We start from the raw sequence: 128,880 nt of genomic DNA on the forward strand, positions 1-128,880 counted from the left end.
CAGAGTAGGATATGAGTTTGCCTTGTAGCAGCTGCTCAGTCTGGGTTCTTGGGCCATGAAATAGACTCATGCTGTCCATTGTGTTTTGCCATAAAATACATTTTTCCGACATGAATATTACCTCGTTTTAGGGGGGAAGTGTAATGTCTGATGCAGCTCTAAGGTACTTTGGTTTAAGACAGCTCCCAGTACAAATCCGAGCAGCTGCAGACCTCCTTGTAGGTTGCCAAGTGGTGACACCTAGAGATGCTACCTGTCCCTTTAACAGTTCAAAGATACTTGGGAGAAGGTGTAGTCCAGCCTACTGTGAAGCAAAACCAGAATCCTCAGACATGAGCTGAGGTAGAGTAATGGGGTCAGTGGAGTGGCAGGAGAATCATGGCCTTTGGTGTGCTCTGTGCTGAGGTGAGGCAGAACTCAGGCTAGATACCAAGTAGAGTAAGGTAAGGCACGGCTACACAGAGAAATGGGTCAGGATGTGCTCTGTATACACAACTTCTATGATGCTTCAGCAGTGAACAAACTGAGCCTTAGCCCTATACAGTAGAGCATCTGCTTCCTAATTCTGAACCCTGCCTGTACTGGAAGGTGCTGGTTTGCTTTAAGGTGCCCAGTTCATTAGGACAAGTGGGGCACTGTCCTGCCAAGCTCAGCTAACCCTCACCAAATTTTCTTACCTACAACCAGTCCAGGGGGTTGTCCTGGCTGTCAGCTTCCTCTTACTTCCTCTGGGCCAGCCTTTCTCAGCCTTGGGTCCCCAAATGTTGTCGGACTGCAGTCATCCCAACATCTCCAGATAGCAGTCAGAGATGATGGGAGTCATAGTCCAAGAACACCTGGGGACCTGAGGTTGAGAAAGACTGGTCCAGCTGTTCCCCTTGCAGAACTCAGCAAAGAGGACGACGGGGACAAAGCTAGACTTTGCTTTGCCTGTCATTGGCTATGGTTGCACCCGCCATTATCTCTGGCTCCACCTATTATTGGCCTTCTAGTTTACACCCTACCAATCCCAGTGGACTCTAGACACCACTGAGCCCAGCCCTCTCAATTAGTCTCTTACTACATTGGAGCAGGATAGTTTCTGATGGCACTGAGTCATCCAAGGAGTCCTTCAATTCTGAAGATGCCACATTCTCCAGCTGCGGAGACATTGGCCCTGCAGGCCCAATAGGTTTCAGTGCTTCTGGTGTGGGCCCTGACAGATCTACCCCTTCTGTTTTGAAGTCTTCCACTTCATCACCTGCTCCTGGTCCCTGACAGTTTCGTCTTCTTCTTCTTCTGCCTCAGAGTTTTTAAGAGAGGGGAACCTGCGGACCTCTAGATGTCAATGGAATACAGTTCCCATTATCCTTGACCATTGGCCATGCTGTGCAAAGCAGCTGGAAGCTGTAGTCCCACAATATCTCAAAGACCACAGATTCTCCACCCATGTTTTAAAGAAGGCCTGGGAATCCCACGTTCTTGAAACAACTTTTTAACTCCTTTTAGCAACCATTGTCGAAAGGCACTTAAGTCTGGCTGATTTCCCTTTTCTTCATTAACTTTCTTATTGAGTTGTCTTCTGAAATTCGAGGCAGTCAGATCTGCTAATGGCATATTAAAAATTCCCCGTGCAAACGCGATAAACTGGATCCTCATTGTTATTCTGCAGAGCGATTATCTTTACTTGATGATGTCTCAAATTTGCCCAAATTCAGACTGAAACTTTCCCCCTTTCAATTTGAGGCTAATTCGTTTCCTAACTCCTTGTTATGGTGCAAAATATCAAAAATGCTCTCAGCCTTGACTTGCTCTAATTTATATAGTTAAGAATCGTTTACTGGCAATTAAAATTAGCCTTAAGGGCTTCTGCAAACAAGCTGGATTAGCTAACAGTGAAACATTTGCTTTTTGTAAACAGCAACTTCAGGACATTAAACCAGCCGGCAGGAGAACGGAACAATTTGCCTGGAACAAAGAATCATTTAAAAAAAAACAAAAAAAAACCCCCAGAAACACATGTGGGGGCCCCCAGACTGAGTCAAGCTCTCAAAACTGCCATTTTGCGAGGAAATCACACATTACCGCAGCGAATGCCTCCCCCGAGAGCACGACTCGTGAGCATAATTTTCCACATAGGCAGAATCCTCAAAGGACTCGGAACTTGCCTTTGCAAAAGATGCATCAGATTAAACGTCAGTGAGGAGGTGCTTAGTAGCTTCAAGCTGGCAGCACATCGGTCCATTTCAGCTGCAGCAGAGGGTATTAACTTGTCACAACCGGTAGCCCCTAATGAGGATATACATTCCCATTGGCATTAAAATATGTATCCAGCCAGTTCCACATGGCCCAGATGAGCGGTGTGATGCAGACAGGAACATGCCTCTGGGCCTGCTTTCATGTCACCTGTGCACAGAGCTTCTCGAGAGCGAAACGGGATTTGTCAGACACACTCCCACACCCTTTTAGAAAAGCCTCGTGTGGTTTCTCCTAGGGGAGGGGTTACAGGGAGGCACAGGGGCTCTCCCACCCAGTCAGGCTTCTTAAACCAACCTCCCCCTGCCCTATTTAGTTCCTTCTTCACCTTGCATGCCCACTCTCTAATGCCTGAGAGGGTTGCAGGATCGTGCCCTGCTGACCGTGTCCCCAGCAACAGGACATTTGACGTGAGTGAGAAAGGGGCTCTGTGCACATACAGCTGCATGCCTGTAGAGTCTCCTCCACCTTTGGAGGAGGTAAAAAGGTAAGGTAAAGGACCCCTGGATGGTTAAGTCCAGTCAAAGGCAACTATGGGGTGGCAAAACTCATCTTGCTTTCAGGCCGAGGGAGCCGGTGTTTGTCCACAGATAGCTTTCCAGGTCATGTGGCCAGCATGACTAAACCATTTCTGATGCAATGGAACATTGTGACAGAGTGCGTGGAAACGGTGTTTACCTTCCCGCCACAGTGGTACCTATTTATCTACTTGAACTTCTACTTGCTTTCAAACTGCTAGGTTGGCAGGAGCTGGGGCAGAGTAACAGGAGCTCACACCATCATCGCAGGGATTCGAACCGCCGACCTTCTGATCAGCAAACCCAAGAGGCTCAGTGGTTTAGACCACAGCGCTACCCACATCCCTTTTGGGGGAACCTTGATTGGACAAAGCCTACAACTGGGGTTCAGGGGCCAATTTCTCCTCACTAACCCCGAAGGCATAGCTGCTAGGGACAAGGCCACCGGGCATGTTAGTTTGCAAGGCGCATGACTATCGGGCTCATTCTCATGCCGTCCTCTCACATATCCATTAAATGTGTGAGGGGGGTTCTTTGAAGGAAAAAACCCTCCCCATCTTGTTTCACTGCGGAATGCAAGCTGCCCAGAATCCAATTACATGTGAACAGAGAGATAAATGAGAGTTGGTTAGTCAAATATCTCCTGCCTGTGCATGGATCAGAAACTATGACTGGAGCCTTTTACAATCTGCAAGAAATGATGACTTCTGCGTGGGTGGGGGTCACTTAGCAATTGTATCAAATTGTATTGAATCACCGTATGAATTATGAGGGATGCGGAACCTTACAAAGCTTTTCAGGGCCTGCCAATCTCGACTCCCCGCCCACCCGACCTCCTAATCTATGGTTACCAGATGTCCCCGGATTTACAAATCTGTCCCTGGACAAAATCCGTCCCCGGAACGTCCCTGGATTTCATTTAATGTCCCCGGATTTATATTTTAAGTGTTGTAGATTTATTAGTAGGGAATGAATGTTGTGTGGTTGGTTCAATGGTACAAAACATATAATATGGGGAGTTCTGGTGAGGCAAAATGGAGGGCGCCATGGCAGCTGGTAGCTCCTGAAGCCATCTAGAGCCAACTGCGCTACCAGGATGGCTCTGGGCTGCTGAGACTGCCACCACCGCCACCGAGGGGGAACCGGGGACTCCCAGAACGTCAACTGGGGGAACTGCTGACCCCCGCCCTGCGATCCAAATCAAGCCGGAAGTGAGAGTGCCTGGCCACCCGGCCAACTGCCCAGTGGCGCTCCGGAGCCAGGAAAACCCCGGAGCCGACACAGGGAGAAGGAGGAGAGGAGAAGGAGAAGGAAGAGAGAGAAAGAGGAAGGAGAAAAAAGAGGGGAGCCACGACCTTGCCGCACCACTGCCGCCGCTGAGGAAGAGAGGTAGGAGAGCACCGGGAAGGCAAGGACACGTGGCTGAGCCCAGGCCTGACCTGAGCCTACTCCATGGTGGCTAGTGATCCAAGAGAGCAGGCCAGAGCCCAAAGGAAGGCTGCGTGACAGAGGAGACCACAGAATAGAAGCTATTCTTTATTTATTTATTTAAAAAAAACTTTTTGAAATACCTTTTTTTTTCTCTTTTCAAAAAAAAGAAAAGTATCCCCGGATTCTTTGAAAAAAAATCTGGTAACCTCATCCTAATCTAAAGAAATAAATAAATTATGCAACCGGCCCAAACTTCAACCCTACTTGAGTTCATTCCAGTCATCTAAACTGGAGCTTTCAGGCGGTGAACGTCGAAAACCAAAAGTTGAATTGAATTTGCAAGGGCAGGAGCTTCTCTCTCCCTCTCTTTCGTGCTGGGGCTTATTGAAATAATAATTCAGATCTATGAAGCAAGGTCTATTAATTTTTATAAAAGTATTAAATAATTTACCAGATAGCTCCTTTCATCTATAAGGAATGCAGGGAAAACAGCGGAGGAGGGGGTGGACCTGAAACACTCACCCCTGTCTGTAAAATGCAGCAAAGCCATCTCTGTTCTGCAGCAGTTCCTTTGCAATTCCATTTAGGCTTCAGACATCCTAGATGTGCTTACCTGGAATTAATTTCCATTGAACTCAATGTGGCTTCTTTCTGAGTAAATATGTACAGGGTTCCACTGTCAGTAATTCGGGGAAGGAAGACGGTTGCTGTGCAAAATAGAAAGTTTCAGCTGTAGGAAAAGCAAACATTTTCTTCCCTCTGTTATTTTATCACAGCGTATTCACAGCATCACTCCCTGGCAATCTAAGCAGGGACGTGTTACCCATAGGACTGAGGGCAGCTTACAATAGGCCTTAGGCGGAAAGGCTGAAGGAACTGGGTATGTTTAGCCTGGAAAAAAGAGGAGACTGAGAACAGATAGGATAGCCTTCAAATAAATAAAGGGCTGTCACGTGGGATGTGAAGAAAGCTTGTTTTCTGCTCCTCTTGAGGGTAGGACTCGAGGCAATGACTTCAAGTTAAAAGGTAAAGGGACCCCTGAACATTAGGTCCAGTCGTGGCCGACTCTGGGGTTGCGGCACTCATCTCACTTTATTGGCCGAGGGAGCCAGTGTACAGCTTCCGGGTCATGTGGCCAGCATGACTAAGCTGCTTCTGGCGAACCAGAGCAGCACATGGAAATGCCGTTTGCCTTCCCGCCAGAGTGGTACCTATTTATCTACTTGCACTTTGACATGCTTTTGAACTGCTAGGTTGGCAGGAGCAGGGACTGAGCAACGGGAGGTCACCCCGTAGCGGGGATTCAAACTGCCGAGCTTCTGATCAGCAAGTCCTAGGCTCTGTGGTTTAACCCACAGTGCCACCCGCGTCCCGACTTCAAGTTACAAGAAAGGAAATTCCGACTAAACATCAGGAAGAACTTTTGGATAGTTAAGAGCTTTTCAGCTGTGGAATAGTCTCCCTCAGGAGGTTATCTGTCGTAGATGCTTTAGCATTGCAGGGGTTGGACTAGATGACCCTTGGGGTCCCTTCCAACTCTACAACTCTATGATTCTATGAATTTGTCTTCACAAGAGTGCCACTATGATTCTGTGAAATCATACAAGGGCTCCGAAAGGTCAAACCTGTGTCCCGACACCTTGGGCAAACCATTTGTGTGAGCCAAAGTACACAGTACAGGGACTCAGGTAGTGTCTCCAGATTTGGAGGATTGTGAAAGATCTCCTCAACTGGTCTCTCGCCTTTAGCAGGCCCCCTTGTTGCCACTGTCACCACTGCCTGCTTTCTTGCTCTCTTGTGTTTGGGATAGACATTATTAAAGTGGAAAGGGTCAGTTTGGTGTTGCCAAACTCTGAAGCATACTCTGTTTCAGGGCAATGGACAATGCAGGCAATGCAGAAGAAGAAGAGGAGGAGGAGGAGGAGGAGGAGTTTGGATTTGATATCCTGCTTTATCACTACCCTAAGGAGTCTCAAAGTGGCTAACATTCTCCTTTCCCTTCCTCCCCCACAACAAACACTCTGTGAGGTGAGTGGGGCTGAGAGACTTCAGAGAAGTGTGACTAGCCCAAGGTCACCCAGCAGCTGCATGTGGAGGAGTGGGGAAGCGAACCCAGTTCACCAGATTACGAGTCTACCGCTCCTAACCACTACACCACACTGGCTCTGAATACAGTAAACCTAGAGCAACCTCGGCTTGACACGGGGCTGAAAAGATGCTGCGGATGCACAGGTGAAAGGCTGGTGGGCTTTGCTGTTGAAAGTTCCTACACGTTTTGTTTCCAGCTCAAGTGGAGATCAAAAGCTTGAACTCTTGACTCTGCTGGAATCTGCAGCATGTCGCATCCATTTCAGGCAGCCGTAGATACCCTTTCTCAAAAACAGTTGGGATGTGATGAGGTTTTCCAAAGATGCTACCGATCACCACCCCACCCACCTCCCGCTAAAAAATGCTACAAGTCTGTATTCCGTTTTCTACTCCAATCATTTGAATTCAGAATAAGAGCAAAGTCACGCAGGCCAGTTCCAACAATACAGCTTTATTTCTAGGTCCAGAGCCGGCCCATCCATGAGACAAGGTGAGGTGACTGCCTCAGGTGGCAGGATCCACAATGGCAGCAGATTCCAATGAAGGTATTTATTCCCCCTCCCCATTCCTGATTAAGATCCTCACTCACCCTTTCTCCAGGTCTTCTCCAGGTCCCTCTTATGACCAAATCTCCCCCCCCCCCAATTTTTTTTATTGATTTTCCACATATATCACAAAAATGACACAACAAAGAAAAACACATTACCCTACAATAAACTAAACACACACAAAAAGAAAAAAGAAGAATTATTTCTTCAAATATCTAATTGTCATAACATTGATAACCGACTTCCTCAAATCCCCTCTAACTGAATTTCATTACACCACCTGTATAACAGTTCTCCAAATTTATATTTCTAATAATATTAACTCCTTTCATTTACTAACCTCGTCTCCTTTATTAATATTCTAATCCTTAATATTTACTACCACGTATCCTTATTCTACCCCTAAGCCTATTTGTTACTTCCAAGGATTTTCTATTTATCTTATATTACAATATTTTGCTAAATATTCTTTGAATTTCTTCCAGTCCTCTTATGTCTCCTCTTCTTTCTGGACGCGGATTCTTCCAATCAGGTCGGCCAGCTCCAAAAAGTCCAACATCTTCAATAATAAATTATTATTATTATTATTATTATTATTATTATTATTATTATTATCTGCCATTCTTCTATTGTTGGTATTTCTTGCGATTTCCAATTTTTGGCTAATATGACCAAATCTTTAGGCAGGGTTGCTAAACATGTCTGCAACCAAGAACTGTAATGCCGCAAAATCCCTAGTTCTGTTATCTCCATGTCTAGAATATTCGAATATTCTTCTTTCCTTCCCATATTTATTTTCCCTTCCACTGCCTGCCTCACTTGTGTTTCATTTTCATGCAGCTATACTGGTGCTTACCTGCTTGTTCGCTTCTGAAAAGTGTGTTCCAAGTACCCAAAGGGCTGTCCTGTAGAACAGAGTTCAACTTCACGGGATCTGGTCCACCAGCCAGAGTCAGGTGCAAAATGCCAGTTCTGCTGGGTGAACATATGCTAAGAAGTTAAGGGACAGCATGCCTCTGAGCACACTTACAGCCCAGGAAATTGTGATCAGCATCTGAAGGAACCAAGCTCAAAAGTCATTCCAGACAAGAAATCCACTCCTGGTTTTCCCCCAAGCCTTCCTTTTCAGCAAGCGGGCTTAGCTGAGGCTGTTCTTAGCTGGAAGACAGAAACCCTTTGCCAAACACCCAGAGACTCCTGCCTGCCTTCTGCCCATCCCTACTGTAGAAGACAGAGACAACCTGCTACTTGTTGCTCCAGAAGACAGGACTGGAACAAATGCTTAGCAATTTCAGGGAACCGGATTTTTGGCTAAATATTTGAAGGAAAATCTTAGGTAAGCTGTTCAGCAATGGAACTGACTGCCCTCCAGAACTGATGGCTCTCCTTAGCTGGGGATATTCAAGCTGGACAGAGCCAGGGCTTTTTTGGCCGTGGCCCCGATCTGGTGGAACGCTCTGTCACAAGAGACTAGGACCCTGCGGGACTTGACATCTTTCCGCAGGGCCTGCAAGACAGAGCTGTTCCACCAGGCCTTTGGTCAAGGCACAGTCTGCCCCCCTCCTTTGGTAATCCTCACAGAACTCTAGCCCAATGGTTGCCATTAATTTGATTTTGAATTGATTTTAGAATGCATTTCAATTAATTGAGTGTAATTTTATGTAAACTGTGTTACTTTTATTGTTGTTAGCTGCTCTGAGCCCGGCTTCGGCTAGGGAGGGCGGGATATATTATTATTATTATTATTATTATTATTATTATTATTATTATTATTACTATTATTATTTGTTTGGGGTGCTGTAATTGCAAGATCCTTGCTCTGAGAAAAGGGTTGCTCTAAATGACCTTCACAGTCCCCTTGAGCGCCAAAATTCTACTCTTCTATCCTTGCCTTTTATTCAGTAGAAGCTGCTCCTGCTCATAATTATCTCAATGAGGACTAGCGTGCCCAGAGGTTGTGGGATGGTGGCTGGCTGACCGAGGAGAGAAAGGAAGGTGGAAGAGCAGAAAAATACTGGGAGGGAAGAGCAATGGAACGAAGTATTCTGATCAATGGTATTTCACACTGCTATGTTCTGTTGGAGGTCCCACCTGTCAACTTGTAAGACATAATAATAAGCAGAAATATAGAGAAGTTGTTAATGTTTGATGTTTTACTGTATTTGAGGTTTTCATTTGCTGCAAGCAGCCCAGAGTGGCTTTGACAACCCAGTCAGATGGGCAGCATATAAGTAAAGGTAAAGGTAAAGGGACCCCTGACCATTAGGTCCAGTCGTGGCCAACTCTGGGGTTGCAGCGCTCACCTCGCTTTATTGGCCAAGGGAGCCGCCATACAGCTTCCGGGTCATATGGCCAGCATGACTAAGCCGCTTCTGGCGAACCAGCGCAGCGCACGGAAAGGCCGTTTACCTTCCCCGACGGAGCAGTACCTCTTTATCTACTTGCACTCTGACGTGCTTTTGAACTGCTAGGTTGGCAGGAGCAGGGACCGAGCAACGGGAGCTCACCCCGTTGAGGGCATTTGAACCGCCGACCTTCCAATCGGCATGCCCTAGGCTCTGTGGTTTAACCCACAGCGCCACCCGTGTCCCTAGCATATAAGCAATGACTTCTTCTTATTCTTATTGCCTTCCCATTGGGATTCAAATGGCAGCAACACTCTCAGTGTGAGAATCACATGAGTTGCACATTGCCTACATTTGCCAGCCACAAAACCCCCAACAAACGGAGTCGGTTTTGTCTTGTGGTGTCACAAGAGGGTAACTGCAGGCGAAGGTTATCCGGGCTATGCTTAACTTGGCTTGGCTTAGAAGCAGAACCCAAGCTTCCCTCTGCCCCCCCCCCCCCCCGCTTTTCTATTTCTCCCAGCTGGCGAAATGTCACAAAACAGAGGCTCGCTCTATATAGATTTGCAGCAGGGTCTACAAAGACGTTTTCATACATGAAAGAGCTGACATGAAAGGATAACTTCCAGGGAGGTTTGCTAGGAGTACAGCCGCTGAAGCTAACAAGGACTGTCATGGAAAGAAAATTGGGGGGGGGGGGGGGGTTGAAATATACTCAGAGTCGAGTGTGGATTTCATGCTCTTTATTCAGCTCATAGTAGTGAGGAATGAATGTTCCCCCAAAATATCTGCTTTATATACATTATTTGCACAATGGGCCACACGTGATTGGCTAATTCCAGGATTCTCCTGTAGGCCAATCAGGTTGCGGATTTACTTCCATCTGGAGCTGGACTGGGTGGCTCCTGCGGACCAATCATACTGCTGCATTGTTCTAGGACCAATCAGACTGCTGCATTCTGAATCCTATTGTTCTAGGACCAATCAGAATGCTGCATTCTGAATCCCATTGTTCTAGGACCAATCAGTCTGCTGCATTTTGGATCCTATTCAACTCAGTACATAACAGGACTATAGCATGGAAATACTAGCTCCCAACAACATTAGAGAATGATCCACCATTCTCCACTAGCGCTGTGTGTGTGTGTGTGTGTGTGTGTGTGTGTCCAAGCCAGGCTTCTCCAATTTGGTGCACCCCCGATGTTGCTCTGCAACTCCCGCGGTAAGGATGCAGGAAGCTGCCTTATTTTAACGAGGCAGAAGTCGGTAATGATTCATTGGGCCAAAGATATTGGGTATAATATACAGTTGAATGATTGGGGAAAACTATGGAATGAAGGTTTAAAATTTACTGCATGCAATGCCTTAAAGGAAAATGTGATGAAAATGATGTATAGATGGTATATTACACCCGTTAAATTAGCTAAAATGTATAAAGTTAGCAATAAATGTTGGAAATGCAAAGAAAAAGAGGGAACATTTTATAATATGTGGTGGGAATGTAAAAAGGTGAAAAACTTCTGGGAGATGATATATAATGAGATGAAAAAAATGTTAAAATATACATTTATTAAGAAACCAGAAGCATTTTTACTTGGCATTGTAGGAGATGATATAAACAGAAAGGATTGTAAGTTGTTTTTATATGCAATGACGGCAGCAAGAATATTATTGGCACAAAAATGGAAGCAAGAAGAATTACCGACAAAAGAAGAATGGAGGATGAAATTGATGGACTATGCAGAATTGGATAAACTAACCGGAAGAATTCAAAACCTGCGGGACCAGAGATTCACAGAAGACTGGTGTAAATTTATTTGAAAAGTAATTGTGGTGACCAGATTACGTTTGTAGGTTTGCAAGAAGTTTTGTGAGGTAAATTATTTGAATTATTGCAAAAATGGTTAAAGAGGTGGGTTGTGAGTTAAGATAATTAAAGGCAATAGGAATTTAAGAAATGCAGAAGAAATGATAAAAATGGTGGATCATCAGAGGTGCTGATGGAAGTCCAAAAAGATTGTATAAGATGTGAAGTTCTGTGGAATGTACAATAATTGGTATGTTGAAATTAATAAAAATTATATATTTTAAGGAGGCAGGCCATTGGTCTATCTATCTCAGTGTTTCTCAAACTTGGGTCTCCAGCTGCTGTTGGACGACAACACTGAACACTGAACATCCGTGATAGCTAGGGATGGTGGGAGTTGTAGTCTGATGTAGTCAGTGAACATCACAGCGGAGCGGGGATTTGAACCCTGTTCTCCCAGGTCCTAAGCCAACACTCTAGCCACTAAGGTAAAGATAAAGGACCCCTGGACAGTTAAGTCCAGTCAAAAGCGACTATGGGGTTGCGGCGCTCATCTCGCTTCAGGCCAAGGGAGCCGGCGTTTGTCCACAGACAGCTTTCCGGCTCATGTGGCCAGCAGGACTAAACTGCTTCTGGCGCAACAGAACATCCTGGTGGAAATCAGAGCAGTGCACGGAAACACCGTTTACCTTCCCATCGCAGCAGTTATCTACTTGCACTAATGTGCTTTCGAACTGCTAGGTTGGCAGGAGCTGGGACAGAGCAACAGGAGCTCACCTCATCGTGGGGATTCGAACTGCCAACCTTCTGATCGGCAAGCCCAAGAGGCTCAGTGGTTTAGACAACAGCGCCACCCGCGTCCCTTCTAGCCACTGCAACACACTGGCTCCACATGGTTTCCATGTTGGAAGTGAGCAAACGTGTTAGTACCTTTGAACTCAATGAAGCACCAGGTGAGCAAGTCCGGCCCTTTTATCTGACTTCCTCTCCTGCTTGTAGCAGCAATTAGGACTCCACATGCACCCTGCTGTAAGTGTGTCTGGAAGTTAGATAAAAGGGGGAATGACTGAGAGAAGCCACGGCTACCACATCTCCAGTTTTGCAGAAGAGTTCAAAGCTGCATGCCCTTGTTCATCAGATGCGTCTGACAAATCTGACCTATTTAAAGTCGTCGCTAAAATGACGGATTTGTCAATCTAGAACAGCATTCCCCAACCTGCTGCTCTGCAGATCATTTTGGACCCAACCTCCCTTCAGCCCCAGCAATGGTCAGACATGGTAGAAGTTAAAAGTCCAGCAGTATTTGGAGGGCACCACGTTGGGGATGGCTGATCTGGAACATGCTACACAAGACGTGCTTCTGCATTTTCTCTGGGTTGCGGCCTTAAGTCGTTTCCACAGATGACCTCTAAATTAGCTTGTGTGGTTCCAATGTCCTTGATTTGCATGTAAAATCTAGATTGTCAAGAATATGCACACAATATTTTTTTTAAAAAAAGAATGGCTTTCCCCTGCATTTCCCTCCACTAACAAAACTCTGTATGGTTAAAGCTATGGTTTTCCCAGTAGTAATGTATGGAAGTGAGAGCTGGACCATAAAGAAGGCTGATTGCCGAAGAATTGATGCTTTTGAATTCTGCTGCTGGAGGAGACTCTTGAGAGTCCCATGGACTGCAAGAAGATCAAACCTCTCCATTCTGAAGGAAATCAGCCCTGAGCGCTCACTGGAAGAACAGATTCTGAAGCTGAGGCTCCAATACGTTGGCCACCTCATGAGAAGAGAAGACTCCCTGGAAAAGACCCTGATGTTGGGAAAGATGGAGGGCACAAGGAGAAGGGGACGACAGAGGACGAGATGGTTGGACAGTGTTCTCGAAGCTACCAGCATGAGTTTGACCAAACTGTGGGAGGCAGTGGAAGACAGGAGTGCCTGGCGTGCTCTGGTCCATGGGGTCACGAAGAGTCGGACACGACTAAACAACTAAACAACAACAACAAAACTCCTATTCCAGACTAACAGGTGTTCTAAATTTCAATCACATTAAAGAAGTGAGCTTTTGGTGTTCTGTAGCATGCAGTTTCCTGGGACATTTGCTTGGTTTGTGAAAGTGGGCTTAAGTGGGAGCGACTAACTGGACTGTATCCGATGGAAAATGACTGATGGACCTAACAGACTAGATCTTGGGTGCAGCAGATTCTACTCAGTTAAGACAAATAGGGCTCTGTCCCACCATCCTCACTTTTTGCCATCTTCCCCCCTTCTTAGCCTCGTTCTGGTTTTTTCCCTGGGGAAAGCTGCAAATTTAATGCAGATAGAGAACAGGATGGATGCATGAGGAGAAGGCATGCAAAAGGGTCACATAACGGATAGATCTGTCAAATCCTTATAGGATTTATTTTTTTGCTTACTTCCTGGGGCATCTGCTGTGCATCAGTGCTTTTATTTAATGTTCGGGAATATCAAGGATGCAGAAGCATGCGAGAGGGACGGCGTCACCTGTTCTTAAAGAGCAGGGTATTCGGAATGACAAACGTCCTGCGATCATCAGGCCCCAAGCAGTGTGCGAATGTGCTTGAAGAGGAAGGCAAGATGGCTCAGAGCGAGTGCCCCAGAGTTACAGCTGCTAAGCCTCTGGGCTTGGTGCGCAGAAGCCGAGTTTCCCAATATCCTCAAGCTGAATTTCAAATGTGCATCTACAGGGACCGCATTGCTGTGTCGGAATGTAGAGGGCGAATAGAATGAGACAGTGTCAGCAGGACATGTACTTTCCTTAGGAAGAAGAAAAAGGGATCACAGGAAAATGCAACCAGGGTTCTCAGAAGTCTGTCATCTTTGGAACTAAGGCCTCGTCTGCACTATACATCATACAGCAGAATCATACCATTTTTTGTTTTTTATTAAAAAATTTCTTGTTTTACAGAAGTATGTGTAATGTCTCTCGTATTTTTTCCATGTAACATTTTTACAAATCAATCAATCAATCAATCAATTTCCTTTATTCGACCGATGGTCAGAAATAAAACATTACACAATACAAAATTATAAACTAAAACATCATAGGGGTACATAAAAAGGTAGGGCCACAGTACTAGACCTCTCACCGATAACCCACATCAAAGCATTCAGTTATACATTTCCGACACTTGAGTGCCAGGAAAAGGAATTTAGCCACTGACAAAGTTGTTTTCCCAGAAGACTTATTTAGCAGATATGCTGTCTGCTTTCCTCTTTGTCGAGAACTGAGCTGGGGTAGGTATGGAGTTATAAGATACTGTCTTAAATCGTTGTAGATGGGACAGCTCAGTAAAATGTGCTCTGTGGATTCTACCTCACCCAATGCACAGTGGCATAATCTCTGGTCATATGGGACTCCTCCATATCTTCCCTTCAGAACCGCCAAGTCAAGAACATTCAGCCTAGCCGCAGTAAATAGTCTGCGGTATTCCAGGTAGTGGATATCCGCCAGGTAGCGAGCTGGAGCAGCCCGATACAACTGCTCCCCCAGAAACAACCCAGGTTTCACACGGGCTATGTCCTCCTGTCTGGCAATATCCCTTAATCTTTGAGCGATCACTGCCTTTGTGTGGCTATATTTTTACAAATCAGTTTCATTTGTTGAGACATTAGGGGGGAGAAAAAGGGGTGGAGGGGGGGAGATGGGTGGGGGTGGGGTCGGGTGGCGATGTTTCTATTTTGCTTAATGTATGTAGGGTTTGGTGTCAGCGTTGCTTGTGCTGTTCACTTGTGTTCCTTTGGTGGTGAGAGAGGTTGGGGTTGGCCTAGGGTGTGGTTGTTTGTTTGTGATTTGCTGTGGTGATCTTTGTTTTTGTGTATGAGTGGGGTGGGTGGGTGTTTTGGATCAGGTTAGCCATATTGATTTGTATGCTGTTGGTGGGTTATTGTCATTGTCTTGTTGCACTGTGTACGCGATAAAGGGAAGGCGTCTTCTTCTGTTTGTCCCCGTGTCAGTTTCAGTTTATTGGTTAATTTTTCTAGTAGGGCTGTTTCCCATATTATTTGGTACCATTGGTCCATGCTTACTCCTGACAGGTCTCTCCAGTGTCTGGTTATGGTGTTTCTGGCTGCTGAAAGTAGGTGGGTTATGAGTTCTTTGTGGTGTAAATGGGCATTGTCGTCTTAGAAGATGTTAAACAGCCATGGTTCCTGCGCAATCATCTTGGGAACTGTAGTTTAAGACTGCTGAGGTCTATTAGGAGATCCCTGCTCCCCTAACAGAGCTACAATTCCCTTAGTCCCCTGTGAAGTTCGACTGACTGTTAAAGCAGTCTTAAGAGCTGGTGGGTTGGGTATGGGGTGCAATCCTACTGGAAATATTCTGTCAAAGCTGACCCTCCCCCCACTCCACATGTCAACTTTGATGAGATGGGACTGAACTGCCCATCTGTCAGTTACATGATCACGATGTCAGGTGATTGACAGGTGGGTCGCCTTGCCCACCTCTCAAAGTTGGTGGGGGGGCAGGGAGAGAGAATTTTATTATTTCTTTAAAAATGTTAGTTGTTTTATCTTGCCCAAGGCAATCCAAAAAGACTTACAACCAAAAAAGATGAAGATCACCAGGCCGATAACCGGGGGGGGGGGGATGGTGGTTTTGTTGTTTGGACTTAATTATTTACTTATGTTTTAATCTTGTATTTTAGTCTGTGAACTGCCCCAGAATCTCTTGATGAAGGGCGGTAAATAATTTAAAAAAATAAAAAATAGTTGCCAGCCCTGCTTTAGGTCACTTATGGTCATTCAACTGTCGTGTTGGTTGATATGGTCTTAAGCTCTACTTCATAATTTTTTAACGCTCCTTTTATATCTGTAGTTGGTTTTGTGTTTTACTGTTTATACGTATTTTTTCTATACAACACCCAGAGGCTGGTAGCTATTGGGCACCGAGTAAGGAAAACCCTAACCCTTCTTCCCTGGGAGTAAGACCCATGGAATTCAATAGCCTTAATTCTGAGGAGACATGGTTAGACCTGTTCTATTAGTAAGCAAAAAATAAAATTTCATTGAGGCAGAATTGACTTTTTTGGGGTGGGAGGTGAAAAATTATGGATGCAGCTAGGTGGAGAATCTGGCTATCCAATTCATTTGAGTCTGCAATGGACAGAACCCTAGAAGTATGAAACTACAGGTATCTGTTCAGAACCATTGGGTTCAACGCGGCTTCCTCCCCAGGTAAGTGGGTATAGGATTGCAGGCTCCGTGCAACTGAGGCTTACAAGCCGAGCTGCACTCTTTAAAAGTGCTGATAATAAATATTATTAGCGACCCAGCTGTAAGATTCTGCTAACTGCGGCTTGGCAGCATTTGTGTCAGCTTGAAAGAAAGCGCAGGTCTGTTTCGTGTCAGATTCCTTTGGCTGTATATAGATCTGTCCTTATTTAACACTCGCCTCCAGCTGTGTGTGGCTAGGCTCATTAGTACTCCCTAAAGGACATTTTATTACACAGTGACACTTCAGAACAACTCCTTTATTTTGTGTTCATTTCCCCACCCCCACCCCTCGCCTCTTTGAATAAATCATCAAGAATCAGTTCCTTTATAGACGGCGCAGGCAAATGGTGCACATCAAAATAGCCGGGAAGGCTGCAAGCCAAAAAGCCGCCTTAAGAACGGCAGGGGGGTTTTAGGAACTGGGATCAACAGATAGGATTGTTGATGCCAAGTATAAAAGCATATAATCTTGTTTCCCTTCAGCCAAACGCCCAAGTCTGGCAAGTGGGGACTTTTGCCTGCAGGCTTTCTGCTGCTCACATTCACTCGCAGCATCACGGGGATCTGTAGGTGCTGGCCTCGGCTCCCGCCACTTCTGGAGGCTTGGAGTGGAGAAGGTCTTCTTTTTAAAAGCTTCTCAAATTTTCCTCGAGGGTCCCTCTTGTCACCAGGGATCTCCTCCAACTCCATGCCTTCCTGTTTTTAGTAAGCAACCACATACATCCAAAGAGACGCGGGTGGCGCTGTGGGTTAAACCACAGGACCTAGGACTTGCCGATCAGAAGGTCGGCGGTTCAAATCCCCGCGACGGGGTGAGCTCCCGTTGCTCGGTCCCTGATCCTGCCAACCTAGCAGTTTGAAAGCACATCAAAGTGCAAGTAGATAAATAGGTACTGCGCTGGCGGGAAGGTAAACGGCGTTTCCGTGCACTGCTCTGGTTCGCCAGAAGCGGCTTAGTCATGCTGGCCACATGCCCCGGAAGCTGTACGCCAGCTCCCTCGGCCAATAAAGCAAGATGAGCGCCGCAACCCCAGAGTCGGCCACGACTGCACCTAATGGTCAGGGGGTCCCTTTACCTTTACCTTTAGGTATAAAAAGGTTTGACTGCCCCCTGCCATACAAGATAGAGCTCGACTGCTTTTAGTAAAGATTTGTCTGGCACAGGGATGGGGAACTCGTGGCTCTGCGGGTGTTGCTGGACTCCTGCCACAGTTAAAAGGCACCATGTACTTTTAAGCATGGCTCTAGTAAGTTGGCAACCCTAACAAGCAGAAGCACTAGGGCCAACTTATGTATTTGGCAGCCTAGTAAGTTAGTGCTTATTTACGCTTGGAGAAACAATGGTCAGGGAAGATGAGAGTTGTAGTCCAACAGATTCCCTAGCGCATTGTGGATTTTGTCTGATATCCCAGCAAATGGAATCTGTTCTAATACAGTGGTACCTCAGGTTAAGTACTTAATTCATTCCGGAGGTCCGTTCTTAACCTGAAACTGTTCTTAACCTGAAGCACCACTTTAGCTAATGGGGCCTCCTACTGCGCCACCATGCAATTTCTGTTCTCATCCTGAAGCAAAGTTCTTAACCTGAGGTAATATTTCTGGCTTAGCGGAGTCTGTAACCTGAAGCGTATGTAACCTGAGGTACGACTGTAGAGGATTTCCTTACATGTTATTTAATGATTTGGGGGTACAGACCTCACCTTGCCTTGATCACACATGACCTAGGGCCTTGTTTTTATGATACAGACCTCAGGTGAGAGCTTCTCTCTCTGACACCCTCAACACGTCCGCCTGTGGTGTTTGTGTAACAACACACCACAACGCTGCTAGGACATCGCTCATGAAACATTACGCTTGCCGAGCTTTCAGTGCACGCATAGTGGGGAAGCAAGGAAGGATGTTTTTGCCAGCAGCAAAACCATTTGTTGGGTGGGTGGTGTTTGTCAGAGCAACACACACATCCCAGGATATGGAAAAAGCAGCATTTAAAGCATCCCTGGCTGTGGAACGCAAGAGCGATACGCAGTGATTGAAACGGAAGTAGAGAATCAGTGAATTAATGTTAAACCTCAGTATACCCACAGCCATTTTGAAAGGATAGCCTGACAAAGCTAGGCTCTCTTGTGATATCCTAAGCTCCTTCCTTGAGTGTTCAGCTTTCATTTTCATTTTATTTTTTAAAGCAAACCTCTAGCACTTTTACTTACAGAGATATAAGGAAGCATGTGCAGGCCCTCAGACATGCCGGGTTTGATTAGATTTTGGATTTCCTCGTAACCTGTTGGGACTACCATATTGCAAATGAAATTGCTTGCCCTTTTTGGATTTAATAAAGTCAGGGCCATTGTTAGGGCTGGGTGTTTTGCAGAGTCCCTAATCTCCTGCCCCTATTTTTGAAGTATTTGTTTGTACTTTTATTACAGGGCAGCTGGGCACACTACACTGCCAGTCAGACTCCAGTCAGCTCCCAGCTTAATTTCCAAAGGTGTACAGTGGTACCTCAGGTTACAGATGCTTCAGGTTACAGGCGCTTCAGGTTACAGACTCCGCTAACCCAGAAATATTACCTCGGGTTAAGAACTTTGCTTCAGGATGAGAACAGAAATTGTGTGGCGGCACAGCGGCAGCTGGAGGCCCCATTAGCTAAAGTGATGCTTCAGGTTAAGAACAGTTTCAGGTTAAGAACGGACCTCCGGAACGAATTAAGTTCTTAACCCGAGGTACCACTGTACACACAGACAATGTGCTACACCCAGAAATTCCAGTTAGCAGCCAATATCTCAAGAGCGAGCCAGGAGTCAGAGATGGCTTCCCCTCCTTTGAAATGCAGTCCAAATGTGCTTCTATACATATAAATTAACATATGCTGTTTTATCCAAATGCCCCCTCTCTCTGAAGTACAAATTTTACAGCACCATCTGATGCATACCTAATCAGAGGGTAAGTCCAATTCAGCCTTAAAAGCCCAGCCAGAGCTCAGTGCTGAATCCAAGGAGGCGTTGTGCACTTACCTACAAATGGGATTAACTACAGTGGTGCCCCGCAAGACGAATGCCTCGCAAGACGAAAAACTCGCTAGACGAAAGGATTTTCCGTTTTTTGAGTCGTTCCGCAAGACGAATTCCCCTATTGGCTTGCTTGTTCTTGCGAGTTTGTTTCCTTTTTCTTAAAGCCGCTAAGCCGTTAATAGCCGCTAAGCCGTTAATAGCCGCTAAGCCGCTAAGCCGTTAATAGCCGCTAAGCCGCTAATAGCCGTGCTTCGCAAGACGAAAAAACCGCAAGACGAAGAGACTCGCGGAACGGATTAATTTCGTCTTGCGAGGCACCACTGTACAGTGAACAATGTCCTCCGTTCATGGAGTTGTGAGCCCAACCCCAATCCTCGAGGGGTTCCAGTCACTTACCCAGATCAGAACCAAACCCAAAGTGCCATCAATGGTCACTGGTGCCCATTGAGGCTGGCGGGGGGGTGGGCAGGCAGAGAGGCCCACCAGTGGGCGGAGCCAGAGCCAATGACTGGCCAAGCCACAGCCAATGAAACGCAGAGGCAACTCATTCTAGTTTGTCCCCATCCTCCTCCCTGCTGGGTTCTACAACAACTGTTCTCAACCTGTGGGTCCCCAGATGTTGTTGGACTACAATTCCCATCATCCCTGAGCTCTGGCCTTGCTAGCTAGGGGTGATGGGAGTTGTAGTTCAACAACATCTGGGGACCCACAGGTTGAGAAAGGACACTGTTCTACAAGGACATGGGTAGGCAAACTAAGGCCTGGGGGCCGGATCCGACCCAATCGCTTTTCTAAATCGCTTTCCAGGAATCAGCGTGTTTTTACATGAGTAGAATGTGTCCTTTTATTTAAAAAGCATCCCTGGGTTATTTGTGGGGCACAGGAATTGGTTCACTCCCCCCCCCCAAAAAAATAATAGTCCGGCCCCCCCACAAGGTCTGAGAGACAGTGGACCGGCCCGCTGCTGAAAAAGTTTGCTGACCCCTGTACAAGGACAACGCTAAGACTAATACCATTGGTAGAGGTCATGGGGGGAGTACTGTTGTGCTTGGGTCTTGTTTGCAGGTTTCCCATAGACATCTCGTCGGCCGCTGTGCAAACAGGTTGCTGGAGTAGATGGGCCATTGGGCTGATCCAAAAGACTCTTCTTATGCTCTTAGGTTCTAAGGAGGAGGAAATTGACAGACCTGGACTAGTTGTTAGTAGGTAGGCTGGCAGGCTGGTGGGTAGATGGCTGGCTGGCTGAAGGCAGGCTGAGGTTGGTGCAACAGTGGCCACCTGCCCTAATGAACCAGCCTCAATCTTATTCGGGAATTGCCCAACCTACCTTCTGGCATCTAAGATCAGATATAATTACAGGAATTGGTGGAGACGGCTCAATTGACTAGTAAACTCAGAGGAAACTCAAAGCAAAAATTTGCAGGAAAATGGGATGGTTATAGAAGATACGTTCCAAAATACAATAATAGTTTTGACTCCATGCTAGCATTCGAGTGATAAAGGAACTAAAAGGAGGTGGACAACAATTCAGGATTTATTATGTTTTCAGAATGTATTGGAAAATTTATATGGAAAGGTTTATTGTTTTGTGTACATTTGATTGTAAGATAAAATATATGCAAAGGGATTTGACAGGAAGTCAAAGTTGAAGAAATGGTTTTGGAAGATAAAAGGGGGAAAATATTTACTGTCATATTATCATTTTGTGTGCAGGTGTGGGTGTCTGCACATATGTGTGTTTGTGTATGGAATGTTTGGAAGGAAATAAGACGGTAAATAACAAATAACAAACTAAATATTGATGTATGTAATTTTTATTTCTTAATTATATTTAGTGGTAGTTATGGTTGTATTGTTTTTTGTAAAATAAAATCATTCAATTAAAAAAAAAAATTTTTTTTTAAAAAAAAGATCAGATATAAGTTCCATGTGCAAATATACTTTTAGCCATTACCACTACCAAACAGAAAACACGTTTCTCTCCCCACCTCCTCCGCCTTCCCTCAGAAACCGTGGGTGTTCTTTGTAACAATAATAGGTGCAATATTTTTAGAAATATATTAAGGGTTATGGGTTTGGGTTTTTTCCCCCTCCCCTCCGAAGTTTCACATTCTCCTTTAAAATGGTTTCAATACCGAAAACTATTACTCACAAATAATACAGCAGGGGGGTTAGAAGAAACACAGTTCTGATGCCAAGATTGAATAGACCTCCCACGATATTCCAACCGTTTAGATTGTAAAGGAACACGAGCTCTGAAGCAAATTGCCAGCAAGGTATCTGAACTAGACAGGGCCAGGCTAAGCCAATTTACCACCTGCGGCAGAGCAGCAAATAGTAGCCCTCCCTTCACCCCCTGTGCCCAAGCCAAAGTGCAAAGTACCAAAAGCCGGTCAAGCTCTTTGACTGGAAAATCCCACAATCACATCTCCCTGGCAGCAAAGAATACTGTACAAGAACGACCAATTAAACAGCAAACCATTTGCTGCCTTTTTACGACTTCCAAAATCTGATGCCTCATCTGTCTGATAGTAGAACCGACCCCAGCTCAAGCTCTGGGGAGCAAGACTTCTTCATCAGGTTCCTTTAACTGGAATGGTGGGACACAGGTCCTTCGTGAGGGTGGGGGCAAAGGAGGTCTGGTAGCCGATTTATTTCCCCTCCCCATCAATGCTACTGTGGTGTAGTGGTTAAGAGCGGTGGACTCGTAATCTGGTGAACTGGGTTCGATTCCCCGCTCTTCCACATGCAGCTGCTGGGTGACCTTGGGCCAGTCACACTTCTCTGAAGTCTCTCAGCCCCACTCACCTCACAGAGTGTTTGTTGTGGGGGAGGAAGGGAAAGGAGATTGTTAGCTGCTTTGAGACTCCTTCGGGTAGTGATAAAGCGGGATATCAAATCCAAACTCCTCCTCTTCTTCTTCTTCTGCAACCTGGAGTCAGCTGTTGGCATCCGTCTGTCTTGAGAGACTGTGGAAGATTGTGCCGTTGGGAGGTGAATTTAGCATGATCACATTAGCAGCTGTGGGATGCAGTCAGTGACCATCTCTGGCCTCTGTGGGCAGGGGTGGACGTTGGTCTTCCCAATTTCAGCAGTGCCCTTCACAAGGCCAAAATTCAGCACCCTCCCTGCCTCTCGCCTTCCATCCTGCGCCATTCACTGTGTCAAAGTTGCTTGCAGCACCTTTTGGCACACCCTAAACCCTAGGCGGAAGGGATGCGGGTGGCGCTGTGGGTTAAACCACAGAGCCTAGGACTTGCCGATCAGAAGGTCGGCGGTTCGAATCCCCGCAATGGGGTGAGCTCCTGTTGCTCTGTCCCAGCTCCTGCCAACCTAGCAGTTCGAAAGCACATCAAAGTGCAAGTAGATAAATAGGTACCGCTCTGGCGGGAAGGTAAACAGCGTTTCCGTGCGCTGCTTTGGTTCGCCAGAAGTGGCTTAGTCATGCTGGCCACATGACCCAGAAGCTGTACACCAGCTCCCTCGGCCAATAAAGCGAGATGAGCGCCGCAACCCCAGAGTCGGCCACGACTGAACCTAATGGTCAGGGGTCCCTTTATCTTTACCTTTAAACCCTAGGCAGAACTGGTCACACTGCCCTAAATCCACCCCAGGCAGTGGTATACAGTATACTCGGGTTAAGAACTTAATTCGTTCCAGAGGTCCGTTCTTAACCTGAAACTGTTCTTAACGTGAGGTACCACTTTAGCTAATGGGGCCTCCCGCTGCCGCTGCGCAGTTTCTGTTCTCATCCTGAAGCAAAGTTCTTAACCTGAGGTAATATCTCTGGGTTAGTGGAGTCTGTAACCTGAAGCGTCTGTAACCTGAAGCGTCTGTAACGCAAAGTACCACTGTAATAAGAAGGTACATAGTGCAAGCTGAGATTCTGTCTGGTTACCCCAAAGACTTAATGGAGAGACAGGACCTTGTCCCATCAGCTCCAACGACTGTTTGCCATTATCCCACGGCAAGGGATGATGGGCTTTGTAATCCAACATCTGACAGGCCCCAGGCTTCTCCAACCCAGCAATATAACCAAGTGATGATTAATCTTGCAGGGTCTTTGCAAACACCTTTTAAAAAAACAAACAAACAAGAGCCCTTGTTGTGTGTGAATGCTGAGCAGGGCAAGAACATGTGAAATATGAAAACTTTTGCAAAGCCCTTAAGTGGCAAAGAAAACCCTTTTCCAACAGGCGATGCTGTGCACCATCACCCCTTGGTTCTCTACTCAAAGCCACTGCAGATGGACTCATAAAAATCCCTTCTCGTAGAAGATACACTTGAAATGCAAATCCGCATTAATTAATAAAAGCTAAAGTCACGTCAGTGCTTGGGGTCAGGGACTCATAGAAGGAAAGGTTTGTTTCTTCTGTACATTTGCTGAGGGGCTTTTTCTCCCTCTCTCCTAAGGCTATGGTGATGTATTATACGAGAAAAGTGTGTGAACCAGAGGTGAAAGCAAATGGCTTCCGTGGTGGCAGTGTGTCACTATGACTCTCCCCTGGGCCTTTTCAGAACGGCTTAAAAGTTTCTCCTAATTTCTCCTTGTTGTACTGTTTATTTCCGGAGGAATAGATCAAAACTAATGCAGACATGCCATCTGTTAAATTCCTGCATGTTCCACTGAAGTTTGCCTTCCTCCTCAAGTCCAGAACACTGCATTTAATTGAAGATGTTCTTGGAGTAGCATATAAAGGTAAAGGGACCCCTGACCATCAGGTCCAGTCGTGACCGACTCTGGGGTTGCGGCGCTCATCTCGCTCTATGGGCCGAGGGAGCCGGCGTTTGTCTGCAGACAGCTTCCGGATCATGTGGCCAGCATGACTAAGCCATTTCTGGCGAACCAGAGCAGCGCACAGAAACGCCGTTCACCTTCCCGCCGGAGCGGTTCCTATTTATCTACTTGCACTTGATGTGCTTTCGAACTGCTAGGTTGGCAGGAGCAGGGACCGAGCAACGGGAGCTCACCCCGTCACAGGGATTCGAACCGCCGACCTTCTGATCGGCAAGTTCTAGGCTCTGTGGTTTAACCCACAGCGCCACCTGCGTCCCTGTACAGTATATACAGTATATTCCTGTTATAGAGATATGGTGTGGCACATTGGTTAGGTACAGTGCTTTTTTCTAAAAAAAAAAAGAGTTTAGTGGTACTCTCATTTTCCTACTCAAATTGAGGCCAAACTTATGATTCACAAAATGTTTAGGGGGATGTGTACCGCTGTGTCCCCCCCCCCCCCGAAAAAAGCACTGGTTACATAGCTAGGAAGACCTCACAGAGCTGCAATTCTCAGAGTGTTTCAAAAGACAATCTTTCCTCCCAGTGGATTCTGGGATCTCCTAACAACTCTCAGCACCCTTAACAAACTAAACCTCCCAGGATTCTTTGAGGGAAGCCACGACTGGTTAAAACGACACTGCTTTAAATCTATTGTGCAGATGAGGCCAAGATTGCTTCTTAAATCTCTCAAAACAGTTGCTGAAGAATTTTCAAGTGTGTCGTCTTTTCCTGCCTTTTGAAGACCTTCCCACTCAAAGGTCAGGCTTTGTGAAATCACGTTGCAGCTGTTTCTTCTCTAGTATCCCTTCATTGGCCTACAACAGGGTGTTGGTTTGTTGGTTTAAACCATTTATATAGCACTTCTCAAGAGAACCTCACAAAGCTGCTTACAAAAAACCCCAATAAGCATCAATTAAAGGGTTTTGGAAAAATTACAGACCGCTAAAAATTTAACAGTACAACTAGAACGTGCACAATTAAAAGAAAATACAAGATAAGCTCTACAGTTCTCATAAAATACCATCCTTAGATATTGTCATTGAATATAGATGGACTCATCTCTCTGGGAGCCCATGCAATTTTTTAAGAAGGTGTGTTTAATAGATTATGGAAAGCCCTATCCGCCAGTGGCTGTTTGATATCTATGCGGCATGTGGTCTGTGGAGCAGTTGCTCTTCTACTAAAGGCCCAGTCTGCCTGGCTGCAGAACAACATCTGGTGCATGCTGAGACAAGCTACAGTGGTACCTCGGGTTACATACGCTTCAGGTTACAGACGCTTCAGGTTACAGACTCTGCTAACCCAGAAATAGTACCTCGGGTTAAGAACTTTGCTTCAGGATGAGAACAGAAATCGTGCTCCGGCGGTGCGGCAGCAGCAGGAGGCCCCATTAGCTAAAGTGGTGCTTCAGGTTCAGAACAGTTTCAGGTTAAGGAAGAGCTGGTGGAAAAAGACTGGAAGTTTAAAGACTATTTATAGAAATATTGTAAAATTAATGAATGTTAGAATAAAGATGGAATGAAGTTATATGGCTTTAGCAGAAATGTTATAAGGAATTAAGTATAAATAGATTAATAGGGTATTAAAGGGAACAAAATAAGGTTAGAATGTGTTAAGATAATTATAGAATAGAAAACAGAGGAAGATGGAAAGGAATTGCTGAAATAATTAATTGATGTGGTATACAAAAAGGGAGGTGTGAGGAAGTCGTGGAAATAAGCAAGCGAAAAGATATGACATTGAAATTGTTTAATGTGTTGTAAATGGTCTTTGTTTTGTTTTATTTGTCTTATGTGTTGGTGTTTTGTAGTGTTTTTGCATTGTATTGTGTTGTTTTTCGTTTTTTCTCCTTTTTTCTTTTTTCTTTTTTGTTTGTAGTGTTTAAATTTTTGGAAACTCAATAAATATTATTATTTTTTTTTTAAAAAAGAACAGTTTCAGGTTAAGAACGGACCTCCGGAACGAATTGAGTACTTAACCCGAGATACCACTGTACAAAGAAAAGGCTTTTGGAAAGCAATATATTTTCTTTCTTCAGGGCGAGATCCTTTTCAGTAGCTCTGTGATAGCAATAGGGGTTTTCTTCGGGGGGGGGGGGGCGGCAGAGGCCACTTCAACTGATTCACTGAATAGATGATAGCCGGTCGTTTTGCCTTTCCTCTCTCCTTCCCTCAGGACGAGATGTTCCCCACAACTCCTGTGAGGGAGTTGAGAGAGGAGAAAGGCTGTCTCAGCTGGGACACTGAGCACCAGATGGCGGGAAAGCTAACCTGGTTTTGTACCGCAGCTCATGACTTGATAGCACTGGCTGCATACCCTCCAACATTTCTCTGGTGAAAATAGGGGTGTTACCATAAAGCACCAATGCTGCAGCAAGCAAAGGCTCCAGCAGCTCAGTCAGCTGCTTGTGGCTGGAAAGCCAGACAGGATGTTTGTGACTGTTGCCATGGGAACAAAGGGGCAGTCCATTCTGTACTGAGCACCGGATGTTAGCTCAGTGTGTGTGTCATATGACCTGTACTGGAAGTACTTGGGTGGAGTTTCTTCTTGCTGTTGTCGAGTGCAGACATGTTTCTCTGTACTGATATGAGAGACAGAAATAAAGGATGTAAATAGTTTTCTGTCTGCTTCTTTCCCCTCCCTGGGGGACACCAAAGGGGAGAGAGGAAGAACGGTGTGTTCCTCTCACACATCTGAGAAGAATCGCCGGGACCTCGCCTGCTTATCAGCAGAGGGAGACGCGGGGAGGTCGACAGGAATATCTGCCGGTGCCTACGCTATGGCACATTCCTCTGACCGGGCAGAATTCCAACATTCCATACCCTCCAACACTTCTCCCATGAAAAGAGGGACATCCAGAGAAAAAAAGATGAGGTGACTCACAAAGCTATAGAAAACCAAAACAATTAGATTTGGAGCTCTCTGACAATATGGCACATTAGGTTTGCAAAAGCACATGTTGTTGTTGTCCGACTCTTCGTGACCCCATGGACCAGCGAACGCCAGGCACTCCTGTCTTCCACTGCCTCCCGCAGTTTGGTCAGACTCATGCTGGTAGCTTCGAGAACACTGTCCAACCATCTCGTCCTCTGTCGTCCCCTTCTCCTTGTGCCCTCCATCTTTCCCAACATCAGGGTCTTTTCCAGGGAGTCTTCTCTTCTCATGAGGTGGCCAAAGTATTGGAGCCTCAGCTTCACGATTTGTCCTTCCAGTGAGCCCTCAGGGCTGATTTCCTTCAGAATGGATAAGTTTGATCTTCTTGCAGTCCATGGGACTCTCAAGAGTCTCCTCCAGCACCATAATTCAAAAGCATCAATTCTTCGGCGATCAGCCTTCTTGATGGTCCAGCTCTCACTTCCATACATCACGACTGGGAATACCATAGCTTTAACTATACGGACCTTTGTTGGCAAGGTGTACAGCAGATGAGCTGTATATAAATGCCACGCTGGTGCACACATGCAAACCTTTCCAAGGGTAGGAGGGCACCAGTAAAATTTGCACAAGGGCATATCTGTTCTTCCTTGCTGAAGGCAGGCTGGCTCCTCATATTGAATGGAGTGGTTGGCAGAAATGGCTGAGGGGCAATGCACAGCACTCTCGCAAAGATGGGCATATGCATCATGTGCCCCATTCTTTCTTTCCTGGAAGTGCTATAATAATTTTTTACTCTTTTCTTAATACATATTTATGAATCAATAAGACAGGAAGGTAGGGAACTGAGATATGAAATAAAATAGCAGTGGATAAAGCCATAATGTAAAAAGAGCACACAGCAGGAATCCTAAGAAGGCATCAATCCTAAGGTGGCATCAAGGCTGTAATTGGAGACGATCCTTCAAAAGTGTGGCAGTAAAATAAGAAAAGCAGGCACACCATAATTTCACTTTACCACGGGGGCAGCTATGCACAGTATTCTTGCTGAATCTATAACTAGGCTTTGCTGGAACATCGAGGAGAACCTCGTTGACATTGCAAGTGGGATCTGCAACAAAAAAAAGTTGTGGCGTACCTTTGCCGCCTTGCAGGACTGCTCCTGTTCAGAGTTTTTGCCAGTTAATAATAATAATAATAATAATAATAATAATAATAATAATATTTATACCCCGCCCATCTGGTTTCCCCAGCCACTCTGGGCAGCTTCCAGCAAAATATTAAAATACAATAATTCATCAAATTTAGCTTCCCTAAACAGGGCTGCCTTCAGATGTCTTCTAAAAGTCATGTAGTTGTTTACTTCTTTGACATCTGATGGGAGGGCATTCCACAGGGTGGGCGCCACTACCGAGAAGGCCCTCTACCTGGTTCGCTGTAACTTCACTTCTCACAGGGAGGGAACTGCCAGAAGGCCCTCGGAGCTGGACCTCAGTGAACGATGGGGGTGGAGACGCTCCTTCAGATATACTGGACTGCGGCCGTTTTGGGCTTTAAAGGTCAGCACAAAACACTTTGAATTGTGTAGGTCTTTCAGGACTGGTGTTGTGTGGTCTCAGCGGCCACTCCCAGTCACCAGTCTAGCTGCCGCATTCTGGATTAGTTGTAGTTTCCGGGTCACCTTCAAAGGTAGCCCCATGTAGAGCGCATTGCAGCAGTCCAAGCGGGAGATAACCAGAGCATGCACCACTCTGGCAAGACAATCCACGGGAAGATAGGATCTCAGTCTGCATTAGTCAGCTGTTCCATGAAGTACCTCAGAAGCACCTCAGCAATGCACCAGGTGTTAGCGTCACACCATTTTGGAGGTTTCTCTGCTTCTCTGTCCAGCACTGGGTCTCTTAGTGCAGACCCGGGTCATCAATTCCATGTTTCCACAGCCCCTGCCTGCCATGAACCACCATTGGCAGCAAAAGCAGCAGACTGTTTTATGTTCAGGATAATATTGTGTTCTCTTCCTAATTACGCTGTTCTAAATGTGTATTCTATATTAGACCTCCTCCATTAATGCTTTATTTTGAAATGTTGAAGATAAACAATTGTCAACTTTCCTACATTAAATGTGTATTCTACACGCCACCTTCAATTGTAATGTCTTGTTATGAAATCCTTGAGAAAACATTTTGCTTTCCTGATCGTTATGTTGCTTTGAAGGTATATTTTATATTTGATTTTCTTCTGGAATGCTTTAGCTCAGAATATAGGATTGGAGGATGGCTCCGTCAGCAAGAGCATAAGGCTCTTAATCTCAGAGTCATGGATTTGAGCCCCGTGTTATATATATTTGAAGCATCTGAGAGTCACATCCAATCTACATTTTAGCTTGCTGCAGCTTGAAGTAGTGGGGAAAGGTGGGAATTTGCAGGATTATGCAATTCCTGGTGTGAAACTAAAAACAGAAGCTCTTGGGACATTTCTGAAAATACCCATCATTATGACAGTTGAGGATTAGGGTCCTCATACTGATGACATGGGGACGCAGGTGGCGCTGTGGGTTAAACCACAGAGCCTAGGACTTGCTGATCAGAAGGTCGGCGGTTCGAATCCCCGCGACCAGGTGAGCTCCCATTGCTCCGTCTCTGCTCCTGCCAACCTAGCAGTTCGAAAGCACGTCAAAGTGCAAGTAGATAAATAGGTACCACTCCAGCGGGAAGGTAAATGGCGTTTTCATGCGCTCTGGTTCGCCAGAAGCAGCTTAGTCATGCTGGCCACATGACCCGAAAGCTGTATGCTGGCTCCCTCGGCCAATAAAGTGAGATGAGCGCTGCAACCCCAGAGTCGGTCACGACTGGACCTAATGATCAGGGGTCCCTTTACCTTTTTACTGATGACATCTCATACTGACTAAGATACGGTCTTTCTCTCAGTCACCAATTTAGGATCCTCTCCTTCCTTCCTTCCTTCCTTCCTTCCTCTTTTCTGGGGGAAAAGCAAGTGAAAGAACAAACATTCTCCATGCAGAATCTCTGAACTGAAAGCCACTGGGGGTGGAGAGGTGGAGATGGAGAGAGGGAAAGGGAGAAAGGGGCAGCTACCAAATACACAGTGCACCTCCGACCCCAAATAGGATAAAGCACACCTGAAGAGGAGGATTGAAACAAGTCATCACTTGGTCTCAGGTTAGGGCAGGGGGAACTGGATGTGGCAGAAGCAGAAGCACAGCCCGTTCTTTAAATGTATTTCCTTTCTCCATCCATCCAAGATACTCACAACAGCGGTTGCAGGAGCAGGTTCCGCAAATATCATGCAGCCAGTAACTTGTGGTGACTGGGAGAAGCTTAGCCACTGAATTCATGGAAGCTTTGGGATGTCTGAATCTCTGCTCCTGTTCTGTTCAGTCTTTGCCCATTCCTCCCTTGCTTCATAAGGGACGCGGGTGACACTGTGGGTTAAACCACAGAGCCTAGGACTTGCCGATCAGAAGGTCGGCGGTTCGAATCCCCGCAATGGGGTGAGCTCCCATTGCTCGGTCCCAGCTCCTGCCAACCTAGCAGTTTGAAAGCACGTCAAAGTGCAAGTAGATAAATAGGTACTGCTCCGGCGGGAAGGTAAACGGCATTTCCGTGCGCTGCTCTGGTTTGCCAGAAGCGGCTTAGTCATGCTGGCCACATGACCCGGAAGCTGTATGCTGGCTCCCTTGGCCAATAAAGCAAGATGAGCGCTGCAACCCCAGAGTCGGCCACGACTGGACCTAATGGTCAGGGGTACCTTTACCTTTACCTTTACCCTTGCTTCATATGGGGACAAACTATGCACAAATATTTTGAGCTTACATTTGGGTACTATAGAAGGGGAGAGGGCTGTGTTGTAAATGGATGTATTAAAGCACCTCTTATCACAGATTTACAACCACCTGGAGCTTGGCAATCACCAGGCCTCCATGTTTGATGGATAATTCCCCGACTGCAGGAACCCCTTGAGTAAGGCTGCTTGCCCCAATAAAGTATCTTTAGATACATGCGTTCATGATACACTCTCACGGGCTCTTTTCTGCAAGCATTTTTATTATTAAAATGATGTCTAGGTCATGAATACTTAACAACAATCATTGGAAGGCTGACATACAGTAAACGGTAGTTAATACACAAACGTTTCTCCTCTGTTCTTTCCCTTTCTGTTATTGAGAATTCACAAACAGGTATCTGAAAGCACATCACACAACAATCTCCATCACCATCATATTAAATCAAACAGGCCTCTGATCATCTTTCTCTGCTGCCTATTCTTGCAAGTCAGAACAACCCAGGCTGCCCTCTCTCCATTCTTCATTACCCTCCCATCTTATACTATGCAAGATAGAACTATAGTTTTAGAGGCTGAAAAAGTCCCATCATCCCTGACATTCGCCATGCTGGCTGGGGTGGATGGGAGCTGGGAGTCCAACAATATGTGGTGGGTCATTCAGGGTTGGATTTTCAGAAAAGCAAATGATTGACCTGGCAGGATAACTTCTCAAGCAAACAAAATGATTCCCTGTTTCAGTTTCCAGGTGGCATTGTCAAAATAATACCGGGAGGCAGGGGGGAGCAATTCATTTGTGATAGGGTGCCTAATTTTTTCTCTCTGCTATCCATCTTACTGAGTAAGATCAACCTACCCATTCCAAGCTGACTTCTCCGCACATGGTGAAAAAATATTTGGGTGGTCTTCAGAATCCCATTTTCAAAAATGTATTGAAGTCATACTTTTCCACTATCATCAGGGCATCTTGGTCTATACCAAGGAATTTTGGAGCTTCCTGAATGATTTGACACTTCTGCCTCCAGTTTGAGGTCCAGAACTGCTGGTTATCAGATTGTCTCTGGTAACAGAGTTGTCTAGGTCATTGAGACGAATCCTTGATATTCCCACAACTGTGAGACCAAGCATCATATGATTAGGCACAAGAATGTGCGCGCACACATACATTCTTTCTGAAATACCTGGCGTGTTCACATGCAAAGTTACCACCACTTAGCACTTCACCTATTACCGAGCAGGTTCTGGTAAACTGATGTGAAAACATGTGAAAACAACCTTTTGAGAGATTGAGGGAGTTCTAGTTAGGTGCAAAATATTTGTGGAAACTTCCATGAACCTTGAAACAGGAGTGGGGAACCTGTGGCACTCCAAATGTTGTTTGACTCCAAATCCCATCAGTCCCAGCTAGCATAATCACGAGTCTGAGATGATGGCAACTGTAGTCCCATATCAAGAGAGTAACAGGTTCCACATACCTGTCCTGCTTGCATATATTAGATGTGAGTGTTAGGCCTGTGATGTTTCATACCATTTTGGTTGCACACGCACAAGCATCCTTATTTGGAGGGTTGGAAATGTTGGAGGGTATGACACACTACTATAAATTCCACTTTATAGATGGTAATACCGTCAGTAGAAAAATATTAGCCGAAACAAAGAGTCAAATCTAGAAAAAACTGGACATTCTAGTGTGAACTTAAATGCAGGCATTTGGAAACCCACCCCTCAAATTTAAGACATTGTAGTCAACACCACGCCAAAACATCTTTTTTTTAATGCCAAAAATAGACTGAAGTATTACTTTTCTAATCAAGACATGGAATCAATCTGGACTTCTTTGTTTTCACCATATCTCTGCCTCATTAAGACTGATCATGCCTTTGAGAGCTATTTTCAAGATTTAATCTCCACACTGTTCGCAGGGCCTGTTTGTTTTTGCATTATGCACTGAGATTCCAAATGAGGCACTCTCAATCGCTTGAAGAGCTATAGAAGAAAATTCCACTGGACCAGCACTCCTGCATCTGTCAAGCATGGGAAATAAAGAATATTTGCCACTACCATACTCCATGGTGTAATATTCATACAATCTTAGGGGCAAATTCATTGAGAAGGTGTTACAGGGCCCAGATAAATCAGATGATTTGACAAACATGGTTTTTATCTTCTGTCTAATCAAGAGAAATGTGTCGTGTATAGAGCTGCGAGATTTGCCATTGTTGTGCTGAAACTGCTCATGAAACTTATTGAAACAAATGTAAGGTAAAGTAAACATTACATATGAAATAACGCTTTGCTTTCTTTTATATTTAAAGGAAGTTTTGAATGTTTCAGATCTTGCTTTGGTTGTTGTAACAACTGCTGAAGTTCCATAATGGGACACATTGGTTAAAGAATGAACATAGATGATTAGGGTGCTCTTTTCAGCCTGCAATGATATTAATGAGGCTTAATATTGTGATTGTGGACTTCTTTTTGCCATTCATTAGTTCTTTTGTGCACTTCCTACAAACCTTTGCCTTGGAGTCTTATGGCATCCCCTTCTTTTGCGCCTTATATAAGACTGCTCTGTTTAGCACACTACGGGACGTGGGTGGCACAGAGCCTAGGACTTGCCAATCAGAAGGTCAGCGGTTCGAATCCCCGCGACGGGGTGAGCTCCCGTTGTTCCGTCCCAGCTTCTGCCAACCTAGCAGTTCGAAAGCACGTCCAAGTGCAAGTAGATAAATAGGTACCGCTCCGGTGGGAAAGTAAACGGCGTTTCCGTGCGCTGCTCCGGTTCGCCAGAAGCGGCTTAGTCCTGCTGGCCACATGACCCGGAAGCTGTACCTCCCTCGGCCAATAAAGCGAGATGAGAGCCGCAACCCCAGAGTCGGTCACGACTGGACTTAATGGTCAGGGGTCCCTTTACCTTTATTTAGCACACTGCTGGACAACTGCCCCAGGTAGGTGCAAGATCTGGCCTTGGTTTCATCTTCTGGAAGGCAGGCAAACAAGTTACTGGAGAGGCATGCAGTACTCCCACCACAAATGAGAGCTGCCTTTCAAACCTCCTGCCTGCTTCCTGTAACATTTAGGCACACTTAGTTACGGTATGTCATTAGTTAAGCAGCTTTTGCTGGGGGCTGTCAAACCATGACTGGGGACTGCTGGCAGGAAAAGGTACGATTCAATGGCATCACAGCACAGCTAAATGTACCCAAATCATGTAATTAAACATTTCAGAGGAGAAGAGGGAGAACTCAACATAGGATTGCTACTTTGGGTAGCAGCACCTCAATGTCAGGCGTGAACATCATGCATTGCCCCTTCCCAAACCCTCTGCATGTCAGCCATGACCTGCATTAAGAACAATCCATTTTAGGAGAGTGAAATATTCTGGCTTTGTGAACTCACCAGAAAGACGTGTCTAGTTATTTATTTTATCACATGTGCATATATTTCCACACAGTGTATCCAGTAATCAGCTGCCACATTCTTTGCTCAATAATTACAGTGGGCTCCATGGAGTTTGTTAATCACACAGAATAGCAATCAGCAGAAGGCATGACTGTTTTCCTCCTTAAAAAAATAACATCAGCTGGTGTCAAGCGGCTGGTTTTACACGTACATGGAGTGACCTGGTTGCCGCTGCCTTCATGGTTGCTTACGTGTCCCCCTAGGATCATTACAAACTTTCACGCCTGTGGTTTCACTGAACAACATGCATTTCTATAGTGTATAAGTTATTTAAGTGATCCATGCCCCCTGGCAGACGAGTCACTTGTGTTTTATGTAAAGGTGTTGTAAAGCAAAGATCACGTGGATTTAATGTGCCTGGACCAGTGTGTGTGTGTGTGTGTACACTTAACTGAAGTTCATGCCAAAGTAAGCTACTGTTGCTTGAGAGTGTGGTTGTAAAAGCACCATGCATCGAGCAAGCATCACCCTGAGCCCTGCCAACTGAAGACAGCTTGTAGCATCCTCTGCTCTGCATTTATAGAACAGGGGTTTTGGAAGCAAGCCCTAGGGATCAAAGGAACACAGAGAGCGTCTATTGCAGGCTGTAAGGAGAGGAAGCAACCTTCTTTTCTCAACATGTTTTAGATAAGTCTGATGGTAAGCCACTGGCCAATTTCCAATAGATTGTCTAGTGCTTGTTGCTTGCTGCGATTCTTGCGCTATTGTATTGCTTTTGTGTACTAACTGAAAAATATAAAATCTAACAAACACACTTTTTTTAAAAAAAAAAATTGCTGGATCTTGACACTTGGGTTTTTAAGCAGGAGTGTATTGTCAGGTTCTGTTAACCATTACGCAGAACTAATCTATGTTGACCCTTTAAAAGATCCTTAGTATGATGATGATTATTGTTGATTAAATTTATATTCTGCCCTTCATCCAAAGATGACAGGGCAGCTGACGATATAAAATATAAAATACCTAATACAACCACAACTAGGAGCCTCCCCGGAGACAGCATTCCACAAATGGGGAGCCACCGCAGGAAATACCTGTTCTCATGTTGCCACCCAACTGACCTGTTGTGGAGGAGACACATGAAGAAGGGCCTGAAATGATTATTGCAGGGTCCAGGTTAGTTCATATGGGGAGAGGCGATCCTTTAGGCATTGTGTTGCTGAGCAGTTTAAGGCTTTGTAGCTCAAAACCAGGACTCTGAATTGGGCCCAGAAACGAATTGGTACCCTGGAGTGGGAAGAACAAAGTGAGGCTTGGCCGCCGAAGCATCAGCCCCTTTTTCCCTGGCCCTCGCCCCACACCCAGCCCATTGTCCTTCCAAGCTGGGGGCGGGACGATGGCCGCCCTATAGCCAGTGAGTGGCCCTGGCCAGGGAGTCTCGCACGGTGTTGCAAACCCCACCCATCCGTTGGGAGGGGTTGGGCAGAAATTGGTAGCCAGTGTAGTCAAGCCAAGATAGGTATTATATGCTCAAACCATCTTGCCCCACTGGGCTGCTGAATTCTGCAGCAGCTGAAGTTTCTGAACAGTCTAGGGGGCAGCCCAGTGTATAACATATTGCAGTAATCTAACCTAGAAGATACCAGAACACAGAGCTCAGAAGTTAGGCCTGTTCAGATAGGGATGCAGTTGGGCCACCAGCCAAAGCTGATGGAAGACACTCTGCACCATGAAGGCCACCTGAGCCTCAAGCAGCAGCAAAGGATCCATGAGTACCTGAAAGCTATATACCCACTCCTTCAGAGGGAGTGTAACCTCACCAAGAGCAGGCAACCTCCCATTCATCCCGTCTAGGGAACCACCCACTAACAGTGCCTCAGTCTTATCAGTTTGTTGTTTCTCATCCTGTCCATCACCGAGGCAAGACAATGGTCCAGCACATCCACTGCCACAACTCTAGGTGTGAAGGAGAAGCTGAGCTATGTGTCATCAGCATATTGTGGACAACATACTCCTAAATTCTTAGATGACCCCACTCAGTGGTTTCATGTAGACCAGGGGTTGTCAACCTGGTCCCTACCACCCACTAGTGGGTGTTTCAGGATTCTAGGTGGGTGGTAGGTAGTTCTACGGCACAAGCTGAATCCTCCTTCCACCGAGCGCTGGTGGGCGGTAAGGAAATTTTACCATTAAGAAAGATGCATTAGTGGGTGGTAGTGGCGCTGTGGGTTAAACCACAGAGCCTAGGACTTGCCAATCAGAAGGTCGGCGGTTCGAATCCCCGCGACAGGGTGAGCTCCCATTGCTCGGTCCCTGCTCCTGCCAACCTAGCAATTCGAAAGCGCGTCAAAGTACAAGTAGATAAATAGGGACCGCTCCGGCAGGAAGGTAAATGGCGTTTCCATGCGCTGCTCTGGTTCGCCAGAAGCGGCTTAGTCATGCTGGCCACATGACCCGGAAGCTGTACGCCGGCTCCCTCGGCCAATAAAGCGAGATGAGCACCACAACCCCAGAGTCGGCCACGACTGGACCTAATGGTCAGGGGTCCCTTTACCTTTACCTTACATACATCCACTCTCTTTACTAATTGGGGAAAGTGTAAGGTCTGAGGGGTGGTGAACTCTGAGCTCTGCTATCATTGCATGAGGTGTTCTCTGCCAGCTCAGCAAACTAAGCCACCGAGGCCATATTCCCAGCCAACTTAAATACTGTCCTTTGATCCCACAGTTCAATTCAGATCCACCAAGCCCCATACAACGGGGGTTGTCATCCTGGTCCCTACAGCCCACTAGTGGGCGATTCAGGATTCCAGGTGGGCGGTAGGGGGTTCTACGGCACAAGCTGAATCCTCCTTCCACCAAGCGCTGGTGGGCGGTAAGGAAATTTTACCATCAAGAAAGATGCATTAATGGGCAGTAGGTCTAAAAAGGTTGACTACGCCGATGTAGAAGTTAAACAGTATATGGGATAAACTTGAACCCTGTGGAACACTGCATTGATGGCTACATGGGGCCAAACCACACTCCTCCAGCATCACCCTCTCAAATAAACCATCCAAGTAGGACCAGAACCACCACAATACTATATGATGTGATAATCTTTATTACCATTGTTCCATACAGAATAACAAAATTGAAAAATCTACATAAGACATTAAAAAACCAACAAGCCTGCTATCCCAACCTGGTTTGCCCCCTAAAAACTCTGATACCCCATTTTTAAACACAATATACTCCCATAGAGACGCCTTACACTGCATTTAAAACCAAAATCGCATTTGGATAGAAACTGTTTCTCAGGCGGCTAGTCCTAGTCTTTATAACCCTGTACCTTCTTCCAGAAGGCAGAAGCTGAAAGAGATCATTTCCAGGGTGCGCACTATTCTGCGCACCACAAAGCACTGCCACCCGCCCTCAACTCAGCTGGCCACTCCAGAAGGATACTGTGGTGGTCAGTGTTATTTAAAGCCACTGGGAGAGGTCAAGGAGAATTAACAGGGACACAATACCCCTGTTTCCGAGAAGAATTAAAAGTGTTGATGCTGACCTTTAAAGCCCTCAACGGTCTCGGCCCAGTAGACCTGAAGGAGCATCTCCACCCCCATCATTCAGCCCAGACACTGAGGTCCAGCTCCAAGGGTCTTCTGGGGGTTTCCTCACTGTGAGAATCGAAGTTACAGGGAACCAGGCAGAGGGCCTTCTCGGTAGTGGCACCCGCCCTGTGGAACGCCCTCCCATCAGATGTCGAGGAAATAAACAACTATCTGACTTTTAGAAGGCATCCCTGTTTAGGGAAGTTTTTAATGTTTGATGTTTTATTGTCATTTTAATATTTTGTTGAAAGCCTACCAGATTGGCTGCAGAAACCCAGCCAAATGGGTGGGGTATAAATATTATTATTATTATTATTATTATTATTATTATTATTATTATTATTATTATTTACCCCCCCCCTCCCCAACAAAAGTCATCAAACAGGGTGACCAAAGCAGTTTCTGTGCCAAAACCAAGCCTAAACCCTGACTGAAATGAATCTAGTGTGTTGTACTTGGTCAATTTAAAAGAAGACCGATAGGCCACAAGGAATCAAGTAAAATAATAAGTGACTCACTCAAGCCTGATGATAGCTGACACTGCCTCACAGGACTATATATGGAAGAGGTTACCCAAGGGTAGTGTCAGTCGGTTCAGACTTAGGAGGATATGAAACATAGCTTCAGAGCATTATGAAATCCATGTTACCTCCTCAAACACAGGCATGAACTTCTGCATAGTTCATGATACTGCCTGCCATTCAAACGTGAACAGAAGCTTGTTTGGTTTGAAATGTCTGGATACATTGAATTGAATTGTCTGGATGCATCTATATGCTGGCTTTCCCCACTGATCCAACTTTGGCAGGCATCAGACACGACAATAAAGGACTGAGCAGCAGAATGGTATGTCTACAAGTGTTTCATAGTCGCAAAACAAATTAAGAAAAGCCAGTCACGATTGCAATGGCTCCCCCCCCCCCACTTCTGCCATGAAGTTATATATGAATGTTTGGGGGCGGGGGGTTTGCTGTAGAAACTTTTATATCAAATGTCATCTCAAAAGCGAGGAACGCACACACGCCAGAAACCTGTGAATAAGAGGAAATCAGTTTCCTACAAAAAAGACAGTATTTCTTCATGAAAAACTTTGGGGGAAATTTGGTATTCAAAGATTTCTCCGCTCAAGCCTGCTTCAATTGCATTAACTATACATCCTACCCAAAAAAAAGCACTTCCTTTCTGACTAAAGTTATCCTGCTGTGTTAGTCAATGAGACATTTCAAATAGCATGCATCATTTTCTGAAGTCTTCCTCGTTCGCATTCCCACAGGGTGACAGCTATTTTATATTTTAAGTGATTTCCCCCCTCCTCCCCTGGTATTTTTGTCTTCTGCAATTTTACAAAGAAAATCCATCTGAAGTCAAGACTCTTTTATTTTCTTTAAAAAAAAATAGAAAGAAAGAAAACTGTCAAAAATGTTAAGGTACAAAACATAGAGCCCAAAAAGAAAACCAGAACAGGTGTTCTTATGACACTTCTTTTAAGGACACAAAATAAGAAATCTTTTTGATATATTTCAAAAACAGCTGCATGTTGGCATGTATCCATGAAGCTTCTTGCATCTTTCCTTTGCCTCTCCACCCGGATCACCAAACAGCACCTCCAGGGCTGTCCCTAGGTCCTTGCAAGGACCAGGGAAAATCATTTTGTGGAGGTCTGCCTTTTACCTTCATCTCCCCTTCATGGTCTCTCCTCCTGGCTTATCTTTTGCTGAGGTGGTGGGGCTTTACTGCCACCATCCCCCACTGCCACTACCACATTCCCCCTCTCCTTGCTTCAGTGGCAACAGGCCTCCACCTCCTCCCTCCCTCCCCAATCTGGTAGGCAGGAGGTGGAAAACCTCATTGGGAAATTAAGCTGCGGGCAGGGGTGGACTCCAGCATCTTAAAAAGCAGAGACATCACCTTGCCAGCGAAGGTCCGTATAGTTAAAGCTATGGTTTTCCCAGTAGTGATGTATGGAAGTGAGAGCTGGACCATAAAGAAGGCTGATTGCCGAAGAATTGATGCTTTTGAATTCTGATGCTGGAGGAGACTCTTGAGAGTCCCATGGACTGCAAGAAGATCAAACCTACCCATTCTTAAGGAAATCAGCACTGAGTGCTCACTGGAAGGTCAGATCCTGAAGCTGAGGTGCCAATATTTTGGCCACCTCATGAGAAGAGAAGACTCCCTGGAAAAGACCCTGATGTTGGGAAAGATGGAGGGCACAAGGAGAAGGGGACGGCAGAGGACGAGATGGTTGGACAGTGTTCTCGAAGCTACCAGCATGAGTTTGACCAAACTGCGGGAGGAAGTGGAAGACAGGAGTGCCTGGCGTGCTCTGGTCCATGGGGTCACGAAGAGTCAGACACGACTAAGCGACTAAACAACAAGGGGTAAACTCACCCTGGAGCTTCTCAGTGTTGCACCCCCTCGGCTTGGCGCCCTGTGCCACACTGCTAAATTGGGTACTGCTGTGGTTTGTGGCCACCACTACCAGGCATGAGATGCATGGAATGGGACAATTGTCCTAATAGTCCTGAGCACCTCTCCTATGCTGTATTAACAAGGTTTTTTTGTTTCTTTTTTTTAACTAGCTATGCGGTTTGCATTATAGGGGGCAATGGGGGGGGAGAGAGCTGTGTAAGATAATACTGTTTCCTGCTACTCACAGGCTATAGTCTGGAGAGAGCATGTACTGTCATAGATTGGTGCTATTACTGGGATGTTGCCTTGCTATAGTACTGTCATTGATCAAAAGTTAATGAGATAAGATGCCATGAGCATTGGCACTATGGTTATGCCATGTTCTCAGGGGTGCTGTTAGGGTGGCATGAACTGTGGAAGAAGCTGTTACTGCTTCTAATTAACATGCTATTGTAACTGTGAGCTTCGGGTATTGTTGGTTCAGGGCACTGAAAAACTAGCGACTGGTTTGGCACACCCAAACTCCTCTGGAAACAATTCGTGTGTACACTGAGTGGTGTACCTACACTTCTTTTGGCTATTTGCATCACCTATAACAGGTGATGCTTAAACATTTGATCCAGTCTTAGTAAAGCAAAGAGGTTGAAATCCCAGTCTCACCGATAGGTGAGTAAGCCCAATTGAATTCAATAGGACTTACTTCTGAAGAGACTTAGTTAGGATGGGAGCCTAATTCCAGTGCCGTTTTTGATCCTCATGTGCCTAGAGAAACTTACTAATGCTTTAGCTTTTAAAATTCAAGTAACATATAGGAGAGTGCAAGGCAGAAATTATACTATGTAGTCTGTTTTAGCTCGGCATTTAGCACCAAGTAGAAATCCTAGCTGGCTATGTTAGTAGCCCAGCTAGGTGTTCCACTTGTTCCTTTTTTACTGCCAGCTTTGCCAACTGCGTCCTTCTTAATTTATCTCAAAATGATATTACTTTAGTAGCAGAGAGATGAAATGTAACAGTGTGTTCTTCCAAATTATGCTCATGCAAAGCTCTGAATACAGTATAGTGCATACACTGCATTAGTTATAGTCCAGTGCGTACATTTTTTGTAGAAATTATAGGCTCATGTAACAATCATGCAGACTACTAAATCTTTATATATTTTTCTTAGGTATCTAAAGCATTTCAGGTGACTCTTGGTCTGTGGTTATGTTTGTGTCCCTGATTAGGCTGCCTCGGTTAGCTGCTTCAGACCAAGACAGGAGCCAGATTCTGTAACTGATCAATTTTAGCCTACCACCAAGGAAGATTTTCATTCTCACCATCAGTTAATAAATTATCACTGGTGAACTAGCCAGGACATTTCTGTGGGTATATAGAGAAGCACACATATGCACACGAGTAAATTAAGCTTGTGTTTGGCAGGCAAAGATACATTTTCTTGGCTGCCTTTCTCCCCAATTCAAGCCTGTGATTCAGTGGTGTGAAGAGGAAATATAATTCTCACAACACAACTTTCTGTCCCATATGTAGCTTTGAATGCTCTGTGCTGGAATTCTGGCCTCCACAATAATTTATATAGAATATTTATATCTGACTCAATAGCCCTGAGAACTTACCCCCCCCCCCCAAATAAACAAATCTCAAAATAAAATCACACTCCAAGTCTAGTACGGGAAAATAAATAATATGGTGTCCATACGGAGGCAGGATTGTGCAGGCAGCATTTCCTGCCCTTGCGACTCCCTTCAAAATCCTCAGAGGCAAGAGACTGGGGCTGAGCAGCTGGATCGCACTCAGCCCACAAGGGATGCAAGTTTTCCCTGCTGGCAGCTGGCTGTCTCCAGGCAAGAATGGTCTCCCAAGGTCCTTTGAGGCAAGGGAGTAGGGCTGAGCAGCTGGGACTGGTGAGCTTCATGCCTCGCATTTTGATAGTCAGGTGTTTAAAATGTCCACTTGTTAGACTTTTCTAGCAGTTGGTGCATTGTGGGCTTTGCGTGTGTCAAATTTCATCTCTGATGGTGGTCTGGAAGTCCTTTAGCCACGTAGGGGTATACTTTGCCACATATACACCCCACATTTCTAAGAAGAGGGTTATCCATGTCTCCCTGTCACAATGGCCTGTTCACATGTTCCTCTATGCGTAGGGCTAACATGTGACAGAGAGAACAGGGTCCTGCCACTTGGCTTGTCCCTGATGTTAAACAGTGCTCTGGCTCCACTTCTGTATGTTGCACCCTCAAGACTGCATACCTACATGTAAGCAGCTGATCACACATAGGTGGCTGTTTGGGGAAGCTTTTAATGTTTGATGCATTATGGTATTTTAATATTTTGTTGGAAGCTGCTCAGAGTGGCTGGGGAAGCCCGGGCATATGGGCGGGGTATAAATAATAAATTATTATTATTATTATTATTATTATTATTATTATTATTATTATTATTATTAGCACACAGACATTGGGGTGGGGCAGCATGGCAGGCTGTGCTCCATCCTCCACACTTTAACCCTATAGGCGAAGGAAAACATGAATGGGCCTGGTATTTATTCAGTACTCAACATGCCTTGCTCTTATGGTCTCTTGGGGCGCTTGTATACCTCCTGTATACCTGAAGGAGCGTCTCCACCCCCATCGTTCAGCCCGGACACTGAGATCCAGCGCCGAGGGCCTTCTGGCGGTTTCCTCATTGCGAGAATTGAGGCTACAGGGAACCAGACAGAGGGCCTTCTCGGTAGTGGCGCCCGCCCTGTGGAACGCCCTCCCATCAGATGTCAAAAAGATAAATAATTACCTGACATTCAGAAGACATCTTAAGGCAGCCCTGTCCAGGGAAGTTTTCAATATGTAGTGCTGTACTGTTTTTAACACTGATTGGGAGCCGCCCAGAGTGGCTGGGGAAACTCAGCCAGATGGGCGGGGTATAAATAATAAATTATTATTATTATTATTATTATTATTATTATTATTATTATTATTATATGTTCAGAGTTGGTGTGGCACTGCTGGCTGCAGGCAGGATGCCGTTTCTTATTTAAGAGATTTATAAAATTGCTCGAGGGTGGCTGCTGACCACTGGGACTGGTGGGGTGAAAGGCAAGGGGGTTAACAAAAGTGGAGCCAGGTCCAATGACAGACAAAGCCAACAAATTCTAGTTTTGTTGCTATCCGCCTCCCAGCTGAGTTCTACAAGGGGCAGTACTGGGGCCAAGCAGGATAAAGCTGGCAGGCTGTGTTACCTCTTTAAACCATAGCTTTAACTATACAGTGGTATCTCAGGTTAAGTACTTAATTCGTTCCGGAGGTCCGTACTTAACCTGAAACTGTTCTTAACTTGAAGCACCACTTTAGCTAATGGGGCCTCCCGCTGCTGCCACGCGGCCGGAGCACGATTTCTGTTCTCATCCTGAAGCAAAGTTCTTAACCTGAAGCACTATTTCTGGATTAACGGAGTCTGTAACCTGAAGCGTATGTAACCTGAAGCATATGTAACCCGAGGTACCACTGTACTTAATTTGTTCCAGAGATCCGTTCTTAACCTGAAACTGTTCTTAACCTGAAGCACCACTTTAGCTAATGGGGCCTCCTGCTGTCGCCGCGCTGCCAGAGCACGATTTCTGTTCTCATCCTGAAGCAAAGTTCTTAACCTGAAGCACTATTTCTGGGTTAACAGTCTGTAACCTGAAGCGTATGTAACCTGAAGCATATGTAACCCGAGGTACCGCAGCTGGAGCACAATTTCTGTTCTCATCCTGAAGTAAAGTTCTTAACCCGAGGTACTATTTCTGGGTTAGCGGAGTCTGTAACCTGAAGCGTATGTAACGTGAAGTGTATGTAACCTGAGGTACCACTGTATAAATAAAAAATATTATTATTATTATTATTATTATTATTATTATTATTATTATTATTTCACGGGTGATTTCTTTTCTGCAGTCCCGCAGGTCTTAATTCTTGAGAAGCAGCCGTGAGGTCATGCAGGGTTTCGCTCACGCTGACGAAACTTTTCCCCGCAAATGAGGAAAGGCCGATCCAAGGGAGTTCTCAGCACCCGAATGAGATCACGGGCACCTCCCGGAAGTGGCTTAATTGCACCTCGCACGAGGCCAAAGAGCAGGAAGGAACGCCAGGCCTTATATGGGGATATATGGGACAGAGACACACCACAAAAGTAGCCCCTGGGCGGGAAGTCCGCGCCCGCCTTCCCCCCTAGGGTAAAGCGAAACCAAATCAGTTTCGCCATGTGACCGGAATCCCAAAGAACTCTCCCCTGAAAACTTTAACCCTGATTCATTCCCAGCTGAGGCCGAATCTCCTCCCCACACAAGCCAGGTGCGCGGCTCCGTCAGGTGTTGCGTGAGGTAAATTTCGTTACCTTCTCAGGTAGGCCTCCCAAGGCGGAGGGCGGTGCCGGGGAACAGCCGGCCCGACGACGGGCCGAGGGCGGCGCTTGGGAAGAGCCGGCGTCGTTGCGGAGGGCGGTGCTGGGAAGAGCCAGGCCGGGAGGCGGCGGCGGCCAGGAGGGGGGGGAGGCGCCCGGAAGAGCCCGTTCCCTAGCCGCCTCCTTCGCAGACTCCGTGGCTCGGCTCGGGACAGGGCGCGGCGGCGGCGAGCGAAAGGCCCAGACGGACGGGAGTCAAAGCGGCCGCTACTTCACGGGTGAGGGGTCGGGATGTGGGGGGGGGGGAGTTTTTTTTTTCCCCCTGAGGTAAATAAGCGCCCCCGGTGCGGAAGGTTTGGGTGGGTTTTCTGAGGTAAATAACGTTCCCCTGAGGAGGAGCGGCCCGCCTCAGGTAACTTTCCACTCAGGCGTCGCCACTTTTCGCCCGGCTGGGCCTCCTCAGGCCGAGTTAGAAACTTTCAACTTCCGAAGGTGGCTTTTAAAAGGGCGGCGGCGGCGGCCTTGGCGCGGCGCCCCGTCTTTTCCCCTCGCCCCGGATATATTCTCTCGCTCCCTTTCGAAGTGGGACACGGAACTGTCGTGCGTGTGAATGGGGGGGGGGAGAGAGAGATAATCCACTCAGACGCTCCAGGCCTTTTCCTCGCTTCCCCTCCCCCCCCCCTTTCTGGGCGCCGCCCTCATTCCAGGGATTTGTGAGCTGCTATCTATGGGAGGGAGGAAGCACACAGAAAAAGAGAGAGGATCTGGTTTTCTTTTCTTCCCCAGTAGTTAGTTGAGGAGGAAGTAGGGGTTTGGGTCTCCTTTCTTTCGCCCAGGCTTTATCTGGGGGGGGGGGGGTTTAATGTTGGTGGTTGTTTGCCCGCTTGTGTGTGTGGCGAAATGTGCAAATGCACAGCAGTGGAGGGGGAGTTGCGCCCCATCAACTACGGAACTTGCATTGGATCCTCGCCCACAAAGTTAGGATGGAAGTTAAGAGTAAAGAAAAGAAAAGAGAAAATTCAAGCTTTTTGCGGCTCCGTCTGACTTCACCTTGAACCAGCAAACTCCTCCTGTAGCCTCGCGACACACCTTTTCTCCTTAAATCCAATTATAAGCCTTGGGTGATCTGATAAACATTGACAATCGAGATCTTGTGCGCGCCAATAGTAGTAGTGTTCGGATCATTTCTTTCAAATGCTGTGGCCGCCTGCCATAAATTTACTTTTCTCAATCTTGGTTTAGTTCACATGTTTTGCGTTAATTTGCCCATTAGCAAAACATCCCATAATTTAATAAATCCAATCTGTCTCCTGTTAATAGCCAGGATGAGTTCCATTGTTGGGCTACAAGCATCTGTGCTGCAAGTAACATATGTTGTATTGATTTTTTTGTAGGAAGGAACAAGTGGCATGTTAAGTGTTCAGAAAGTATTTATATAGTACTGTAATCCTGGGCAGGTTTGCTTGGACTAAGCCGCAACTCGCCCTGCCCTGAGGACTTAAGATAGGTTGATGTGTATGAGGTAGGTTAGGGTAGGGTTGCCATATTTCAGGAAGTGGAAATCCGGACACAAAAGTTGGGGCAAAGTCACCCACCAAGCTTGGTTGCTGAGTGGTGACTTGAACCATTGCAAGCTGTTGATTGTTTTTCTTAGCGCGCCATCCTGCAATGTTCCAGGACAGCAGCTTTAATTCTCTGTCCCTCCGTGGTGTAGATTTGTTGGGTCCACGGTGTCCAGTGACCCCTTTACATCTAAAAAAACACTCCCATTAAGTTTGTCAATAGGCATCTGCTGCATAAGGGAATGATTATCCATAGCTCTTGGGGACTTAAGGGGGTGGTTTGGACTTGGGGGAGTAGCTATTTCATTTGGGGAGAGTTTTAGATAGTTGAGCCAGGTACTCGGAGATGTGACAGTCTGTTTTAGTTTTGCCTTACCATACTCCAGCGGGGGCTGCGATTGGTCTTCCGAATCTACACATTTAAAGGCACCTCCCACCGTCCTCTTGTCCACTAGGCACTTGGGGGATATAGGCCGTGTGTGTGTGAGCCTTCCGTAGTCTCAACATGAGCCTCCTTTTTGGTCAGTCTGCTTCTCAGGGTGTCCAGTCTAACCAAGATTTCCTAACCAAGATTTGAGTGGTGACTTGAACCATTACAAATTTGGATAATAGCCAGATCAGCAAGCATGCCCCGCCCCCCAAGCTGTTGTTTCCTGTTCTAGAATAAAAAACAAATACTGTATGAATTGCTGGGTGTGTGGTTGTTGGTTGGCCAAGGTGTTCAGAGCTACTGTACTTATCTGAGCAGTGGGCAGCCTTTTGAGTCTCCCTTTTGCCTTGGAAAAGGGTCAGGAGTGGGCAAACACAATTTTTGACTTTGTGACCAAGGCCAGCCAGAAATTATGGACCCATGTGTGGAAGTTAAGGTGTAAAGAACTGGTGCAGGAGTGCAGAGTTACTTTGCAATCCCAGCTGCTCTTTATGAACAGCAAATATTGTACCTCCCAGAACTCTGTCATATAACCGCTGCAGTGCCATAACAGTAGCATTTCATATTATTGAACTCCCTTCCATTTAAATTACAAAACTACATCTAAAAGCATATTTTAAGAGCCTTGCCTTTTTGTTGTGCTTTATCATGTGGTACATTTTCCTTTAGAAACAATTTTCCTTACAATATAGTGTTTTGTAAACGTGAGCATAATCTTAGAGAATACAGTTCTAAAGTAGCACATTAAGCAATAAGTTATGTTTGTCATATGTCAAATTGTTATTGATGCGATAAATCCAAGAAGAAGAGTGTAGCACATAATGCTTACTCCCAATGTCACCTAAAACATGGTTTGGTAAAATACGAACAAGCCTAGCCTCCTCCTGGGCTTGTGTGCTCCCTCCCACCGTTCCCACCCAGGAGGAGTTAAAATGCTTTTTGTTTAACCATGGTTTGGCATACAGTAATAGATTTGAAACTTTGGTTAATTATCTAGTGGTTAACAAACTAGTGAGCTTCATACCACTGTATCTGAAGTGGCTTCTTTGAAACGAAGTGTTTAATGTTAACCACAGTGACGGGTCTGGACAACATGACAAACTGCAATTAACCAAAAGCAGAAGTGAAAGCTTCCAAACTCCTTAGTGGAGCGGGTAGAAGGAATGCATAAGCCCAGAGGATGCTAGCCTCATTCATATCTTGCTAAATTGTATAACACTGGAATACAGTAATATGTGTTAATATTTTGTTCCTGGGATCCCATGGATTATGTAGGTTTCCCCTGTTCTATACTTCTTGGAGACAATATCTCATTTTTTCCAAAAGTTTATAGAACCACTGAGTAAAAGTTACAGGTGTTTTGAGAATTGAACATAGCTGTTATAAAACACTGTACACAGGCTTACCTCCTGGGTGATGACTAACTTTAGCTCCCCAAATTTTGGCCTGGCTTGCATAGCAGGAACATTAGTTGCACTCCTAGACATTGGTATAGTTCAAATCTAATTAATTGTTGCTTCCAATAGAAAGAGTATTGCTTATTGTGCTGTATCAATGTACATGGTTAGTTTTTCAAAGAAGCCACTTTCAGAAAGCCACTGCAAAGTTGACTAGTTTTAAACCAACCGCTAATTTGTTCAACACAGTTGCAGGTTTGACAACATGACAAACGATTATGAAGTAAAAACAGGTAGGACAAGGCCCTACCCAGATAGTTTACAATCTCTAATTCAACACACAGGAAGGGAGTGGGAAGTGGAGAAGGAAAGAATGTCCCATTTGAGTACCTTCACTTTTCATTGAGAAGAGGTTAATGGAATCTAAGAAGGCTTTGATGTATTGTAACGATGAAATCCAGGGAGGGGTGAGGGCTTTGGTGTCTTGTCTTTGAAGTCTTTTTGGGTACTGTGCAGGAATTCTATGAAATTCAGGGAGATTCATATTTTGCTGAAGCTGTAGGGGGCAGCTTTTGTTGCCAGCACACTACTGTACTTCAGTAACCCCTAAAAGGAGCAACCGCATGGTTGCCCAGATAATTTGACTAATTTCCATGGTATCACCAGCACCCTCGGAAATGCTGGTGTGGGAAGCAACTGTATCTCAACCCTGTGGTTACTTCTCATAGGTGTTATTGGGGTTTCGTGATATTGAGGCACCTGGAAGCTGCTCTGTGCTGTTCCTATAGCACAAATTACCAACACACTTTGCTTTCTTCCCTGGAGATAAGCGGTCTGTCGTCAGCTTGTGTCTTTGGCACAAAGGGAACTTTAAGTCTGAGAACACTGTTACGTCCCTTCTTGTTCAAGAAATCTCTCTGGAAAGGAAAAAAAACCTTTCTTGGCATTTCTTTGCAGAACGGCTTGCTTTCAACTGTTTTTTGGATTCTTAAAAATTCATTCTGGTTCAGATTTGGCCCTGGCTGCACCCATTTTCAGAGTATTCAATTTTTCCTTTGCAGCATACTGCCCAATGTACACACCACAATGTACACACCACTGTGTATCATTGAAAATAGCGCACGGAACTTGGTTAGGTTCTGAATTGTACCTAGTGAGAGATTTGGGGAGCAAGAAACAGGATTAGTTTATCTCATTGGGTGAACTATTCATATCATAGGATAAATATTTCCAAGTCAGGTTGAAATTTGATTTTGTTTCTGCATCCTTCCATTATATGTTAGGCAACATTTCCTTACCTCTGCGACTGTTACACTGGGTGTGGGAGAAAGGATGTTGGGGAGGACCATGCTTAAAAGATGAAAGTTTTTTATGATTGAAACATGATAGCAGATACATTGTATTGCAGACTTCTAAAGTGTGGAGTAAGTACTACTTGACATAAAGTTAGTGGGCAGTGTTCTGAGTTGAGGGACAGATTAGGGCAAGAGATTTTGTTTCCTTTTCCAACCTGGGTGTATATTGTAAAACACTATAAACATCCATTGGAACTGAAAATTTATGTGTCAATCTCTGGTATTTTGGTCTGTCTGCAAAAAGTTGAAGCTGGCATACTATTATCTTCTGACTCACCAGTGTCAAAAGTTTTAGAGGCCTGTGATTTTAGAGGCCCTTTTAAGAATGTTAGGGGGTGCGTAGAGGAAGGACTACTAGATCATGTAGAAAATGAACATTGTATTTTAGCTGCAGTTCATTCATTTTCAGCTTTGTATTCTTGTTATAAAAAAGTGTGCCTAGACATTCTGTTGTTGTGCCCATAACCTAGATTTAAGGTGCTGTTTAGCTCCTAGCTTTCATATCTCAGTTTCTAACACTGTATGGAAGTGATTGCTACATTAATTTTAGCAGAAAGGTGCTAGTACAAATGGACTCATTAAAATTCTGCTACTTGAGGGAGGGAGCCAATCCTAGTAAGGGAGAAATGAGCCTCAGCAGTTTCTTCTGACCTCTTTGGTAAAGGGGTCTCTATTTTGAACAGGATTTTTGTTTCTTTTTGTTTTTTTGGATGTATCAAGCCATATCTATCCAGTGCAACATTACTTTTTAAATCACTTCTATTAAATTCATGTAAGCTGTATTCCTGCATGCATGTGTAGAATTACTCATTTTGGTGTACCTACTTGGAAATTTAGTTTCCTACCCCCAATTACAAATGCCATACTGTGATTCCACATTTTCTGTTAGGGCAAACAGGAGGGACAGGTAATGTTAAAAGCTCTGTCATGGGTGGATAAAATTGCTAGGCAGTGTAATTTTAGGGTGTACTTGCATATATGTGTTCTTTCTGGAATAACTGGTTTCTCTTGTCCCCCTACAACTGCTTCTCTACGGAATCAGTCAGCATTAAGAGGATGTGTTGCCATTCTTTCTTTCCTTTTTACTATTTGTTGAAGGCACTGCCTAGAATATGTGTGTGATGTGTAGTCAAAGTTCTTTGGATAGGATGATTAATGTCTGGTATGTAGTCTGCCAGACAAGTACAGTACTTGCATTAATGCAGTCATTTAATTGTCATCTAGGCCTCCTGCCAAAACTGATGCATTGCTCTATTCAATATTGGAGGTGGTCCCCCCCCCCCCTGTATTCTCTCTGACTGGAATGGAAGCAGCATAGAAGAACAAAAATTTGAGACTCTTGAGTGAAAAGATGACATCACTGCACAGATATTCCTTTTCAGCAACCATTGCCTTCCTCTTAAACTGATACCGTGAGCTGATTTCATTGTGAAATCTGTGGCACAGATTCTTTCTCCCAGATAGAAGCCAATATGGTTTAGTGGTTAGATTGTTGGGCTCATATCTCAGAAGATGAGGGCTCATATCCCTACTCACTGAGTAACCTTGGGTCTTAGCACAATCTATTTCCCAAAAGGTTGTTGTGAAGATAAAATGGGGCAGGAGGAGAACCATGTACAGTGCCTTGAGCTCTTTAGTGGAAAGGCGATCTGTAAATGAATAAATAATGCACTTTCTTCTATTTAAATTTCTGCAGATGATGCTTAGTTTGCTACCTGTTCAACCTACTGTGAACCTAGGAGTCCAGAGATAATATGGCTGAATGAGATCTGGTGGTGGGCTTAGAACTCAAAGGATCAATGAAAGCCAAGACTGAATGAAAAGAAGGGTGTAGTACAGGGGTCTGCAACCTTTAAGACAAAAAGAGCCACTTGGACCCGTTTCCGAAGAAAAAAAAAACTGGGAGCGGCAAAACCATTGCAACATTTAAAACAAATATATCTCCGGAGCAGCAATCTGACAGCGGGTGGGAAGGTGATGTCGGGGCGGTGCGTGACTAACGCACGCACCACCCCTATGCGACGTCACAGCCAGTACAGCGCCCGCCACAGTGGGGAGTGTCGGGGCGCACAATGCGCCTCCTCCCCTTGCTAGTATCCGCCCCGGAGCCGCGGCAAAGGTGTAAAAGAGCCACATGCGGCTCCGGAGCCGCAGGTTGCAGACCCCTGGTGTAGTAGATAGGAGGGACAAAACAAAGCACACAGTGGGTAGACCTTGCAAAGATTTCCAAGAAACAGAATTGATACCACAATTCTGTAGTATTGGCAGGAACATTAATAAGGTAGAAAATATTGCACTTGTGGAAGGGGGTGGAGTGTGTGACTATAATCATGTTGTGTGGGTAGGGGAAGACTTTGTAAAGCTGTAATGTCTGCTAAATTCACGTGGTAATGGACTCATTCTCTGGCCTCCATGCACCCTGCCCATCCTTTGCGCGGAGTGTAATAGAAAATGTGAGGGAAATTTTGCTAAGCTTAGAACTACTGCTTCAAAGGTGAACTTAGGAATGCACCATGGTGATAAAAATGGGGGGAAATCAGCACTTTTTAATGCAAGCATGTATTTTAGCAAAATGGCAAAACAGTAGGCAGCTTTGGGAAGTCATGCCTGTATTGCAATTGGCACCTGTTGCTCAAGGTCCTAAAAACAATTCATCATAAAATAAGCATTGCACACCATCACTCCCTACAATGACTTTTAAGCCACCATCTTTTGTATGCATTACAGCAGTATGGTGTAGTTTTTAGCAAATTATTGAATTTGATCAGTTTCTGGGTTGTGACTGTGTAGCAGTAAGGATTCATGTCTCATTATCAGAATTGGATTATCTCCCATTTCACATTCAGTTGAGCATATTCTCACTGGATTTTAAAGTTTGTGTCTGTAACTGTGATTGCTAGAGACATCTTTAATGCATGAATGTCATTATGGATTTTTTTAACCATAGTAGGGCAATTTATTTATTACACCAACCAAAATATCACAAAATCCTAGCTTGAAACTTGCCTGGCCTAAACCATAATAATAGCTACAGTTTAAGGAGTTATCCTTTTCCCACCCCCTGCTGTGCAAGCATGTTGTGATAAGATAGTGGAGTCTTTGTACTGATCAGAGTGGAGAGAATGTGTTACCTGTTCCCACATATCAAAGATTTGTACCTGTGGTCAGGGTCAAATCATGAGGTGGTAAGGTAATATACTAAATAGTACTTAAGCAGTGATGTTGTAGTCAGCTTTTTCTATATACTTGGCTATGGAAAACGTATGGTATGTGGATGCAGACTTGGTTGTATTATTGACTGTGCCTGTTCTGGAGAGTGTAAAGCCAAATAATCTGTTTTCTACTGTGCCATGTAATATGGAACTGGATAGTTGGAGGGAGTTATAGAAGGACTAGGAGCTCAGGTGGGGGTGGGGTTCTTAAAGCATTGAAAGTACCACACCGTTTCCAGAGTTTCTGAGAATAGAGAGAGGAAATCCTTGTTTGTCTTCCTATGCTAATGGTGGATGTAGCTATTGTGTAAAGTATGAAGGGCTGTCTTAGTCCCAGCTGCACTGCATTTGTTGTCAGTCCCTGTCTTCTTTTTCATGAAACTTGAATGTGTGTTCTCTGAGGGTTTCCAGCGAGTACAGATAGGATGCTGCTGCTGTGTTTTTATTGCAGCACTTAAGAATCGTGGTGGGAATGACAAGGTGTCTATCCTCCTGTTCAGTCAAGACCATCAACACATTAATTCCTCATAGATCAACCTATGCAATCCACTTGAGAGAGAAATCTATTCTTTCTTTCTTCTCCCAACTGTCATCCAGTTCATTGGTCTTTGACTTGTGGGTTGCAGCAGTGACATATATAATTTTAAGTTTTGTTCTGTTAGGGGTGGCTCTCTTAGCGGAAAAAGACTAAGAAAAACAGTAGATGAATATAAACATGGTGGAGGTATATAGAGAAAAATGCAGGGACGGAAATCAAAAGTAGATCTCATTTTGCAGGTCAGGGCTAAACGATGGCTACTGATCCAACTCTTCCTTTGATGGATAGGACAAGAGTAAATTTTGTCTGCTCTTGCGGCAGAGCTCTAGTACTAGAAGTAATTTGTCCTAGCCTGCAGCTGAGGCATCCATTCTATGCATACTGTACTTAACTTTTGAGTAAGCCCTGTTGAATTCAGCAAGTCTTCTGAGTTAAAACAATCACCAGTTTGTGCTGTATACAGAATTTTAGTAAGTGAAATAACCAGATAAGTCTCTCTTCTTCCCCAGAAATGACTACCATTAATGCAGGAAACGTTAACTTCAAATGGGATCCGAAAAGTCTGGAGATAAGGACATTGGCAGTTGAAAGGTTGTTAGAGCCTCTCGTTACACAGGTAACAAAAGCTGTATGTGGTGATTTCTAATAATGTTTTGGATCAATAGTAGTGAGTTGGGTATCTATTAGTTTGATTGTACTAGCCAGTAAGATCTGCATTGGACTTCCAAGTATAAAGTGGGCACCATGGCAAACTTGCAATGTAGTCTTCTGCCCACATTTCCTTTTTCTTTTTTGTAAGAAAACTTGAAAATAAAACATGAACAAGTTATAAAAATCACCTTTTAAAAATAGCTGGTACATAGCTGGTAAATATGATCTATCTTTCATAATGCCTTCTGTGTAAAATATTCTTGAACGTTGAGTTTGAATGGGAGAAATCCAAGATCAAATCCTTGCTCATCAATGAAGTCCACTTGGTGAAACAGTGGGGGGAAACCAGCTTTTAATATAGATAGATAGATAATTAAAGCAAATCTTATATTGGTCTCTTAAAATGGAATCTGTCACCCTCTATTAAAACCACAAACCAATATCAAAGGCATTGTGCTCGATTCAAAATAATTCCTTCCAGTAGCACCTTAGAGACCAACTGCACTGGAAGGAATTTTTTTGTTTGTTTGTTTCGACTACAGCAGACCTATCTGATTCAAAATAAGTTAGTCTTGTTAATCAGTGAAGACGCATTTGTTTAAATGGGACTTAATTAGTTAAGTTTGTCATTTCAATCAGATTTGAGTGCATCTGTTGAAGATTTTGTCCATAGTACTTGGTGATCTCTTAACTATGACTGACTTGAGAGAAAAGGAGCACCCAACAGTCTCATTCACTCCTCCTGGTGTATGCACTCCTTCCCTTTCCCCTTTTCGGTGCGAATGGTTGATACTAATATCTACATTGAATCAAGTGATGGTATGGTTAGAAGCATTTTTCAGACACTGAGCATAGATAACTTTAAAGTAGAGATTAAAACCTCCTTCCAATTTATAGCTTCTAATTCTTGTTTAAAATCAGCTATGGGTAGCATTCAACTTGAGGTAAATGTAATACTGACTGTAATTATCTCAGGGGAGTGATCATGGAGAATATCATATGAGCCTGAGTTGGCACATCTGATCCAACCATGATTAAGAGACTGTAAAATGTCATATCTGCACTGCGCCTCACTCACTGACTCAGTTCCAAATAACATTAGAGTGCATTTCTGTTCAAAGGAAATCATGACCAAAATATCTCCCTTTTAAGATCAAATGTAAGTGTGACATAATAGGTCATGCTTATTACAGATAATACTGATGGTCAGGACATGACAAGTTGTCTCAAGTTTTAATATCAATCTCCAGGACAATCCAACCTATATCTCTTCACAATAATCTATTAAATTAAGAAAGAGGACAGAGTTGTGCAATCACATTGTGGATATGTGATTTTGTTTCCTACAAAGATGGACGTTTCCCACATGGAAATACCTTGTTTTGGACCTTAACTTTCAGCTCTTTGCTTCTAAGAGATTCTGAGTGCTTGGTCTGTGAGCAAATCACTTTGCTAATTGTTCTTGCATTTACTTTTAATCAACATCCCAATGCAGCTCTATTATTTCTTGCAGCTGGCCCTTCCTGATATAGTCCAGCATAGCTTGATCCAAACCACAATTAAAACTTTAAAACAAAATCCAATATAATAAGCAAGCAATAATACAATTTAGCAATACACAATCATTAACAAAGAGTAAATTAGCAATGTTATATATCAGAAAATATTTTCTAAAACAGTGAAAAGGAAGTATCCTGTTAGGTAATGCAAAGGCTTTCTTCAGTTATAAATCAACAGATTTGTGTAATGTTTGATCTCAAAAACTTAGGTATTTCCTCTGTGGTCTCTACGCAGATGCACACTTTCTTTTGCATATCTGTTGAGGAAATATTTGAAACATAAATGGGGAAACTTTAAATTGGTCTATCTACTGGGTGGCCTCACCCAAGTAGCTTTCTCTATCTTGCAACTTTATTAGGATAAAATGGAATGGTACCATGAATGCCACCCTGAGCTCTTTAGAGGAATTCAAACATAAGGAAGCAAAATCCCATGTAACATTAAACTGATGTCTTGTGTATACAAAACAGTGACCTGTTTCCATAATATAGAAAGTAATTGTGAATAACCACAGACATGTAGTATCATGAGAAGAAATTGGCTTGGAAAAGGATGAGAGAAAAGCAGTTTTTGAGAAAAGCAGTATGAATATGGGCAGTGCTTTTTTCTTAAATGTTTAGGGGTACTCTCATTTTCCTACTCAATGAGGCCAAATTTAGAGTCACAAAATGTTTAGGGGTATGCGTACCCTGCATCCCCCCAGGAAAAAAAGCACTGAATATGGGAGAGGGTGAAATTCAGTGCTAAAGTGCATCTGGGGCGAAAGGCAGGCAGATGAAAGATCCACAAAGTCAGAGTTTACCAACTAGGTGAGTGAAGATAGAGCTAAAGAGGCAAGAGTGAAGAAATAAAGGTGAGAACTGCCTGTAAAAACTGTTCTGGAGCAGAAAACTGAAAATTTGCATTAAAGTCTACACTCCTAATCAGCAACTAATGTTTCAGCTACTTAACTGTTTGACATAAAATTCTTTTAAACTTAACAGACTTTTAGCCTGATGTTGTTTAATTAAAATGCAGTCGATCTTGCTTGAATTGTGATGCTTGTCCAACGAATAAATCTGGAACCATATTAGCAGGGAAGGTTCTTATAGTTTGTCAACTAATAATATGTCCTGTGTGGTGCTGCTTTCCAGGTTACAACACTGGTTAATACCAGTAACAAAGGTCCCTCCAACAAAAAAAGAGGCCGATCTAAGAAGGCTCATGTTCTAGCTGCATCAGTTGAGCAGGCAACAGAGAACTTCCTGGAGAAAGGGGACAGAATTGCAAAGGAGAGCCAGTTTCTTAAAGAAGAGCTGGTGGCAGCCGTGGAAGATGTTCGCAAACAAGGTATGTAGTAATATCATATTGTGGTGGGAAGCAGAGTTGCTGTCCCAGCCCTGTGAATTAGTTCACTAAAGTTATCAGTCTACAAAACTAGTAGCCTGCCTCTCAATACATGCACATACTTAAAAGTTTTCATTCCTTTGATTATGAGAAAGCAGCCAATTTTAAGTAATTGCACTGTTCAGGGAAGTTTTTAATATGTAACGCTGTACTGTTTTTAACACTGATTGGGAGCCGCCCAGAGTGGCTGGGGAAACCCAGCCAGATGGGCGGGGTATAAATAATAAATTATTATTATTATTATGATTTTATTTACAGATGTATTTCATTTTAATGTTGCCCTCCCTCCATGGAGCTCAAGGTGGCACGTATAGTCCCCCATCTTCTTCTTATCCTCACAATATTCCTGTGCGGTAGGTTAGTCTGAGAGATAGTGACGGACCCGAAGTCACCCAGTTAGCTTTGTGGAAGGCCATTTTCATCTTCAGTAAGACAAGCTACTAAAATTCCGCTTCTAAAATAAATTTAAATAAACTGAAGCACAAACTATTTAAGACCAAGGCACTGTTAGCAAATGGTTCCATAGATGTGATGAAGGGGAGGTTACCTTCTCTTGATGGGGTTGCACTCCCTCTGAAGGAGCAGGTACATAGCTTGAGGCCTCAGTGGTGCTGAGTGCCTTCCATCAGCTTCACCTTGAAGCCCAGCTATGCCCCTATCTCAGTGGTGGTCAACCTTTTAGAGACCAAGTGCCCAAACTGCAACCAAAAATCCATTTATTTTTCGGCAAAGTGCCAACATGGCAAAGTTGTTGAGGTTTTTATTGCTGGGGGATTACACAGGGTTCTGGAGGTTTTTAGGGGGGATGCAGAAAATAACTAACACCACTAAAAAATGCTGCAAATCACTCGCGTCAGCAAACATGCGCCTCCAACTCACCAACAGCACACCGCCAGCTGGTTCGTGGGCACGGAACTTCGCTTCACACAACGCTCGCTATTACAGAGCGTTTACTGCTCACAGCGGTGTGGCCCCCCCCCAAAAAAAACCTGTGCCACTGTGGGCAGAGCACACTCTAAGGAGCGCTTCCCACCCGCACTGGCGTGGGGGGAGCAGATGGCCACTGTGCTTGCTGGGCCAATGGCGTGTGTACCCACAGAGAGGGCTCTGAGTGCCCACTCTGGCACGCGTGCCATAGGTTCGCCACCACTGCTCTATCTGGACAGGAATAGCCTAATTTATGTTGCCTGCCCTCTGGTAATCTCTAGATTAGATCACTTTAGTGTGTTATATGTCAGAAACCGTAGCTGGTGCAGACAGGTTGCTCCCTGGGGTAAGATGGTCTGAGCACAGAACACCAACCCAGGCCACTGCACTATCTACCAATTACTGTAGTTTCTGGCCACAATTTGAGGTGCTGATTTTGACCTATTAAGTCTTACGTGGTTTAGGACAGCAGTACCTCAAGGACCACTCTCCCCATATGAACTGACATGAACCCTGCAATTGTAATCTGAGGACCTTCCATGGGAGGTCTGGAGGGGGTAGCAACATAAGTATGTGTCTTTTCAGTGGTGGCTCACTGCTTATGGAGTGATTTTCCCAGGGAGGCTCACTGTGCACCATTGTTACATATCATTATTAATAAAATTAGACACCTGCCAAAAACATTCCTTTTAATCAGGCTTTTAACTATTGACAGACTTTTGGCATGGGTGGGATTTTTTTAATCTAGGGTTTTTTAATGCTGATTTTAATGTATGTATGTATTTGTGTTTTTTGCTTAAAATATTGTAAGTTGCTTTGAGTGGCAGAAAAAGCAACTAATAAATTTAATAAATAATAGTAACAATAATGGCCCTTTGTAAAATGAGATCTCAACTATACATTTTTCTGATAATTACCTTGACCTCTCTGCTTTCGAGAGCATGGTACCAAATTGTCTGATTTCAGAAATTTTCTTTTAATTGAAAGAAATATCTATGTCTTCCGTCTCTGGGGGGGAAAATCCAGTGCATTATATTTTTTCTTTTCAGAAGGTGGGATTTATTTTAATTAATTTTAATAGGATGCAATGTCTCTCCTGGCAATTTACAGCTATTTTCATAATTGCAATAGATACTTATTAGGATTCTGCCAGTTTTGTAAGAAAATAATGCTGTTTCCACATATTCATTTATTGCCATAGGAAGTGTAAACTACCTCATCCAGTGATAATTGGAAAGACTGAAGAAATGTAACCCCTTTTTTGCTAACTTTGTGTATGTAGGAGACTTGATGAAGAGTGCCTCTGGAGAATTTGCTGATGACCCATGTTCTTCTGTGAAACGGGGGAACATGGTGAGAGCAGCCCGTGCCCTCCTATCAGCAGTCACCCGGCTGCTCATTTTGGCTGATATGGCAGATGTGTACAAACTGCTTGTTCAACTTAAAGTTGTAAGTAGTGACTCAACTGTAACTTTCTGTCTCTTTTTAATTTGCTTATTATTAAAGTTGTTCAGAATAGTTTTTTGGAATAGCAGGGAACACAGGACTGCAGTAGGGGAGTGCTTTTGCCTTCATTCCTCTGCTTAATGGGCTTCCTGGGAACATCTGGATAAGCACTGTTGAAAACACATTGCTGGATTAGATCGGGGGTAGGCAACCTAAGGCCCGTGGGCTGGATGTGGCCCAATCACCTTCTCAATCCGGCCCACGGACGGTCCAGGAATCAGCATGTTTTTACATGAGTAGAATGCGTCCTTTTATTTAAAATGCATCTCTGGGTTATTTGTGGGGCATAGGATTTCGTTCATTATTTTTTTCCAAAATATAGTCCGGCCCACCACATGGTCTGAGGGACGGTGGACCGGCCCACGGCTGAAAAAGGTTGCTGACCCCTGGATTATATGGACTAACAGATCTTCCTCTGTGATATGACCCCATATACAAGTCTAGGCTGACATTTTGGCCAATGGGCTAACTATTACTATGTAAAGTCAGGCTAGAGCTATATGTCATTAAAACAGGGAGGTTGCATTGTCATTCAGATTGCATGCCTGTTTCGTTGGGGTTGGAGGGGCCCGACAGATTACTACTGCTTAAGTGCTCTTGGAAGTTACTGGCACCACTTCTATAGAATCTGTATTACATTTTTAAAAGTTATATAGTCCATATAGCTCAAATTCTTATTTAATCTTCTAGGTAGAAGAAGGCATCATGAAACTAAGAAATGCTGGTACTGAACAAGATTTAGGAATACAGTACAAAGCTCTTAAACCAGAGGTGGATAAGCTTAATATAATGGCAGGCAAAAGACAACAGGTATAGTAACTTTTTGCATGTTTTCAAAGATATGGTTGCTTTATATACTGGTATAGTATCTGACAGTGTTTGTAACAGAAACACAAGATTACAATGCTATAAATACTTTTAAGGACTGTGGGTGGGTGGCTTTTATGTCCAGGAAATGGGTGTTCAGCCTCTTCTGGAAGGAGTTGTAGGTACAATGGGAGGAATTGAATATCTCAGTATTTCAAGTGCAAGTATTTCAGCCTGCCAGAGGAAACAATCCCCCCCCCCCCCGCCCTCTGCATCTCATTCTCCCAACACATGCCCTGATCTAGTTTTTTTCAGGGGGGAGAGACCCCATTTTGCAAGCAGGGCTTGTGCAGATGGGACTTGTTAGGTGAATCTTACCCATTGTCTAGAGACACTTATAGTTCTATCTCTGTCATATGAGGCTCAATTGGCTTCTGTGCCAAGGAGTGCCCATTTCCAGCCTTGTCTGCTTCATCAACTACAACTGTTGGGATAGCCTAGCTATAGTTATGCATACTCTGGAAATCTCCCGTCTTGACTTCTGTAATGCTCTCTACACAGGGCTGCTCTTGATGACGGTCAGGAAATTGCAGCTAGTGCAGAATGCTACCACCAGAATACTAACTGACATTTTGGTGTGCAGACATACAGAATACCTATTTGGCAGGATCTTCACTGGCTGCCTATACTGTATGTTACCAGTAGGGTTGGGCCCATGGACGAAAAGTTGGGTTGGGTCAGTTTGCCATGAAATGGCTCTAAAACGCATTCCATAGAATTTAAGGACAAGTCCCTATAAATCTACTCAGAATTCAATTAAAAATTCGGGGGGGGGGGGAGTTGTGAGTGCTGGCAAGTTGATCCAAGGACTGACTGACCTTTAGTATGTTTTTAATGGTTTCAGCTGCCTAAGTGGTTAGCTAGTGTGCAGGACTTTTGCTGCTACATGCATTGAAATCTCCATGTAGCAAGCTCCCAGGAAGCGACTGCCGTCACTCTCAACGGGAGTTCTATTTATTTTAAATTGAACTGCCACTCAGTCTCAGGAATTGGTTCATAATAAGAATCTGTTTTTCTTTGGTTTAAGATTGGAGAATGAATCACATCTATGTATACCTCCAAGACAGTTGCTGGAAATGGTGTGGGACAGAAGCCTTAGAAGTAAAGTTCCAGAGTAGGCAAAGAAAATTTTCATATGACTTCCAATTCCTTGGGCCTGTTTACAGCCACCTGAACATCATTAGCAAAATATAGAGGAGAGTTCTGTATCCCAATCTGCCCTTTCTTCAAATTACAACTTAGCCACTATTTTTCTCAAACAACAACAAAATAGCAGCTAGCTCTGTGGAGGTGATGCGTGGTGGTGGTTTGTGGTGGTTTTGCTGCAGAATTTTAAGCTTCAGTGAGTACATATCATGGTCTGAGAGAATATTGTGTATGTGTATAATTATTAAGATTTGAAACCATAAGAGGCCTGACCGGGACTTTGATGCTTTACTATTAGAAGCTTCTGATGAAACTTGTGAGACTCTTGCTCATACTTCGCTCTGCTGTCTAGAAGTTTTCTAATTACCTGAACTTCTATTAATGAAACCTAAACTTTCAGGATTCTACTGCTGCAAAATAATCACGTCTTGGAAGCCTTGTAGTTTGATATACTTCTTGATGAATGTTATGCTATTACACTACTTGTTCAAAGGGAACAATATGCAATGCTCAGTTATGGGGGAGTCTTAAGTGCTGATCTGCATCACATTTATCTCTTAACACATCTTTCTATTTGAAATATTCTCTGCAGGAATTGAAAGATATTGGCCACCGTGATCAGATGGCAGCAGCCAGAGGAATCCTGCAGAAAAATATTCCTATACTTTACACTGCTTCCCAAGCATGTCTCCAGCACCCAGATGTAGCTGCTTACAAAGCCAACAGGGACTTGATCTACAAGCAGCTGCAGCAGGCAGTCACAGGAATCTCTAATGCAGCCCAGGCAACAGCTTCTGAAGACTCTGTTCAGCAGCAGAGCGGTGGCGGAGAATTGGCGTATGCACTTAACAACTTTGATGTAAGTACTGCATTTTGCAGGGGGGAAATGTATGTTCCCTTTTCATAGTCAGTTGGTCGTAAGTTACCTAGAAACAGTTAGATCTCCTGAGGGTGATGAGTAACCATATCCTTGGTTTACACATGGCTATTCAGAAACTAACAGATTTGTAAACATCTGTACCATCTGTGTGAATATGATGATAAATTTACATTTCTGTAGATACACTTGGGCACCATGAGAACACAAACAGTTGATTACATGACTGCTTAAACATCTGGAGATGTGTAGTTGGCAAGACTGGTACTTAGCTCTAGATAAGCCACCTTCCTTATTATGGCATGCTGACATGGTTATTTTCAGATAACTATTAGGGGGTGGCAGTAAGATTTGGTGCTTAGCTTCATTCAAAACAGGGCAGAAATTTTCTCGACTTGCACCATGACCTGATAGGAAAGCTGGAGATTTGAAACACAATATTTTCCCTATTTACGTGAATATGTGAAATGCAACCTATCTGCTCTCTTTTCCTGACAGTGTCTTCTCTTCTTCCTCAGTCCTTTGTGAATAAGTTACTTCACAGCTCCCCCCCCCCTTTGACTCTGTCTTCCTTTTAGCTCTGTACTGCTTTCATCCAGCTTTTGCTTAGGCTGCTACTACCCCCACCTTAGGGACGCGGGTGGCGCTAGGGACGCGGGTGGTGCTGTGGGTAAAACCTCAGCGCCTAGGACTTGCCGATCGCATGGTCGGCGGTTCGAATCCCCGTGGCGGGGTGAGCTCCTGTCGTTCGGTCCCAGCTCCTGCCCACCTAGCAGTTCGAAAGCACAATTAAGTGCAAGTAGATAAATAGGTACCGCTTTCTAGCGGGAAGGTAAACGGCGTTCCGTGTGCTGCTCTGGTGCCGGTTCACCGGAGCAGCTTCGTCACGCTGGCCCGGAAGTGTCTGCGGACAGCGCTGGCTCCCGGCCTCTAGAGTGAGATGAGCGCACAACCCTGGAGTCTGTCAAGACTGGCCCGTACGGGCAGGGGTACTTTTACCTTTACCTTTACTTTACCCCCACCTTGCATTTCAGCTTTCCAGATTTGCCTCCTTGGATCCATTTCCTTAATCCACTTTTGCAAGGGGCAGAAATAAAATTGTCTCTGACAGGAGTGCAGTGTCAGAATCTCCACCCCTTTCCCCAGACCAGGCATAGGCGAACTCGGCCCTCCAGATGTTTTGGGACTACAACTCCCATCATCCCTAGCTAACGGGACCAGTGGTCAGGGATGATGGGAGTTGTAGTCCCAAAACATCTGGAGGGCCGAGTTTGCCTATGCCTGCCCCAGACCATAGAGAAGACCTGGGACCTCTTGATCCAGAACTGACTTTTGAAGATATTTGAAAAGCAGTAAGGCATCAGGTTCCTTTCAGAATTGCTCTTGGGCTTAGTGCAACAGGCATAAGCCACCTTCACAGATTTGAAGGGAGCAGTGAATTTTGTCACCCCACAGTTACATAGGGGTTCAATATCCTAGACATCTTTGGGTCATAGGAGCAGGCAGGGTCATAGCAAACAGAAACTTCTCCTGTCTACCAAGGCCAGCAAAAATGTGTTGCCTACCCTGTATCATACCCTGATCAGCATTTCTATGTCCTCTCTGTGTTCCTGCCAATACCATCCAGCCTTTCCTGTCCTCATCCCTGTTTGAGGCTTCCTCAACATCTTCTAGGAAGCTCTGGCATAGAAAAGTTAACCAACCTATTAAATCAAATCTTGTTTGTCTTCATTGGCCGCAAATACATTCCAGGCTCACTACCAAGTGCTAGTGTAATTTTTCAAACCCGCAACAGCCTTCTTATGGCACTCCTTGACCCAAGTGAAATTGCATTATATGTGAAATTCTTGGTCTCGGTCCATTCCTTTGTAACGTAAAATTTAGGCTGTGATCTTGCACTCTCTTACCTGAGAGTAAACCTCATTGAACTCTGTGGGACTTCTGAGTAGACGTGTACTGAATTGGGCTATCAGTAGTGGTCAAAAACCCTTTTCAGTGGCTGTGCTACTGTGTAACAGAATTCCTAAGAGGATTAAACACTGAAAATATTGCAGAGTTGACAAACTGTAACACTTCGTCTGAAGATCCTTTTTAACATGTTAATATGACTCTGAAAAAGATTGAAGTGCAATCTGCTGTAGCTTTAGCTTGGTATAAACTATACTGTTGCAAACTCTGTTAAAGAGGCTTTTAAGTTGGAAGGAATTGAGTTTGATGTACTACTTTGTTCTTAGTCCAAGGAATATTTTAGCCCTGCATAGGTTGAAAAGATGAAACTGGGTGACATGCTCGATGTCAAAAGTATGAGTTGCATTTCCTAATATTTCTAAGCTGTGTTCATCAAACTGACCCAGAGTAGTATGACACTTACTTGGAGTTTAAAACTTTTTCTTCCTGCCAGAAACAAATCATTGTGGATCCTTTGAACTTCAGTGAGGAGCGTTTTAGGCCTTCCCTGGAAGAGCGCCTGGAGAGCATCATTAGTGGTGCAGCCCTAATGGCTGACTCATCCTGCACACGTGATGACCGACGGGAACGCATAGTTGCTGAGTGTAATGCAGTGCGACAAGCCTTGCAAGATCTGCTTTCAGAATACATGGGAAATGTGAGTAACCAAATTATGTTGTGTGTTTATTTGTAAGTGAAATTTGAAGAGATGCCATAAAACGGTATTTGACTAGAATCTCTTAAGAAATAGAACTGGAAGTAAAGTTGGGTCTTTTGTAACTTTTTTCTTTTGGATATACTCTCTTGGTGTGTTGGTATAACTTTTCCCTAACTTCTAAATTACTCTGTATCTATTGAATTGAAATGAGGGTTGGATGGAAAAGCTGGATGTTGAGTATTCTGTAGCTCCAGCTTCCTGCAGCCCTAAATAGATGTGTTATGGCCTTACATTGTGCAATTACTGTTGTGTATGAAATGGATCTTAAATATAGCAAGAGTCCTGCTGGGGAATATCAGCAGTATATAGTACTTTTGAAGAGGTAGGCTCTTGTCTACAAAAGCTCGTGCTACAATTATTTATTTAAAACAGCACAGCTGCTCCTCTGAAACATATGCCGCAGCAATAATAAAATATTTTTTGTACAAGATGTATTTTCATTCCAATGTGTGGACTATTTCAGTGACCTTCCCACATGCTACACAACTTGCATTGTGAACAGAAACCACTGTTTGGTCAGGTCTTGAGACAAGTGCAGCTCTAGAGATGCACTGAAGAAACACTCAATGCTTTAAGTGTTCCAGGAGATTTTTTTAACATATGCAGCAGATATTGACAAATACAACCATATGAATGCATGTTGAGAGTTAAAGTGACTAAAGAGATGTGGTCTTTTAATAAATGACGACATAGCTTAAGATGGTGTCGATGCTGCAAATATAGCATCAGTGACATCTGTTTGCATAAGATACATTTCTGTTCATTCCACATACTGTAAAGAGATTTAAAAGATGGCAATAGAACTGAAACAATTCAGTGCTGACATCCAACATTTAAGCATTTGAATTTAGGATGGATTTTTGACAGCAAAATAAAAATCCTTGCTTCAAGTCCACATAAGACTTAACTGCATTGCACAGTGATAACTGTCAAACCTACTGCTGGTATCTGTCATATATTTTCAGACTGAAAATGTTCAATCTTCCATCAAATGCATATTTGTATATCCTTACAATATTTGTAGTAAACTTGTTAAAATTTGTGAAGAGTTTGTGAGGAGAGTTTCTTTCAGCAAATTTGGTGTCAACACTAATTACAAATGTAGGAAGTAAAAAAAGATTTGTCTAAGGAGAATGAAGGAACAAAAGGCATGTGCAGTTTGGGTGGTTGCAGTGTCAACTATCTGCTGCTTGGTCTTCCTGTTGCAAGTTCCACTCATTTCTGGATTTTCATGTATCTCCTCTCACCCATGCCCATGAGTACAGACTAAATCCATTAAGACTGCAGTTTGAAAACAACTAGGTTAACGAGCATCTCGTTTGCTTTATTGGGAGAATGAGTGTCTGAAATACTTTTACGACATTTACAATTCTTACTGTAAATTGACTTGATGTATAACCACACTGGATGCATGATGATTTTAAAGCGTATGGAAATAACTATGTTTGAAATAAAATTTGAGAACTGATGGTCACTGCCAACAAATAAATTATTGGAGGGGGGAGTTGTCAAATGCCTACGAGACTTAATAGTAGTTATAGATGTAGTTTCGAACGTGTGCATAAAATGGCTCTAAATTAATTTGACCTCATTTACAAAACAGGGCAGAGGGAATTTGGTAAATTGCTGCTCAAATTGTGTTGCAATCCATGAGTGTCAGATGTTTGCTCTAAACTGCAGGCATGGCCAAACTTGGCCCTCCAGCTGTTTTGGGACTACAACTCCTATCATCCCTAGCTAACAGGACCAGTGGTCAGGGATGATGGGAATTGTGGTCCCAAAACAGCTGGAGGGCTACGTTTGGCCATGCCTGCTCCAAAGCTTTCTTTTGCTTCAGTTAGTAATCTCTGATTGGTCATTGTAGTGTTTATTCCTTCCTAAGTAAAGTGTTAAGAGGAGTAGCAATAAGGCATCATTAGAGAGCTATCTATGGCTGTGCTTGGGTGGGGTGCAAAGAAGGAATAAAAAGAAGGTGGTAGTAGTGGGAAGATTAAAGGCAAGTATATTATAAGCAGGGGAAGACTTGGAGGATTTTGTGCTGGGTGGCACTGTTTTAAAGGTTCAAGTTAGGATTATTGAGATTCCATTGGAGGGGTTGGTCTAGATCAGGCATGGCCAACTCCCATCATCCCTAGCTAACATTACCAGTGGTCAGGGATGATGGGAATTGTAGTCCCCAAACAGCTGGAGGGCCAAGTTTGGCCATGCCTGGGCTGTTAAGGGTCCCTTCCAATTCTATGAGTCAAGGAAATCTTAATTCTATAACATTTAAGTGTATTGAGCTGGTCAATAAACTTACTGAGGATGATTGTCAAGCAGTATACCTGGGGTGAAATCAAACAATAGCTGTCCACAACTGAAAGATACTGTTGGCATAACAGATTCCTTCTCCCCCTGTAAGCCCCCAGTATTAGCTGTGAAGGGCAGGGAGAAGGATACTTTAGCATTTGTGGGAAGGGAGCTGTAGAATAAAGGTGTTCCCTTGCATAATACTGGATGTTGCCCAACTTCTATTAGAAGCTTTTGGTGAAGAATAGTTATTCCATGAACTGCACATTCATGGTGTCAGTAAATTGACCTATTTATGGATCAGCAGCTAGATTTTAAAAACCGGAAGTCAAGTGTAGGAATCAATTACAGTGGTAGGGAAGCTTCTTCATCTTTGATTTTTTTGCTGCCTTATATGCCCCGGAAACATTCTCCCAAAATTGAACTTCAGGCAGCATTCCAGGAGGTGCCACTGCTTCTATGACCCTCTCCCCCCCCCCCATCCAGATCACAGCAAATAGAAGTAGATTTTATTTCATGGGAACATAGCTTTATATGTCATGCAATAACATCCCCAGTGAGCAAAGCTTTCAGATCATTAGCACTATTGCAACAGGCAATATCCATAAAACTTCACCTAAATATAAGCACAAGATAGTAGAGGCAGCAACCGATTTCCACAGGGGTTATTCTGGACCCCTACGTGTGTCACTGGAGCCCACTTAAGGCTGCCCCAATCCGCCCCTTTTTGGGACATTTCTGGGTTTGGGCAACACACATGTTTGTAGTTGCACACATCGGAGAAGCGTGAACCAGTCTTTGCCTGTGGTGTGAATGAAACTTGTATAATTAAGTAAAATTATTTGGATCCATGAGAAATCTGAAGATGAAATCTCCGTGAAAAACACTTGGCAGAAAGTAATCTTATGGTGTCACTTGGCTTGCATATTGGACAACTGATGGCTAAGGGCGTTTGTGTTGAGACAATTCATTTCCTTCATAAGAAAGCAGAAACCAAAGTGGTTTAATCTAAAACACAATTGGGTATCTGTATCAACGCAACATTAGCAGAATGGTGGTCAGAATCTAGAGAGTTACATTTAAGTGTATCCGAGGCTTTGGGCATATCCAGTGGAATTTGGCTTGTTTTTCTTTGACTTGCGGTCCCCAGTACCATATAAAAACTACTTTAGAACTCAGACGTTTCAAACCAGGCTTGCAATAAAGCATGGAAAGGGAGTACTTGAGCACAAATCCAAACTTTTGTGAGAGGTATAGAGCTAACTGCAGTTGTTCAGGTCCTGGACCATGTGTCCACTTAATGAAGTCCTCTATACCATTCTTTTGTATGTTGAGGGAAGATAAATTGCTGAAGAGCTAATTTACCAGGTAATGCTTCATTTCACAGTGCTTCTGCTTATATTAGAACATTATAATCTTAACTTTGAAATCAAGGCATAATTGTTTTTTTAAAAACAAACAGACCCCAACTTCAGCATCATAGGAAGAAACACTACTTTAACTGACTTGAAGTGCATATGAAGGTTAACGTAACCACATTTAGGCACTAAAACAGCAGTGTGTTTGCAAGTGAGACATAGGTGCTAAAGAATAACAAAATTCTGTAGTTTGCTATGCCATTATAAAATAATACTCATTGCAGCTGTTTTCCTCTCTTCACAACCCCAATCTAGAGCCGCATAAAAATAAATAAATAATAGTATTCCACCATCTAACTGGGTTACCTTAGTACCTTGCTCATGCCACATGTGTTCCGTAAAATTAGGAAATGCAGACTCAGCCCCCCTTTCCCAGTCCTCTTCTCCTACACAAGATTGGGAAGGAGGGTACTGATGGTGAGCACAACAAATGCTTTTAGTATGGCATGACTATCCTACTGGGCAATCCTATCCTTATCAAATGGACTGCCAGCTGTACCCTTGCAAATCAAAACGACATTCGCACTGTCCATGCTAGTTCAATTTAATGGTTGCAGGAAGAGTATTTAATCTTTACCTCTCAGACAGTAGTCTGACATAGAATTCTGAACATCCATTAAAAATGTTAGTTTTCAACTGTAGGGTCAGGATTCATTATTTGGTTCAGGATAAGATCACAACAGCAGTACAATCACAATTCATACATATATGATAAAAAGATGAAGTAGGTTCCCAAATGCATATTTGGGCTTAAAGCAGATTCAGTGTCTGAAATTTTGAAGACTTCTGCCTGTGAGCATATTGTGAAACTTAAAGGTGAACAGGTAATCCTAGCTAGGCAGATAGAGAAGAGGAAGAGAAAATTTTTTTGACATAGTGACAGATTCACAAAAACCCATTCCTTGGGTTTCCAAACTGTAACTTTAAAATGGAAGCCAGTGCAGTCAAGCTGGCTGAGCTTTAGCAATCACAGCCAGTCTAGGTCATGTTTGTTGAACAGCTAGGAAACAACCAGTTTATACACAAATCAGAATAAACACACAGTTCTTTTCCAAATATTTGGGGGGGGGGTTACTACTTTGTGTGGCACTGTCTTGTTCATGAGTCGCTTTAGGGTGCCATCTTAAACTCATTTGGAAAGCTGGGCAAACTCAAATCTGTGTCTTGAAAATAAAAGGATTTAAATCTAGCAGGTCCCAGGCTATTTCATGCTTGTTAGGTTCTTCAGGTCTTTAATATCAAACTATTAACCCAAAGTGTTTCCCATTTTTTAATCTCTCCACCTGCCTCCCTGATTCAGTAATTGCTGATTTTCACTGCTTCTTCCATGTAGTATTTCCTTCCATTGTTTGTTGTTCAGCTGTTGGTTACATTATTTTTGTTTATTACTATGTTATGAATTATTGTGTTTTTATATTGTAAACCACTCTGTGATCCTCAGATGAAGGGCAGTTTAGAAATTTAATAAATTATTATTAATAATAACAATTCACTTGAGGATCCAGAAAGTTCGCAGTGGCCAAAATGGTGCCCTCCATAAGTTGTCAGACTACAACTCCTATTAACTCTGACAGCAGGGAATGGTCTATGCTAATGTAGCTAATAGTAGCATTTCACTGGTGTGTAATGGAAGGTACCATACTCGGAGCCTTTCTAGACAGCCTTTATTGCAGGAGCAGGTAATTTATAGCTAGTCCTAAAGACTGCCCTTGTTACATTTTGTCACCAAATAGATTGCATTACCAGTATTTTTCATCTTGAAATGGCATCAATAAAGAGGCAACTTCTATTTTTACAGTATACACAATTTTAATGTTTTTTGTACACTGCAATTACTGCATTATGAACCTTTATCCTCCACCAGAAAACGCATCTTGGAACATTATTGGCACAAGTCATTTGGAATGTCTGTTAATACTTGATTTCAGAATTAGATGAAAAGTTCCAGGGGAAAAATTAGTAATGAGAGAAATGATGGACTAGAAGTACTGGAGAGACTTCTGAAGTTTGCATCATGGATGTAGCTACCACCTTGTTCTCTTAGGTGACATGACCTGCATTTATGTTGGGTAATGGTGTAATCTAAACCTTTATACCCCTGTAGAGTGAGTGTGTTTGTGTGTATCACACACAAATCAAGTAACTACTTGAATATTCAAAATCAAGTAACTACTTGAATATTAAAAATGATTCCAAAGTATTTAATGTTGCTATCCGTTGAAGGAAGATAATGATTGTGAAGCAAACTCCCATGTATCTGATCTTGGAGTGCAGAAGATTGTGGCACCAAATATGATATAACCTCGCCACCTTTTTCTTCCCACATGCAGCAACAAATTGTAATTCTGAAGCTTGCTTGCAAGGACCTTAATGGACCGTAATGGCAGTAATTCATATACTGAGGGATTTGTTGGGCAGTGCAGTTCCACAAATAAGATGTGGCTCTGCTTGTTTTGACCCCTCCCCTTCTAAGGCTCTGTAAGTGTAGCTGTAGAAGACATGAAGGAAAGCATTCTGATATTAGCAAATAAGAGAAAACTTCAAGCATGTGTAGAAACCGTCACTAATGAAAACACATAGTGTACGAAGGTTGGGGGAGAACTACAGCTGCATGACACAGTGCATTATGCTAGTCTTGAGGTTGATTCACATGTGCATATCTCCATGATACATGTTTACGATGCAGCTTCTATCCATTTTCACTGTAAACAGTGTTCTGCTTTGATGTTAGTATTCTTATGCTTTATATTTCTTATTGCCAAAAGAAGATATTTTTCTGGGAAGAATTAATGTTATGCCTTGCACAAATTTGGTGTGTGTGTGTGTGTGTGTGTGTGTACACACACACACACACACACACACACACACACACACACATATAAATCCCTACTTTTTTCATTCTTTCACTTTTGAGGGAGGCAGAAATAAAGTGAAGCGGCCAAAGGGAGAGGCAGGATATTAATCTCATACTAGTGAATTAAAGGTGCCTGACCTTTTGTAAGCTAAGAGAAAACATAAATATTACTCCTCCTGAATAAATTTAGTAATTTATTTAATGATAAAAGGCCACCTGGCACCTTCACTGCATGGGTTTAGGCACCAGGCGAAAACTTTTCTCTATAACCAGGCCTTTGTCTGATTAACATTCTATGGTCTTTTACACATGTTTGTGTTTGTTCTTGTTATGTATTTTGTGTTCTAATTTTGTATTTTTACGTTGTGAATTGCCCTGTAATGAAGGGCAGTATATAAATTTAATAAATAATAATGCATGAAACACTCTCCTTTCACTTATTGGATATTTGACGTATATTGGTCAAATTGTAGAAACCTGTCTTAACTGAAAAATTTTGTGTTTGAATTCAGTCTGTTGGCATTTCATACATGTACATCCTTCGTAGATGCTATTGTCAGTGTGATTATGCAGGTTTGAAATGATACTCATACTGTATGTTCTGTTGGTTAAAATAATACTCCTGACATCTTTGCTTATACAAGACTGAATGTGACTGTAGTAGCAGTCAGTTTGCACTCAATAAAATACCCTCTTTCCTAGATAGACAAAGCAAAATAGAATTTAGAAATATAGCGAACATAACTAGTGGGCGGGCTTGATGTGTACAGCTCAGTGTTGTTTGAAAGACTGGTCTATTTTTGTGGATGTCAATGAATCATCACGTAAGCCATATGATTCCTCTTACTGTGCTTTGAGTGATTGCAAGTTCAAACTTAGTAGCCCACATAGCTTTTGGTTAAAGCAGCCAAAGGTCACTATAAAGACAAGTATTCATTGTGGCAGTGGAAGTATCTGCAAGACATGTCATATCTTTGTAATCCAAACCTGCTTGAGTATGGAAATAACATTGGACTGTCCTTGCTTAGGTGTCTACAAATACCAGCTCAAAGGGAAAGGATAGATAGGTGGGTTTACATGGCAGGGAGGAATAGAGAATTTCCTTGAAGGGAAAAGTAAACGCAGATCAGATTATATCAGCAGTTCCACATACTCACTTGCTGCAGAATATCCCTTTCCTACCACACATTTTGAGATAATGGCGGCAGTAGAGTTCTACTGGCGTCTCTTGCAAAAGCCCAGCATAAGCCATAGAAAGTACGCAGGAGGGCAGGGGTTGTTGGGAACTAGAAATGTTGGCTAAATAACTGTCCAGCCAGTTTCCCAGCTCCTACATAATTTTTAAGTAATTAACTGGGATAACGTTGGGCTATTTTCAATTGGAAATATGCTATAGGAAGCAAAAAGGGTTTGTAGTGGTAATGATATTGGGCATGTAAATGGTTCTGTGGAAAAACTACTGGAATTTATATTTCCCACTTCATACTAAATTCTACAGAGTTAGTGCATTGCTACTCAGCATAGTGAGGAACTGCAGACATTTTTGAAAGAAAAGCCTGTTTGCTACCTGTTAAGGAAGGGACCGGCTTCTGCTGTTAAGCATTTATCTTTCATTGCCAGGTACCCACCTTTGTCCACCTTCCTAACACACTTGTAGAGTTATGCACAGCTGATTCTTGGCAAGACATGAAATTATCTGTGTATCCATATGGAGTGGGAGCTAGGAGAAGAGGCTGACAGTTTGCAAGAGTTTGGTATATAGAACACTAATCTCAATGAAGCTGAATAGATTCTTGGTGGCTGCAGTGTTTAAATGCAGAGAGAAATTCCCTTTACCCAGATGCATAGAATACACCCTATATGGCTAAAATAATGGCTTACTACATGAGATATTTGCAGATATCCTTCCATCTGTCCATCCATTTTCACTCTAGTAGTAAACAGTCAGTGGCTTAATAGAACTAGAAAAATAGGAACCTTCCTATTAAGTTAAAATAGAGTCCAATATGAAAAGCTTAAGCTCATGGGTAGTGGACTTTGACTCGGTGGCTTTAAAGTCTTGCATCTCCAGACTACTCACTTTTATGTTAAAGCATTGAAATATATTTATCCAAGTACTTCACTAAGAGATATTACGCATATAAAAATGGATTTTTGAGCCAATGGTTAGGTTGAAAACTTTGCAGCATAGTACAACACACAATACTATATACTGATTTAAGAAATCCAAGCACCAATGTTTCTTTTCCCTCTGCATGTACTTGTAAATACTGTTGCAGCTGAACGTGGCATGATATGTTAGATCTACATATGTACATTTCCTTCTAACTTTATAGCTTTGGTTATGTGTTCATGATTTTTGAACAGTTGCATTAAATTCTCCTCTCCAATGGACTTCTGTCTACGTAGATGCACAGTAATATTCAATTCCATAACCCAATCTGGAAACTCTATTGTTATCCAGAAATCAGTTTTGTTCAGAGTAGTTTTGTACTGCTTTAAATATTTCTAAACGTTCTGTTCAGCAAAATAGTGTTCCTAACATTGTTTTTCTTAGTAAACCATCTCTGATATCCTACATTAAAATGTTCTTACGCCTCCCAACATATTTATCTGGAAGTAAGTCTCACTTCTGAATAAACCAGACCAGGATTTGAGCATAAATCTTAGTGGATTGGCATGTTACAATGGTAGATGAAAGCTGTACTGCAAGGACTAATTTGGCCTCCAGAGAAACCAGTAGTTGGTGCATAAAATAGTTTTCTGGTCTAGACAAACAGCTGGAGAGGAAAGGAATAATTTTCTGTGTTTGCTTTAAAAAAAACAACCATCTCAGTTTTCATTTGTGTAAAGTATATATTGATTCTTAGTCTGAAATGTGTCCCATTAAAAGTCAAGACAGATTTAATAAAAGTTGAAGTGTATCTTATACTTTGAAGACCAAACTGCATGCTACTGATTGCCTGTAGAAGGTTGATATTTCAAAGCAATGGGGATGTAATCCTGGTTTATTCAGAACTGTCAACAGCTATATTCTGAATCTGGAACACATTTAGATAAGCTGAACTCTCAATATGGAGTTAAGAAAATAATAATCTTTTTCCATGCTTCAGTACACTGGAAAAATCCCCTCTTTTGCACCTTTCCACTGTAGATCATAAGTCCCAAGAACCAGGTTTTTTTTTTAATGAAGAAAATTCCATTAAATCTCTACTTCAAAAGAAAACCGAGCCAGCTGAAATGTTGGGGATCATAGCTACAATGCTTCAATTGGTAAAATGTCCTCCCTTCACTGGGTCCTGTAAATAGATACCTAACATCTTTTCATCCAGACTATTCTAAATCAAATCTGGAGGCTTGAGAGTAAAAATTTACACGTATAATTACATAACATGAAGCAGTTTACATATTTTGGGTTGAGCATATTTAGACTTCCAAACATTAGGAGTGCAAATTGAATGCAAACATTGCTGCTTTAACACAGAAAATACTATGGGTTTAAAAAAGCCACCCTTAAATACTGCATCACTCAAAACAAGTAGCCTAGAAAAATCCAAGCTTTCTCAACATTTGTAAAAAAATCAAAAATATGTGTAGGATCCCTGCAATTTAAAATAAGTTTATCTGATTTTGTTTTTTGTTTTTTTGATTACCTGTATATATTATACTTCACATTCTTTATAGGGTAGTTGCTGACACTTGCACTGTCCATAACCATTAATGATGATGAAAGGTCCTTCATGGCTGGCTTCATATTCATTATATGGTCCTTGGTCTGACATGTTTGACATATGTAGCCGTGTTTGAGATCGTAGTTGCCTGTGGCTTTGAATCATTGAGCACTGCCTAATTTTTCTTAATGTGGGAGGGCAGCACTTCCTGGAGATGAACACTACAAAAATGATAAAAAAGAAAGAAAATAATAAAGCCATTGTTCCTGTAATTACCTGCTGGCTGAAGATGGCATTGTTCGGCTCAGGCAACTGCTCTTCTGTAGTAATGGGCATGCCTGTCGTAGTTGAAATTTCTTTGTCTCCCACATGGAAATTTGAGGAGCTTATCCTTTTTGTATATTCAGTCGTTGGAGCTCTGTAACTTGTAGCAATGGATGTAACAACAGTTGATAAATTCCAACAAAGCTGAAAACCATAAACTGCATCTAGAATATCCTCTCCCTGGGTGTGGTTTGGGCTATGACAAAGTATCGAATGCTCCCACCGACCTTGGAAGCCACTCAGCCATGTGGCTAGTGCACATATTTTGGGGCTGCATTCCCAGGGATTGCTGGAGAGGCCCACTGTAGTAAGGGTTGTAAGTGAATATAAAACCTTGGACTCCAGAGTGGTTAGCTTGTTGTTATCCATTAGGAGTACTTTAAGATTAGGCATTGTTTCAAAAACTGTCATATCAATGGCTTTGATCTCATTTCCGGACAAATCTAGCTTTTCTAAAGTGCCCCAGGTCCATTCCATCCCGCATGTCAAGTTGCTAATTTTATTCCCCTGCAAGAAGAGCATGTGCAGATTGCTTAGCCGTAGGAAATGAGCAAAGTTAATCTTTGTCAGCTGGTTGTGCTCTAGGTGAAGTTCCCTCAGTTTGATTAATCCTGCAAATCCATTGCGTGCCAAACTTCGCAAGCGATTTGTGCTCAAATCCAGAAAATCCAAACTACGGCAGTCTGAAAATAGACGGACTGGGATAGTCCTCAGGGAATTGGAACGTAAACTCAAGGTTTGCAGTTTGCGAAGGCCATAGAACAACTCAGGATGCAAAGCAGACAATTGATTGAAAGAGAGGTCCAAATGTTGCAGGTTAAGCAGTTGGCTAAAAGTTGTGTTTGGCAAATAAGAGATTTTATTTGAACTTAAAACTAATTCCTTGAGTTTATACAGTCCTTGGAAACCATCTTCTCTTATTGTATCAATTTGATTATGGTCTAAATGAAGCCAAGTAAGTTGAATGAAGCTTGCAAACTGATCCCCTTCAAGTTCCATAATAACATTGTGCCTCAAAGACAAACCTAGACAGCCCTTGTCAGTGGTGTTTGGCACTGAGTGAAACCCCTGAGAGTCACAGTAAAAGAGCAGCTTCTCGCAACGGCATTTTGGCGGACAAGCCGTGCCCAAGGCAGGCAGCATTTTAAAAACAATACTCATTGCATATACTGCTGCCAGCATAGGAGCCCCTAATGGCCACTTGAAATGTAAGCCTGCAGAATATAATTCAGGGAAACAACAAAATAGGATATTTTTATCAGATGTATGCTTCCAACAAAACGGAGAAAGAATGCTACAGATAAATCACATGCATTAAAATGCTTCAGGTCTTAAGAATATAAAACAAAACCTAGTGAGCATCTCTCTGAATTATTGACATTACTGATAAGGCAACTGAAAAGTGCCTTTTAAATCTATTGTTGTCTAAATGTGCATTTCTAAAGCAAGGTTGACTGCACCTAGTGCAACAAACAAAAATGTATAAACTTACCCATTCTTTTGAGTACGTTGGCGGTTGCATTCAGTCGCAGTTTTAGACTCAACACAGTGAGTCTGTAAAAGGCTCTAACGCTGACAACCTTTGAATAATTTACTTTCTTCTACTGTCCTCATCCGAGGGAAAAAATGACTTGACATCCTCTTTGCTCATATTCCTTTTGAATTCATTTCCTTGATTTCCAGCGGTAGGTCTGTTAATTCCTTAAACAGTGCGCTGAATTGGGAGTTCTTTTTGTACTGCTGCTTAATTGAAAATGCTTTCCACTGCTATGGCTTTTTTGTCTTAACTTGTTGATGGCAGAAGGGTGGCTTATTGCTGAGAGAAGCTTCTGTAGTCGCTTGAATGCATTTGCTGAAAAGCTTTCAGGGATACGGTACAGGAATGCATTTGCTTATGTGCTGCGACCACACAACTGTATATAGGCTGACGTCATCCTGTGACGTTCCTTTTTGTTTGGGTTTTCCAGAAGCTTTGCAGTTTAAGACACAGTGGTGCATACTGTGAATTGTGAGATTAGACTACCACTAAGAGGAAAAACTAATTGTAGGAATTTTTCATCCAGCATTCAAGTAATAGGAATGACTTTACATGAATCTCTCTTGCAAGTTACATGTTTATTACAATAGCCTTGAGCTATATATCTGAATTTGTGAAGTTACAGTACTGATTTTTGTGACATGGTGGTCCTGCTGGCATTCTTCTGCCTACATGTGTGAGAGCAGGGTGCTAAAAAAAATTTTTTTTAATCTGCCAAGGGAGAGTTGCATGGGATTAGCATGTCAGAAATTATTTGTATTGCTATATAATTAAAGATCTAGTTTAAAAGGAGGATTTTTTATTTTATTTTTTTATTTTATTGCTAGCAATGGAGAAAGAGTGTTTTGGTAAAGACCATATAGGAGAGTCAATCAAATGCAATAGTTTTAATAAATCGCTTTCTACTTTAAAATGTGTTTTTTTTATAAAATAAGATAAGATAATGTCATTCAAAGCTCTAATGGTTCTACTTCTGGATAGTTCGGATATTATTTGAGAACAAGCAAAGTCCTATTCCAATGAAACAAATGTGATAATGAGAACTTGAAGAACAAAAGCAAACCTGGGTGGACAAAGTTCACAGGGAAACTTGAAATAGATCTTGAGGATGTTTGCAGGCATCCTGGTCAATTTTCAGCCTTTTCTGGGGAAAAGTAAACTTTCCTTTCCTCCCTACCTAGCCAAAGCAAATGTTAATTGCATGAGTCTGGGTTTGTTTGGCAAAAACTACCATAAATATTTAATTTTCCCTTGTGGGTGATATAGGTAAAAAAAACTACCTGCAATTCTAATAAGCAAGAAGCTTGTGGCTTTTATTTTTATTTTTAAAATAGAAGTGTTAATTGGAGGGATTTTGTTCAAGTTGTGTAGCAAATTATATCAGTTGTTCAAATACCAGAATAAATAGGCTATGGCAGTAAGAATGAATGCTAACTAACAATGCTGTCTTAAGTATTTCGAGACTTGTTCTGTCATTATCTATATTCTGCAACTTTAAAATGATGTTACATATAACAAACTCAGTTGCTAAGTGAAAGCTTTTCAGTTGTCATGCTCACTAGAGGGCAGCACTGCACTCACAGTGGTAAGCAGACATTTCGAAGCCTGCTTGAAATGCCAGTCTCACCCAGTAGCTCTGTCGGTTATTTCCCTTTTTGTACCTCTGGAAGGAGGCTTTCCCAGCATAAATTGCCTCCCCCACCCCCAAGAAAAGAATCCTGTTAGGTTCTCACCTCAGGTTGTCTGCTTTGGATTTTTTAAACCCCAATGCTAAGGACCTCTCCCTTCACTCCATCTCTACGAGTATTACACAGTTTGATTTTATGTTCCTACTGGCCAGAGGACAAGGGAAACTTCACAAGGTTTGTGAAGTTCTAGCAACACAAAGAGTAGCATAGCCGACATGCATGTGGGGAAAGTTTTAATGAAAAATTCGAGAGTTTTCCCCTAAAACCAGCGACACCAAGTGTTAAGATATGAAGAATTATTATTTGGGGAAAGGGAAGAAAAAATGGAAGGCCACAATCACTCATAGACTTCTTGACAAAAATGTAAAGTTTTTGCAATGTCTGAGTCTCAAAACCTGTGCAGAGTTGTCACTATTATTTATTAACTTTAAATACCACATCTTGGAGAAAGGCAGTTCTAAGAGAGTATATCTTTGGTCACCTAACTAGATGGTTTCAAGAGCCAAAATATTGAAAGGATGCTTCTCCTAGTTATAGAAATTTGAAACCACTGTCAACCTGTGACTCTCTAGATGTGGTTGAACTCCAAATCCCATCAGCCCCAACTAGCATGGCAATGATCAGGGATTGTGAGTCCAGCAGCAACTGGAAGGCCACAACCCACCCCCACTGTGATTTTAAGTATTTTATCATAGGACTAAGTTTTTGCCAGGTTCAACTATGTATAAGTGCTTCATGTGTTCAGCAGTGCCATTGTGTGAGAGCAGCAGTCTGCTCGTGCAGTGTTTGATTCAACCCAATGTCTGTATCAACCAGTGTAAGTATTCAGTCCATAAAGGGGCTCCTTACTTGTGCATGTGACCTGAGCTTGCAAAGCATGGCATTCTGTTTGGACTTCAGTGTTGTTATTCCATCATCTGTGAGGCATTGCCCTTGACACTGAAGTCAGCAGAGAAACCAGGGTGTTCAAATCCTTTGGAAAAGAGCCACTGCAATGGGTACAATACATTAATGAAACTTGTTTGTTTTATCTAATTTTCTAGGCTGGACGCAAAGAAAGAAGTGATGCTTTGAATTCTGCAATAGACAAAATGACAAAAAAGACAAGGGATTTGCGTAGACAGGTACAGTATTAAATATGTATAAAGTGTTCATGGAAACAGTTACACTACATAACATTCCATTTATCATGTTAGCTTGATTCTAGCAGTCTTTACTGTTCTGTTCATTGTAGTAGAAAACTAAAAGATTGGATTCAATTAGAAGTTGAGTGAGCTGGCCTTGAAAGAAGGGAGTTGCAGTGTCTTCACAGAAGCCTCTTAGGTGCAGCTTTGCTGGAGGCGGGCACATGACAAGCTCTTCCTCCTCTTCTCTTCAGCAGCAAAGGCCAACCTAATCGAGCCACTGCTTACAAGGGTTGTCTTCCTAGGATGAACTCTCTCCTTATGAAGAGAAAGCATCGAAGTGAGCCATTAGCAATGACTGTTTTATTTTTGTTTTTGTCTTTTTCCTTGGCCACACGGAAAGTCGAAACTGCTATTGTGTCAATCTAATCTTGTTAAAGGGACACGGGTGGCGCTGTGGGTTAAACCACAGAGCCTAGGACTTGCTGATCAGAAGGTCAGCGGTTCGAATCCCCATGACGGGGTGAGCTCCCATTGCTCGGTCCCTGCTCCTGCCAACCTAGCAGTTCGAAAGCACATCAAAGTGCAAGTAGATAAATAGGTACCGCTCCAGCAGGAAGGTAAACAGTGTTTCCTTGCGCTGCTCTGGTTCGCCAGAAGCGGCTTAGTCATTTTGCCCACATGACCCGGAAGCTGTATGCCGGCTCCCTCGGCCAATAAAGCAAGATGAGCACCACAACCCCAGAGTTGGCCACGACTGGACCTAATGGTTACGGGTATCTTTACCTTTTTAATCTTGTTAAAACATGAAAAGTGACCAGTTTCTATACTCCCTGTCATGGGTCGCCATACTTGGTTATAAAGTCACCAACATCTCACAGGTAGTGGGACATATCAGATCCAAAAAGGCCAAAACATTGTCGTCAAACCTTGGATACATGGAATACGTCTCACAGTTTTTAAAACATTATTTTCTCAACAAGTGAAATCTGATGGAACTTCTGCAGTGCCTTGACTTAAAACTTGATAGGGCTGCTGAGAACCAGGTTTTGTGGGCCAGATCCGGCCTGTGAGCAATACAGTGGCCTTACCTCATACTACCTAATTGTTTAAGCAAGTACTGTGTTTCCCCATTAAGATTATTATTTTGAGGCTAAAACGATTATGTGACATGAAACATTTACTGGGGGAGTTAGCTTCAGAATAGTCTCCATACAGCAATGCCAATTGCATTAAAGTGAAGGATTATGTGTGTTTAATAATAGGGTTGCTGACAAAGTGAACTTTTTATTAATGCAGTTTACACTGAAGGGCCAACATTGTTTTGTTCTCTGTTCTTAGCTCCGCAAGGCAGTAATGGACCATGTTTCAGATTCCTTTCTGGAGACAAACGTGCCACTTCTAGTTCTGATTGAAGCTGCCAAGAACGGGAATGAGAAAGAGGTTAAGGAATACGCACAGGTTTTCCGTGAACATGCCAACAAACTGATAGAGGTAGAGTAATAATCTAAATTTTGAATAACTTGTATCAGGTTAATTATGTGTTATGTGAAGTATTTATCTTCCATCTACAACCAGCCAACCTCATTGGATCACTTCAGGTTCTGGTGAACTGATAGAGAAGCCTCGCTCTTTTAACACTAAGAGCTTTCTGTCCTCGCTTCTCTTTTATAAAAACAACCAAACAAATGAAGTATGTATCTGGAAATTTCCCTAGCTAGCCTTATAGCTACAATACTTGATTTCTAAAAATTCTCCTTTTACTTATAGTTGAGTTTTGGGCAGCATGTTAAATACATCTTTTCCTGACTGGTAATATATAGTGCATTATAGAGTTTTATGGGGTTTTTAACAAAGTTGTGGAGAGAAGTTTGCAAGTGTGACAGCATAAGTGCTTAAGAGAAAAGGAGCCAGTTGGCTAGTGTCAGATAATAGAACATTTCAAGCTTTGGTAGATTTGGACCAAAATGATTACATTTGAAATGGCTGTAGATTTATCTGTTTCATAACTATGGGGGAAAGTATTTTTATTATTGAGGACATAAAAGCCAGAATTTCACAGATCGCATTCCTGCATTTTGTTAACATTAATGCAAGATTCCAAGTGGCTTTACCAATGCCACGTGCTGCTATTAACACAAGTGTAAAAAGGCTTTGTACTAATATGGAATTCAGTGTTATAATAATAATAATAATAATAATAATAATTTATTATTTATACCCCGCCCATCTGGCTGAGTTTCCCCAGCCACTCTGGGCGGCTCCCAATCAGTGTTAAAAACAGTACAGCATTACATATTAAAAACTTCCCTGAACAGGGCTGCCTTAAGATGTCTTCTGAATATCAGGTAATTATTTATCTCTTTGACATCTAATGGGAGGGCGTTCCACAGGGCGGGCGCCACTACCGAGAAGGCCCTCTGTCTGGTTCCCTGTAGCCTCACTTCTCGCAATGAGGGAACCGCCAGAAGGCCCTCGGCGCTGGATCTCAGTGTCCGGGCTGAATGATGGGGGTGGAGACGCTCCTTCAGGTATACAGGACCGAGGCCGTTTAGGGCTTTAAAGGTCAGCACCAACACTTTGAATCGTGCTCGGAAACGTACTGGGAGCCAATGCAGGTCTCTCAGAACCGGTGTTATATGGTCCCGGCGGCCACTCCCAGTCACCAGTCTAGCTACCGCATTCTGGATTAATTGCAGTTTCCGGGTCACCTTCAAAGGTAGCCCCACGTAGAGCGCGTTGCAGTAGTCCAAGCGTGAGATAACTAGAGCATGCACCACTCTGGCGAGACAGTTCGCGGGCAGGTAGGGTCTTAGCCTGCGTACCAGGTGGAGCTGGTAGACAGCTGCCCTGGACACAGAGTTAACCTGCGCCTCCATGGACAGCTGTGAGTCCAAAATGACTCCCAGGCTACGCACCTGGTCCTTTAGGGGCACAGTTACCCCATTCAAGACCAGGGAATCCCCCACACCAACCCGCTCCCTGTCCCCCAAAAACAGTACTTCTGTCTTGTCAGGATTCAACCTCAGTCTGTTAGCCGCCATCCATCCTCCAACCGCCTCCAGGCACTCACACAGGACCTTCACCGCCCTCACTGGTTCTGATTTAAAGGAGAGGTAGAGCTGGGTGTCATCTGCGTACTGATGAACACCCAGTCCAAACCCCCTGATGATCTCTCCCAGCGGCTTCATATAGATATTAAAAAGCATGGGGGAGAGGACAGAACCCTGAGGCACCCCACAAGTGAGAGCCCAGGGGTCTGAGCACTCATCCCCCACCACCACTTTCTGGACACGACCCAGGAGGAAGGAGCGGAACCACTGTATGACAGTGCCCCCAGCTCCCAGCCCCTCTAGACGGTCCAGAAGGATGTTATGGTCGATGGTGTCAAAGGCCGCTGAGAGATCCAGCAGAACTAGGAAACAGCTCTCACCTTTGTCCCTAGCCCGCCGGAGATCATCAACCAGCGCGACCAAGGCAGTTTCAGTCCCATGGTGAGACCTGAATCCCGATTGGAAGGGATCCAAATGGTCCGTTTCCTCCAGGCGTGCTTGGAGTTGTTCAGCAACCACCCGCTCAATCACCTTGCCCAAGAATGGTAGATTTGAGACTGGGCGATAGTTGGCCAAATTGGCCGGGTCTAAAGATGTTTTTTTAAGAAGCGGTTTAATGACCGCCTCTTTCAGCGGGTCTGGGAAGGCTCCCTCACAGAGGGAAGCATTCACCACCCCGCAGAGCCCATCGCCCAGCCCTTCCCGGCTCGCTTTTATCAGCCAGGATGGGCAAGGATCAAGGAGACAGGTGGTCGGTTTCACTTTTCCAAGCAGCCTGTCCACATCCTCGGAGGTAACAGACTGGAATTGATCCCATGTAACAGGACCAGACAGAACTCTAGCACTCTCCCGCCCTGGCCCTGCTCCCACGGTGGAGTCTACCTCCTTCTGAATCTGAGCGATTTTATCTGCAAAAAACTTTGCAAAAGCATTGCAGGAGATCTTGGGGTCCCTACCAGGCCCCGGTGGTACAGGTGGTTCCGATAGATTGCGAACCACCTGAAAAAGTCTCCTGCTGCTGTTTTCTGCAGATGCTATGGAGGCAGCGAAGAAGGCCCTCTTCGCCGTCGCCATTGCCACTTGGTAGGCTCGACGTTGAGCTCTAGCCCGTGTCCGGTCTGATTCAGAATGAGTTTTCCGCCACCGGCGCTCTAGCCGTCTCAACGATTGAGAAGCTATAATTTTGAAGACAGGCATTTGTCACACTTGAAAGCCTGTTTAATGCATACATATTTATAATTCTTTGTAGTATCAAGTGATAACCAATCACCACAGACAAAAGACACCACACCAGCCAACACCAGTTGTTACAGTGCTTTTCAGTGGAGATGGTCAGTACATGTGGTTGAGATGTCAACAGGGATTGAAAAATACTATAGACAATTCCATCATACAGAAAGTATCAACAGATCAGCACACAACTTAATGTAACTGCTGAGGAGGAATTTTAGGGAACTGCTAAATTAAAATTAAATGCAAAATCTGTTCAGCAAAACTTAGATTCTCAGTTAATTAAAAATTCATGCAGGCCTTGTGTGAGAATACATCTGTGTGTTATCTATTAACTATGTTTATCTGCCTTAGCCCAAGTGCCTCAGGGCTTTTATAGAAGAAAATGAGAGGCCCAGGCCTTGAAAAACAATGTTGTAACTAAGCTTCTAAAAAAAACTTTAAAAAAATATTTTGCAAATACAGAGAGGAAAGCCATAAGATAAGTCAAGAACAGCATATTACCAGGTGTCACTATATAGTGATTAACATTCAGTATAGTTACGTATAATCAGTGATATATACAAGATTTCTACAAATATATTTTTAATAAACCCTTTTGCAACCTAACTTAATCCGTTGCGTTTTCAGCCAGGGCCACCCTCCACACCTAGTCATTCCATGCAGTAAAAGACAAGTTTAAGGCAAGCTTCCAGTTTTTGGAACTCCTTCCATACTAATCTGTGCCTTGAAGACTGTCCAGAACGTCAAGGCCAGACAGTTGTGAATGGTTTGCTGCATAATATCACAGCTTGGATTGCCAGCAACCAGAGGAGCGAAACAGGAAGCAGACCACTACATATGAAGGAGGGTCCTTTTTTCCTTTATGCCCCCTCTAGCATAAGGGCCTCAGACTTTTTTTAGATATAATGAAGTTGAACTCATGTTGGGTGCCATCTAAATTTAGCCGAGTGACCCTTCTCTAATTAGGGCTGAGATAGACTTGATTGATATGGCAATTCCATTGCCATTCACTGATTTGTCATGCTGATGTCAGTTTCCCAGGCACCTTTCAGGCTCATGGTAGAAGAGAAATCCACTTCAGATAAATGTTACATATTACTGAGAGGGGCAGCTTTGAAAAGACAAGTTCATCCAATAGCTTATGTTTTATATAGTCTTGAAAGTAACTCAATAGATTGATTTTAATTTATCTGCTGTTATGTGATTCAGTATTTTATAAAACACTGTGTCTTGTAAACTGCAATATGATGGCTTGTGGGTAATGGTGAGCAATTCAATACTCTAAAAGATATTTGTTTTTTATGATCAGTAGAGAGAAACATGGTTTAAACACAAATCAGGAAGTGCTGAAGGCTGGGACTTCAATCTAAAAGTGTGTTGAATGGGGTAGCTAACACAGAATCATAGAATCATTAAATTGTAGAGTTGAAAGGGACCCTGAGGATAATCTAATCCAATCTTCTGCAATGCAGGAATATGCAGCTGTCCTGTACAGGGATCCAACCTGCTATCTTGTCACTATAAGCACCACGCTCTAACCAACTGATCTACCCAGCTCCATCCATGTTGCCGTGCAGATACTTTGGACTACAATTTCTATCATCCCTGAATATTCACCATGCTAGCTGGGGCTAATGGGAGTTGTAGTTGAGTAATATCTGGAGCGCACCATGTTGGCTAATGTGGGCCTATATCAACATTTCCTTGCTCAAGGCACTGAGCCTTGTGCTTGCTTTCTACAAGTAAACTTAAAGAGTTAAGAATGCCTCACTTGAGACATCAACCTAATTTCCTGCTCCAGTGTCATTGTTAATGAATTTCAAAGCAAATTTTAAAGAGCTGATCCACATATAGAATGGACAGCCTTCTAGAAGACTACCCACCGCTTAACGTTCTGTCACCAGCACATTAGCTCAAATCATAGTGCAGTGTTTTAGGGAAGTAGTTGTAAGTACGCATTTGTTACTATTATATGTGGCAGGATTGTCACTTGGGGGTAAATAGAAAGTTGTTCATTCAAATGCTAGCAGCACCAGTAGGCAGCCCGAGGTCATCCATGCATCTTAAGATGTAAAGGGCAGATTCTTGGAGATGGGTTACAGAATTGGCTCAAAGAGTGTTTTTTTGATAACTGTATTAAAATTAATTTCTTCCGCCTGTATTACAGGAAATACTTCCAAACTTGTAACTACTCATTCCTTTTGGATTAGCTAAATTATCATTCACAGCATATCTGTCACTTCTAAGCCTGGGGCAGGGGGTATGGTCATTGATTTGCTGTCAGTGTGTATGTATATTAGCCTGTCACATAGAATAGTGTACGGGGCAGGTGTCTGGCAAAAGAAGCAATCTTAAATTGTGTGCATTTGGCCGCTTTTGTCCCACACTGCAAATGTGCAGTGTTGGCTATTCCAAACATGGAGAATATATAGCAGGGATGGTCAGCTTTAGGTTGGGAGGCTAGGTTTTCCACAGTCAAGTTCTGAAGGACTACAGAACAGAAACACACACTGATGACATTCCCTAGTTTTAGCAGCCAGGTCAGTGGGGTGATTGAACACCACTATCTCCGGAGCTGAATAACCTGGGGTTGGAAAGGCCAAGAAAATCATGTAAGAATCACACTCAACTGTCCTGGCTGTCCATTGTATTGGGAAATGGGGAAGCAGCCATGACTTGGGAGCTTTTAGGATTTTCTTCAGTTTCCCAATAGGAGGCTGTGTTCCTCAGCCTAGTGAGGAACACTGCTTTGCCATCTCTCCCTGGGCTTGGTTGCATGAAATGTCCTGGACAACTGGGCAAGCAGCAGTTGCATGAAGACATTTTGTGGGACTGTCCTTAACAACATGGCAGATGGTTTGCAAGTCCTTCAACATTCACACAGTTCCACGACATTAGAATGTTTTGGTTATAATCATGTGAAAACCTTAACCTTTGGCAAGGATTCTGAGGTCAGCTCAGTAAGAACAGAATGATTTGATAGATAAGAGGGAGAAAATAATTATTTGGTTTTTCAAAGGCCAATACAGGGAAAGAACATTGTGTCAGTATTGGTTGTCACACATATTTTCCTATCTTTTCCTGTGCAACCATAACAGTGAGAAGTTTTGTAGTATGGATTATACTCTCCACTACCCAGGCACTGAGTAGGAAATCTGGAATCCTACTAATACGAGTTTCTAGCCCATGTGATAGCTGCACCATCTTCCTTGCTGACTTCTGACTCCAAAAAGGAGACAAATCCAGATCCTCTAAGAATATACAAAGTGAAGTGAAAAGACATTTGATCTTACAGAGGATCACGACAACCCTATTTAGAAAACATTTATACCAATTATCTGGGAATGCTGATGGAAAGGGGTAATTTCCCTTGCATGCCTAGCAATTTATCTCATTACTAGGATTCTCAAATGTGGATTTAAAAACTAACGTTTAATGCAAGTTAGCATCATGCTGGGGCACACAGTTCAAGGTTTTCACTCTGTCCCTGCTGCTGTGCCACCAGGAAGCGAGTCGGTGTCTGTCTTGTCACAGTGCCCAAACACGTTTCAGGTTCGTTTCTCTCCAAACAGCCACAAGTGGTAACCTAGATTTATTCTTGTCTTCCTACTTGTGGGTTTTGGGGAGAGAAGTGTCAGTCCAAGTTCAAATATTGCGACAAACCAAATTTTGGTTTCTTTCCCAGCAGCACAGCCAGGAACAAGGGAAGAACATCAAGGAACTGCAATAGCATACTGCACACAAACATTAAACCATAGGGGTTTGGTTTTTTTACTGTGTTTTAATGAGATGTACAAACCTATTAAGCTTTTAAGATTAGAACACGAGTTTTGAATTTGATAAAACTGTCAAAAGAGTAACAAAGCCTTTATCTCCAGAGGTATTACCAAATGTTTGTGTTCTTTTTAAGGTAGTGATTCCAGACTTGTCTTTCCAATGTACAGCTGATTTTTGCCTCTTCTAGAATAGCCAACCTTGTTATTCAAACCATCTAGGTCAGCTCCTGGATGGGTGACTGCCTTGAGTTCTAGGTCAGGAGGATATTAATGTAAGCAAAAGAATTTGGAAGGTCAACAAAACATTCACTTAGTTAGAAAGAAGAAACACCTGCATTCCTTGCTATTTTTTCTATGCCCTTTTTTTGGTCTCCAAATAGCAAGGAGAAGGATGAACAAAAAAAATCCTTGCATGCTTGTGTTCCACAGATTTGCTCTTAATAAGGTTAGCATCAAATAAATTGTCAACCTATGATCTGTGTGTGTTTTTAATGTAACAAAAAGCTTGATTATTTTTAGTTCTGTAGACTCATCTCTCCTAGCAGTTAATAATAGGGTTGGTGACAGAGATTCACAGTAGATAATACACTTGTCTTTATAATAAGCTTGAAAATAATCCTAACAAAAAGCTTTGATTTTTTTTAAAATGTAAAATTATTTATGAACAACTTTGTTAACGAGCCAGTTAGTTCTGTCACTGTTCAAAATACCTAATCTATACAATATGATTCTTAGGAAAGCATAGATAAAAGTACAAACACAGGTGCAAAGATCCTTGAAAATAACTAGAAGCCTTTATACTTAAGGCTCTGGTTCTGCCTGGTTTCAAGTCTTGACAGCAAAAACTTTGGCTTTCCTTCCAGGGCAATGTCTGTGCTTCTTTAACAAAACACATTAAAATGCTTTTAATTGCTTCTCTCCTTATTGGTGCAGAATGTTTATAGGCACGATAAATCTTTACAAGAATCCACCTGTTTACTAACCAGAGTTTTGGCTGCCTGCTTGCTAGAAAGAGGCGAAGTTTTGCTGCTTATAGTGGGATGGAACGCACTGTTCTTGTCTTTGTACTAATTTTTTCATATTTCTGTGCGCAAATGTAGGCTTTAAATAACAAGCTGTCATTCACCTGTCAGTTAATAACTACAAACCCTTTTAGAATCCCTCCTCCGAGAACAGGTTCCAAAATATAGAACATTTTCACTTAAAAATAAGTGTGCCCTTTCATTCCCCTTCCAGAAAGCAAATGGAAGGACTTGTCTCTAGATAGCAGCTCAAGGTTCCAAGCAAATCTCCAGAAACATTCAATTGTCATCTTTTTTCTGCACCGATTGGCAACAATGTATTCTGTTCTGAATTTTGGATGCACATAAACTGCTTGCACATGAGTGGAGGATGTTCCCACACCAGGCTACGCTTCTGAGAGGCCAAATGGCTAAGTGAAACTATAGATCAGGACTCTCAGTACACATTTAGCTAAAGTATATGTTTTCTTTAGAATAGCCAAATGAACTGAGTTCTACATGGGCGTAAAGCAATAATATCGGATAGCAATCAGTCTGTTCAAATGTTTTTTACTACATGGAATTTGGAAGACCAAATATTTAGAGGCTAGCCCTGAAATGAATTACAAATGTTTGGGGGGTTTTGTGTTTGTTTGTTTTTTTGTAATTTAAGAATTGTTATTGCCAGTTGTAAAAGGCATGCAAACTGTAACAGTTTCCTTGTGAAGAGCTTTTGATTCCAGAAGCAAAAACACCTTCCTAAAATACCTTTCTGTCATATGCACAGGTTGCCAACTTGGCCTGTTCTATCTCAAATAACGAAGAAGGTGTGAAATTAGTCCACATGTCAGCAAGCCAGCTTGAAGCCCTCTGTCCTCAGGTAAATTATGGATGGACCTATGAATTCTATAGTCTAATTCTGTATGAAATGTGGGGAGTGTAAATATATTTTTAGTGTGTATAATAATATTTTGCCTGCTAAAATCAACGCAGTAGGGTAGGTGGTTTTTCAGATCGTAAAGAAAAGTTATTGTAGTCTCTTAATATAAAGCATAAGCCAGAGGTAGCTTTAAAGCTATTAACATAAAATATTCTGGCGAGTTGTTCTATCAGTGGTAAATAATATCCTCTGTCATCTGTTTCTCTGCTGAGTAAAGGCGTAATGTGTGCCTGACATTACTCCATTGTTTATACGTCGGAAGAAAAACAAAATTGTAAAAAGATGTGTCCGTGACATTGTTATTTAAGTCAGTTGAACATGTGCAGACTCTGTGCCAATCCCAAACATATTTAGATCTAAATTAGGGGAGGGGAACCCTCAGTCTTCCTTGCTTTTTCTTCATACTGAGAGCTGCTGTAACGTAAAGGTTAATCAGGAAAATCCCCAGTTTGATTATTGTTATGAATTAACTCAAGGGAACCTTAACCAAAACAGCTGTAGCCTCTGTTCCCACTCCCCCCAGTCAAAAAACCATACTGATTTGTCAGTTTTGCAGAACATTTTTAGTACATTTTAGTACATAAAGTCTGAAAATTGGTAAATTCATAGTGTGTTTTTAAAAAATGCCTTGCATTACAGGTAATAAATGCAGCTTTGGCTTTGGCTGCCAAGCCACAAAGTAAGCTAGCTCAAGAAAACATGGATATGTTTAAAGAACAGTGGGAAAAGCAAGTTCGTGTGCTTACAGATGCTGTGGATGACATCACTTCCATTGATGACTTCCTGGCAGTATCAGGTAATGGGCTGCAGAATGCTAAGATTTCTTTTATGTTTAGCTTTATTGTTAATCCTGCTACAGTGGTACTGGAATATCCTTTGGAATTCTGTGAATAGCACTGTTAGTTTGCTGCAACAAAGAATGTAATATGGTAGCTTCTGACTCAAGCAAGCAGAAGCTTTTGTAGGTAAGAGTCTACAGCATTTAGCTTGTGCACATTTATCTTTAATAGGGTTGCCATACGTCCTGGACATACCTGGAATATTGCAGTTGGAAGGAGTGTTCGGAGCGGAAACCCTTGAAATATGGCAGCCCTACCTTTAAGTTCTTGGCAAAAAACAAAACAGTAGACATATGGGGCAAAAAGACAGACAATCCACCTGACATTGAACCCCATATGTTTTGACTATACACAATTTTGACGTTAGGCGTGATCCCTGGAACGTAACCCCTGCATAAGTTGCAGGCTTACTGGATTTCATCAGTTGCGGGAGGTAAATGAAAATGGATGGTGAAGATGTTGATATATAAATATAGAAGAGGTGTAGATATACTCTTATCAGTCCTGTGGGAGAACTTGCCTTACAATGTGAGAGTAAAAAATATATATATAGGGAAAACCCATATTGTACAGTCAATAGCACTGCCATCAATATATACATCTCCCCCATATTTGTGGTGTACATGGAACAGTACTTCCTTAACATCTGTTATCCAATAAACATTTTCTACTGTTCTGGAAATTCCTGTTTGCATTATGTGCACACAATACAATAAGGTGACAGTCATTATGGTTTGTTGCTGTTGAATGATAACAGTTTTGTACAAAAGAGCGAAGTTTATTGTATAAATTATTGTAGATTGCTGGGAGACTAGTCTATTTAGGCCGCTTGACTTATTTGCTGGCATAATTGTTTGGATAAATGGATAGAAGATACAATGTATGCCAACTTTAATTTGCATGTTATTTCCTTTCAGGCAGCATTTTGAATACTTTATTAATCACACGGCTTGCAGCTAGGTTTTGTGTATTATTTTTTAAAATAAAATGTCTGACTACCTCAGGCACTTTAGAGATAGCAATCACCAGTCATTTACGGTTGGTGTTCAGCATAGATTTATGTAAATAAAGAAGTATACCAGGTCACTAGAACAGCTCTTGTCTTCAGCAATGGCTATGTTGTGTTAGAATGTCAGGCTTGCACTAAAGCGGATGTCTAACATTACTAACAGGTTAAAGGGACTGTAGCAGAGCACTCATTAACAGACATTTCTTTTCCTGTAAACCTCACCTCCATGAGATGAATTTTTCTTAAAAGCCCTGCATTTCCTCAATCCAAATTTTAGAAAGTACTGCGAGCATATGCAAAAAGACAGAAGCCCTCACTGCTGTTGCTACTTCTCTGGATCTCAGGCTGGTAGTGGAAGTGCAAAATATACCACTGGGCTGCCTCACTCCTTCCATATATGGAGCTGCTGTAGACAATGAGGTGTTGAAAATGTATGCTGTGTGAGTTTGGAGCCGTTTGCCACATTTCCCACACACGCAACTTGCAACCCAGCCTTACTGCAGACTTCAGCAGTAGTTACTATTTATTATCTTACTACAGTGGTACCTCGGGTTAAGTACTTAATTCGTTCTGGAGGTCCGTCCTTAACCTGAAACTGTTCTTAACCTGTAGCACCACTTTAGCTAATGGGGTCTCCTGCTGCTGCTGCTGCGCCGCCGGAGCACAATTTCTGTTCTCATCCTGAAGCAAAGTTCTTAACCCGAGGTACTATTTCTGGGTTAGCGGAGTCTGTAACCTGAAGCGTATGTAACCCAAGGTACCACTGTACTGCCAAGCTCAGATGCCTACAACTGCAGCCTTTACTTCTCTGGGGCTGTGGAAGACAGTCTGACTATTCCTACCCCCTTCTGCTCCCGAAAGGCTTTTTTACTGTAGTAGTAGTAGTAGTAGTTGTTGTTGTTGTTGTTGTTGTTATTTATTTATACCCTGCCCTTCTGGCTGAGTTTCCCCAGCCACTCTGGGGGGCTTCCAATCAAGTGTTAAAAACAATACAGCATTAAATATTAAAAACCTCCCTAAACAGGGCTGCCTTCAGATGTCTTTTAAAGATAAGATAGCTGCTTATTTCCTTCACATCTGAAGGGAGGGCGTTCCGCAGGGCGGGCGCCACTACCAAGAAGGCCCTCTGTCTGGTTCCCTGTAACCTCACTTCTCGCAATGAGGGAACCGCCAGAAGGCCTTTCCTCCCCTTCCGTTAATAATTAGTTCCTTCCTTCCTTCCTTCCTTCCTTCCTTCCTTCCTTCCTTCCTTCCTTTCTTTCGTTAACAGCGCTCTATAAAGATCTTTCCTAAAAGCATTGGCTGGGGTGGAAGGGACAGACACTTTAGCCAATGACAGAGTGAAGCTGAGGAGGTTGGAACCTGGTGCTGCACATCCACTTTCACTGGATTCAGTGTCTGGATTTTATACTGTGCTAAGAATCCCCTATCCTAACTGTTCTGCATCTCCAGCTTTTTAATTTTCATTCTGCATTCACTCGTTTGCTCTTTGCTGAATAATGTTAGTTACATAGCTAATGGGTGCATAAAGTTGCTCTCCAACAGTGCCATTTAAAAGACAGTGGAAACTTGAAACAAGCGGTTTGCAAAGGCTATGTGTGGTGGCCTGGCTACCGCTTTGTATACTTCTGATTAACATTAGACTATTTCACAATGGCTTAATGTCAAGAATAGGAACATGTGTGAGGATTTGGAATGAGGGGTGAATGTCAAAAGGAAGAAGAAAAATCTTTCTTGTAGTACATGTCTCACTTTTCCATAAAGGAGCATACCGCTTCAATGAAAACATTTAATACCTTCAGTGCCAGAAGTATCTGGAAAATTGAGTACCATAAAGCGTGAAATTGTCAGAGCTGCCTGAGGAACATGGACAAATTATTGCCAATAAGAACTTGAGCATCTTCATCTTTCTTGGGCTTCGGAAAGATCTTTTCTTTCCTGAAGAAGTAGATGTAGGAAAGTGAAAAGCATTCTCTTTCCATCAAATCATTAAGAATGTTCTTGGGTATTTGATTTTGTCTGCAGCTCTCACTTTGTTGTCTGATTTGATCCATAAAACTTTTTAGAAGAGGGGTGGTGGAACCTGTGGCCTTTGGCTTGGTTTTCTGCAGGTGTGGGGAACCTAGAGGGAAGAGAGCAGGAAGGAGAACAGAATGGGATAACCTGAGGGAAAGAGACAGGGGAGCCCTCTGCAAATGATCTGCTGCCCCCAGCAGACTATCACTGAGGGAATGAGGTTCTCAACAGGATGGGGGAAGGAATTAAAGATTCCCACCCCTGTTTTAGAATGTTGATTGGAACGTGACTTATTTCATGCCCGTATTGCAAATAAAATAGACTTTGAACTGGTGAATGATTACAATTTCCTTCAGTCGTGAAATGGGGGTATAGGGGATTTTTTCTTAATTGCTTCATTTTGTACTCATCACGTAACCACAAAAGACTTGGATTTTTCACAGTCTTGACCAATCCCCTTCACCCTCCGCACTGATGCTGTTAGACACCAACCTAGGTCAGAATGTTAATTTTGAATTCTATTCTGTTCTATTTTACTACCAGAGAATCATATTCTGGAAGATGTAAACAAATGTGTCATTGCTCTCCAAGAAAAAGATGTTGATGGCTTAGATCGCACTGCTGGTGCAATTCGTGGTCGTGCAGCTAGAGTAATTCATGTTGTCACTTCTGAAATGGATAATTATGAACCTGGAGTGTATACAGAAAAGGTTCTGGAGGCAACAAAGCTGCTGTCAAACACAGGTAAGATAAACTACCTCATCAGGCTTTTAATTTCAGATACTTACCCTGTTCAGTGCTTTCTGCTTACAACTTTGTGTCGGTAGGTACAGCAAATTTATTAACTGTTTAAACCTCAGTGCTAAATCTAGTGTTTTGCTTGAAATGTGGGTCTTTTTATCCATAGCATTGTTCTGTGAGCCCCATGCTAAGTACAGATGATAATAGCTGTCATGGAGACCTGAGAGTCTTCAGATGTTGTTGAACTACAAGTTCCACCAGTCCAAGTCAACATCCCTTTCTCAATGAGAAATTACTGGCTTGCAGTACCAAAATTCATGTCCTAATGGAACAAGTTTGCTCTCTTGAAAGAAAAAAATGTAAAGTCACAGATGAGAGCTAAGTGGGACTGTAATTGGTAAATTTAAAATGTCATTAATTTTAGCGTACACACTCAATACATTTCTGGTCTGGAAGCAAGTTTGATACTCTGTTGAACTGTAAAATGCAAACCAGAAGGAATTTTTTATGACCATTCTGTCCATGTATAAAACCACAGCAGACAATTACTTCATTTTGACCTTGAATTAAAATGAATTAATCATAAAATCAATATCATCATTCTTAGGATTTCTTAGTGCCATATGACTACTATATTCAGTCCTAGAGCACTATGAACAGTGCTGTGTTTGTGCTAGTTAGTAGCTTGAGCTTAAAATAATTTGCCAATGCATCTTTGTGCAGAGCCGCAGTATAGTGCATAGGATGTTGCAGAATTTAACTTCATTTTTTTTATTTAGGCTAAATGTGCTAGTTTTCAATTGTTTGAAAGATTTTGCAATCAATGGAGTTTTCCTTCTAGCATATGAAAGGAGAATTCAAACCAATTCATCTACAGATGTGACTTCCAGCATTAATTTTCACAGGTTAATTGTGCAAATCCTAAAATCTGGCACCAGATTAAATCTTTGTGCCACTACTGCAGTCACATCTGGCTCTGGTGTGGATGTGCTTGCCCTGAAAATGGAAGCAAGAAAAGAGCAGGACACCAGCTCCCCCACTGTACAAAATGCTGTGCCTTTCCACCTGGTATACAACCCAAGAGGGGTGGAGGCCTCTTGGATAGAGCCCAAAGTTTGTGCTCCATTTACTGAGTTGGATTGAGTTTGAGCTACAGAAGCGCATCTTAATTATTTTCCCACTGAACTGAATGTATCATTGATTGTACCATCAAACGTCTCTGGTGGTGCTGATGACAGATAAGCCAGAATCCTTCTGGCAGCCTGAATACAGTGGTACCTCTAGTTGCGTGCACCTCTGGATACGTATCCTTCGGGTTACACACACGGCAAACCTGGAAGTATTTTTCAGGGTTTCGCCGTGCACGCATGCGCAGAAGTGCTCTAGCACGCCGTGTGCATGCGCAGAATGGGCACCTATGGTTGCGAAAACCTCGGAATCCGACCGGAGCTCCGGAATGGATCCTGTCCGTAACCAGAGGTACCACTGTAGTTCCATTTTGCTCCAACACCAATTTCCTGTATCACTATCCTGCATTCCTCTTCTGCAATGATGATCTTGGTAACGCACAGTACATTTGGGGTCAGCATTTTTAATGCTTCATTGCAGGTCACCGTGGCTACTTAAAATTTCCTTAGTTATCATCATCAACATCATCTATTTGTATGCTGGCTGCATTTCCATAGTAAACTATGCTGAAGGGGAGCTCACAACGTGGAGAATAATAACTTGATGAAAACGTTTTCTTAAGAAATACTCAATAAAATTATATAATTAATTATAAGGTCTAACAACAAAATACAAAAGCATAATCATGAAGATACAGTGGATCCCCAAAATTAAATCTTGGCCCCAACAGCAGCCCCAGAACACCCCCACCCTGATAGTCTCTAAGCATCCTGAGCAGCATACTTTTCTGGACTGACAGCAAGAAGGTCCCCGGTACCTTTAGCAACTACTTTGATCTGGACCCCACACCCCCAGGCCAGGTGGAAATTGACCAGCAAAGCAGAGAGCAGGTCTAGCCAGGACTCAGGGCAAGAAATGCAAAATTGAATATACGTTATTTTATCTGCCGTTGCACTGGCAGACTCCATTTTCTTGCTCGTCTTTTTGTCACACTAACGGCATCTTAACAAATTAGTATTCTTTATATGGCCCAACAAAATAACTTTAATTAGCAGCCATGGAATTGTAGAGTTGGAAAGTGATCGCAAGGGTCATCTAGAGTAGACCAGTGTTTCCCAACCTTGGGCCTCCAGCTGTTTTTGGACTACAACTCCCATCATCCCTAGCTAGCAAGACCAGTGGTCAGGGATGATGGGAATTGTAGTTCAAAAACAGCTGGAGGCCCAAGGTTGGGAAACACTGATCTAGACCAACCTCTTGCAATGCAAGAATCCTTTCCAGAGCCAGATCTGGACAGGTGGAAGCAAACCACCAACCTTCTGGTGAACGCAGCAACCTGTTTATTAATGGCATTTGTATACCACCCAGCAACTCATGTTTTCTGAGTGGTCAACATCACCATCACCATGTCTCATGGCAAAACTTTTTCATATGTACACATTTCAAATGCACAATACAATTAATGTACAAAACTAGCATGAATGTAGTCACATTGCCACCTTTCTTAAGTTTCTGTCCTGTGTGTATTATTTGCCCTTTGTAGGGATGTGATTAGGAAATCAGAATGTGTGTGTTTTGTAACATTTCATTGAAAGAACAGTTGTACCAGTAATGTTTGTGGATTAAAAAACTGCATTTCAGTATTGTGTTACTGCAGAATCTGCATGCTAAGAGCCACAAATTTTATTGTATTCTGGTAAGCGGAATGTTTTTTCCCCCTGTGTTCTTTAGTTATGCCACGTTTTACTGAACAAGTAGAAGCTGCTGTAGAAGCACTGAGTTCTGACCCTGCTCAACCAATGGATGAAAATGAATTCATCGATGCTTCTCGATTGGTATACGACGGAATTCGTGACATCAGAAAAGCAGTGCTGATGATCAGAGTGAGTCAGCCTTTATTTCCTTAAAATAGCATTCACTGGTTTTCTCAAACACATTTTTATTAACCAATAAGGCAGTACAATAGCACTAAGAGTGTCTGTATAAAATATACACACACGCATTCTAAATTTATACAGCTTCTTCACAGCATAAGCCCTCTGGGCAGCTCTCAAGGTATATATAACAATTAAAATACAAAATGAAACAATAAATGCTGTTCAACTAAAAACACATGACACAGATTTAATCTTAAATACTGCTTATACCCCTAAATCCACCCATTACCTGCAAATTTTTATGGGATCTTGTTTATATATTATGTAAACAATTGTGATCACTTCCCAAATGTTTTAACCGTGATAGGTCATTATGACAGTTAAAAGACATATCAGAGACAAATAAAGTCAAGTCACAGTTAACGTCACACATTTGTTTTTAGTTCATTAATGCTTTCATAACTGGCTACTACAGTATGCTTTATGTGTAGCTGTCATTTGGCAAGCATTCAAAAGCTACAACTGGTCCAGAATATGGTAACCTATTCCTTTTATCATAATATACAGGTGAAACTCGGAAAATTAGAATATTGTGGAAAAGTTCATTTATTTCAGTAATTCAACTTAAAAAGTGAAACTAATATATGAGATAGACTCATGACATGCAAAGCGAGATATGCCAAGCCTTTATTTGTTATAATTGTGATGTTTACTGAAATAAATGAACTTTTCCACAATATTCTAATTTTCCGAGTTTCACCTGTATACTTTGCTTTTTAAGAATTCAGAAACAACTTGCATCAGTATGCAGCAATCACAGTAAGACAATATCAGAACATAAATTCATTGGGATGCTTCTTACAGGACAATTGATGCTGGTGCCTCTGATTAGAGGGGCACAGTGGTGTGGAAACCTAACATTTCTTAGACTGCATTACCTAATTGTTGGCTCTCTAATGTCAGTTGGCCCAAATTTGGGGGAGCGGGGGCGCTGAAGGTTCTTGACCCCTGCTTTAGACATATATGTGATTTGTGTTCAGATCAAGTATCTTTGTGCTAGAAATATCTCTTTAGGAGTAGTACGACCACCTACCTATTTTCGTTCTTCCCCCGAAAAGTTTTTAATTATTTAGCTGAAAGATATTTTAAGTTTTTATCTTGTTATGTGATTCTGTACATGTATTTAACACTCTTCATTTACTACAGCTGCTTTGAAACTTTTAAGAGTCAGATAAATAGCTTTAGGATTGACGACACAGAATAGAACTGTCAAGGCTAAGATAAAAAAGCGGGTTTTGATAGGCTCTTAGGTCACAGCAGGGGGAATAAATCTAAGAAAACCCTATAACGTTAGGATTACATCTAGTGCTTCAGAAAGCAAATTCAAAAGACAGCCTGTTTGCTACTTCAATTTTACCAAATGCAGAAACTCAAATTCTAATGAATCAGTAGACTATTAAGTTAAAAGTGTGTCTCATCTTCTTGGGCCCATGTTGAAAAGCTCTTTTATTGAAAGCTTCACATTTCAATCTAAAATGCAAATTGGAAAGATGGTAGAAAGCTTTCAAAGCAAGTATAAGAATGAATCACAAATACTGGAAGTTTTAACTAATACCATTCATTAATTGTCAACATTTTTTTTTTTTTTGCATTTTAAAATTTTATTGATTTCCAACTAATTATACATTTTATCCATATTACAACAAATCTTATCCATATTAGACTTCCTTCAACGTTACTGACAATCATTCATAGTTACATCTTTAGTACGCATTCCATTCATTCATATTGCCATTTGTTCCTCCCCTCCTCCATTATTTCTCATAGACAATACTTATTAATTCTTTACAGCGCCTCTTTAAACCCCACTAGCGTTGTATTTACCTCACAATTATTCTCCAGATAACCCACAAATTTCCCCCAGTCCTCAATAAATTTTTGATCTTTAGTGTATCTAATTTTCCCTGTTAGTCTGTCCAGTTCAGCATATTCTGTCAGTTTTACTCTCCACTCCTCCACCGTTGGAGTTTCTTCTTGCTTCCACTTCTGAGCGAGCACGATTCTGGCAGCCGTTACCGCATACTGGAAAAGCTTGCCGTCCTTTCTTCCAATATCTTTTCCTACAATACCTAATAGAAAGGCTTCTGGTCTTTTAATAAAGGTGTATCTTAACATCTTTTTCATTTCGTTATAGATCTTTTCCCAAAAACTTTTAACTTTTTTGCATTCCCACCACTGATGGTAAAATGTCCCTTCTTTCTGTTTACATTTCCAGCATTTATTGTCTACCTTGTACATCTTTGCCAATTTTACGGGTGTCATATACCACCTGTATAGCATTTTCATCATATTTTCTTTCAATAACGTACATGCCGTAAATTTTATGTTCACCTTCCACAGCCTTTCCCAATCCTCCAATTGGATATTGTATCCAAAATCCCTTGCCCATAGAACCATCACTGATTTCACTTCCTCATCATAGCCTGTTTGCTACTTCAATTTTACCAAATGCAGAAACTCAAATTCTAATGAATCAGTAGACTATTAAGTTAAAAGTGTGTCTCATCTTCTTGGGCCCATGTTGAAAAGCTCTTTTATTGAAAGCTTCACATTTCAATCTAAAATGCAAATTGGAAAGATGGTAGAAAGCTTTCAAAGCAAGTATAAGAATGAATCACAAATACTGGAAGTTTTAACTAATACCGTTCATTAATTGTCAACATTTAAATGTAAAGCATGATAATAAGCATTTGTGTATACCTTGAATTAAGCCAATACGTACTGAAAAAGCTAGGAGGATAAACCTTTTTTATCTAACCAAGATTAAACTACAGGACAACTGATGGCAGATCTTCATTTCCTCATGTTTTGTGTATTAAAATAGGGATCTAGATTAAAGGGGCTTTAAAATTACAATGACCTGCTGTGACATTACCACGTTGGCATCACTTGTATTCTAAGGCAGAGATAGGTATGCATTCCCAGATGAGATTATGAGGTTTGCTTCATGTAATACTTCCCCAACTTCTTTTTTCCATTCTATGTTCTTGTAATTCAAATAGAATATATACTTTCCCCAAAAGTTGTATCAGTACTGGAGAGAGAAAAATAACATGAGCCAAACCTGAAAATTGAAATATTGCACCTTGTCTCAGCAGCTGTAGATTCTTTTGTCAGAGCTTGCTTCATACCTATTTGCTCCCCTGCTGCAAGTATTCCAGTTTTTAGACACACACACACACACACACACACACACACACACACACACACCAGTGACAGATTTGGGTACTATGGCGCCCTGTACAAGGCCACAGAGCGCGCCCCCAGCCCTCACACTGCCTTCCCAAAGGTGAGTAAGGAGGCACCTCGCTTTGGGAAGGAGGTACAAGAATGCTGGCAGAGTCCTAGAACCCCTCCTGCTTCCTTCCCAAAGCTGGGAAAGCGCTAACTGGGCTTTGGGAAGGGGGAGGGAGGATTCTAGGACCCTTTCAGAGTCTCACACCTCCTTCCCAAAGCCTAGCGCTTCGCTTATGGGGCTTTGAAACAATGCCCCCCTCGTCTCAGCACCCAGTGCGTTGAGCACCACTCGCACAGCCCTAAATCCACCCCTGCACGCACACACTGGTGAAAGTAGTTTATCCAGTACGTTTCCGAGCACAATTCAAAGTGTTGGTGTTGACCTTTAAAGCCCTAAACGGCCTCGGCCCAGTATACCTGAAGGAGCGTCTCCACCCCCATCACCTTCTGGCGGTTCCCTCCCTGCGATAAGTGAGGTTACAGAGAACCAGGCAGAGGGCCTTCTTGGTAGTGGCGCCCGCCCTGTGGAACGCCCTCCCACCAGATGTCAAAGAGAACAACAACTACCTGACATTCAGAATACATCTTAAGGCAGCCCTGTTCAGGGAAGTTTTTAATGTGTGACCTTTTAGTGTATTTTTGGTCTCTGTGGAAGCCGCCCAGAGTGGCTGGGGAAACCCAGCCAGATGGGCGGGGTACCAATAAATTATTATTATTATTATTATTATTATTATTATTATTATTATTATTATTATTATTATTATCCAAGCAAGCTAAACTGGGAGAGTAGAGCTGTCCCTGCCTTCCTTTCTCACCTCCATCCTAATACACTAAATTGGGGATAGCCATGTGCAGCTCCCAACATCTCTGACCATTGGTCATGCTGGCTGAAGCTGATGGGAGTTTGAGTCCAACAATATCTGAGGTATTATGTTGGCCACCCCACCCTGAGCCCATCTAGGTAGTGCATTAAGTTTCTGTCTCTGGTTAGATCATGGAAACTGCCACTATAAATCCCAAGGCTAAATTGGCATACAATTTTGTTCACAGAAATTATTTCTGTGCTGGGAAACAACTTTTATGTGATGAGTTTGCATGTCTGCTTATTGTATATACAAGCATTAGTAAGCTATAGGAGATCGCTGCTTGGCACAACACAGCGTCAACAACTCATAATTCTACTTCTGCCTAGGGAAGCCAAGCTCATGCATTCACTGCTGTGTTGGCCTTTACATGAGTTCATTCCATAAGTAGAATAAATGCAAAAGTTTACTGCAACATATATTGTATACTAGGTATTACTAATAAAAGTTCAAAATGGAGCAAGGGCTTCATTATCTCATTGAGTAGGAAGACAAACATTGACTTTCCTCAGTTGACAGGGAGATAAATTTAACCTAAGATGAAATTAGTATAGCTTGTTGTCAAGCCATTAATACAGTCAAATGCTTTGCTACTGATGGCATCTTGATTATTAACAACAGAAGAAAGAAACTGATATGAATGAAATGGTAGCTGCGTTTTTCCAAACTTATGAAAAGCAATATATTAACTGGGTCGACTTGTAATCCAGAGTAGTAACGCTCTGAACTATTGGATTACCTTCAAAAATTAATACTAAATTGTTGCAGATAGAGCTATAATAACAAAGAGATCGTTGCATTTACTTTCGCTGACTGCCATCCAGCTCCATGCTTGAGACTCAGAGCAGATTGTAAGGTAACAAAGACAAACATACAGTAGCCAGAATAAATATCAAACTTCCCAAATTTTGAGCCTGTTCTCTGAAGGCTTACATCATTCTAAATGGGGAGTTTCTTATAAGTGTTGTGAATCCTATTTTAGTTGTCTTCAACAAAAAATGTGAAGGAGGCTTAATCTTGGAGTATCAGTTAATGAAGCAGGTGGGCACGATGCTCTGCAGTTTAACATGTGCATCCCAAATCAGTTGTCCACAGTTTTTAAAATACTTATTTAAAACATTTATATTCAATCTCCCCATCAAATTATCTACAGGATGCTTTAAATGTCATAAGCCGTACATTTAGCACATGTGGTGGTGCCATTTCTAACTGCTTATCTGTAAACCACAAAATGTGAAAATTCATTCATGTTTAGTTTTAAAGCTTTTAAATTAGATGCATTCCAGAGGGAATAACCCCAGAGATGTTAGTTCACTGAATTGCTCTTGACTTTTTGTATTTTTGTTTTCCCAGACTCCTGAAGAACTGGATGATTCAGACTTTGAGACAGAAGACTTTGATGTTAGAAGCCGAACAAGCGTTCAGACTGAAGATGACCAACTTATTGCAGGCCAAAGTGCAAGAGTAAGGCAAACTGTTCCAAATCTCGCTGAACATATGCAGAATATTTGATCATACTTTAATCAAGAGGCTAGCATTCCTCTCTGCTTCTGCATTTTAGGGGGGGGGTTAGAAGTGTATTACCTTTTTATTGTTTATATGTGTTTCAAGGGTTAGAAGTGTATTACCTTTTTATTGTCTGCCCCATAACATTGTCTTAACATCCATCTTTCTCCAACCATCTTCTTCCTTCTTTTCTGCTTTGGGGAAGGAGGTAGAATCAAAACGGAAAGAAAAGGTTGCCAATGGGGCAGTCCATATTGGATCAGAACATGACATATCCAAGTGCCCTGTTCAACTGTCCAGCTCCACCCCCTCATATCACGCCCTCTGCTATCCTCATCCTTAGTTGCTTCTCCCCTTTGATGCATGTACTTTCCTCCTGCCACACGAGTTAATCCCTAGCCTTAAGATAATTTTACCCAAAGATCATGAACTCTTCTGGCCCTATCCTTTCACCTATCCCAGTGAGTTCATAAACTTATCTTGAAACCTATGAGTCTTAGCTGTTTGTCAATCATTATGTAATCTGATAAATGGCATTTCTTATTCCTGTTTTGCCTTTCCTTCTGCCCCACATTTTGTAATAGAACCACAGACCTAATAGACAAGATCGTCAGATAAGAACATCTAATCTGATACCTGCATTAGAATTCCCTTTAATAGCCAAGGATGAGTTTATTTCTTTGTTTATAGGGTATATTTACATCCTGCCTTTCCTGCAAGGTGGAATACTTGGTTCTCTCCCCCCCCCCCACACACACACACTTTAGCCAAGGCTGAGAAATGGTGACTTAATCAAGGCCACTCCAGTAAGGTATTTGGCAGAGAGGGGATTTGAACCTATATCTCCCAAGTCCGAGTCCAACATTTAACCACTGCACTACATTGACTCTTCACTAATTAGAATGTACCACTTAGGACTATTTTGTTCTGCTGCCAGCATATAAAGTGCTGCCACTTGACACCATTATATTTGGTCTCAACACTTTCCCTCGTCTTTATTACAGCATTTATTTTCTCCTTGTATTATGCCACCTCAACCTTTTCTCTTCAGATTTCACATTCCTTTACTTTTCCTAAGATTGCATGGCTTCCAAACTACCGTATTTTTCGCTCTATAAGACGCACCAGACCACAAGACTAGTTTTGGGAGGAGGAAAACAAGAATCCCCCCCCCCCTGAATCTCAGAAGCCAGAACAGCAAGAGGGATCGCTGCACAGTGAAAGCAGCAATCCCTCTTGCTGTTCTGGCTTCTGGGATAGCTGCGCAGCCTGCATTCGCTCCATAAGACACACACACATTTCCCCTTACTTTTTAGGAGGGAAAAAGTAAGTCTTATACAGCAAAAAAATACGGTATTTTATTCTGAACTCTTTCCAGTTCCTCTTCAGGTTTCTTTTAAATGATGGATACCAAAATTGAATGTAATACTTCAATAATTGGATTAGCTTCTGTGTTGCAACCAAATAGCCCTTCATATGTATATTTTATGCTAAACGTCAAACTTGGCAACTGTCTTCCTTACAAAATTGTAGCAGACCAGAGGTAATTCTTGCCAAGCGCCATTGGTAATTTCTAAGTTTTCTGTGTGTACGTGCATGCAGTGTGTTTGCACAGAACACTACCAGAATAATTAAAGGAGATGCTTAAATTCAAGTGGCACTGCTCCAAGGAGGACATGTCAGCACACTACTTGAAACTGCAGGTGGGCTATTTGTTTGTGAATAAACATGCCTTTTCAAGCCAGGCACCCTGGGTTATCCTGTTGTTTCACACAGCCCAACAGTGGTCTAGCTCTGTTATAATTTGCTTTCACTTGGTGAAATAGCCCTACAATTTTGTCTGTAGACAGTGTGTGTTTAAACTCCCAAAATCCAATCCTAGATTAATTTGGAACATCATGATCTGGTAATTACGTAGGTGGATGTGTTCTTGCTTCAAAGCTTTGCTTCTGAGCACTCTTGAACAATATTCAAGAGGTTGTTCTTGACAATAAACATAAATTTAATTTCTAGCTATCTACCTGAAGGTAGGTGAACTCTACAGCAGTGATTCTATAATGGTGTGAACCACCTTGCTGTAAAGGCTATTGTACTCTACAAAGAGAAAAGGAGGAAAAAAGAAAGAAGGCACCCTCAGGATGCTAGCAATTTCCTCTCAGCAGGACTTCAGAAATCAGCCTTTTATCAGTGACTTTCTTTCCCAATAATCTGTACTACTAATGGTAGATAATTCATATAGGTGCAAGATATGGATCAAGATGGAAATAAATGTTCCTCTCATCCTTTCAGATATAATTTGATTCTGCCCCTATGAATTAGTTGGCTAGTGAAAATAACCTGAAAAGCCACCTTGCCAATGAATGGAAGTAATTATATGTGGAACCATTCTTCTTTCCAGGCTATCATGGCTCAACTCCCTCAGGAGCAAAAAGCAAAAATCGCTGAACAAGTTGCCAGCTTCCAGGAAGAAAAGAGTAAATTGGATGCTGAAGTGTCCAAATGGGATGATAGTGGTAATGATATCATTGTTCTGGCAAAACAGATGTGCATGATTATGATGGAAATGACAGATTTTACCAGGTAAGGATTCCTTATTGACATGCCATCTAAATAAGCATTTTGGGGGCAACTTTATTTCATATCCTTTGTTCAACAAGGCTCTGTTAGATTTACATTAGTTCCTAAATGCTATTGACTGACCCGACTAGTATTGTCTGTTTTCAGTCTGGCTTTAGCCCTTGCTTTGGTACTGAAACTGCCTTTGTCAGCCTGCAGAGTGGTGATTAGCATAGAGAGAGAGATCTCCCAACAGCTTTTGTTAACATCAGCCATGGGATCCTCTCAAGATCCTGTCCAAGTTATATGTGCATAGTACTTTTCTGCTGTGGTTCCATTCATGCCTAGGTTACCACTTCCAGGAGGTGGTGCTGGGGGATTTCTGCTCAGTTTTATGGCCCCTTGTCTCATAGGGTTCATCTCATCCCCCATGCCATTTAGCAGCTACACAAAGCCACTGAATGAGATCATCCAGGGAGGGAGGGATAAAACGTAGATTATGGAAGTGCTTTATCAGTGCCTGGCAATGGTAATGGGATGAGAGCCAAAAGGCTGAAGCTCAATCCAGACCAGATTGAGGTTCTGCTAGTGCATGGTTCATCTGCCCAGATCAGTTGTGGTTCACCCTGTCCTTGAGGATGTTGCACTCCCTCCTAATGGACCAGGTTCATCACTTGAGGGCATTCATCTGTCTTTGTATCTAGAGGTGTGTCATGCGACACTTTTTACCATCTTAGGCTAGAGCTCTCTATGGGGGGCAGAGAGAGACTGGCTTCAATGATCCAAGTCTGGGTCATTTGTATTACTGCAGTGGCTTGTATCCAGTGAAGTGCTGTTAGTGGAAGCATTTCACCTTGTGCACCAATACTTCCTTTTCCTGTGTGCCTGTGCCAATTTGTTTTGGGTTCCCCCCACCAAAAAAACACACACTTCAGAGCAGATAGTTGGGAGCATGGGTAGAGTTAGAAATGGTTCTGTTGTTTGGGCAGAAGTCCTTGCACTAACAGGACAATTTCATTTGGAAACAACCCAGTGTGATGTGTTTGGGCCTGCTTTTAAAAACAGTGAGAAGCTTTAGTTGGTACAAAATATAGGTACAATAATACATACTGGAACTGGGTATTCTGAATATAATATGCTTGTACCTTGCCATCTCCCCTGACTCATGTTTCTCATTTCGTTCCCAATTCAAAGAACTGGTTTTGACCTTTAAAATCCTTCTTGGCTTGAAACCTCAGTATCTGGAAGATTACCTCTTCCCTACACTTTGAAATCATTATTCATGGCCCTTCTCTAAGTGTCCACTACAACTGGGGGATGCCATGTGGCTTTGAGAGGGCCTTTCCGTTATTTGTCCTTTCAGTAGCAGCTGGATACCTTTTTAATGTCCCTGGCCTTTTAAACTATAATGTGGGTTTGATACTGCCTTAGCTGTGTGGATTTTTTCCCCTCTGTCCTCTTTAGAATTTTAGTGCTGCAAAGTCTCTACTCTGTTTTAATGTAGTCTTTCTGGTTTTCATTGGCTATGTTTCATTTTATTCTCTTTGATTCTGGCAAGCTATTCAGAGATCTTCTGCTGTAGGGTGCTGTATAAATTGTAGAAATAAATAATAAATGTCTGAATAACTAAAGCTCTCTCCAGCACATGCATTGCTGAACATAATTTCAACATTATTTTGGAAATCCCACATTTTGTGAAGATTAAAATGTAACTTCCTACATTGATTATCTGTGATGCATACATAGAGATTCCAGGAAACTGCATAGAAATTGTGTTCAATTTGTGATCTGTATTCTGAAAAACTGGGCCAAAATGATATTTATTTTAAAATAGAGCACAATAAATAAGGTTTCACAGTACTTAAATATTAAGCAGAGAAGGGTGTTTTGTTTTGTTTTGCATATTGCAATAATGTAATGATCTGACACTTGAAGTTAGTTGACTTTTGGTTTATTTTTATTATAGGTTAATGACTGTTTTCCAAAGCGTATAGGAGTGTCCAAGAGTTTGGGCCTGCCTTGTTTGTTTTTGTTTGTTTGCAGAGATTTAGATAGGATTGTATATATACGCATAGATACATATGATCCCACCAACCTGTAAAAGATCCTCTTTTTGTGAAAGTGGCGGGGTCTGTGTCCAAGAAATGCAAACGCAGTCTCCTCAGATACTCAGAACTACCTGCACAATTCTTTGGTTCCTTCCAATATGTAGTATGATACAGAACTATGTGAAGAACCTGGTTCACAAGTTTTACCTTTTTATATCTGAAACATACTGTGCATTAATAATATGAAGCAATCTTTTACAGTGTGCTTCAGTGTCACATTAGTGCAGCCTAGTTGTAGCCATTCCTGTACAGCTGGAGAGAATTGAGAAACAAAAATGTCCTTGATTTGTGTTCTTGATTCTAATAGACAACTGCTGTGCTCTCTTTTTTTGCAGAGGGAAAGGGCCACTGAAAAATACATCTGATGTGATTAGTGCAGCAAAGAAAATTGCAGAAGCTGGGTCAAGAATGGACAAGTTAGGACGGACAATTGCTGATCATGTGAGTTGGAACTGATTTTTCACAAGCTTTTAGTTTAATTTAAACAGGGGTTTTAGGTTCACAGGTACAAGAGTCCTGGAGCTAGCAGCTTGTTTTATGGTGTCTTCTGACTCAAATTATTGATTCTTTGTTCTCCACCACTTCAGCTTTTTTATTTGTAGCTGGATCACTCGTTTTCCCTGAGTTTTGGAGAAGCTTGGTGTTCACTTCAAAAATTGTCATTGAGCGTAGAGTTCCCAAAAGAAAGCTGTTACTTTCCACTTCTGGTTTTTGTTTTGTTTTGTTTTTCCATACATTGCTCTGCAACTACTCAATCATTGTGGATGCTTGGACACCTTACCAAAAAAATACCAACCTCGAAAGAACTGCCTCACTGTGTGTTCCCAGCATTAGTAAATGCAGGTTAAGTTGTAATCTTTCAACTTTGTTTTTGAATAATTACTCTCTGAACACTTGCTTTATACCTCCAGTTGTACAATTTCATATTTGAGACACACGTTCATTGTGAAGTTCTGCAAATTGCTCTGGCTTGGCACGGTCTGACCTTATGGAAGATGAGGAGCCTGAAGGCAAGCAGTCACACAGCACTTAACCATATGCGCTTCTAGAATGCAGTGGAATTACGACATTGCCCTTGTCTTGCATGCCACCAGCAGAGATGTCAGTATTTTGGAACTTGCATCTACCTCAAACTGTAGGATTGAAAGCAGTAATAGCTTTTTCCATTTGCAGTTACAAAGTACTTTTTCTCACCATTTAGATGAATTTTCACGCATTGTGAGAACTTCATTCATTCAGTATTGCATCCCATTGTTACCTTAATTCATTCTGCCTTTTTTTTTTTTTAATTCGCTTCACAGTGTGTATATTTTGGAATTCACAAAAGTGAAGACATATATTTTGCAGCCAGATTAGTTAAAGCAGGAAAATCTGACCTTCTGTGCAAACTAGCACAATTTAAAGCATTTTAATGCCTTACAGGTGCAAGTTCAGGATGTTGCCATTATAGATTGAAAGGCAATGAACAGCTCATGCAACTGCTCTCAACAAGCAATTATTCAAAGTATCTACTTTTGCAAACAAAATGAGCAATATACGTGATAATAATGAAACATTTAATTCTCAGCCATTCACTTTCGATTTGCCACTATGCAGTGTAAAGGTACCCCTGCCCGTACAGGCCAGTCTTGACAGACTCTAGGGTTGTGCGCCCATCTCACTCAAGAGGCCGGGGGCCAGCGCTGTCCGGAGACACTTCCGGGTCACGTGGCCAGGGTGACATTGCTGCTCTGGCGAGCCAGAGCCGCGCACGGAAACGCCGTTTACCTTCCCGCTAGTAAGCGGTCCCTATTTATCTACTTGCACCCGGGGGTGCTTTCGAACTGCTAGGTTGGCAGGCGCTGTGACCGAACAACGGGAGCACACCCCGCCGCGGGGATTTGAACCGCCGACTTTTCGATCGGCAAGCCCTAGGCGCTGAGGCTTTTACCCACAGCGCCACCCGCATCCCATACTATGCAGTGTAGAAAGCCTAAATGTGTATTCACTAAATAGATACACTATTTATTTAAAATTAGAAGCAAAAATCTTTTGTTACATAATAGGCTATGGGATCCATGGGTGATATTTATACTGTGTGGGGAAATTCTTGGTGCTTGGCGTAATGGGCTGAGGCGGGAAACCTGAGTTCAATTCCTGCTCAGCCATGAAGCTCACAGGATAAATTCTTCACAGACTTGTGATAAAATGAGAGGAACTATAAACTGCTTCGAAGTTTTTCTACCATTAAACCATGTATGCTGCCACCTTTTGTTTTTTGTTTTAAAACAAAAGCAGAATACATTTCAAAAGAGAGAAGCCTCAATTAGGGCATACTGTGAAATCCATATACCTGTATTATTACTGTTTATAGGTCAATCAGCGTATATAGACAGGCATTTTGCCAAATCTTTTTTACAAGGTGATGACTGACCTGGTGACCATTGATATTATCAGTCTTTGTGCAAGAGGTATTCTACAACATCAGCTTTTTGCCTAACTTAGATATTTAGGGTAGCCTGTATGTTCATTGGGGGACTGGAAACACTATTGATATGTGATACACTGATCAATTTTAATGTCTCAGAACTAAATAGCAATTTTATTTCTGTCCTCAGTGCCCAGATTCTGCTTGCAAACAGGATTTGCTAGCCTATCTGCAACGTATTGCTTTATACTGCCACCAGCTAAACATCTGCAGCAAAGTGAAGGCAGAAGTTCAAAACCTGGGAGGAGAACTCGTTGTGTCTGGGGTATGTAAATTTCTGAACACTTCGGTTTTGGCTTCCTTCTACATCAACAGTTGTACAAACTTCGTTTATGTTAATTTTTTAGGATTCTGAACAAACTTTGTGGGTCTTCATTTTGTTTCTGATCTCTGAATATATACATCTCCTTTTGGAAAGATTCCTGGAGCATCTTAGTTTTGCTCAAAAACTCATTACAATTGTTTCTGATTATCCTTATGTACTTAGATATTTCTGGTAAGTCAGAGGCCATGCTAGATATGCAAAGTATTGTGCAATTTTTCACAGTTGTGCTATACTTTTCATTCAGAGAGCAAATTTACTTTTATTCCTGTTTTATACAAGATACATCTAAACTTCGTTCTGCATCTATCCAGAGCTGAGACCATTCCACAGCTGCATTCTGAATAATGGTTTATTTTCTGAAAGCATCTTAGAATCTAGATCAAATCCTTTTACTTCTTTCCAAACTACCAGTTCCAAGTCATTCTTTTCTGCCATCATGTCTGCTTGTTTCTCATCACTTTTTACATCAAACTGCTTGTCTTTAAACCTCTCCACAAACCTGTCCCATTCTATTGTTTCTACTTGTGCCTTGTGCTCCTCCCAGTCTACCAGTCAGCCGCTTGGGACTTCTGCTTTCAGGCTCCCCCACTTATTTCTTTTGCTGCCCCTGGAACTTCCTAGCAGAATAACCAAGCAATGCTTGCTCTCTTCCCCCTGGAAACCTGTAGTTTTAACCCTTTGGTCCCCAGCCTAGCTGTGTGCACATCATTTTCATCCCATCTTACCATCCCCTTTTATCTCATTGCCACCATTGGAAACTTCTTCAGGCAGTAGTGACAGTCTTTTTCTCCTCTCCTCACCTCCCCACAGGTTTATATTATGCCAGGGGTCAGCAAACTTTTTCAGCCGGGGGCCGGTCCACCATCCCTCAGAACATGTGGTGGGCCAGACTATATTTTGAAGGGAAGAAATGAACGAATTCCTGTGCCCCACAAATAACCCAGAGATGCATTTTAAGCAAAAGGACACATTCTACTGATGTAAAAACATGCTGATTCCTGGACCGTCCGTGGGCCGGATTGAGAAGGCGATTGGGCTGCATCTGGCCCCTGGGCCTTAGGTTGCCTACCCCTGTATTATGCTGTAAAGCAGTGTTTCCCAACCTTGGGCCTCCAGCTGTTTTTGAACTACAATTCCCATCATCCCTGACCACAGGTCTTGCTAGCTAGGGATGATGGGAGTTGTAGTCCAAAAACAGCTGGAGGCCCAAGGTTGGGAAACACTGCTGTAAAGCACTTTGTATATTGATGATGCTAAATCACTATCAGCATTTTCTCACACTTTTGCTATACGCACTGTAGTCTCTTCCACTTCCCCCTTCACTCTGCAAAACTGGAGCAGTTTTGTAACACTTAAAAAAATTTCATTGGGCGGGTGCGTTTGTGTGCATGCAAGTACAAATGTTTGTACCCAAATGTAAGACTGCATGCTCCCCTACAGCAGTGCAGTTCCCCTATCCAGTACTATGCTGACATCTTCAAGGGTTTACATTTAAGGAGTAAGTTTTTCCAGCACAAGAATGCTATCCCACTATATCAAGGCTCCCCATTTATCCATAAAAGTTTTATGCATTAAACAGTGATTGTGATAGAGACACCTTAGTGGTGGTCAGAACATGGTTCTTATTGCTCCACAAAACTAGTACATCCTCAACTTCTTTTTTCTGATCATCAAAAGGCTTGTTCTTAGCTACACCTTGTGTTTAGACAATTACTTCCGCAGAAGGGAATTCACACTATAAGATACGGGAGAAATGAAAGGTTCAGATCCTAAATCTTGCAAGTGGCTGCTTGAAGAAGAAGAAAACAAGCGAATTCCGCCTTTGAGAATAATGGCAAACTAAAGCAGAAACGTATAGTAGTGTTGGCAGCAGCACCTTCACACAGAGTACATTTGGTGTAGCAATAGGCTCCTAGCAGTTCTGTCACAACCAGGGGAATAGTGGATGAGCGCTGCAGAAAACACAACATGTATTGCTGTGGTATTCTGCATGTGAGGGCACTCTTTGGCAAGGCTCCCGGCATGGGAGAAAGACATAGCTGTTACCCCGACAGCCCGCTAACATGTTCCCTGGGGTTTTACTGAGACTATAAAATGCCTGTGTGACCTACATGGTCTTCTGCCATAAATAATTGTCTGTCTCCAAGCTAGACTCGGTAGAATGTAGTTTAATACACACTGAAAAAGAAAAGTGCATACACCGTGTAGGTATCCCTTTCCCATCAGCCAGTTGAACAATGACCTAGTTTGTTACATCACTTGCCTTCCCATTAAGTGTTTGTTTGTGATGTATAAATACAACATTTTGGAATCTGGGAAATAAAAAATAAAAGTTAAAATTGGCAAAAGGAGTCAGGAATCCCATGTCACTTGTTTATGCAGTTCCTGGTCAGAAGGATTTTGTTAAATGCAGGGCATACAGGAATGGTTATTCTCCACTGATATGCAGAATCTGAGAAATGGCTGCAATGGATCCTAACCCAGATTCTCTTTGTAAATGTCGACATTATCTGTGCTGCTGTAGAAATCATAAAAATGAAAAGGCAGTCTTGATCTGTTGATTAAGAGGCCTAAATCAGTTAAAGGTCCCTCAAAATATGCCAAGCAGTTAATCTTTTTGAAGCTTCCCTCATGGAGTCTTTAGATTCTGAATTCAAACAATCTGTGCCACCCTACCTATTGCCACCTTCTGTCAATCTGCATGTCCTTTTTGACAGTGCAGTGATGTGATCCTTCACCGATGTTAATATGATACATTTCAATGCCAGCAGATAGTGGTCACTATGCAGTGCTGCACAGTGGACACATCAGCTATTGACACAAAGTGATGGGACACAACAGAATACTGGCAGAAACTGTGCAGTGCAATTGTTTGCTTACGATTCCATATTTTATCAGTTTGTTAAAATATGTTGACTTAGTAGAGTAGATATCACAATCCAAATTGACACATACAAGAGCTGGCTTATCCTTCATTGGTGTGGTTTCGTATTTCAAAAATTCTCCACAGGTTGTTGTTTTTTCCTTCACCTTGGCTTAGTTAAATTTTCCTTAGTCCATCTCATTCTGCATGTTCCTCATGATTAGCAATAGGCCATGGAGCCCTCCAATTGAAAGCCCTGCCTCAAAATACATAGAAAGTTGCTAGCAGTAGCAGAATAACATTCACAGTCTAGACCAGTGGTTTTCAACCAGTGGGCCTTGGCACCCTAGGGTGCCTTGAATGATGGTCTGGGGTGCCGCGGGCAACACTGGCCTCTGTCCCTCTTTCCTTCCCTCCCTTCTCTGATGCTCTCTTATGTCTCTGCCCCCCAACGGCTTGCACAGCTGTTGGTTGCAGCAGCCCTGACTACAAGCTCACTAGGAGAATGGTGCCTCTGGGGCTGGTCAGGGGTTGCTGGTTGCCAGCAGCTGAGGCAGCCTCAAGAGTAAGCAGGCCAGAGAGTCCAGCCAACCAGTCCACTAGCCCTGCTGTTGGGAATGAACAGGCAAGTACTAATGTGAGGAAGCAGCTCTCTTTGGGGCAGGGGGCAGCAGCAGCAAGACCAGGGGCTGCGGCAGCGGCTGCCTGGAGGACTCCCAAGGAGAGGGGAGAGGAGGCAGAGGAAACACTCCACAAGGGAGGGTGTTTGACAAAGAGTAGGAGGCTGCCAGTTCTGCAGGCAAGGGGTGGCATAACTGGACTCCTGAGCCCCACAGGGATGCCGCAGAAAGAATGGTCAAGGGAGCCGTGGAATCAAAAGTTGAAAACCTCTGGTCTAGACCATATAGTATAAGCAGAGACAGAACAGAGAAGAAGCCCTGTGGAACAATAGCTCCAGGTTCACTGATATGTCAACAAATCAATTTCCAGAGAGGTGGAGTGGAACGAGATCTTGCCCTCCTCTGTTGCTGCTAAAATTTTTGATTTATAGGCGATGGGCTCAGAGCAGGTAGCAGTTACCACATGAGACAAGTTTTCAGGTGACCTGTTAACATGAGCATCATTTATACTGAGCCAGCCACACCCTCCTGCTCTTCTCACACAGCCGCCATTGTAGAGAAATGCTTCTGGTCTACTGAAGCTTAGGTCCTGATAAATGTTTTTTTTTTTAAATGCCAACAGGCCAAAACACTGCTATACCTTTGGAAATCCCTTCCTAACTGCTTTTTCTCTTAAGTAATTGCTAAACTGAGGGCTTATTTAAATAAGCTCATTTAATTTTCTCAAATCACCATTTGACTATTAAGTACTGTACTTTTGCCCAACGGTCCTGTTAAAAGAAACACTCCAGGTTTTTTTAGTGAAGCGCTGAAGACTCCTTGGATAGTCCAAGATTATGTCTGCAGCGCTAAGGCATGTATGTGTTGATAATTTTTTTAAAAATATATGAGTTCCTCTTCCTTTGTTTACCTGCATATGAAAACACAAGGTTTTCACCCAGAAGCTTGGCGTGTAAGGAAGAATTCCTTAAACCTACGCAGGCAAAAGCAGAATACTGAAGTTACTTCAATTTAGCATGAAGACTTTTAATACTTCATGCCATGCCAGCAATCAGGGCGAGTGCTTCTGTTTTGAAAGTGATGAGGATCTGTGTTTCATGATTGTGTATCCAGCCGTCAGATGACTTGGGAATCTTGGCTGGCTGTATGCAGTGATTGAGTTCATATTATTCAAGAGCTTTGGACTTGCATTCCTTGGACAACAGCCCTTGTCTCCACCTCCACCCGCCCAATGCCATGTAGAAAACCTCTTTTGAAAATTAAGGGGACTTCCAAAAGTAGTCTGATTGGATGCAGGGTTCAGATTCTGACATTTTTGCTTTGAGTGCAGCTAAAGAAGCCCTTTGAGTCCTGCCCACTGCTTTCCTTCTTTAAAGGTAAATGGACCCCTGACCATTAGGTCCAGTCGTGACCGACTCTGGGGTTGCGGTGCTCATCTCGCTTTATTGGCCGAGGGAGCCGGCGTACAGCTTCCGGGTCACGTGGCCAGCATGACTAAGCCGCTTCTGGCAAACCAGAGCAGCGCACGGAAACGGCGTTTACCTTCCTGCTGGAGTGGTACCTATTTATCTACTTGCACTTTGACGTGCTTTCGAACTGCTAGGTTGGCAGGGGCAGAGACCGAGCAACGGGAGCTCATCCCGTTGCAGGGATTCAAACCGCCGACCTTCTGATTGGCAAGTCCTAGGCTCTGTGGTTTAACCCACAGCGTCACCCGTGTCCCCACTTTCCTTCTTTATTCTCCTTCTCCAATTCTTCTAAAGCAAGCACTATGCTAAGTTTCAACAGGAAACCTCTATGGTAAAGGAATGTAACGAATGTAAAGAGACAATATAAATGGTTATTCGAAGCATCTTCCGTTCTGCCTTTCCTAAAATGCTGCACAATGAGCACTATCTGAAACTAAAGGGACTTTCTTGCTGACCTGCTTTTAGGTGGACAGTGCCATGTCGCTGATTCAAGCTGCCAAGAACCTGATGAATGCTGTGGTGCAAACAGTGAAGGCCTCCTACGTGGCGTCCACAAAATACCAGAAGTCTCAAGGGATGGCTTCTCTGAACCTGCCAGCCGTGTCCTGGAAAATGAAAGCCCCAGAGAAGAAACCACTCGTCAAGCGAGAGAAACAGGACGAAACGCAGACCAAAATCAAGCGTGCCTCCCAGAAAAAGCACGTCAACCCAGTGCAAGCACTCAGCGAATTCAAGGCAATGGAGAGCATTTAAACAGAGGGAGTAGTATTTCTGGATTTCATTCCTACTATCAGATTCCCTCTCCCCCCAAATATTCTATGGATTATGTTAGAATTCATTTACACAATATTTTTTTGATAAAATCACTTAGACTAAAAGGAGGTAAACAAGATATATGAAGCATGAAAATACATCTTTAAATCTGAGAACATGGTTAATTTTAGTATGAAAATGCTGTTTAGAATTCTGTGGCATTTCCCCCCCTAGCTTTTTAAAATAATAAATCCTGCTTTTAAATCTATTCTATAACTAAAGTTGAATTTACTGTAACATTAATCCTTCACATAGCTGGATCATGTAATTCCTTTAGAAGAAATGTGAGCCTTCTCAACTTGGAAGTAGAATGGAACCTGTACTTTTATCAAAATTATATTATGCTTTGGGTGGATAGAGAGCATAAGTTTGGTATGTTGAAATAATTGATAAAATGGAAAACGCTAGTTGCTGCTTAAAACACTAAGACAACCGTAGAAAATGATTTTGAAAAAGTAATATACTATAGCATTCTTTTCTAATTTAAGCAGGTTTTGACTCCTTTATATGAAACGGAACACTTTGATTCATTTGTTCTGAATTGCTGGGTTGAAGGTTAGCTTTCAGCATGTGCATCTTGTGAAGACTTCCATCGGAGCCCATAGGGGAGCTAAATTTACTTAGTGTGTAATTCGAAGTGCATCACAAGGAAAACTTTTAATACGTTTTCTTAAGATGTTGAAAACGTTAAGCCTCACTTACACATAACTGATGTACTTTGCTGGAGGGGACTCTAATAAGCCACTGTTGTAAATGTTGCATGTTTCCCTCGGCATTCAGATGCAAATCTATCATTGTGTTCTTCTCATAATTGCTATGCATCCTGCCCTGGGCTTTTTAAAAACCTAGCAAATAGCATTGCATTCAGACTGCGATTCAGGCATTGTTTGTCATACTGGGAGCCTCATGGTATAATTTTGCTCTTTAAAATTTTTATGGATTTCTGTTTTTATACCTTTTCCAATAAAGTCCAGTATAAAAACCAGTTGTAAGGGTCAGAGCTTTCTTTGCAGTTAATAAAGCACTCCTAATTCCGTAATGAAGTGACTGGGCTATGCAACTAATTAGTGACAATTTAAAGGGCTAGTCATTGGTGACTAACACATGAATCACTTGTTCACTTTAGTTAAAATGTACATAATGGAGGGTCTGCTATAGTTTCATTGCACCATGGGCAAAATTACTATGCTCTTATGGTGACTCATACCGTGTGCTTGGGGGGGGAAGGTACTCAAGACTTAAATCAGCTGAATTCTTGGCATGTTATTGAAGCACTTGTTCCAAAGATTACCTGCTCGTGCTTTTGTTTGACTCTTTGCAACTACTCAGTTCACACACCCCAGTTTAATCATAGTTGAGGGTTTACCATGAATGCATAGGTGGCTCTCACTTTACTCCAACCCTAGTGCTAGCGGGAGCAGCAACCGCAACTCTGGCTTCATGGTAAGTGCCTTAAGTTATGGCTTACTCTGAGATGCAGATGCCACTGATAAGTCTTTAAACCAAACATACACAATTAAGATATATAGTAAATAAGAGAGACCTTAATACCAAATGTGTCCCAGTAGCTGTATTGCCACCATAGTTAGATAAGAAGATACTGAGATAGCACAGAAGTTACAAAGCCACAGTGTTTATTAGAGGATTCTGATGCAAAACCAATGAAGCAAAATTGCATGCTCTATTATACACATGAAAAGAACAGGCTGGGTGTCCAAGAGAGCCTGCTAGTCACCCAGAGAGGTTAAAATGAAGGCAAGATATATTTTAGTGTGTCACCCCCTTCAGGCTGATAGGGCACCAGAATCTTCTTAGAGGCTGGTAATTAACTTTCCCAATGATTGGGGGCATTAGGATTGAATGGAGCCCATTAAAGTTACAAGTTTGAACTAGGGCTCTGTTTACCACTTATTCCAGTTTAATGTAAAATGTGTTTTTGAAATGATCTATAAGGGGAAGTATCTCAGGTCAGCAATAACCACAACAAACAAAGAGCAGGGTTGAAATAATCCAGAAATAGTGGGATAGAAACAATATATACCACCAATAATATTGCAACAAAAATACTGCACTTGTATACTGTCCGGAAAGACAGAGGAAATAATAACTTAAGTAAACTCCTAGCAGATAAACCTTTTCATATGGATTGTGTTGTTTAAAATTCCTACATTACATCCATAACACTGCTTTTTAATACTATCTCCAAGAGATGTCTTGCCCTGCTTTTATTTTTGGTCATATTTTCTTGGAGGTGAATTCATTTCATATTTCCTCTCCTGGAAGTGTTGCCTACCTGACCCTCCTAGAGGTAACTTTCTTAGCCTTCATGTGCTCTCTGTAACCTTCCTGTGAATTTATTCCTCATTTATCACAACTGCCACATGATCTGTCCAGCTCACAAAGCTTGACTGTGCTATAAACAAAGCACACCTTTTCTCCTTATTCTCTGGTTTGGAATATAAAATTATGTTCTGTGCATAAGCAGTCTGTGGGTTTTCAGCTGACCTTCATCATTTGACATTTTTCTAGACACTAACTACAGCTAAGCTGTGTTGTACAAAATACCCCAAAGGCTAACAATGAAGGTCAGAGCTTACCAAAACTTGGCCAAACAAGATCTGGAATTGCACAGCTTCCTTGCCCTGTTCAGGAGCTTTGAACAGTGTCTTATGTCAATAACTTGGACTGCAGTGGACCAAGTAGGTGAGTTTGTAAAATCTTTATTAAACAAAACCAGCTTTTAACAAGAAATGTACCCCAAGGCCTGTGGAGCTTGTTAGGAAACCTTAAGACTAGCTTGTTAGGAAACCTTAAGACCATGGGACAAAAGATGCTGGAGGGTACCAAATAAACCAGATATACACCGTATTTTTCCATAAGACGCATTTTTTTCCTCCTAAAAAGTAAGGGGAAATGTCTGTGCATCTTATGGAGCGAATGCGTGGTCCCTGGAGCTGAATTGCCTAGGGGCGAAAAGCAGATCATACTTTTTTTTTTTAGAAAGTGGGAAGGGTGTGTGGAAACGAAGCCGCTGAGCAGCTGATCGGCAAGCGATTGGGAGGGAGATAAGGCTGTGGGTAAAGAGAGTCTGCCTGGGGAGTGGGGGAGGTAAAGACAGCGAACTTGCAAGGAGAGGAGACAAGAATACTAAAATAAGCAGTGAGGAGAGAAATTAGAAGAAAAGGAGAAGCAAAAAACTGTTCCAGCTAAGGAAAAGACGCTAAGGCAAACAAGAGGGAAGGGGGTGTTGAAACAAAGCTGCTGCTGAGCAGCTGATCGGCAAGCGATCAGGAGGGAGATAAGGGACACTAGCGATAAAGGAGGCTGCCTGGGAGGGGAGGTAAAAGCACATGGATCCTCAGGATTTTTGCACTGGGTCACCCCAAATTCACCATCAGATCACATAGCATGTCCATGGCTACAGCCTGCACCAAAAAAATCACACATCCACTGTTTCGTGGGGCCGCAATGGCGCAAAAACGTGGTTACAAAGCACAGATCCACATGGATTCTCAGGATTTTTGCATTGGGCTACCCCAAACTCACCATCAAATCACATGTCTGTGGCCATAGCATGAACCACAAAAATCATACATCCACTGTTCAGAATATTTTTATCTTGTTTTCCTCTTCTAAAAACGGTGCGTCTTATGGAGCCAAAAATACGGTAGTATTCAGGTAAGCCTGCCTATCTTCAGTTTCTCCTTCTGCAGCTTCAGACGTCTTAGATTTTCTGTAATCTGCCTCTCATCCAGGACGGGATACAGTTCATAAGTCTACACCTAGAAATCTCTACAGGAAAACTTTCTGAAGCCATGAATACCACTTCTCAAAGAAAAAGATATTCTCTCTGGAGTTGGATAAGCGTTCACCTTTAGCTTCTCTACCTGTTCAATGCATATATGAAGACAGATGACAAGTTTTGGTGATGCCAAAAGCATGGAGCCATCCAAATCAGTTTTGATCCCACTCCAGCTGCCCTTGACAGATGAGACAGCAAAGCCCTTTGCATGGGCAGTGGGATTGAAAAGAGAGAGAATTTATATCTTGTTTTTCCCATGCAGCACAAATCCTGCCGTTTCAGTGCTTAATGACAAGGAGAGAGGCGCTTGTCCCTGATAGAGGTCAGTTGTTATATTTTATGGGGAGGGGTGTGTTCCTTAAGACCAACCATTCAAAGAAGTTACATAAAAACCTAAGAATTGTAAGTGAGAAGCAGAAAACTTAGTACTTGGTTGGTTGGTTGGTTGGTTGGTTCATTGCATTATCAAAATGTCCTTGAAGCATCCACATCTAATAAATAGATAAAAAGTAAATAAAACAACACACCATCAAATACATCATCCTGGGGCAAGCGACTTGTTCTGTCCACAATATGCAACATTTGCTGTTATTAAGTATGTATGCCCATTGCTGCAACTTGTCTTCAACTACTTTGAAATTTGCACGTGCCAAATCAAGATTTGGGTCTTAAAATGAACCCAATTCACCATATTTCAATTAATCTCAAATGTTGCCAAATTTATGCTTATGGGGGCTGATCTAGCGTGATCCTCTGCTACTTTCTGCAAAGCCAGTTTATCCTCCCTCTTGAAACGCATGTCTAAACCACTCCATTCTTCAAGCCAGCCGGAGAGTGTGAGTTAGCTGTGGATGATGTGCCTTGGGGGGCTTCAGAGTCAACGATGTAGTAAAAATCGGGAGGCAACAAGAGGGGAGGAAAGCGCAGCCACCGTTTTGCAAAGGCGTGCAAGGCAGCTAGAACTACCCAGGCTTGCAAGGGGGAAAGGGAAAGGGGGAGAAAGAGCGCAGCACGTTTCACAGCCACAGGACTCTGGATGAAATGCAGTTATGCAGCTGCATAAATGGCCATGCAATTTCCCTCCTGGCAATACAGTACATCAGTGTTCAGAATGTACTTTTTATTTCTAAGTGTTCCACGTGAAGAAAAGTGAGCGCTAGGAAAAGAACATAGGAACAAGAATGTAATATTAGAGATTCGGAAGATTAGCACCTACCCAATACTTCAGTTTTCTGCTTTCCCCACCCTAGTCCACCCCACACACAAAAAATCATTGGGGTGGTCCATTCCTTTCCTTTTCCACAAAAAGTTAGTAGCAGCACATGTGGTTCTAGATTTGCTTTCTTCCCTAGGGCTTGTGGCAAACTGAGCCATGAAATCATGGGTGTCTGCATTTACCTACATCTGGTAGCCAATAAGGGTGCGGGATCCTGAGATCTAGACCAATGAACAGATTCTTTGTATGCATCAACCATCCAGATCAGAGTCACCTTTTTTCCACTTTCCCTGATAGGGACGCGGGTGGCGCTGTGGTCTAAACCACTGAGCCTCTTGGGCTTGCTGATCAGAAGGTTGGTGGTTCGAATCCCCACGATGGGGTTACCTCCTGTTGCTCGGTCCCAGCTCCTGCCAACCTAGCAGTTCAAAAGCACAGCAGTGCAAGTAGATAAATTGGTACTGCTGTGACAGGAAGGTAAACAGCATTTCTGTGCACTCTGGCTTCCATCATGGTGCTCCATTGCACCAATACAGTGGTTGTTGTAACCCTCTGTCATCCCCTTCTCCTTGTGCCCTCCATCTTTAACCAGAGCACGCCAGGCACTCCTGTCTTCCACTGCCTCCCGCAGTTTGGTCAAACTCATGCTGGTAGCTTCAAGAACACTGTCCAACCATCTCGTCCTCTGCCGTCCCCTTCTCCTTGTGCCCTCCATCTTTCCCAACATCAGGGTCTTTTCCAGGGAGTCTTCTCTTCTCATGAGGTGGCCAAAGGACTGGAGCCTCAGCTTCAGGATCTGTCCTTCCAGTGAGCACTCAGGGCTGATTTCCTTCAGAATGGAGAGGTTTGATCTTCTTGCAGTCCATGGGACTCTCAAGAGTCTGCTCCAGCACCATAATTCAAAAGCATCAATTCTTTGGCGCTCAGCCTTCTTTATGGTCCAGCTCTCACTTCCATACATCACTCCTGGGAAAACCATAGCTTTAACTATACGGACCTTTGTTGGCAAGGTGATGTCTCTGCTTTTTAAGATGCTGTCATTGCTTTTCTCCCAAGGAGCAGGTGTCTTTTAATTTCGTGGCTGCTGTCACCATCTGCAGTGATCATGGAGTAAAATCTCTCACTGCCTCCATTTCTTCCCCTTCTATTTGCCAGGAGGTGATGGGACCAGTGGCCATGATCTTCGTTTTTTTGATGTTGAGCTTCAGACCATATTTTGCGCTCTCCTCTTTCACCCTCATCCTTTTACATTGCCCAGGTTTAATTCTGAGGAATTAGCTTCTTTGTAGATATCTTTCCAACTTCATTTATGGCTGAGGTGTCGCCTAACTCTTAACTCAGAGCCTGCTGTTGTGTGTATACCACTTCCAGATTATAAACAGAGAGAGCAAAAAATATTACTTTATTCTTTTTTTAAAAACTGTGATAAAGATGTGTTAACCGGTTTGGGATGCCTAGCCAATTGCCACCAACCCTGTGTGTCCCTGTGTCACCTGCTGGCTTGCCCCTGCCCCTGAAATTTCTTCAGCAACAGCTCTTTCCCTGCTCTATAAACTTCACCTATTTTCTACTGTAAGTATTCAAGCAGATTCTTTTCCTAGAAGATTCAAGATGGGGGGTCAGCAACTGCTGACACCTGGGACTCAGCTATACAGCTGCAAATATAAGGTTTTAAGTTTGTTTTAAGTGCATTATACAAATTTGACACTAGATGGCGATGGTGAGCTTATGGCAAATTCAATATATTTTCCAAAACGTTTTTTAAAAAGCATTTTCATAGCGGGGTTTTTTTTTTTAATGTGTCTAGATTTCACCCTGGAATCAGGTGAGCATTCAGGAATGATATCGGCCAAGGCACTAGATTTGGCAACAGCTGGGCTGCCGGGGTTGTCAGAAGGAGGCATACAAGGTGCCATCAAACCATCTTAGAAACTCTACCAGGGATTTGTGTTGGGTTTACTCCTTAGCTGGTGAATGAACAGCTGGACTGAGTTCTGCAGGGCTTCACAGGTTGCATGGATAGATCAAGGGCCACGTGTGGCCCCTGGGCTGCCCACATGCAGTGTCAAACCTGAAGCACACCGGCCGTTTTACCACAGTGTTTACCTGGAAATGAGTTGCACTGACTGATGTGGGACTTACGCTCTGGCATTTATCTTTAGGATTGCGACTATCAAAGACACAAGCAAGGAGCCAACGGGTCATGCCACACTAATTTCATGCCCATTAGTATTTTACTGGAACGCTGAAATCCCATTCATGAAATACAGCCCTTCGTGGGATCATAAAAATTCATATTCCAAGTAAGAGTAAGTAAATCAGCTCGCTGACAAGCCATACTAGGACAAGAGGACAGCACAACGGAGCCCATTATGTTAAATCCATTTAGCAGCTGCGAGGGTAGCGCCATCAGGCAAAGGGTTATGGGAATGCGGGGGGGGGGGAGATGCATAAACCAAAGTTAGAAGGGAATATACAACAGATGAGCTTAGAGAGAGGAAGGCAGCCTTAATTCATCTAGGGGTAGCTGACAAGAACAGATGGGGGTCTGACGGGAACTCTACATTCCACAAGAGGGATGTGCTTTTTCCTCTTAAAAACGTATCAATTCTAGCTAGCTGACAATTCGGGGAAATATGGCAAGAGGGGCGGCTTCAGTGTGGGCAGACTTGGCTCTGAACCGCAAGGCACTCTGAAGAAATGAAAGAACATTCGAAGAGCAGTAAATAGGGTACTCCGCTTCCAGAGCTCTGCTCCATGCTTGTCAATCATTTCCAAGTTCTTTTATTTTCTCCAGCCTCTGAACAATTGAATGACCCACAGTTCCTAAATTCACTTGAGGGAAGTGCGGTCAGATCCCAGGAATTTAGGAACAGCTAACTTACAGAATACAGTTACTATTTTGTGTCAAAACACCAACTTTTTTCCGGCTGTCTGTAACTTATTTTTTATTTGCTGACTCTGCTGTTTTTGTTCCGTTTTTAGTATCTGGATTGAATGTGACGTTTTAACAACATTACTGTTGTGTTTGTGCTTTATATATGACATTTGCCTTACGAGCTGCTTTGGGATGGATATCATCTTTGTTCCTTCATTCTATCTACTTTAGTACATCGTTATTTGGATTCTACAAGGAGCCTCTGATGTAGAGAACAGAAAAGGCTGTCTTATACAAAGTCATACCATCAGTCCAACTAATTTAGTTTGCTCTAGCCAACCAAGTGTTGGCTCTCCAGGCTTTCAGAAATTAGCCTTTGCCAGACTGCAAGAAGATCAAACCTATCCATTCTTAAGGAAATCAGCCCTGAGTTTGACCAAACTGCGGGAGGCAGTGGAAGACAGGAGTGCCGGGCGTGCTCTGGTCCATGGGGTCATGAAGGGTTGGACACGACTAAACAACAACAATAGGATTGCAGAATACAAGAAACTCACAAGATAGTGCCTTGGAAGCAATTCCTCACTAGGAACTGGGGATGAGCTTGGGGAAAGTTTACATCTCAGTGGAAATCTACTTCCAGTCTTATCATCCCATCAGTGGGCAAATGGCTGAAGAGAAACAAATGGCAATGGGAGGGTTGTGCCCATCCCATCCCATGCTTTGCTCTAATCCCGCCCCCCATCCTCCTTCTCTCGAGGGAATTGGCATCACGCAAACCAGTTCCGATGCACAGGTCTCCTGCCATCACATCTAATTTGCCCCTTTCTCAGGCTGAAGTAAAGTTGGGATAAGGCCCCAGGCTTTGGAAAGGTTGGTTTTCGCCCCCTTGTTGGTGGAGACCCCTTAGAAAGCCTTAAAGCCACATTACAACATTAAATTACTGCAGACAGTTTGTGCAGTGAGTTAGAAATGTAAGGGGGGGGGGCAGGGCTGAAAACGGACAGATTCCCAGCAGTGACAGAGAGCGACTGAACTGAGGAATGCTATCCCCAGAGGGTGCCCTGAGGACCACGAATGCAGGTTGCAGGGTTATTGGAATAAACGGGGAGATGGTACCAGCTCCATGGTTTAACTGCCTCCTTGCTAGTGCTGTGAAAAGCAGTAAGAGCAGAAGCCGTATTTGAAGCAATCTGTATGCATGAGCCCAGGGCCGCATGCAATTCCTCTTGCAAAAAAAGCACATACCCCACAAAGCCATGTTTTAGCACCAGCCTATTTGGGAGATAGGGACACGGGTGGCGCTGTGAGTTAAACCTAGGGCTTGCCGATCAGAAGGTCAGCGGTTCGAATCCCCGCGATGGGGTGAGCTCCCGTTGCGCGGTCCCTGCTCCTGCCAACCTAGCAGTTTGAAAGCACGTCAAAGTGCAAGTAGATCAATAGGTACCGCCCCGGCGGGAAGGTAAACGCCGTTTCCGTGCACTGCTCTGGTTCGCCAGAAGCGGCTTAGTCATGCTGGCCACATGACCCGGAAGCTGTACGCCGGCTCCCTCGGCCAATAAAGCGAGATGAGCGCCACAACCCCAGAGTTGGCCATGACTGGACCTAATGGTCAGTGGTCTCTTTACCTTTACCTATTTGGGAAATGGGTACATCAGCAACAGCTTCTTTGGAAAAGTGACCCTGATGCTTAATCAACCAGTCAAGGAACTGCCATCGGCTCAGGGGCGAGAGGGGAAAAGCCGGGTGGATTACAGAGAGCCCCCAAAAATCGTGGGAAGCAGACCTCCTCAGCGGAGGAGAGTAACCACACCTCCAGTGGAGAGGAGCTGCAGGGCTCGGGGGAGGCGAGGCGGTGCCAGGACACCTTGCCTGGGCAAAGCGGGGAGGAGAGAGGTCCTCCGTTGCCCACGCCCTCCTTGCGCAGTAGGCTTCCCTGCAGAGAGGGGAAGCGCAGATTGGGCGTCAAGAAACTACTCTGCTGGGGAAGGTTTAAGGACTGCCCACTCTCAGATTCTGCCAGTGATTGAGCGAGCTACAGAATAGTGGCGCTCTGCATGGTGAAGTTTTTTTTGGCACCAATAACAAGGCTTTACAGCCGAGCAGGGAGACATTTGCCTGATTGCTCTTGAGCAACCCCCTGATACCATTACACAACCCTTTCCTCTTTAACCCTTTCCATTTATATACTCAGAAGTTTTTACTTTTTATTTTTTTTTTTAACCGCCTTTCACTAAAGCAGTTCCAGCAAAAAAAAAAAAAGCAGTACGGTCGTACCATGGTTGTCAAACGGAATCCATTCCGGATGTCCCTTTGACTTCCAAAAACATTCAACAACCAAGGCGCGGCTTCCGATTGGCTGGAGCTTCCTGCAGCCAATCAGATGCAGCCTCAGACATTTGACTTCCGAACAACGTTCGCAAACTGGAACACTCACATCCAGCTTTGCGGTGTTTGGGAGCCAAAACATTCGATTCACAAGGCATTCAGGATTGAAGGTACAACTGCACAGCAGACATCATACAAGCCAGATACCTTTACTATATATTTTCCAAAGTAGTTTACATACCTTTCGACATTTTCCCGATGAAAATAGGGATGTCGTATTCAATAACAACCACAGTAGCAGCAACAATTTTATTATTTATACCCCACCCAGCAGATCTGGGGAGAGTGTGAGGTGCACATGGGTATGGAGAGGAGAGGAGGGAATTCTGACATGCTTCACCAATGAAGTCATACACATGGCTGTCTAAAGGAGAGACCCTATAAGTTGTGGTACCTCGGCTTTCGAACGTAATCCGTTCCAGAAGACCTTTCAAGTTCTGAAACATTCGAAAACCAAAAACTCAATATGGAAGCCTCAATACTGAAAACTCAATACGGAAACCGCATGGCGTGTTCATCTTCCAAGGCGTGTTCGAAAACTGAAGCATTTACTTCTGGGTTTACGGTGTTTGAAAACCGAAATGTTCATCAACGGAGACGTTTGAAAACCGAGGTACAAGGTCCCTAGCTCCCCGCACTGCAAGGACTGCTGGACTAGCAAACAAGATCTGAAGCTTGCCTCCAAAATGTGTGTGTGTGATTTTTATTTTTATTTTTAGAGTTAGGTACATTTTAGTATGACAGATTTGTGAAACATGTACCTCTTCATCTTTAAACACATGAGCAAAAGACTAGGTTAAGGTGAATGTTTGCACTGAAATTGACTCACATTGACTCATTGCAAACATCGTTGCTAAATTTAACAATTATGGAACTAGCCCCCAAAAATAAAAATGAGTGCATCAATATTTTGGATTCTTTCCAAAGAATGTGTCATGCAAGGTTCTAATACAGCAGGCACGTCCAACTTCCAAGAGACTGCGATCTACTCCCACTCTAAAAAAACTGCCAGTGATCTACCCATTAGTCCCTGGATCGGCCAGGGACATCCCGCAATCTACCGGTAGATTGCGACCGGCCAGTTGGACAGGATGTAAAATCTTTTTGAGGCCGAGGGCTGCATTCCCCTTCTGGGCTGCCTTCCAGAGGGCACATGATACGCAATAAGTGTCCATTTTACCTCTGTCCAGTAGGTTAGCTTCTACACACAGCCCTCTCTATCCTCCAAGCAGGCAAGAAGCATTATCAGTGTTCAAGGTCACTTTCCAGTCTGGCAGTCTGGAGTAAATTCGGAGGACCAGGGGCATCTCAAATAGGGTTTTTCTTATGGTGCTGTTCACACCACAGAGAGGGTAGGGTTGTCTTTACCTAATCCCAATACAGTGGTACCTCTGGTTACAGACACTTCAGGTTACGGACTCCGATAACCCAGAAATAGTACCTTGGGTTAAGAACTCTGCTTCAGGATGACAACAGAAATTGTGCTCCGGCGGCAGCAGGAGGCCCCATTAACTAAAGTGGTGCTTCAGGTTAAGAACAGTTTCAGGTTTCTTCATATTTATCCATTTTTAATTTGTGTCGACATGCAATTCGTTCGTATGTAACTAGTCCATATTGTCAATCCATGTGCTCAATGGAATCTATTTGCGGCTCTTCCGATTCATCAAAACAAGTTTTTTTTGCTTCTAATATGGCACGGAATACTTAAGCGATAAGGCGGACAGTGGTGGGAAGTAGGGGGAGGTGGGGAAATATTGTTAAAAAGGTGTGGTTATAGGTATATCAGGGATGCGGGTGGTGCTGTGGGTTAAACCACAGAACCTAGGACGTGCTGATCAGAAGGTCGGCGGTTCAAATCCCCACGATGGGGTGAGCTCCTGTTGCTCGGTCCCTGCTCCTGCCAACCTAGCAGTTCGAAAGCACGTCAAAGTGCAAGTAGATAAATAGGTACCACTCCAGCGGGAAGGTAAACGGTGTTTCCGTGCGCTGCTCTGGTTCACCAGAAGTGGCTTAGTCATGCTGGCCACATGACCCGGAAGCTGTATGCTGGCTTCCTCAGCCAATAAAGCGAGATGAGCGCCGCAACCCCAGAGTCGGCCACGACTGGACCTAATGGTCAGGGGTCCCTTTACCTTTTTATAGGTATATCAGTACTCAAATCTGAGTTGTTAAATTGTGTTATTAGTGTTATTGTGGCTTTTGTTGTATGTGTTTTTTGTTGTTGTTTGTATTGAAAAAATGATTAAATATTTCTTTTTTAAAAAAGAACAGTTTCAGGTTAAGAACGGACCTCCAGAATGAATTAAGTTCTTTTTTTTTTAATAATTTTTTTATTAAAGTTTCAAAATTTTTATAACAACAAAACAAAACAATACAGTAATACAAACAAACAAAAGAAAGAATAAAAACAAGTATAATTTCAACCCTTATTTTCATATAACTTACTTCCCCGACTTCCTCATACCTCCCCTTTCTGTATTCCAATTTCTAATTTTTTATTCAGCAAATCCTTTCCTTGTTTTTCATTTAATTTTTAACCTTTCTTTTTCTTTTTAACTTATCCATTACAGCTGGAAACCACATATTTTCTAAACCAACGTCATTCTAACATTCATTAATTTTACAATACTTCTTAAGATAGTCCTTGAATTTCTTCCAATCTTCTTCCGCTGT

The 128,880-nt window shown here is 42.8% G+C and overlaps 2 protein-coding genes across 5 annotated transcripts; one reads left to right on the forward strand and one right to left on the reverse strand.

Annotated features, from left to right (window-relative positions):
- Positions 1-44,218: 44,218 nt before the first annotated feature.
- CTNNA1 (catenin alpha 1) lies at positions 44,219-116,381 on the forward strand. Of its 4 annotated transcripts, none has more exons than XM_028722156.2 (18): positions 44,219-44,422; positions 53,446-53,552; positions 56,281-56,476; positions 58,743-58,909; positions 59,657-59,776; positions 61,572-61,838; positions 64,258-64,461; positions 79,346-79,426; positions 80,768-80,920; positions 89,277-89,369; positions 90,069-90,225; positions 93,837-94,037; positions 96,894-97,045; positions 102,553-102,663; positions 105,104-105,285; positions 107,705-107,810; positions 109,967-110,101; positions 115,579-116,381. In XM_028722156.2, exons 2-18 carry the CDS (start codon positions 53,448-53,450, stop codon positions 115,864-115,866), a joined length of 2,718 nt encoding a protein of 905 aa, XP_028577989.1. In that variant the 5' UTR covers positions 44,219-44,422; positions 53,446-53,447; the 3' UTR covers positions 115,867-116,381. The 4 variants fall into 4 exon arrangements, with proteins under 4 accessions (XP_028577989.1, XP_028577990.1, XP_077782609.1 ...); XM_028722157.2 differs by lacking the exon at positions 44,219-44,422 and adding an exon at positions 44,426-44,444; XM_077926483.1 differs by lacking the exon at positions 44,219-44,422 and adding an exon at positions 44,557-44,708 and having other exon boundaries at positions 53,445-53,552.
- On the reverse strand, positions 69,896-76,968 carry LRRTM2 (leucine rich repeat transmembrane neuronal 2). The gene is made up of 2 exons (XM_028722158.2): positions 76,570-76,968; positions 69,896-76,291 (listed from the first exon to the last, which is right to left on the reverse strand). Exons 1-2 carry the CDS (start codon positions 76,571-76,573, stop codon positions 74,745-74,747), a joined length of 1,551 nt encoding a protein of 516 aa, XP_028577991.2. The 5' UTR covers positions 76,574-76,968; the 3' UTR covers positions 69,896-74,744.
- Positions 116,382-128,880: the final 12,499 nt, after the last annotated feature.

The sequence above is a fragment of the Podarcis muralis genome, chromosome 3 (genome assembly GCF_964188315.1).
Source record: "Podarcis muralis chromosome 3, rPodMur119.hap1.1, whole genome shotgun sequence".
NCBI classification, from domain to species: domain Eukaryota; kingdom Metazoa; phylum Chordata; class Lepidosauria; order Squamata; family Lacertidae; genus Podarcis; species Podarcis muralis.

Coding starts and splice junctions, on each gene's coding strand:
- CTNNA1 (XM_028722156.2), top strand. CDS start 53,448: ATGACTACCATTAATGCAGGAAACGTTAACTTCAAATGGGATCCGAAA. Junction 80,921..89,276: donor ATGCCAACAAACTGATAGAG/GTAGAGTAATAA, acceptor TCATATGCACAG/GTTGCCAACTTGGCCTGTTC. Junction 102,664..105,103: donor TTGCAGGCCAAAGTGCAAGA/GTAAGGCAAACT, acceptor TCTTCTTTCCAG/GCTATCATGGCTCAACTCCC.